Here is a 143,668-nt window from a genome sequence, read left to right on the forward strand (position 1 = left end):
GAACGTCGCCTGAACAAGGAGAGGAACCGACTTCGGTGGAAGTCATGACAGTTTCTATTCCCATTTCTGATTTCTCTGTGTGGATGTCAATAAATATGTTTATATTTACTGAAAAACAATAATTAATATGCAACAAATGTGTTTATCCTTTAAAAGATTTTGGAGATTTCTTAGAGATTATAGGTGGATTTTGTATAATATAAAAAAAATGTTTTTGTAAAAATGGAGCTGGGATTTGTAGGGGTTGTTTATGCAGAAATATTGGCTGCTCATGTTCAGATATTCAACATATCTGTAAAAATGAAATACATACTGTATATTTATGGCAATCAGTGTTAATTCCATCATCTCTGTTGATATAATGTTGCTGCCATTTGTTAAATTTATTTTGTAATAAGAATAAACATTACTTGGTGAAAATACAATCTAGAATACCACCAGTTCAAATATTAATCGTCTAAACAGCACTGACACTCAACAGCAGTGATCAAGAAAACGACATGGAAGTAAGTATATTAAAATATACACATTTGGGTGGAACAGTGTAACAGTATATCTGAGACCCATGGTTGCAAAACTGCATCCTGCACAGGTCCCAAACCAAAAAAAGAGTGTCAGACTACATCTCCTCAGTCCCAGATGTATCTCTTTGTAGTATTTGTTGTGTGTCATCATGATTATTGTGGCATCTGTAGCCTCTGAAACATTATAAATCTGTCCACTCGTCTGAGACCACACTGGTCCCCTGCATAAGCATATGTTGTGTCCATGCCCCGCCCAGTCGCACAGGGCAGGGTTCAGACCCAGGGCCTCCAGCTTAATGATGAGCTTAGAAGGTACTATGGTGTTGAATGCTGAGCTATAGTCAATAAACAGCATTCTTACATAGGTATTCCTCTTGTCCAGATGGAATAGGGCAGTGTGCAGAGTGATGGCGATTGCATCGTCTGTGGATCTATTGGGGCGGTAAGCAAATTGAAGTGGATCTAGGGTGGCAGGTAAGTTAGAGGTGATATGATCCTTGACTCTCAAAGCACTTCATGATGACAGAGGTGAACGCTACGGGGCGATAGTCATTAAGTTCAGTTACCTTTGCTTTCTTGCGTACAGGAACAATGGTGGCCATCTTGAAGCATGTGGCGACAGCAGACTGGGATAGGGAGAGATTGAATATGCCTGTAAACACACCAGCCAGCTTGTCTGCGCATGCTCTGAGGACACGGCTAGGGATGCCGTCTGGACTGGCAGCCGTGCAAGGGTTAATATATTGAAATGTTTTATTCACGTCAGCCACGGAGAAGGAGAGCCCACAGTCCTTGATAGCGGGCTGGGTCGGTGGCACAGTGTTATGTTCAAAGCGTACAAAGAATGGTTTTAGCCTGTTCAGAAGCAAGACGTCGGTCTCAGCGACGTGGCTGGTTTTCCTTTTGTAGTTCGTGGTTGTCTGTAGTCCCTGCCACATACATCTTGTGTCTGAGCTGTCGAATTGCAACTCCATTTTATCTCCATAGCGACATCTAGCTTGTTCGATTGCCTTGCGGAGTGAATAATTACACTGTTTATATTCTGCCATATTACCAGTCGCCTTGCCATTGTTAAATGCTGTGGTTCGCGCTTTCTGTTTCATGCGAATGCTACCATCTATTCACGGTTTATGGTTTGGGTAGGTTTTAATAGTCACAGTGGGTACTACATCTCCTATACACTTCCTTATGAACTCAGTCACCGTATCCGTGTATGCATCTAGATTATTTTTGCATGCTACGCGGAACATATCCCAGTCCATGTGATAAAAACAATCCTGAAGTGTGGATTCTGATTGGTCAGACCAGCGTTGAATAGTATGAAGCACGGGCACTTCCTGTTTGAGTTCCTGCCTATATTACGGGAGGAGCAAGATGGATTCGTGGTCAGATTTGCTGAAGTCAGGTGCAGGAGAGCAGATTGTAGTGAACAAGCACACTTTTATTCCAATCAAAATGACAGCACAAAATAACATAAAATGTGCCCAAAACACGGAACATAGACAAAAAGTAATGCACGTAACAATATCCACAATATCAAAATACATGAAACACAAAACATGATGGGGAACAGAGGAATAAGACATGATGGGGAACAGAGGAATAAATACATATGAATTGATTGGGGGATGAAAACCAGGTGTGCAGGGAACAAGACAAAACAAATGGATACATGAAAAATGGAGCGGCGATGGCTAGAAAGCCGGTGACGTTGACCGCCGAACTCCGCCGAACAAGGAGAGGAGCCGACTTCGGCGGAGTTGTGACAGGGAGGGCCGTGTAAGCATTCCGGAAGTTTGAATAGCAATGGTTGAGAGCCTTAGTACCGCAAGTATGACAGTCAATATGTTGATGGAATTATGGCACCCTAGTCCTCAGATTTGCTTTGTTATAATCCCCAGCTACAGTAAATGCAGCCTCAGGATATGTGGTTTCCAGTTTGCATGTGGAGTCCAGTGAAGTTCTTTGAGGTCCATCGAGGTTTCGGTTTGAGGTGGAATGTAAATAGCCATGGTGATGACAGAGGAGAATTATCTTGAGAGATAATATGGTCGGCATTTAAAAGTGAGGTATTCCAGTTCGGGTTGAACAAACTTACTTGAGTTCGTGTAGGTTCCTAGACTTACACCATGAGTCGTTAATCATGAAACACACCCCTCTGCCCTTCTGCTTCCCAGAGAGATATTTATTCCTGTCTGCGCGATGTACTGAGAATCCTGCTGGCTTTACTGACTCCGATAGAGTATCCCGAGAGAGCCATGTTCCATGAAACAAAGTATGTTACAGGCCCCGATGTCTCTCTGGAAAGAAATCCTTGCTCGTAGCTCATCAACTTTGTTATCCAAAGACTGAACATTAGCGAGTAATATACACAGAAGCGGTGGGTGGTGTGCGCGCCTCCTAAGTCAAACCATCAGGTCGCCTCGAGCACCTCTTCTCCGCCGGCAATGTTTTGGATCGGCCTCTGGAATAGGTTCCATTGCTCTGGGAGAGTGAACAAAGGAAATTATCCAGGGAAGTCGTATTCCTGGTCGTAATACTGATAGTTCTGGTGAGTTACTGCCGCTCTAATATCCAATAGTTCTTCCCGGCTGTATGTAATGACACAAAACATTTCCTGAGCTAATAATATAAAAAATAGTACATAAAAAACAAAATACGGTACAGTTTTCTAAGAGCAAGTCGCGATGCTGCCATCTCCGTTGGCACCATCAAATGTCGCCATTAATGTCTGACTCAATTCCTACACTTAGTACTTCAAAGTAAGTCTCAGCTCTGTTAAAATTACACAGAAGGAAAATTATATTTATCATAGTGATTCAGGAGCAACATTAAAACATAATAATACCAACATTAGACAACAATACAGAAAACCCTCAAATTGCTGAATTAAGTAAATGAAATCAATGATGACAGAATAGTCAGATTAACTATTTTGCTAAATGTATTTATTTAACTAGGTAAACCAGTTAAGAACAAATTCTTATTTACAATGACGGCCTACCCCGGCCAACCACTAACCCGGACGACTACCCCGGCCAATTGCGCGCTGCCCTATGGGACTCCCAATCATGGCCGGTTGTGATACAGCCTGGAATAAAACCAGGGTCTGTAGTGACGCCTCTAGCACTGAGATGCAATGCCTTAGACCACTGTGCCACTCGGGAGCAGAGATGTATTATAGGTAATGAACATGTAGAGGACTTCTGAGCTTACTACAGACTTTGTGGGGCAGCAGAAAGATTATCAAATGCAAATACAGAGGTTGTGAGTTCAAATCTCAGGGTCCAGTTTCACATTTTTTAATCTGGATCAGAATGATCCGGATTCTGTAATCCGCTTTTTTGCAATCCAGGATCAGATTGATCGGGCTGTTTTTGAGCTGTTTTTTCGGTGAAAAAAAATGGATAGGATCATTGATCCCATTCTAAATCCAGATGAATGAATTTGAAAAACTGGCCCCTGATGACAGGTAAAACAAATGTCCTAAACAATGGTTCGTACGAGGCTATATGATTTGGGCTATGTGTTGTATGGAGGTTAATACAGTTCCACCGTGATGCTGGTGCGTTTTGTAATTCTAACTAACCCCTGTTAAACATTGCGTGTTTGAGCTACAGAATGCTGGACGTTAATGCTCACAAGCCACACAGGAGTTGTTATAATCAACGAAGTTTCCAGGACATAGTGTCTACAATACTGTAGTAAGCTCGCATAGTTGCTGTCACAAACTCCAAATTCCACACAGTTTTCACTGACTAGTTGGATATTATTTCCAACTGAGCAAACAATTTCTGTACTTACTGCATTCTTATAAATAAATTTTTTTTATTGACATTTGTCAAATCAAGTTCCATTTCCTGTAGTACACAATCAGCTCCTTTGTTGAGGGAGAGGTTGTTGTCCTGGCACCACACTGCCAGGTCTCTGATCCCCTACCTAATAGGCTTTCTTATTGACGTTGGTGATCAGGCCTACCACCGTTGTGTCGTCAGCAAACTTAATGATGGTGTTGGATTTGTGTGCAGCCACGCAGTTGTGGGGGATTAGGGAGTAGAGGAGGGGGACTACGCATGCACCCCTGAGGGGCCCCAGTGTTGAGGGTCAGCATGGCGGATGTGTTGTTGCCTACCCTCACCACCTGGGGGCGGCCCGTCAGGAAGTCCAGGATCCAGTTACAGAGGGAGGTGTTCAGTTCCAGGGTCCTTAGCTTAGTGATGATCCAGGAGGGTACTATGGTGTTGAACGCTGAGCAGTAGTCAATTAACAGAATTCTCATATAGCTGTTCCTCTTGTCCAGGTGGGAGAGGGCAGTGTGGACTACAAAAGAGATTGCGTCATCTGCGGATCTGTTGGGGCGGTATGCGAATTGGAGATGGTCCAGGGTGTCCAGGACGATGTTGTTGATGTGAGCCATGACCAGCCTTTCAAAGCATTTAATGGCTACAGAAATGAATGCAAAGAGGTGATAGACTGGTTACTTGAAGAGAGCAGGAAAGACGATTGTCAGGTGTCCTTCCCCTTCACACCCTAACAATGTCCTATGTTGATCGTAAATATAAACATTTAAATAAAGTGTCACCCACCTGGAAAAATTGATTTACAGAGATAACTTGTGCTGAAATACAGTACATCTAAAATGCTGTCTTTGTTTAGTTGAATGAGTCGAACTCTATAAGGACTTGTGCTGCTGTGTGTGTGTGTGTTTTAGGTGTTCTCTGTGCAGATTGGACAGCCTTGATGCCTCAGAGTATAAAGGCTCTGAAGGGATCATGTGTGAGCGTTCCCTGCTCATTTACACTTGGTTCCTTGAAATCATTGGACTATAATCCCTACCTAAAATCTCACCCATGTAACACAATTTGAATGAGAGGGGGAACAGATAATACAAACACAGTAGGCTCCAGTCCATCTGGGAACATGAACCAGAAAGACTGTACTATAATCCGGGACAACATGCCTACTGGTGACATGTATTACTTCAGACTAGGATGTGGCAATTGTGTCAAGCGTAATTTTGGCACACTTGTTCAAATCAATATCGCAGGTAGGACACAATCTGCGTTGTTTGTAACTTAGTTTTTAAAACCTCTTTGGGGCTTGGTGTCCAGCTAACGGGATAATTCCGACAACATCCGGTGAAATAGGAGAGCGCCAAATTCAAATGGCAAAATCATAATATTAAACATTCATGAACATACAAGTGTCTTACATCAAAGCTTAACTTCTTGTTAATCTTGTCAGATTTCAAAAAGGCTTTGCAGCAAAAGAATACCATGCGATTATCTGAGGACGTCGCCCCACATCAAAATACTTTTTCAACCAGCACAGGCTTCACAAAAATCATAAATAGCGATGAAATGAATCACTTACCTTTGAAGATCTTCCTCTGTTGGCAATCCCAAGGCTCCCAGCTACACAATGAATGTTCGTTTTGTTCAATAAATTCCTTATTTCTATCCCAAAAAGTCAGTTTAGTTGGTCATTGATTTCAGTAATCCACTCCTTCAACATGCATACAAAGGAATCCAAAAAGCTACCGGTAAACTTTGTCCAAACAAGTCAAACAATGTTTCTATTCAAACCTCAGGTACCCTATTATGTAAATAAATGATAATATTTCGAACGGAAAGAACCGTGTTCAATAGGAAAGGAAAATAACGAAGAGCACGCCCTCATTCGTGTGCGCCAAAAGCCTACTTTTCCTGTTGAGCTCCCTTTGGAAAAACTACTATTACTTGTTCATTTTTCAAGAAACAAGCATGAAACATTGTATAAAGACTGTGACATTTAGTGGTAGCCATAGGTACTGCAATCTGGGAGCTATTTTTATATATAGACCCATAGACTTGCATTGGAAAGGCCCGGACGGATTTTCCTCAGGTTTTCACCTGCCATATCTGTTATACTCACAGACATTATTTTAACAGTTTTAATAACTCCAAAGTGTTTTCTATCTAATTCCAATTATATGCATATCCTAGCTTCTGGGCCTGAGTAACAGGGAGTTTACTTTGGGCACGTCAGTCAGGCAGAAATCCAGTATACTGCCCCCTAGCTCTAAAAAGTACATAATGTTGCCGCTACCCTCTCTTTTGACCGAAAATAACTTCTAGACATCAGGACTCTGATTACTCACCACGGACTAACAGAATCCTTTTTCTTCTTTCATGACTCTGACGAACCCGAGGCGGAGGATATACAGCTCGCTCTGGAACAGGCCCCGACCCCAGTGATCTGTGCGAAGAGGAGGCGGAGAAAGAGAGGCCGGTTGGCGGGCTGCCTTCTGAGGAGAAGGAGGCGATCGAAACCCCCACTCCCCTCAATTCTGCTCACAAACACACAATCTTTGGATAATAAAATGGACGAGTTGGGAAGATTAAACTACCAACTGGAAATTAAAAACTGTAACATCTTATTCTTCACAGAGTCGTGGCTGAACGACGACAATATCAACATACAGCTGGCTAGTTGTACGATGTACCGGCAGGATAGAACAGAGGCGTCTGGTAAGACAAGGGGTGGCGGTCTATGTATTTTTGTAAACAACAGCTGGTACACGAATTCTAAGGAAGTCTCGAGCCATTGCTTTGTGGGCTATACTCGGCCTTGTCTCAGGATGGTAAGTTGGTGGTTGAAGATATCTCTCTAGTGGTGTGGGGGCTGTGCTTTGGCAAAGTGGGTGGGGTTATATCCTGCTTGTTTGGCCCTGTCCGGGGGTATCATCAGATGGGACCACAGTGTCTCCTGACCCCTCCTGTCTCAGCATCCAGTATTTATGCTACAGTAGTTTATGTGTCGGGGGCTAGGGTTAGTCTGTTATATATGGAGTTTTTCTCCTGTCTTATCCGGTGTCCTGTGTGAATTGAAGTATGCTCTCTCTAATTCTCTCTCTCTTTTCTTTCTCTCTCTCCCGGAGGCCCTGAGCCCTAGGACCATGCCTCAGGACTAACTGGCAGGATGATTACTTGCTGTCCCCAGTCCACCTGGCTGTGCTGCTGCTCCAGTTTCAACTGTTCTGCCTGCGGCTATCGAACCCTGACCTGTTCACCGGACGTGCTACCCGTCCAAGACCTGCTGTTTTCAACTCTCTAGAGACAGCGGCTCCCGCTGAGTGTAGAGATACACTCAACGATCGGCTATGAAAAGCCAACTGACATTTACTCCTGAGGTGCTGACTTGTTGCACCCTCGACAACTACTGAGATTATTATTATTTGACTATGCTGGTCATTGATGAACATTTGAACATCTTGGCCATGTTCTGTTATAATCTCCACCCGCACAGCCAGAAGAGGACTGGCCACCCCTCATAGCCTGGTTCCCGTCTAGGTTTCTTCCTAGGTTTTGGCCTTTCTAGGGAGTTTTTCCTAGCCACCGTGCAACTACACCTGCATTGCTTGCTGTTTGGAGTTTTAGGCTGGGATTCTGTACAGCACTTTGATATATCAGCTGATGTAAGAAGGGCTATATAAATCAATTTGATTTGATTTGATGATTGCTTGCCTGAGGTAGAGTTTCTCATGATAAGCTGCAGACCACATTATCTACCGAGAGAGTTTTCCTTTATATTCTTTGTAGCTGTTTACATACCACCACAGTCAGAGGCTGGCACCAAGATAGAATTGAAGTAGCTGTGTGTATTCCATCAGAAGCAAACAAGAAAACGCTCACGCAGAGGTGGCGCTCCTAGTAACCCTCCTAAGAAAATCCTCTTCAGACCACGCATACCTCAGTGTCAGCTGAGGTGGCATAGGTTTGAGTACCAAGACTGAGCAAACGTGAGCTGTGATTGCGAATAGTTTAGACCATGCGTACCACAGTGGAACATGAGGTGGCACAGGTTTGAGTTTAGACTAAGCAAACCCACAACATGAGCTGTGATTGCGAATAGTTATTGAATTCCTAACCATACCATGTGGAGCATTGGCTACATTGCTGGAATTGGTTCAACTCTGAGACTTTCGATCCCTACAGGATATGAGAAAATCTTAGATAGTAATTACTAGTCTGCAGCTAGCAATGATGTAAACCTGGGATGCGGATACCGACAACTGCCCAAACATCTACATATGAGAACATTTTTGAACATTTTTGCTATCAATGATAGTGGGCGGTACTATTGCGAAGCAGAGAACAAGCATGGGGTCGACAACTCAACAACTACTAACATAGATGTTACACTTCCACATCCTGTGAATATACTTTAAAGGGGCAGTGCAGTCAAAAAACGTGATCTGTAAAAAGTAATATGATATTTCCACACACTGGGGTCAAAATAACACTCTGAAATTGTGAAAATGATACCCTTTTAGTGTAAGAGAAAACATTTTATATATATATATATATATATATATATATATACACAGTATATCACAAAAGTGAGTCCACCTGTCACGCCCTGGCCGTAGTTATCTTTGTTTTCTTTATTATTTTGGTTAGGCCAGGGTGTGACATGGGTGATTTATTGTGTTTCGTCTTGTCTAGGGGTTTATTAGATTAATGGGGCTGTGTTCAGTTTAGTTGTCTAGATAAGTCTATGGTTTCCCGAGAGTGGTTCTCAATCAGAGGCAGGTGTTTATCGTTGTCTCTGATTGGGAACCATATTTAGGCAGCCATATTCTTTAGGTATTTTGTGGGTGATTGTTTCCTGTGTCAGTGTTTGTGCCACACGGGACTGTTTTCGGTTTTCACGTTTCCTGTTTTGTAGTTGTGTTTATGTTTAGTGTCTCTTATTAAAGAACCATTAACTATAACCACGCTGCGTTTTGGTCCGCCTCTCCTTCCCAGGAAGAAAGCCGTGACACCACCCCTCACATTTTTGTAAATATTTGAGTATATCTTTTCATGTGACAACACTGAAGAAATTACACTTTGCTACAATGTAAAGTAGTGAGTATACAGCTGGTTTAACAGTGTAAATTTGCTGTCCCCTCAATAACTCAACACACAGACATTAATGTCTAAACCGCTGGCAACAAAAGTGAGTACAAATTGGGCCCAAAGTGTCAATATTTTGTGTGGCCACCATAATTTTCCAGCACTGCCTTAACCCTCTTGGGCATGGAGTTCACCAGAGCTTCACAGGTTGCCACTGCTCTGTGATGACAACATCACAGAGCTGGTGGATGTTAGAGACCTTGCACCTTCCATTTGAGGATGCCCCACAGATGCTCAATAGGGTTTAGGTCTGGAGACATGCTTGGCCAGTCCATCACCTTAAACCTCAGCTTCTTTAGCAAGGCAGTGGTTGTCTTGGTGTGTTTGGGTTCGTTATCATGTTGGAATACTGCCCTGCGGCCCAGTCTCCGAAGGGAGGGGATCATGTTCTGCTTCAGTATGTCACAGTACATGTTGGCATTCATGGTTCCCTCAATGAACTGTAGCTTCCCAGTGCCGGCAGCACTCATGCAGCCCCAGACCATGACACTCCCACCACCATGCTTGACTGTAGGCAAAACACACTTGTCTTTATACTCCTCACCTGGTTGCCGCCACACACGCTTGACACCATCTGAACCAAAAAAGTTTATCTTGGTCTCATCAGACCGCAGGACATGGTTCCAGTAATCCATGTCCTTAGTCTGCTTGTCTTCAGCAAACTGTTTGCAGGCTTTCTTGTGCATCATCTTTAGAAGAGGCTTCCTTCTGGGATGACAGCCATGCAGACCAATGTGTATGGTCTGAGCACTGACAGGCTGACTCCCACCCCTTCAACCTCTGCAGCAATCCTGGCAGCACTCATATGTCTATTTCCCAAAGACAACCTCTGGATATGATGCTGAGCACGTGCACTCAACTTCTTTGGTCGACCATAGCGAGGCCTGTTCTGAGTGGAACCTATCCAGTTAAACCGCTGTATGGTCTTGGCCACCGTGCTGCAGCTCAGTTTCAGGGTCTTGGCAATCTTCTGATAGCCCAGGCCATCTTTATGTAGAGCAACAATTCTTTTTTTCAGATCCTCAGAGAGTTCTTTGCCATGAGATGCCATGTTGAACTTCCAGTGACCAGTCAGTATGAGGGAGTGTGAGAGCGATGACACCAAATTTAACACACCTGCTCCCCATTCACACCTGAGACCTTGTAACACTAACGAGTCACATGACACCGGGGAGGGAAAATGGCTAATTGGGCCCAATTTGGACATTTTCACTTAGGGGTGTACTCACTTTTGTGATATACTGTATATACTGTTCAGGCTAGGCCCCTTAGATCCAGTGACGGGAAATCTTAACGCTACAGCATACAATGACATTCTAGACAATTCTGTGCTTCCAACTTTGTGGAAACAGTTTGGGGAAGGGCCTTTCCTGTTTCATAATGACAATGCCCCTGTGCACAAAGCGAGGTTTATACAGAAATGGTTTGTTGAGATTGGTCTGGAAGAACTTGCCTGTCCTACACATAGCCTTGACCTCAACCCCATCGAACACCTTTGGGATCAATTGGAATGCTGATTGCGAGCCAGGCCTAATCGCCCAACATCCTCACTAATACTCTTGTGGCTGAATGGAAGCAAGTCCCCGCAACAATGCTCCAACATCTCGTGGAAAGCCTTCGCAGAAGAGTGGAGACTGTTATAGCAGCAAAGGGGGGACCAACTGCATATTAATGCCCATGATATTGGAATGAGATGTTCGACGAACAGGTGTCCTCTTGAGCCAGCTATTTGCTCTGTCAAGTGGGGACACTTCCGGCTGAGGAGTATAACTTTCACACATACCGATGTGCTAAATTCACCACTCAAACTTACTCAACAGTGACCCAGCGTTGAGCTGAGATCAGCTGTAGATCTGAGTCACCAGTCACCACTGTAAAGGTTGACACACTGCTTGCTTAGTGAGTTCCACTTCCACCTGATTTGGCTAACACCAAGCCTGATCTCAATGCAGTTTTCGGTTCCCAAAACTAGAATCTGTTATGAACAGAGTGCACTAAGTTCTGTAAATGTGACCCTTTGTCAAAGTTTTTAAAAGTTGTGTTGTTTACAAGGACTGCAATGGCAAATTGAGTTATTGCACACGCACACTTCACAGCGAAGGTGTTCCCTAACGGAAATAAGTAAATACATGCTAGAACCCACCAATAGGATCTTGCTAGCTCTTGCTTGGCTCTACCCACTTCCTTGCTCGTTCTACCCACTATGCTTAATTTTCTCCCATTGAAAACGACACAGATGAACTATCTCGGGTTAGTTACAAATATCTTTGACTTAACTGTCTTCCTCCTCTGTTGTCTATAGTTGCTCCACAGATCCTGCCCTCCTCTAGCTGCATCAGAACTGCAGATCAGATCAACTGTACCTATGAGAGTCATGGGAACCCCTCTCCCAAAGTGGAGGGGCAATTGTCTGGAACGCCTGTCAATCAGTTTACTAACACTGTCATCAGGGAGCCAATGGACAGCACAGGCCTGAGAAGCTCCCTCACCACCCATCAATCACAGGAGGAAGACACACCCACTCTGGTCTGCCTCAGAACCAGCTCTGTAGGATCTCATTCACAAGAGGTTTGGACACCATAATTGACTACAATGATGATCTTGATAAACTTGATAACAACTTTTGCAAGTCTATCGATTAAAGCTTTTTCTGTTCACCCCTAGGTCAAGTTTCCTTGGCAATCTTCATCACTGCAATATTTGTTTCGGCATTAATAACAGCACTGATATGTGCTTTACTGTTTCTCCTAAGGTAAAATGTTCCGGAAATACTGCACATATTTGTGTCTTTACACTTTTCGTGCTCTACATGAACTTAGTTCCTGATTCGGAAGTGTACATTTATTTATAGCTATTTGATTTGACCAGTTTGTTGTATGATGATTTCACAGGGTTTGGGATCCTTGTTTTACAGTACTCAGAGGTCAATACAAATATTACGACTGTGATGTGCTGATGAACCTAGTTCCGACCAGTAGTGAGAGGACACAGGTAAGCATCATCAGATTTATCCTAGAAATATTTTGATAATGAAAGAAGTCTGTTAAATGTCTATAAATGTATGTTATTGCAGGATCCTCCTGTGCCAGAAGAAGACATATACGCCAACAGCATGATTCCATGTCTGGCCAGGAGACGGGGACGCAAACAAGACCTAGAGGCCCCCAATCCGGGTCCCAAACCCCTGCCTTCCGCCAAAGCCATCTCTGAGACAGTCCCATCGCTGACACTGCTACAGTTCCAGGAGAAGTCACTGCAAAGAAGGATGGAGATGGTGTGTTGTATGCCAGTGTGATTTGGGAGAAGAAGAAGTGGATGAAGAAGGAGAACGAGCGGTCCGTGGATGGGGGAAAGGAGGCGTCTAGCGGTTCCTACCTGCAGGAAGAGAGGTGTGTGCTGGGAAATGTAGGCAGACAGAATGAGAAAGGTACTGGAGGTGGATAACCTGCGGTTTCTCAAGTTTTTCATGAATTTACTGTAGGCCTATTGTACTTTCACAAAGATATATTGCTCTTAATGAAAGTATAATGCTGTTTTTTTCACCACAAAACAAATAAACACATTAAATGTCCATCTTATTGTTCTTTATTGTAGCCTATGTAATTGTTCACAGCATTATGATGTTAATGTTGTCAAGGTATTTAAAACTCTTAAACTCACTATAATATCACTGAATGCACCAATAGTATTTCACAAAAAAAACTAAAAAATACAAAGGTGCGTTTGAAAGCTAACATTAGAACAAACTGTTTGCCAATTGGAAAGTAGGCTCTGAGAGATTCAGTGAGTTTCCTGTTTGAAAAGAACAAGGGGAGGATGATGTGCAGTAGTGGTTTTCGCTTTATGACAGAGAACAGAGGGCCAACTCAGACAGACACGCTCACCACCTCCTCTGAAGGTAAGGCATGATGTTCATCTCTGGTTTTATGGGGATTTGTGACAACATTTCAATGACAGTGATAGGTTGAACAAACCATTTTGGGAAATGTAAATATGATGGTATGTCTGTACACTCTTAGAAAAAAAGGGTTCCAGGTACAACTATTTTAGGTTATATTTAGGGTATATGTGTCCAAAGAAACCAACATATTTCCTGAGCTATCTTATATCTCCTAGATATAGGACAGAGACATTAAAATCCTATTCCTTATAATATCTTTTTTGAGTGTCTTTTTTGCCATTTATTAATGTTAGAAACAGTGTTTTCATTGGTTGACATAGGTCATCATACATGGATCTGCTGTCTAATTATGGTTTATAATGTCATTTTGCAGCCTCCAGGTAGACTGGGATTTATTTCCAGAAACCTCTTCCCATAGGACCTACCACATAATATACTATAGATATAATATACATCTTGATATTGTTTTCAATTTGTTATTTCATTTTAATTCACCGGGGGTGATGTCTAAGAAACTGTCCATCCACATCCTCTTTTATCAAACCAAAATTATATTGTCAGAAGTAGTGACAAGAAACAAGGAAGGGTCTCTGGCCATGGCAGTTTCACATCCTGTAGTATATCAGGAAGTAATGCATTTGTCTGGTCAAATATAGTCATTGGTTACTTAAAGTACATACATTTGAACAGACACTCTTAACCAGAGCGACTTGAATACATTTTCAACCTTGTCCCCCATGGGAATCGAACCCAAAACCCTGGCATTGCAAGTGCCATGCTCTACCAACTGAGCCCCACAGGACCTAGTATTAGGTATTTCTTAGGATCCTCATAAGGCAGCAGCTTCTCTTCCTGTGGTACAAACAGGAAATAAATAATTACGTCTCAACAAAACCACAGCCTACATCATAAATAAAACAATACATCATACAAGACATGACATTAATACTCTATTATTACAAATATACTATATAAAATGTAAAATAATACAATATTACAATATTAGAATGTGTGTGTGTTAGAGTGTTTGTGTGCATGCGTGTTTGTGTGTGTCAAATAAAATACATATGTAAACTACAGGTGTAGACTAACATTGAAATAGTTACTTACAGGCCCTTCCCAACAATTTATAATACAATAATAATAATAATAATAATAATAATATTAATAATAATAATTGTAACACAAGGAATAAATACACAATGAGCAATGATAGCTTGGCTATATACACGGGGTACTAGTACAGAGTCGATATGCAGGGGTAGGAAGTGGAGATGGAAATGAAGATATATATGTACATATAGGTAGGGGTAAAGTGACTAGGCAACTGGATAGAATATAAACAGTAGCAGCACCGTATGTGATGAGTGTTTAAGTGTGTGTGTGTGGCAGTGGAGGCTGCTGAGGGGAGGACGGCTCATAATAATGTCTGGAATGGAGCGAATGGATTGGCATCGAACACATAGAAACCATGTGTTTGTTGTATTTGATACCATTCTACTGATTCTGCTCCAGCCATGACCATGAGCCCGTCCTCCCCAATTAAGGTGGCACCAAAATCCTGTGGTGTGTGGCGAATGTGTGCCTGTGTGTACGTACATGTTGTGTGTGAGTGATTGTGTGTGTGTATGTGTTGGAGTGTCAGTGTAAGAATGTGTGAGTGTGTGGGTAGAGTCCGGTGTGTGTGCACAGTGTTTCTTCACTGTCCGCGTTGTGAGTAGTTAAAAAAAAATCAAATTTAGCTTTCGAGTGGCGAGACGTTCTTTACCATTCGGCCATCAGATTTTGCTTTGTGTGATCTATTGTTGTCTCTACCTTCTTGACCTTTGTGCTTTTGACTGTGCCCAATATTGTTTGTACCATGTTTTGTGCTGCTACCATGTTGTGTTGCTACCATGCTGTTGTTATGTGGTGTTACTACCATGATGTGTTGTCATGTGTTGCTGCCTTGCTATGTTGTTGTCTTAGGTCTCTCTTTATCTAGTGTTGTGTTGTCTCTCTTGTTGTGTTTTGTCCTGTATTTATATTGTATTTAATATTTTTTTTTAAATCCCAGGCCCCCGTCCCCGCAGGAGGCCTTTTGCCTTTTGGTAGGCAGTCATTGTAAATAAGAATTTGTTCTTAACTGACTTGCCTAGTTAAATAAATGTTCAATTACAAAAAATAAAAGCTGCACAGCGGAGGTACTGCAGGGGGTCCACGGAAATACTGTATAGATACACGACCATTCAAAGATTTGGGGTCACCTAGAAATGTCCTCGTTTTTGAAAGAAAAGCAAATTTTTTGTCCATTAAAACAACATCAAATTGATCAGAAATACAGTTTAGACATTGTTAATGTTGTAAATGACTATTGTAGCTGGAAATGGAATATCTACATAGGTGTACAGAGGCCCATTATCAGCAACCATCACTCCTGTGTTCCAATGGCACGTTGTGTTAGCTAATCCAAGTTTGTCATTTTAAAAGTCTAACTGATCATTAGAAAACCATTTTGCAATTATGTTAGCACAGCTGAAAACTGTTGTTCTGATTAAAGAAGCAATAAAACTGACCTTCTTTAGACTACTTGAGTATCTTGAGCATCAGCATTTGTGGGTTTGATTACAGGCTCAAAATGGCCACAAACAAACGTCAGTCTATTCTTGTTCTGAAAAATGAAGGCTATTCCATGCGAGAAATTGCCAAGAAACTGAAGATCTCGAACAATGCTGTGTACTGTTCACAGAACAGCGCAAATTGGCGCTAACCAGAATAGAAAGAGGAGTGGGAGGCCCCGGTGCACAACTGAGCAAGAGGACAAGTACATTGGAGTGTCTAGTTTGAGAAACAGATGCCTCACAAGTCCTCAATTGGTAGCTTCATTAAATAGTACCCGCAATACACCAGTCTCAACGTCAACAGTGAAGAGGCGACTCCGGCATGCTGGCCTTCTACCTGGATAGCTTGCTATCGTCAACGGAAAAAACAAATACCCAAGTTTATCAAGACATTTTGCAGGAGAATGTAAGGCTATCTGTCTGCCAATTGAAGCTCAACAGAAGATGGGTGATGCAACAGGACAACGACCCAAAACCCAGAAGTAAATAAACAACAGAATGGCTTCAACAGAAGAAAATACGCCTTCTGGAGTGGCCCAGTTAGAGTCCTGACCTCAACCCAATTGAGATGCTGTGGCATGACCTCAAGAGAGCGGTTCACACCAGACATCCCAAGAATATTGCTGAACTGAAATAGTTTTGTAAAGAGGAATGGTCCAAAATTCCTCCTGACCGTTGTGCAGGTGTGCTCCCCAACTACAGAAAACGTTTGGTTGAGGTTATTGCTGACAAAGGAGGGTCAACCAGTTATTAAATCCAAGGGTTCACATACCTTTTCCACCCTGCACTGTGAATGTTTACACAGTGTGTCCAGTAAAGACAAGAAAATCTATAATTGTTTGTGTGTTATTAGTTTAAGCAGACTGTGTTTGTCTATTGTTGTGACTTAGATGAAGATCAGATCAAATTTTATGACCAATTTATGCAGAAATCCAGGTATTTCCATAGGGTTCACATGGTTTTTCTTGCCACTGTAAATGGTAGATTATCAGACACTCAACAAGAAGGTCGACCCCCCACGATGGGGAAACCCATGAGGCAGAGCACAATTGGCCCAGCGTCGTCCGGGTTAGGGGAGGGTTTGGCCGGCCAGGATGTCCTTGTCCCATCGCGCTCTAGTGACTACTGTGGCTCATGCACACTGACTCCGGTTGCCAGCTGTAAGGTGTTAACTCCATACAGCTTGCCTTAGGAAACTATTCAGACCCCTTTACTTTTTCCACATGGCAGGGAGACTAGTCAGGGTCGTGGCAAAGATAAACGGAGCAAAGTACAGAGAGATCCTTGATGAAAACCTGCTCCAGAGCGCTCAGGACCACAGACTGGGGTGAAGGTTCACCTTCCAATAGGACAATGACCCTAAGCAAACAGCCAAGACAAGACAGGAGTTGCTTTGGGACAAGTCTCTGAATATCCTTGAGTGTCACAGCCAGAGCCCGGACTTGAACCAGATCGAACTTCTCTGGCGAGACCTGAAAATAGCTGTGCAACGACGCTCCCCATCCAACCTGGCAGGGCTTGAGAGGATCTGCAGAGAGGAAATGGGAGAAACTTCCCAAATACAGGTGTGCCAAGCTTGTAGCATCATACCCTAGAATTCTCAAGGCTGTAATCGCTGCCAAAGGTGCTTCAACAAAGTACTGAGTAAAGGGTCTGAATACTTATTTACATTTATTTCTGTTTTCTATTTTGAACACATTTTCCAAAAAAATGAAAACCAGTTTTTGCTTTGTCATTATGGGGTATTGTGTGTAGATTGTTAAGGAAAATGAATGTATGTACAGTATCAGTCAAAAGTTCAGACAAACCTACAAAAGTGTGCAATGCTGTCATCAAGGCAAAGGGAGCTACTTTGAAGAATATAAAATATAAAATATATTTAGATTTATTTACCACTTTTTTGGTTACTACATGATTCCACATGTGTTTTGTCATAGTTTTGATGTCTTCACTATTATTCTGCAATGTAGAACATATTTCAAATAAAGTTAAACTCTGGAATGAGTAGGTGTGTCCAAACGTTTGACTGGTACTGCATATACATGCATATTTAAAGAATACATATAAGGAGGATTGGAAATGATGCAGACAATTACATTGATGGAAGCTACAATCTATCTGCAATATTAAAGGTGATCTACCCCCTAAAAAATATTATGCAAATAAATACAAATAAAAAAAGGTTCCACCCAAAAACGATCTATTGGTATTTGCTTCATTAGTCCATTGTTCATATAGTCCAAAATGTTTTGCTTGTCAGCAAACAAGTCTTCAAGATATGTCACTTTCAAAATATTGCTGACAAGCAAAACATTTTGGGAGTATGTCAACAGTGGACTAATTAAACTAATACCAAAATATTGTTTTTGGGGTGGAGTTTATCTGTAATGAATTGATTGGGTGATTCATTTGTTTTGTTTTATAGCTCTAAACGTCAGTATCCTAAGCATCACATGGTATCAGGACCCTAATAGACTAAAGACACCACAGACTCTAATGGACATCCTCAGCTTCATCACAGGTATGTTATACACATCTTATTATATGACATTTGCTTGCATGGTAAAACTTTATGTTTGCATCAAAATGATCTTGAATTGAACTTTCTAGCTATAAGCCGTTAAATGTCACTGTTTGTTAAATACTGTATGTGGACAGTATGTAGATAAATACAGTACGTACAGTAAATGCTCATTATTTTTGCTTTGGACAAGCATGAAGCTTTTATAATGGAACCCAATTATTGACTCTGATTATTGTTAGCAATGGTCTTTGATGAAAGTGCTACATGTATGAAGAAAGACAACGACAGAACCACATGCAGTATTTTTAACCTGTGGTCACATAATGTGTGAGATGTGCTTACTGGCTCTGTCAAGCTAATTCAGTTTAGATGCAGCTGTTATATTTGTCCTGCAGTGCAACACTTTCTGTTGCACTGGGAAAACACTTCTGCGGATCAACTCTATTCGATTCCTCTAATTGGGGACGTTAATTCAATCTCCACTTAATACGGCTGGCAAAGTAATAAAGGAGAACTGATGCAATGTGAACTGACTTGTTAGGTCTTCTTCCTCAGGGTGCACACTTGTCTCGCTTGGTCACTGTTGGATGGTGAAGGTGCCCAATACTGTGAAGGCAGTAGATGGCAGCTGTGTAGAAGTGTCCTGTCACACCGCCCCCCACCGCAGGGTCATCTGGTACCAGTATCATAGCGTTCACTATCCTAAGCTTTATGATGGCAAGGAACCGACCAGTGTGGGGGCCAGTTTTAGAGGGCGTACATCAGTGCCAGGCAATTCAGCAGAGGGGGACTGTACACTGAGGTTTGAGAGTGTGACGGGGAGAGACAATAACCTCAAGCTCTACGTGTGGATCAACCCTGATGAGTCCCCTACACAAAAGTTCCATCATCAGATCGTAACAATTACAATTGAAAGTAAGCACACTCATGGAGAGGTGTATTAGATTGAATATTTGTTGTAGTTGAACAACTGAAAAACGAACAGATTGTGATTAGATGAACAGTACTTCATTCATTTGACATCTGTATTTAGGAGTGACAGGGGTCGGTAGTTAAAGCACTATGTTAAAACTGAATGAGAATTGCAGACAGGGTGTTAAATCATTAGTCATGGGGAACTGGTAATGCCTTGTTTGCCTTTGGTTCCCGCTAATAATCGTTTATTTGAACTTGCAGATAGAAAAGCTCCTGCGTTATCCATGCAGAATGCAATGGTGGATGGAGCCTTATTCCAGGCCAACTGTAGTGTCTGGCATTCCTGCCCATCCTCTCCTCCATCCCTTCACTGGAGCCGCTTGCCTGTAAATTCTACAGCGGTGACGTCAATGGAGGAAAAGGAAGGGCTGTGGGTGTCCACTGAGACAATACAAGGAAGAGGAACGTGCCAACTGCACAAAAAAGAGATGAAATGCACCGCTCAATTCGCTACAGTCCAAACTGAGAGTCAACCAGTCATTCTTAACATCTCGTGTACGTTTTTGGTCTTTCTTGTTTGTACTCAGTTGTGTAATTATTCTGTTCACATCATATACCATATTACAGAACAAACAACTACATAGTACCAATACATGTCTGTCTACTTCATTAACAGATGCCCCTGTAGGTGTGAATATGATGGCGGATGAACAGCCAGTCAGTGAAGGTCATAGTGTCAATCTGGAGTGTGTTGCTGACAGCAACCCCCCGCCAGGCCGGTATGTGTGGATCAGACGACAGGGAGGCCAAAGCATCCAAACGAATTCAACTCAGGGAAAAATTTCCTATCCCAACATTAGCCGAGACTCTTCATTCTCCTGCATTGTCCAAAACAATATTGGGTCAAGTCAGTCAGCCTGGCTGTTTCTGGATGTCAACTGTAAGTATCTCATTGTATGTTTTTTTTCAGCTTTATTTAACCAGGTAGGCAAGTTGAGAACAAGTTCTCATGTACAATTGCGACCTGGCCATTGTCTGGTTGCACAGTTTCCAATGGAACTAGCATTATATTTGTACACTGAAATGCTAATTCTAGCAACAGATTATGGGTGTAAAATAGAAGAACAGACTCCTTCCCACCCTAACGTAGTTCTGTTGTCATTGCTTCTCACTTACAATTCTTTAAAATTAAATCACCACTTTGTGTCATTCTGTCGCTCCAGTCCCCCCAGCAATCCTCTCTGACTCCACTTGCTCCTTGAAGGGTGGGATTCTGACCTGTGTGTGTAGAGCAGAAGCCCGACCTAATGCCACTCTGCGCTGGACGATCAGCGGAAGCAGCACTCTCCCATCCTCCTTCACTTCCATCACCATATACAGAGATAATACTGTGTCAGCAGAACTCACTGGACCTGTGGAAAGTCGACCAAATGTCTCCTGCGTAGCCAGTAACTCACTGGCCACTGACATCCAGCAGCTGCCCATTGACACAAAATTCACAGCTGGACAGTGTAAGCAAGCTTTCAGTAGAGAATGTCTGTTCTTAATCTTCTGATGTCATTAGAATCTGCACACGGTGACAGTCTTTCTTCCTCCTCTGCCTCCCCATTTGTCCCCCCTCCCCACTCTCTCTCTCTGTCTCTCTGTCTCTCTGTTTCTCTGTTTCTCTGTCTGTCTGTCTCTCTCTCCGTCTCTCTCTCTCTCTGTCTCTCTCTCTCTCTGTCTTTCTTTGAACACAGTTCTGCCATGGATGCTGACTGCTCTGGCAGTTGGAAGTGTCTTTCTGGGATGTGTAATGTTTGTATGCAGAAGACGTTGCAGAGAGAGGTTTGTATGGTTCTTGATGATGAGAAGATGTCACATATTCAACCATTTTAAGTGTGTCATTTTGAACGATGTCTCCCTTCTACATTATCTGTAGACCAAAGGCCAGCTCTAATCTCCACACATTGGATATCCCTCTAAGGTACTGTCATTTTTGCATCTGTATTTTACATACAACAAATAATAATGTTCAAGCTCATTGACATTGAGATGTTTTTTTGTTGTCAATAAGGCAAGGTGACATGTCAGAGTCCCTAAGGTACAGCAATCCCCAAAAGTAAGAAAAAGTTTAACAATGATATGCTTCTGTAGAGGGTGGTTGGAGAATAAAACATTTAAATAGTAAAAATGGTACTGAACTATAATCAGGTTCCACATTCTCTTCTCCTTCACAGACCACAGCAAAAGCATGAGAGGACCAAGCCTAAGGCCATGCCCATGGCCATGCCCAAGGAGAAAGCACGGACGGATAGCCGATCGTCAGTCTACGAAAATGACTTTGTGCCAAAGAAGCCTAGTCAAAACCCAGCAAAGAACAACGAGAAGATCAAATTACAAGATAGCACAAAGGTAAACTTTATGTATCCTCACTGCAGGCATAATTTGGCTGGTGCAGCGTTTGATAAAAATGTAAATACCACATACTTTTTCACCCACACTTTCATTTTTCAGACACTGTTATGACAAGAGAGTGATTTCCACTAAACCTCAATCACATACTTTCACACCCCTTTAGCCGTCAGACCAGGTATATTTGTGAAGCAATTTTGGTGGCCTATGCATGTAAAAAGATAGGCTAAAACGTTCTTATTTTTTCCCCATAGGCTATGTGTTCAGACATGGATGATATTTACCAAAATGATTGAACTACCAGTGCACACAACGTTTGCTTCAGAGTACATAATAATAATGTTATCCAATTGTTATAAGCTGACGATTGAGTCGTGTAGCCTACTAAAGTTGTTGTGTTTGTGCACCTGTCTGGGCTGTGTGGATTGTGTTTTTTTTTGTGTTTAAGTGATGAATGTAACCTATGTTTTGTATTGTAACTTTTGTATCAACTTAATTTGTGTGTCAAATTGCTTTTAAAAATGTGTTACGTGAACATAATTATAACTGAAATAAAAGACATACATGTTAACTTTTTCTACAGAGCTGTCTATACACTGAGTATACCAAACATTAGGAAAAGTTTCCTAATATTGAGATGATGCACCCCTTTGCCCTCGGAACAGTTCAATTCGGTATTCCACAGGGATGCTGGCCCATGTTGACTCCAGTGCTTCCCACTATTGTGTTAAGTTGGCTGGATGTCCTTTGGGTGGTGGACCATTCTTGATACTCACAGGAAGCTGTTGAGCATGAAAACCCCAGCAGTGTTGCAGTTCTTGACACAAACCTGTTGGCCTGGCTAGGGCTGTGGTGGTCACAACAGTTTGTCAGCCGGGTGATTGTCAAGCAAATAACTCCCGGTCTCACGGTAATTAACCATTAATATAAACACATTTAGCATCTCCTGGCTTCCACACACAGCCTACAAGCCACTGATGCAGACTTTTGGAACATCTACATTTTAAAAAGTCAAATAAATCCATAATATAATCCATTATTTATTTTAGACAAGTCTAAAGAAGCATGATATGAAGAAAATGTAGTCTATTTCAGATGAACAGAACAGCATACTCTGAGTTGTCCTTATGTTAGGTCCTGATCTGGCTATGCAATATGACTGTGGGCTACACTAGTTCATTTAGCAGACACGATTTGCTTAGAATTCTATGGCATTATTCTGTGTTGAGCAGTTAACAAAGAATGATGATTCATTTAGAGTTATTTATGTACCTTTTGTTGTGGCACAAATGTTGGGCTATATGTTTTGACATTTAATACATTCTAAGGATGCAAGATGCGACTCTAACGATTTGAAAAAGGTTGCATGAAAGGCATGAGCTCTCTTAGTTTTTTTTGTGCAGGTGGCACATTAGTCTCTCATTCACAATTTGACAAGCACTTGATAATGCCTCGGTTTTCCTGGTGGCATCCTCTTTGTGTGGCCGTAATACCCCTTAAAAAAATCCATGCCTTTTGCGGCCAGTAGCCGTTGTGCCCTTGGGCTGAATATAATGATTTCATTCCCTTCTACCTGCATGCTGTGTGCTCCGTAGCACCTCTCACTCACATGGCTCTCATCACAACATCAGGTCATAGGCTACAAGTGAAGACAGACACATCGGGGATGCAACTGCGCCTGTCCTTTTCCAATTTGAGGCGCATATTGAAGACTGTCCAAATTTACTTTACAGCCAACAAGATGAGTAGGCCTAAAGGCACTAGCCTATGTCAATCTATTATCCCCCATAGTACAAAAGTTGATCTATTCTATTCTGTGCTAGAAATAAATATTCCAAACATGGTTTAGGACAGTTGTGGGATGCGATAGATCCCAAATTAATATAACCACTAGCATCAACGGGGCGGCAGGGTAGCCTAGTGGTTAGAGTGTTGGACTAGTAACCGAAAGGTTGCAAGTCCAATTCCCGAGCTGACAAGGTAACTGCCCCTGAACAGGCAGTTAAGCCAAAGTTCCTAGGCCGTCATTGAAAATAAGAATTTGTTCTTAACTGACTTGCCTAAAATTTAAAAAATCAACAAACTTTTTTACGCAATGAGGCTGACACAACAGATCAGAACATTTACCTTAGGCTATTTCGTCACATGATGTCACGTCCTGACCTTAGTTCCTTTTGTATTTTTCTATTCTAGGTTGGTCAGGGCATGAGTTGGGGTGGGCATTCTATGTTTTGTTCTTATGTTTAGATTTCTATGTGTTTGGCCTGGTATGGTTCCCAATCAGAGGCAGCTGACAATCGTTGTCTCTGATTGAGAACCATTCTTAGGTAGCCTGTTTCACCATTCAGGACTGTTTCGTTTTTTCTTTATTCTCTTGTTTTCTGTGTTCATTAAATAAATATGAGGAACATTTACCACGCTGCATACAACTGTTACACATTATAAGCGCAGTGGCAGTAGGCTATAAGGGCAGTAGGCTATAAGCGCTAATTAGCAGGAAAACACCATTATTAAAAGTGATGGCAAATGCGATTCTGCATGTAATTGATTGATGTAACGCTTATATTGTTAAGGTGCATTTATATGGTGAAAATGATCTTCCCCAAATGTGAAACTCACGCGCTGCATATGTATGTCAGTTAGGCTCTACACCCATTGTAAAACGGATTAATGTGCTTAATTTTAAGATGTTATTTGGCCACTTTAGTTGTGATTACAAACCTTGTAAAAAAGCATGTAGGCCTATGGGCTAGGCTACATGAGGTGTGGGACTATGATTTGAAAAAGTCACATAAAAAAGGTATGCATTGTTTCTGCCTTACGCTGGGCATCATTCACAAGTGCCCATTGTCACCCATCAGACTATTCTTGATTTAATCATGTCTTTACATATACTAAATAATAGGAGTGGAATTTAGATTTTTCTTTTGATTAGAATGGACCATTATCACACACCTGTCTGGAAACAGGGACAGGGTAAAACACAACAACATGACATCTACGCACTTAAATAGCGAATGGAGGACGCTTTCGTGGCTATAGAGTGCTGAGTACCAGGCAGTTAGCAAGTTTGGTAGACTACTAATGACCATCAGCAGCATTAGAGCTTGGAGAAGTCTATTTACTGTGACTAAACAGTCATGTGGAATTTGACTGCCTTCATGACTCGTGACCGCAGGTGTGAGGTAATATGGGCACCATAACAGCCCTTGATCTGGCACCTATTACCATAGCCCGTTCAAAGGCAGTTACATCGTTTGTCTTGCCCATTCACTCTCTCATGTCTCAATTGTCTTCCCCTTCATCTATACTGATTTAAGTGGATTTAAAAAGTGACATCAATAACGGATCATAGCTTTCACCTGGATTCACCTGGTCAGTCTATGTCATGGAAAGAGCAGGTGATCATAATGTTTTGTATACTCAGTGTATATTGATTATTCAATCAGGGTCCACCCCAAAGCACCAAAACAAAGAAGCATTGATTGGGTAGAACAGTGCATTCTTAGAAAAAAAAGGTGCTATCTAGAACCTTAAATGGTTCTTCGGCTGTCCCCATAGGAGAACCCTTTCAAGAACCCTTTTGGTTCCATGTATATAGAACCCAAAAGGATTCTACCTGGAACCCAAAAGGGTTCTAACTGGAACCAAAAAGGGTTCTCCTATGGGGACAGCTGAAGAACCCTTTTGGAACCTTTTTTTTGTAGCACCTTAATTAACCCCTTAGTCGAAGGCACACCTTATGTTGACAGTTATGCAAAACTTCAATGATTTAGTCCCAGTGATGGTTGTTACACTTGGTTTATTACACCGTTGCTTATCTCATTATATACAAATCACTCATTTATTGACTGCTTACTTGTTCTGCTAAAATGAGCTAGAGAGAAAATATTTTTTCAGGTAAAATTATGAGCATGCAGTTAGAAAGAGGTGGACAGTCCTCCCAAACAGAGCTGAGGAGAGAAGTGACATTAATCCCAAATCGATGACAATCGTTCTGCACTAACACCTTTCCGTGAAGCCTGTGTGGCGGACAGCCTTGGACTTTCCACCATATCCTCTGTTTGATGGACCGTTGACAGCGTGAGTAATACTTCAAAGTTCATGATTTTTTATTTAAGACATGGTCCTGACAGCACACTGCCAATTTATGTAGTTAAATAGCCTGATGGGTATTTAAATACTGATGGGAGCTGACACAATTAATCTCAAACAACAATTTTAAAAAATCTACATTCTACCATGATGCTTTTATTTCCACATGGCGGAGCTTGGGTTTGAAATATAAAAAATGGAATCGGAGATGATTTCATGGATGGTTTCATTTTTATTTCAACTTTTCCTCAGCAAGCTGCATCCATTACATCATCATTTGAGATAATGGTTGATCTTAATTTAAAGTTGACCATTTTTCATCTTACACTGAGTGCTACATGATCAAATATAGATAATAGTTGCTGTCGTTCTCTGCTTGTCCTCAGTTGAGAGCCATTGTGGTGAGGAGTGAGGTGATTCTGTCTGTCTACATCATCACCTTCCTGATTGGCCTACCTGCCAACATCCTGGCACTCTACGCCTTCATCATCAAGATCCACAAAAAGCCCACTCCCACAGACATCCTCCTGCTCAACCTGATCGTGTCCGACCTTATCTTCCTGCTGTTCCTGCCCCTCAAGATGCACGAGGCAGCCTTTGGCATGGTCTGGACTCTCCCCAGTCCTCTCTGCAACATTACCCTTTTTGTCGTCTTCTCCTTCATCTACACCAGCTCCCTCCTGCTGACGGTGGTCAGTGTTGACCGCTACCTGTGTGTGGCCTTCCCTGTCCCGTGCAGGCTCCGCCGCAAGCTCTTGTATGGAGTGGTGAGCAGCCTGGTGGTGTCAGTCTCCAGCTCGGTCCACCTCTGCTTCATCTACATCGTGGAGAACCAGACCTCATCTGATCTCTATATCTGCTATGACAACTTCACCCAGGAGCAGCTGAAGGTGGTGCTTCCCATGCGCTTGGAGCTGTGTGTGGTTCTATATATCGTGCCACTGCTGGCCTGTGTGTTCTGCTACCTGAACTTCATCCTCATCCTCAATAGGACCCCTAACCTTCGTTCAGAGAAAAGGAAGAGAGCCGTTGGAATGGCTATCGGGACCCTACTGGTTTTTGTTGTCTGCTTCCTGCCCTATAATGTCACCCATGTACATGGGTTCATCATCCAAGACAATGTGGAGGGGCGGCTCTACACTCTGCACCTGACCACGGTCAACACCGTCCTGGCTCCTATGACGTTCTACTTCTCCTCCTCCATGTTCCAGGCCACCATGAAGAGGATCCTGACTGGGAAGTGAATGAACAGCTCCTCTGGCATCTTCATGATACCTCAAAACAACACTAGAGACATAGAGGGACAAAGTAACCCACCCACAACTGAGGGAGTTTATTCTGACCACTGACAGAGATTTTTCTGACAATTGAAGACTTCCTAATATGGATGCCATATCACGGGGCAAACAGTCACCAGTTCACAAACAATGATGTAGACTAGAGAGAGACCTGCCAGCAGCATACCTGCCAGCAGCATACCACCCTGCATCCCACTGCTCACTTCAAATCAAAGTTTATTTGTCACGTGCACTGAATACAACAGGTGTAGACCTTACAGTGAAATGCTTACTTACAGGCTCTAACCAATAGTGCAAAAAAGGTATTAGGTGAGCAATAGGATAGTAAAGTAATAAAACAACAGTAAAAAGACAGGCTATATACAGTAGCGAGGCTATAAAAGTGGAGAGGCTACATACAGACACCGGTTAGTCAGGCTGATTGAGGTAGTATGTACATGAATGTATAGTTAAAGTGACTATGCATATATGATAAACAGAAAGTAGCAGCAGCGTAAAAAGAGGGGTTGGGGGGGGGGGGGGGGGGGGGGTTGGGGGCGGCACACAATGCAAATAGTCCGGGTAACCATTTCCTTACCTGTTCAGGAGTCTTATGGCTTGGGGGTGAAAACTGTTGAGAAGCCTCTTTGTCCTAGACTTTGCACTCCGGTACCGCTTTCCATGCGGAAGCAGAGAGAACGCTCTATGACTGGGGTGGCTGGGGTCTTTGACAATTTTTAGGGCCTTCCTCTGACACTGCCTGGTGTAGAGGTCCTGGATGGCAGGCAGCTTAGCCCCAGTGATGTACTGGGCCATACATACTACCCTCTGTAGTGCCTTGTGGTCAGAGGCCAAGCAATTGCCATACCAGGCAATAATGCTCTCGATGTTGCAGCTGTAGAACCTTTTGAGGATCTGAGGACCCAGGCCAAAACGTTTCAGTTTTCTGAGGGGGAATAGGCTTTGTTGTGCCCTCTTCACGACAGTCTTGGTGTGTTTGGACCATTCTAGTTTGTTGTTGATGTGGACAACAAGGAATTTGAAGCTCTCAACCTGCTCCACTAAAGCCCCGTCGAAGAGAATGGGGACATGCTCGGTCCTCCTTTTCCTGTAGTCCACAATCATCTCCTTAGTCTATGTTGAGGGATAGGTTGCTATTCTGTCACCACCCGGCAAGGTCTCTGACCTCCTCCCTATAGGCTGTCTCGTCGTTGTCGGTGATCAGGCACATCAACACACTGTTGTATCGTCTGCAAACTTAATGATGGTGTTGGAGTCGTGCCTGGTCATGCAATCGTGGGTGAACAGGGAGTACAGGAGGGGACTGAGCACGCACCCATGGGGAGTTCCAGTGTTGAGGATCAGCGTGGCAGATGTGTTTCTACCTACCCTCACCACCTGGGGGCGGCGCGTCAGGTAGTCCAGGATCCAGTTGCAGAGGGAGGTGTTAAGTCCCAGGATCCTTAGCTTAGTGGTGAGCTTTGAGGGTACTAAGGTGTTGAACGCTGACTTACAGTCAATGAATAGCATTCTCACATAGGTGTTCCTTTTGTCCATGTGGGAAAGGGCAGTGTGGAGTGCAATAGAGATTGCATTATCTGTGGATCTGTTTGGGCGGTATGCAAATTGGAGTGGGTCTAGGGTTTCTAGGATAACGTTGTTGATGTGAGCCATTAACAACCTTTCAAAGCACTTCATGGCTACGGATGTGAGTGCTACTCGTCTGTAGTCATTTAGGCAGGTTGCCTTTGTGCTCTTGGGCACAGAGACTATGGTGGTCTGATTGAAACATGTTGGTATTACAGACTCAATCAGGGACGTTGACAATTTCAGTGAAGACACCTGCCAGTTGGTCATCATATACCCGGAGCACAAGTCCTGGTAATCCATCTGTCCCCCGCAGCCGTGTGAATGTTGACCTGTTTAAAGGTCTTACTCACGTCGGCTACGGAGAGCGTAATCACACAGTCGTCCGGAACAGCTGATGCTCTCATGCATTCCCGTTACTTGCCTCGAAGCGAGCATAGAAGTGATTTAGCTTGTCTAGTAGGCTCGCGTCACTGGGCAGCTCCTGGCTGTGCTTCTCTTTGTAGTCTGTAATAGTTTGCAAGCCCTGCCACATAAGACAAGAGTCAGAGCCGGTGTAGTATGCTTCAATCTTAGCTCTGTATTGACGCTTTGCCTGTTTGATGGTTCGTCACAGGTAATAGCAGGATTTCTTGTAAGCTTCCGGGTTAGGGTCTAGCACCTTGAAAGCGGCAGCTCTAGTCTTTAGCTCAGTGGGAATGTTGCCTATAATCCATGGCTTCTGGTTTGGGTATGTACGTACAGTCACTGTGGGGACTACGTCCTCAATGCACTTATTGATGAAGCCAGTAACTGATGTGGTGTACTCCTCAATGCCATCGGAAGAATCCCGGAACATGTTCCAGTCTGTGATGACAAAACAGTCCTGTAGTTTAGGATCTGCTTCATATGACCACTTTTTTATAGACCGAGTCACTGGTGCTTCCTGCTTTAATTTTAGCTTGTAAGCAGGAATCAGGATAGAGTTGTGGTCGGATTGACCAAATGGAGGGCGAGGGAGAGCTTTGTACGCGTCTCTGTGTGTGGAGTGCAGGTGATCTCGATTTTTTTCCCTCTGGTTGCACATTTAACATGTTGATAGAAATTTGGTAGAACTGATTTAAGTGTTCCTGCATAAGTCTCTGGCCACTCTGGGTGAGTGGTTTCCTGTTTGCTTATTTTCTTATACAGCTGACTGAGTGCGGTCTTAGTGCCAACATCTGTCTGTAGTGGAAAAATAAACAGCCACGAAAAGTATAGCTGAAAACTATACTTAAGAGATAACAAAATGCACATCGAGTGTGAGCACACACATAGGGAGTAGTGACATACACACCAATAGTGAGACACACATAGGAGTAATTTAATCAGAAGGAAAGTCAGGAAAGATTTAACCGAACTAGGACAGAATTTAGCAAACTTATTGGGAAAGTGGTTAGAGGTAGAGAAATGGAGAAAGTCGAGAAAAGTGGATAGAGACAGTCAAAAGAAAGGTGTAGATAGTCAAGGGAAACACCAGGTTGAGGGTTAAATACCGGGCTGTCTGAACCCCGGGTTCGTATCTCAGCCTGGGCACCAATAGACTAAAATTAATTCTGATTGTAATGCAACTATTGATAGGTTTTGCCTGGAGAGATATGGTTGTTAGTGTTTGTTTAAGATATAAACTGAACATTTTAATAGCTTGTTTAGGTTCAATTGAAAGACTAATTAATTCTAAATAATAGCGTGGCGATTTCGATGTAATAAATTGTCTGTTGCCTAAATGGTCTGCTGGAATAACGTATTGAGAATGGAGTCGTATTTAAATTACGGAATCATAGAAGAGACAGTTACCTAAATCTGAAGAAATTGTAAATTATAGCGGAGAGATAATGGCGATAGAGTGGTGCCCACCAAAATGTTTTTCATTCCTGGGGGGGGGCAGGAAATGAGCAAGATAGAGATAGAGCAGAAGGAAAGTGAGTAGCATGAGGAGAGAAGATAGGAGTGACACAGAATGGGTAGATAACAGTTACTGAGTGGAGACAAAAGGAGACTGACACTGAACCATTGCCTAGCAATTATTCGGCACAACAGGCCGAAATAGTAGCATTGACTAGTGCCTGCGAAATAAGAAAGGAGAGAAAGGTTACTATTTATACAGACAGTAACGTACAGCAAAGTTGTACACATTGTGAAATATAATACAGAACGTGACCTACCCCTTGCATCACATTTTCATACTGGGAAGACCTGACGTTCGCGATCTCCCCCTATCTGCAAGCTGGGCCAATCACAACACACCTTATTTTTATCAGAGTTGAACCAACCAATAAGAATGTTTGAACAATAAATTCACATTTCTTTAGAGGAAAGTGGAAACATAACCAACCCTGTTACACCTGCCGATGCCATAGAGGGAGCCTGAAAAGTACATTCTGCAGTACAGCACACTGCAAGGGGAGGCCGACCAGTGGAGGTGGTACTTTAACAGTGTGGAGATAAAGACCAACTCCCACTACACAGTGGGCCTGAAGAGCCTGGTCATCCATTAGCCCAACCGGACCGACACAGGACCTTATACCTTGGTCCTAACCAACCCTTTCAGCACTGTCACATTTCATAGGAAAATCACTGTTCTCTGTAAGAAATAAGGTTCTCTGGTTGAATCTCGCCTTATTTGTCTGAAGCATTAGTCTGAACACTATTTTCTATTCTACTTTATTAGTTAACATCACAATTTTCATCTTGTGCACCCGTAATTACTCGCATGTCTCTAGTTTTGTAGTTGAATCCTTTAACTTAATCCTTTACTGAAAGCCACAACATGTTTCCCTGTCTCACAAATCCACTTCACCACTGCACGTCTTTATTCCCTTCAACTCCTCCATATGGAACTCGCATGTGGAAATGGCAATAGTTCTCCTGCAGTTCCACTGCCGGTGGCCAGGAGGCACCCCAGAAGCCCTGCTGTCCTTTCCTGCCTTGACCAACGCCACCAGTGGTGCTGGAAACTTCAGCCTGACCATGCCTGCCTCTCAGGACCTCAATGGGAAAATGGTCCTCTGTATGGCCAGAGGACTCCCTCCATCAGACACGGTGCAATATTACTGCCAGTGAGTTACTTATTCCATACTAGACTATGTAAGGTCCAGGCATGTTGCAGGTCTGCACAACAAGCAGAATGTTTGAGGACTACACAGTGTAACTAGTGGTCTCATTCCTCCTTAGCTGGTCCTGCAAAGTTCCTACCGATGGTCTTGACCACAGTGGACCAAGAGGGTAAAATAGTGGTCACCATCCACTGCAACAGCCAGGCCACGCCCAAGGCTATGGTCACATGGTCCAAAGGTACCGAGCTCTTAGCCAATGGGTTGCATTACCATATCAGCGTGGACACTGCGCAGCTCAGCATCCATGATTTTAACACCAGCACCGCTCAGCTCTACACTTACACCTGTAACTGTAGCAACCCACTAGGCAGCAATGGAAAAAAGACTCTGGGTATGTCATTGACCATTTTCTCAGGTGGTGGTTAGCGGCCTGTTTAGTAGTAACAGCTTTGGGATACAATTTGACATTTTACTTGGTTTGACATGTATCTTGGCTGTAGTTAATGTCAAATGATATGGAACATCCCTGTAAGTACTGCTCAACGCTGATTTCTCTCCCTCCGTTGCTTTGAAGGCTTTGTCATCCAGATGATTGGACCAGACCTCCTAACTATCACTAAAAATGGCAGCCGAAGGAAAAGAGCCACAGAGGGATTCCGGAGCATTCAGCTGAGGCCCGGTTCCTCCCGGAGCACTGATATCTCTGTTCTGGATCCCAAATCCACATACTACTTCTGGGTCATCCCCATTGCTGGCAGAACTCAGGGGGAACCATCAGCAGTGCAGAGAATTGGACCCGGTGTTTGGATAATATTCCTATTCAGATCAGATTTTTCGGGGGGTGCTAATCTGTTAACATAAATGGAAACCTCTACATGATACTGGTAAAGTTAAACTTATAGTCAACATTATGCTTCCACCTCACCTTTGACACATCAGTGGAGAGTAGGCTCTGTGCTGCTCTAACAGATTGTACTGTTGTCTGTGCTGCTCTAACAGATTGTACTGTTGTCTGTGCTGCTCTAACAGATTATACTGTGTCTGTGCTGCTCTAACAGATTGTACTGTTGTCTGTGCTGCTCTAACAGATTGTACTGTTGTCTGTGCTGCTCTAACAGATTGTACTGTTGTCTGTGCTGCTCTAACAGATTGTACTGTTGTCTGTGCTGCTCTAACAGATTATACTGTGTCTGTGCTGCTCTAACAGATTGTACTGTTGTCTGTGCTGCTCTAACAGATTGTACTGTTGTCTGTGCTGCTCTAACAGATTGTACTGTTGTCTGTGCTGGTATGACAGATTGTACTGTTGTCTGTGCTGCTCTAACAGATTGTACTGTTGTCTGTGCTGCTTTAACATATTGTACTGTTGTCTGTGCTGCTCTAACAGATTGTACTGTTGTCTGTGCTGCTCTAACAGATTGTACTGTTGGCTGTGCTGCTCTAACAGATTGACTGTGTCTGTGCTGCTCGAACAGATTGACTGTGTCTGTGCTGCTCGAACAGATTGTACTGTTGCCTGTGCTGCTCTAACAGATTGTACTGTTGTCTGTGCTACTCTAACAGATTGTACTGTGTCTGTGCTGCTCTAACAGATTGTACTGTGTCTGTGCTGCTCTAACAGATTGTACTGTTGTCTGTGCTGCTCGAACAGATTGACTGTGTCTGTGCTGCTCTAACAGATTGTACTGTTGTCTGTGCTGCTCGAACAGATTGTACTGTTTTCTGTGCTGCTCGAACAGATTGACTGTGTCTGTGCTGCTCGAACAGATTGACTGTGTCTGTGCTGCTCTAACAGATTGACTGTGTCTGTGCTGCTCTAACAGATTGTACTGTTGTCTGTGCTGCTCTAACAGATTATACTGTTGTCTGTGCTGGTATGACAGGAGGTCTGAGCAGACCACAGATTACAGGCCTCGCTGTCGGGAGCCCCCGTGGCCTCCTCTTCTTCCTCCTCCTCATCGGCCTCATGTACCTCTGTGTCTACTGCTGCAAGAAGAAACGTAGGAGCACTACTCTCAATCCCCTGATCTCCCTTCCATTTGTATTATCACAACCGGTATCAGGTGGTTTTCACTTTAAAATGGTGTTTCTGTTTCATAGGTCAACAGAACAGATATCCCGTGCCCAGAGCAGTAGAGCAAGTAATGTCAGTAACTGGGGAAATTAGTTATTGCACAAATGTCATGTTCCTACCAGTACTTTAGTTGGTTGTGGGTAAAAATGACCGTCTGAACCTCTGTGGAACATCTTGGCAGGATGAACCTGCTACTGAAGCTGATCCTGTGCTGCGTTATGCTGCATTAGAGTGCTATGGTGGGGGTGTGTGTCATTGTCCATGATCATGTGTGTTTCTACCTGCAGCCTTTTTTTATGGGCATGTCCTGCATTACCTCCGGGCTGCAGCCAATTGTAGCACTGGCTTTGTTCATTATTTTGTCAAGCTGGTTTAAGTCCTCCTCAGCTTAATTCCCCTTTCAGCAAACAATAGGATAGGTCACTACACTTGCCACGACACTGCTATAGAACATATGACGCATTTTGTCTCATACATTAAAAGATCTAAGCTTCCTTTTCGTAGACACTGTGAGGATTCTCCTTCCAGTTCAGTTTGTTGTCCACTATTACACCCAAGTACTTATAAGAGTCAACAGGGCCAATCTCTTCACAATTAAATAGAAATTGGATTTAAAACATCTTTCTCCCAAAATCTATCACTAGCTCCTTGGCCTTTAGCACATTCAGGTCCAAGTAATTGGCCTCACACCATTTCACAAAGCACTTATAGACCTATAATGAGCATCGTCTCCCCCACATAACACAGTTTACTATAGCAGAGTAATCAGAGACTTTCCGTTCGTTGTTGTGTGTGAAGTCATTTGTGTAAAGGGTAAACAGAAAAGGTGACTGCTTCCGTGTTTGTACATATCCGATCTGATACTGCCTGGTTCAGTCTTACAAACTGTGGTCAATTGGTCAGGTATTTCACAATCCATTTGATTGTATGTGGATTTATGTGAATGTCCTTTAGCTTTTGGGCCAGTAGGTGGGGTTGTACGGTATTGAAAGCACTGGAGAAGTGGACCAACATTGTTCTCACCACACAGCCGGGCTTCTCCAGGTGCTCATATACTCTGTGGAGGAGACGAAGACGAGTATCTTCAACACCAGTTTTTGGGTGGTGTGCAAATCACAAAGGATCCAGATAGGCTGCCACCTCAACTCTTAATAAGGGTATTAAAAACCGCTCAGAGGTTTTCATGACTTGTGATGTCAAAGCCACTGGTCTAAAGTATTTCAGTGCATTCTCTTCTGCTTTCTTTGAGATGGGCACTATGCAGGATGTTTCCCATTTAGTATGAATATCTGATACTATTAGGGACAGGTTGGAAATATACTTCAGTATGAAAGCCTGTTAATTTGCACAAAACTTGGCTTTAACCCCATCAGGCCCTGCTGACTTACTGGGATTGATCCTCTTCAACTGCCTCACCACTTGTTCCTCCCAGATGCTTATGGGCTCAGTGCTTCCCAGATCAGAATCCAGCACTCCCCCCCCCCCCCCCCCCGCCCTATTTGCTGTTGCTCTGCTGAACAATCATACTGAACAATAAAAAATAAAAAAAACAGGTTCAACTCTGTGGCTCTGTCCCTTCCCTCATCACTCTGTTGTTGTCTCCTGGTGCCGCAGCCTGTTGTCTTCATCATACCATCCCAGACATCCTTCATGTTATTCGCTTGAGGCTTGCGTTTTAGCTTCAGTTTGTATTCGTCTTTGCCTTTTCCTTCTGTACTACTTTCAACTCATCCCTATTTCCAGTTTTGTCCCGACAAATTGGGGTGCAACTCAATATTGGGAAGGTGTTATTAATATTTTGTACATTCAGTCTGATGTAATTGCAATGCTGTTCAGTCAGTTATACAATATCCAGTTTTTAAAAAACACTTTTTAAGCAAGCAATGACAATTGATATTTTAAGAAATTCCTTTTTCCACCAATTTACAAGTTTCATAACTTGGGGGTATATTACAGTTCATATAACCACTCTGTTCTGGTTTTAAAGATGCGCCTGTTTTAGTGTCTTTAAGGGTTACTTATGGTTGTGCCCCTGGTACACATCAACATGGCCATCTCTGACAACCACTTTCAAATCAATTTCTATCCTCTTTCAAAAGAGTTCAACAATGAACATGGTGAAATGTCTGGACGCCCGTCAAGCTGTTGTAAAAAGTCAAATTATACTTTGTAATAGATTATGACCTTGAGGGACATTGCTACATGTCCTCCTGGGCTGCTCTTGAAGTTTGCCACAACGCTCTTGGATTGTTTTTTCTCCACTGACTTCTCCTAGAAGGTATTTCTAAATACTTTGTAAGCTTGCGAGTATAGTACTTCAGGTAGTACTGCTGTTATAGAAGTGTTGTATATCTATGTGGTTTCAGATGGTTGAGGTGTGGAAGGTGGCAACATCTTGACCACACTTGGGCATGAGAAGCAGAAGAAGGTAGACGTCAAGGTCACTTTAGTGTCATTTCCTAGAGCAACGGTCATCAGTGGGAGACACAGACTACCGAGGTATGTTACCAAATGCAGCCGAATATATTTTGTTAGAAACATTTCGTGAGCAGTTGCACTGCATTTACATTTCCCAGAAATGTCAACGACTGTATTGAACTGTTACTAATGAATGATTGCATCTAGACAAAGACATGCTGGGATTTGTTTTCTCTTTCTGACTCATATTTTTTATATTGGAGAAATCGCCAGTAACTGAATGAGACATTTTGTCCTCCAGATTCAATAGGATTTCCAGAGTCTAATTCTAATGATGTCATCCACTTATGCAGGTGCATCAGTCATGATAACGCTCAGAAAACACGTGTTCCTCTGCTATACACTACGAGGTAGGTCTACTTTATACCTCATTGATGATGACTGTTTGTGCCTGCTCATAATGGGAATTTATCATGCCTCAAGTTGAGAGGTAAACGTTTACAAAAATGATCATGATGTCCTTAGCCTTGGATGGGTGTACAATCTGCTAGATAAGACCTTGTATTATCTTCTGTTTCCAAGATAAATGTACATTGGATCTTTATATTCTCAATATCATCACGAAATTGCTGATACATTTGAGCCCCCAAATTAAATGTTTTCTGGACGTTGTTTTATTATTCTAGCATATACAACAGCATTCAGCTATCAAACAATACTCGTTAAATGTATGTCACTCTCTCGTTCCTTTTCACCCTCTCTCTTTCTGTCCAGTGGTGTGGTGTGTGTTGGTAGTGGCCGAGGAGTGGACCGTGACCATTCCTAATCAGATATCTGGCCTGAAGGGGTCTTGTATCCTCATCCCCTGTTCCTTCACACACCCCAGCACTTACATCCCCGCTAATGTCACCTGGTACCAGTACTCCAAGCTGCCTGGTAAATACCCAGTCGTCTTCAGCCGCACCAAACCAGCGGATATCATAGAGCACTACAGTGGTTGAACTGAACTGTTGGGAAGGGCCTCTGATGGAGACTGCTGCCTGATGACCAATGGAATGATATTAGAGCATAACGGAGAGGACATTTACCCCTGGGTGGATGAGGTCAGCAAGTCTGTCTTTGCATTCTTTCAGTGGAGGGTGACACTGGAGGTTACAGGTAATGAATTATGCAAAACCTGACCAAGGGCCCTTGAAAATGGATTGAGATGTTCTTTACTAACCAAACATTATAAAAACAAGAATCCAAAAGAAAATGTGTCTTAGTGTAGTTGTTTTGGTTACATGTTAGCAGACTACTGCGAGGAATGACCGATAACACAATGAGTGAACCCATTGTCAGTGTCTTAGACTTAGTGTCTCTTGTTACTCCCAGACACAGCACCAAGGCCACAGCTGTCGGTCAGTGAAGAGCAAAGGGAAGGGGGCAACATCACTGTTTCCTGTGCTGTCCTCCACACCTGCCCCTCCTCCCCTCCCTCCCTCTCTTTCGGGGACCAGAGGGGGGTGGTCCAGGGGTACCACACCGAGGAGATACAGGGTCGATGGCGCGTCCTCTCCACCATCTCGTTTGTGGCCCGAGCAGAGGATCATGAGAAAGTGGTGGCGTGTAACGTGACACATCCAGGAGGCCAGACAGCTGCAGGGGAGGTGGTGCTCGACGTGAGCTGTGAGTCTCAGCTAGAGTCGCTCTACACTCCTCTTACTGTTTGTTTCTGTTCACTGTGGATCTTATCATTCAAATTGTTGCATTACATCAACTAACAGAGGTCTTTGAGTGAGGTTCTAGATCTGCACAGCAGATGTTGCAATATCGCAGTAGGAGCTTTGCTTTTTAGGCTGGGAACATTCTGTGATACAACTTGGGAAAATTAGGAGCAATTCCCTCAACAATAACGAATGATGAACTCCATTTTAAGGCCCACTGTGATATTTCCAGCATTTCTCCTTTAACCCTCTTCTCTCTCAGATGCCCCCATGTCTGTGAGTGTCTCAGGGGGAAGCACTGTGGTCCAGGTTGGCACTAACCTGTCCCTGTCCTGCATCAGCGATGCCAACCCCCTTGCCAGCTCCTACCTGTGGCACTTGCTGAGAGATGGCCTGGTCATGCCACTGAACCACAGCACAGAGACCGCTGCAGTTACAGACTTGCACCCAGATGAGAATGCGTTCCACTGCACAGCTATCAACCCTCTGGGGAGGTCCAAGCCCTCCTCTATTTTTGTGGTCACTGCAGAATGTGAGTTTTAGATTGATCTGAGTTTTATTGAATGGATATGTGGATTTAGTCTCTTGAAATCAAATCTATTCCAATGGAAACATTTATTAAAAAGAGAAAATGTTATTCCACCACTACAAATGTCAGACCATGGAGGACTACTACAGCCAAAATATGGACTGTGAGATTTTGTTTAATGTGAATTAGGCCTAAATGTGAACTTTTATTGATAGCTAATGGAACTAACAGTAAACATATTTTGAATTCTCCAGACAAGCCATCTATATTAGCAAACTCCAGCTGCTCCTACCATGCTGGCCAAGTCATCTGCAGGTATCAGGCCCGGGCTCGACCAAGGGCCAAAGTGCTGTGGATGGTGGATGGAGGACCCCTGTTCCCTGGCTCTGACCCAACCACCTCCCCCCAGAACCACACGGTGATGGATATCTGGGCTGCAGAGGGCACCTATGAAAATGTGTCTGTCACCTGTCTGGTCAACAACACACATGGCCATGATAAGCTTCTCCTGAGTGTATTTGTGAAAGGTGTTATGAAAATGTCCTCAGTGGTATATGAGGGTCTCATTTTGTAAAGGTCATTATTATTTGAATATGTAGTATGAATTATGTTCAATTAAAGAAATGTGAGATTGTACACAGTTGTGACATTTATGCTTTCCACAATACTTTTTCTATTCTATTTTATTCAACATAAATTAACCATTTGAACATACCTGTATTCTCTTAAATGTTTTGTCTTCACCAGCACCACCCACTAATGTGTCCATCAGCCAGCTCCCAGCCCGGCCTCTGGAGGGAGAAAAGGTCACTCTGTCCTGTCTGGGTCACGGTCACCTCCCAATCAGTTCCTACAGGTGGTACCGTGTGTTCGGGGAGCAGTCAGTCCTGCTTAGAGAGGATTCTGGGAGTTTGAGTCTCTCTGTGACCAGAGACGTGGGGCAGTTCCGCTGTTCTGCTCTGAACGAGATGGGAGAGTGCAGTTCAGACACCACTCCTGTGAACGTTGAGTGTATGTGTCATTACGCCATAGACGTTTCTGTAACCATCTTATAAACCACGTTATATATGGACGTTTGCCACAGTCGTTTTGTCATTTTCTCTCTTTCCATTTATCTTCCTCTCTGTTAGACGCACCAGCTATACTTCCCCTCTCCTTCTGTTCTGTGAATGATGGGGAGGTGAGGTGTGAGTGTGTGGTGGACTCTCACCCTGTGGCGCAGATAATTTGGACCACATGGAGCATTCAGGACAATCAGACTCACAACATCACTGACCTGCTCAACTGGAGGATCCTGAGGTCCATTCTCATTGGGCCCAAGGTTGATGACATGGGTGACGTCCTCTGCAATTCAACCAATGAGCATGGGAGTGCCTTCCTCAAACTCCCATTCATTGGTAAGTTTGGCCTTATCTGAGTGAAGGGCATAGGGTAATTGGCTAAATGCTAAACAAAGCAATATCTAAAGGACAGTATTTGTAGTGAAATGTCTTATCTTTATCCAGCAGAAGCTATACCATATTCACCACAATGTAGTGAAGAGAGTCAGATGAATTGAAAGAGTGAAATGAAGCTGGAGTGTTATCGTGTTGTTTCGCTACTATAGCGTCTGGCTTGCCCTAATGTACCTTTGGAGCTTGAATAATTCCAGACGATATTTCATGTGAATGTAGAACATTGGAATGCTCCAAGTAGTAAGACTGATGATCCCTTTGTGGATTTTTCAATAGCAGGTGAAACATCCGCCCAGCGGTCCCTGTTCTACGGAGGAGTTGGGGGCACCCTGTTGCTGGTGCTCTCCTTCTTATTTTGGAGATTCTACTCCACCAAGAGGTGAGCACGACCATAAAACACAGATCTTATAAACACATCCGGCTTCATAACCAATATTGCACACCACACATCAAGAACACCTTCGTAATATCCCTTTTGCCCTCAGAGCAGCCTCAATTCGTCAGGGCATGGACGCTACGGAAGCATTCCATAGGGATGCTGGCTCCAATGCTCACAGTTGTGTCAGAATATGAGATGGTAGGGTTTATTAGGGATGCAGGCGCGATAGTGATTGGCAGAACGGGGGATCAAACCTTTGCCTCCAGGGGATTTGTGGTGCAAGGACAGCAGCACTACCTGTCCTTTCAAACAGCTTTTACACTACATTTACATTGACATTTTAGTCATTTCACAGATGTACTTATCTAGAGCAATTTACAGTAGTGAGTGCATACATTTTCATACTGTTCCCCCGTGGGAATCGAACCCACAACCCTGGCGTTGCAAGACCATGCTCTACCAACTGAGCCACCCATGACACTATAAGGACCACATCATAATTTTCACAATTTCACACTATTACTCCAATCGGATGGTGTGGAAAAAAGTTTATTAAAACATAGCGAAATCAGGGTTTGGACTGCATTACCCAATTAACAATAATGTCAGCGATGTCATCTAATGACTGTGGTCTTATCTTCACAGAAGAGATTGCCGTGTTGCACTGGAGGAGGTTGAGCTGAAGGGTGCACTCCAGGTGATACACAATGATCCTACTGACTGCCCAGGTAATACACTCACTCTGATGGTGTCAGACGAGGACTTCCACAGTAATGTGTATGACACCGGGTACAGGGTCCAAGTTTAAAATGGCCGTCTCCTCCTTTGTATAATGCTGGGAGGATAAGATTTGGAGGAGAGATATTAAAAAACACACTAGCACACAGACCAGTAGATATGGAAAGATGTTTTTTAGAACAAGAGGTCAGTGAGAACTGGACTCGGGAACATCTTTGAATGCTCATCGTAGAATCATTTCCTGTGTTTGTTTAGGCAGCCCAGAGGCCCGTGTTCACTGGATTTGAGGTCCATGAGGCCTGGAGCTAAATAACTGGGGGACAGACACACAGTCAGTTCTGTTTCACTTCTGTGTTGGTACAGTTCACTGGTGTATTTATTTACCATACAATTTTTTCTCCTTGAATTCTGGGCATGAATGTTAATATTTAATTAAGCTCCTTAATGACTGATCAAACCATTTTGTCTGACTGTAAGGTATCTAATATACATGCATTGAAATTCTGTGTAAATAATCATATTGTAATTACTTGGCAACAGATCATTTGAATAAATGAAAAGTGACCATCAGTGCGTCATGATGATACTGCGTATGTATGTTGACATTGTGTGTTTGTGAGCAGGTGCATATGAGTGCGTGTCAATGCGTGCGTGAGAGAGCGAGATGGAGAGAGGGAGTTAATTTAAGCCATGCGTGTGGTCATGTGTGGGCTCTCTAAGCGTGTATCTGCCCTCGTGGCCATACCCAGCCCACAGATGACAGTGCGCTCCTCCAACTGAAAGAAAGTGTGAGCTTCAGCATGTTGCATTGACCACCCCCAGTACTGCAAGCCTCTGCACATCTACAGTTCCAGAACACCAGATACAACAACAAAAGCGGACCACGGCACACCTATGGCGGCCTCATTCCCCCCCCCACCCATCCACTACTATCCACTACTATCCCATACTATCAACCCAATCCCCCCTCCATTAGTCCCCATGGTCGCTCAATGGGAAAGAGCCACGTGCCTCTGCGCCCACCAGCTCAAGAGCATTTGTTCTCGCTGTTGGTTGCTGTAAAGGATTTGCCTCCATAGACAGAAAAGCGGAGCGGATAACCTTTTGGAATTCGGCCTAGGGGGTCCTCTTCGACCTTTTGCTCACTCCGGGATTCCACTCTCTCTCTTTCTCTCTCAGTCTTTCCCTGCGGAAAGGTTGACACTTAAGAGGGTTTATTTTTCCTGAAGAACTCAGGTAAGATGCATCCTGGTACTTTAGCCCCGGTGCTGTTTTGTTGTGTTGCCAGATTGGACCGTTTGGACTGATTGGACTAATAAGCAAGTGTATACAGTAAATCTGTGTGGAGTAAAGCCATGTGGGGCACAGGTGGGCAAAGAGGGACACTTCTGTCCACGGAGAAAAATAGCAGAGCTACTGAATGAAAGCATATTTTTCTAAGACTAATGAAGACTTGGTCTGATGTGCAATTAAAGGGTTAAGGGCTGATTACATTGAAATCATTCAGTACTAATCAGAATATGATCATGCTTTAGTCTCTAAAGTGAAATGAGTAAATAACTGTCATTTGTCATTTCATTTTATTACAAAGTATGTTTTTTTAAATGCAGTTGTAACCCATTCAGCATTCTACAGGTATTGACTTCAACGCTTGACCTCAAGTAACGTTCAATGCAAGCATGTTGAATGTCATTTGATTGTGGTTGGGCTCCTGAGTGGCGCAGCGGTTTAAGGCACTGCATCTCAGTGCTAGAGGAGACACTGACACCCTGGTTCAAATCCACGCTGTATCACAACTGGCTGTGTACAATTGGCCTAGCATTGTATGGGTTTGGCCAGTGTAAGCTGTCATTGTAAATAAGAATTTGTTCTTAACTGACTAAATAAAGGTTAAATGGCCAAGATGGATGTAGAAGTTATGAGGCTATGTTACAAATAGTATTCACTTTGCATTGAACCACTGAACTGAATGTTTCTTTTCTAGTGCCTCGGGTGCAAGATCAATGAGTGAGACCGTTAGCTCTTCATTTCCTCAACCCTAAAGGAGCCTCTATGGACGTTTTATCTTCTGGAAACAGGTGTTCCAGAGGTGTTATGACTGTTGGCTGGATGGTCATGAATCACTGTCTCAGGAAATACCATCCAGCTTTAATATCCATCATTTGTTGTTGGTTAGTTCTACATGAGCATTTCTTGGAGCCGCTGCCCCTCCTCCACTCTCACTTTGAAATGTAACACTTCCATATTTCAGTATAACCATGCTTGTGGAGTGTTGGAGTATTTTTGTATGTGTTTGAGGTTACTGAGTTGACATTTCTACATTGCATGCGGGTAGTAGATAGCATCAGTGGATTGCACAGTGTTGACAGTGATACAGAAATCGAACATTTCAGCTCAAAATAGTGTCCATACTGTCTCTGTGCAGCTACAGAGACACTTTGCCATCCTGTGCTATTGAATATGACACATGTTCACGTGTGTCTCTGTAAATAAGGAAGTGATACTGTGTTGCTTCATCTGGTTTGTGCTGAGTGTGTCACGTCTCTGCACTGTTGCTGAGTGAAGCATTGCCCGGTTCTATGCACCATTGATGCACCTGTCTAGGCTACGTCTGTGTGTTGTGTTCAGTGTGTGGGCACAGTGTGTGCCATTGTGGCCTTCAGGCCTGGGGACAGTTCTATTTCAATTCAGTCAATCCAGGATGTGAAAGAAAAATAAAATAATGATAACGATAAGCAGCTATTTGTAATTCTGGACATGCAATTCACTTCCTGAATTCACTGAAGTAAAATGGAATTGACCCCAACCCTGGCTGCCTGCAACTTTGTGTAGTGGGACCTTAAAGGCATCTGTAAACCGTCCAATGGTTGACTCTATTGCCTGTGCCCCATGGTTGACTCTATTGCCTGTGCCCCATGGTTGACTCTATTGCCTGTGCCCCATGGTTGACTGTGTTGTCTGCGCCCCATGGTTGACTCTATTGCCTGTGCCCCATGGTTGACTCTATTGCCTGTGCCCCATGGTTGACTGTAATGTCTGTGCCCCATGGTTGACTGTGTTGTCTGTGCCCCATGGTTGACTTTATTGCCTGTGCCCCATGGTTGACTCTATTGCCTGTGCCCCATGGTTGACTCTATTGACTGTGCCCCATGGTTGACTCTATTGCCTGTGCCCCATGGTTGACTATATTGCCTGTGCCCCATGGTTGACCGTGTTGCCTGTGTCCCATAGTTGACTGTGTTGCCTGTGGTTGACTGTGTTGCCTGTGCCCCATGGTTGCCTGTGTTGCCTGTGCCCCATGGTTGACTGTGTTGTCCGCGCCCCATGGTTGACTGTGTTGCCTGTAGCTGATGTTTCCCTGTATTGACTGTGCCATTGACCCTGTCCCTCTGCCTTTCTGTGCGCTGCAGTGCGTAGAGCCTCGCCACCGTCGCAGCGCCACTCAGGATGCACAGCTTTATGGGAGGGGGCCTGTTCTGCGCCATAGTGGGGAACATCCTGCTGGTGGTCTCAACTGCGACAGACTACTGGATGCAGTACCGCTTGTCGGGGAGCTTCGCCCACCAGGGCCTGTGGAGGTACTGCATGTCGGGCAAGTGCTACATGCAGACGGACAGCATCGGTGAGTGGGGCGCACTGGGGACCCATAGCACCACTGGGACTGCCTGTACGGCATCCATATTAGGAAGTCCCTCAGTTGTGAGACGCAACTCCCTTAGTTGAAGGACATCCTAATATGAATGTTGTATGCCTGTCTTACCTATGATCAGGACTACCAAGGAGGACTGTAATGAAGGGGATGACTGAATGACTGAAATAGCAACATGTACCATTAGACTCAGACTCAATAGAATCAATACGTGTTTTAACTATGGAGGCAAATCATGCACCCGTTGGCCCTAATTGGCTGACACTAGTGTAGGTGAAAAATAACATTTGGAGCATTAGACTGAATGAATGGATCAAGACATGGTTTTCACAGGTGTGTGGGCTTGCGACTTTCTCTAATCTCTGAAATTGTATCTGTCCTCTCTTTTTCTTGTTTTATTCCTCTCTCTCTCTCTTTGTCCTTAGCCTACTGGAATGCCACCCGTGCCTTCATGATCCTGTCAGCCATGTCGTGCTTCGCGGGCATCATCGCAGGCATTCTCTCCTTTGCCCATTTCTCCGCCTTCGAGAGGTTCAACCGCTCCTTCGCTGCAGGGATCATGTTCTTTGTCTCCAGTGAGTTTCACTGGACATTGCGAAGCTAACAGCGCTAGACACAATACACAAATACGCACAGCCTCAATACACAAATGTAAACGATTTCAGGAAAAATCATTATGTATATGTTTACTGACTCGACCGCTATTTTGCCTACAGTTCTGTCTACTGTAAATTGGGAGTCAGAATGTGAACTTATCCTATCTTACTATCCGCCAGCTCTCTTTGTTCTGCTTGCAATGGCCATCTACACTGGAGTGACGGTGAACTTCCTGGGGAAGCGCTTCGGTGACTGGCGCTTCTCTTGGTCCTACATACTGGGCTGGGTGGCACTGCTCATGACCTTCTTTGCAGGTAAAAATGACAAAGACACAAATATGGATGGAGGGCCCACTTGCCAGAAATTCTGTTTGAGCATGGGCAGCACCATTACAAGCTTACACAATTTAAAAGGTGTCAACTGGGTGGGACTTCCTGTAGGTTAAGGAAGGATCATAGAATTCCATCCAGGTCAGTGGGAGGGATCAGCCAAAGAATTATACCCCTGAACAAAAAAAGCACAATCCTGCACAGTAGGTGGCGGTATGCACCTTTTCCGTTTGTTTAAAGATTGGCGATAAATGTATAGAATAAGGTAATATTCAACTACAAAAATGGATGAGCTGCCAATGCTGTCACAGAAGCATCAATGGCAAATATAGGAGTGTGCCCTCTTTTGTTCTCTATGGGTGAGCAGAACTAGAATCAGATGGTATATGTTCTTCTCATCTCCTAAGTCATTATTTAAAATCCCCAAATGCTAGTCGAATCGAGTCAAACCAAACACTGCTGAATATCATCAATTGTTGCAGTTTTATTGATGAAACATGCAGACAATGCTGGTATTTATTGATAACAGATCATATACTATTCTTTATATATAGTTGAAGTCGGAAGTTTACATACACTTAGGTTGGAGTCATTAAAACTCATTTTTCAACCACTCTACAAATTTCTTCTTAACAAACTATAGTTTTGTCAATTCGGTTAGGACATCTACTTTGTGCACGGCACAAGTCGTTTTCCCAACAATTGTTTACAGACATATTATTTCACTTATAATTCACTGTATCACAATTCCAGTGGGTCAGAAGTTTACAAACACTAAGTTGACTGTGCCTTTAACCTCTAGCGTCGAGCAATCCCGTATCCGGGAGCGTAATCATAGCCTCAAGCTCATTACCATAACGCAACGTTTCCTATTCATGAAAATCGCAAATGAAATGAAATAAACATATTGAAACACAAGCTTAGCCTTTTGTTAACAACACTGTCATCTCAGATTTCAAAATATGCTTTTCAATCAAAGAGTATTGATAGACTAGCATAGCATTAAGCCTAGCATTCAGCAGGCAACATTTTCACAAAAACAAGAAAAGCATTCAAATAAAATAATTTACCTTTGAAGAACTTCGGATGTTTTCAATGAAGAGACTCTTAGTTAGATAGCAAATGTTAATTTTTTCAAAAAATATTATTTGTGTAGACGAAATAGCTCCGTTTTGTTCATCACATTTGGCTAAGAAAAATACCGGAAAATGCAGTCACTTACAACACCAAACTTAATAATATCGACAGAAACATGGCAAACATTGTTTAAAATCAATCCTCAAGGTGTTTTTCACATATCTATTCGATAATCTATCAGTGGTGGCAGTTGGCTTGTCATCAGAAGCAAACGGAAAAATACTACAGCTGGAGATTGCGCAATAATTGCAACGGAGGACACCAAGCGACCACCTGGTAGATGTAGTCTCTTATGGTCAATCTTCCAATAATATGCCTACAAATACGTCACAATGCTGCAGACACCTTGGGGAAAACGTGGAAAACGTAAGCTGACTCCTAGCTCCTCCACAGCCATATAAAGAGTCATTGCCATGAGACAGTTTCAAAAAATGCGGCACTTCCTGATTGGATTTTTATCGGGTTTTTTTCTGTAACATCAGTTCTGTGGCACTCACAGACCATATCTTTGCAGTTTTGGAAACGTCTGAGTGTTTTCTTTCCAAAGCTGTCAATTATATGCATAGTCGAGCATCTTTTCGTGACAAAATATCTTGTTTAAAACGGGAACGTTTTTCATCCAGAAATTAAAATAGCGCCCCCTATATCCAAGAAGTTAAACAGCTTGGAAAATTCCAGAAAATTATGTCATGGCTTTAGAAGCTTCTGATGGGCTAATCAACATCATTTGAGTCAATTGTAGGTGTACCTGTGGATGTATTTCAAGGCCTACCTTGAAACTCAGTGCCTCTTTGCTTAACATCATGGGAAAATCAAAAGAAATCATCCAAGACCTCAGAAAAAAATTGCTGGGCCATAATGACCATCGTTATATTTGGAGGAAAAAGGGGGAGACTTGCAAGCCGAAGAACACCATCCCAACTGTGAAGCAGCATCATGTTATGGGGGTGCTTTGCTGCAGGAGGGACTGGTGCACCTCATAAAATAGATGGCATCCTGGATGGAACATTATGTGGATATATTGAAGCAACATCTCAAGACATCAGCTTGGTTGCAAATGACCCCAAGCATACTTCCAAAGTTGTGGCAAAATGGCTTAAGGACAAGAAAGTCAAGGTATTGGAGTGGCCATCACAAAGCCCTGACCTCAATCCCATAGAAAATGTGTGGGCAGACTGAAAAAGTGTGTTCGAGCAAGGAGGCCTACAAACCTGACTCAGTTACACCAGTTCTGTCAGGAGGAATGGGTCAACATTCAACTTATTGTGGGAAGCTTGTGGAAGGCTACCTGAAATGTTTAACCCAAGTTAAACAATTTAAAGGCAATGCTACCAAATACTAATTGAGTGTATGTAAACTTCTGACCCACTGGGAATGTGATGAAAGAAATAAAAGCTTAAGTAAATAATTCTCTACTATTATTCTGACATTTCACATTCTTAAAATAAAGTGGTGATCCTAACTGACCAAAGACAGGGAATCTTTACTAGGATTAAATGTCAGGAATTGTGAAAAACTGAGTTTAAATGTATTTGGCTAAGGTGTATGTAAACTTCCGACTTCAACTGTAACTCTATGGGGACTGCCTCAAGTAGCATGGATGCTGGACAGTTGTTGATTTACATGTTTTTCTTTTGCAGGAATATTTTACATGTGTGCCTACAGAATGCATGAATGCAGGAGAGTGGTGGACCCACGCTAAAAGAGAGAGGAAAGCCAGTGGAAAGATTGCAAATCCGAGACATTTTGGCCACACAATTCCAACACGATGAAAGAATCAAGCTTACACCAATAGACATATCACTGAAATATAGAAACAGTACTAGGTAATTGAGAACCAAAGATGAATACAAATGTTTGGTTATGCCTGAGCAGTTTACGTGTCATTTTAATAAAGCTATAACTCTAACAGTAAAACATTTATACTCTTTCTTACATTCAGCCTTGAAACTCTTTAATACAGAAAGAAAATATGTAGCATTATGTTTCAATTCAAATGGGTCACACAGAACATACCTCTAACCAGACAAATGAATCATTTAAAGGATAACAACCAAGCTTTCACATAGTGTGCAATTCAAAAAGGGTAACAGAAGCTACTGTGACGAAACAAATGAATCATGTATGAAGTGCACACTTTTGTAAATGGAATGTAAACATTTAAACATTTAAATATGAATGACTTTGGCAACAAAAAAAAGGTACAGTTCACAGAAATGTTTAAAACAGAAACTACATATTATCTTGAAATATACTTAAATTAAATATCTTAAATATATAGCTGGGTCGTTCCACGAATAGAGTGCCTTTGGTCATTTCAATAAAACACTCAATTTAACATGAGGATCACATACATCTATGCTCTAACTAAGATAAGCCTTTTTGATTTTTAATTTACACATTCTAATAGCAGTGTGTTTTCATTAAAGTAAAGGTTTTTAGTTTTCTCTGAAAATCCCTGTTTTGGCTTATCCAACGTCATGTTTGTTCACCTTCTAGGAAGACATATATCGACTTAATTACAAGTCCGAGTTATTTTGTTACTCTAGGAAAGTAATATCAGATGATTTTGACTTATTTCATGATTCATTTACATTTGTCCCTCAGGTTTATGTTAACCCTGTAACATGAACTGAACTCTTGTTTAAATATGGTAAAACTATTCATTTTTAAATGATTGAATCAAAAGACAAATGTACCATCTAGTAATATAGCCATATCATTGTGTAAAAGCAGGTGAGCTGGTTCTTTCTATTTTAGGCCATATTCTGGTGTTTTGTGCTGGGAAACTGAGCGCGTCAAGCATAACCCATCAACCCTGTGTTACCCATAGATAGATAGGCTAGAAATGTTTTTAACAAGTTACTAGAAATGCTTCCATTCCCCGTCACAAAGGAAGTTATGGCTGATTTAAGATGTTGTCAACCCTATTGCAGTCAATCCTGTCACTTTAATTTGAATTTGCATAGTTATTCTTCTTAATTGAACATCTTGAGATGGGAAAACATGTTTTTTTATGAAGTTGAACGTTTGATCTCTATGACAGAATTAAAACATTTGGTGAAATGAATAGTTATTGTTGACAAAATTACCCAAAGGGCACTTGGAGTAAGGTGACTACATTTTCTACTCTTGGCCAATATCGGCTATTGTGCTTTCCCTTTGGATCACAGCCTGACCATGTCGCAGTCCCAGCATCTTGCAGATGGACATCTTGATAGTGATGCGGAAGGTGGAGGAGGAGAAGTAGAAGATGATAGGGTCCAGGCAGGTGTTGAAGGCACTGAGCAGCAGGGTGTAGTACCTCCACTGGGGGCTGTGCCCTGTGATGAAACCCAGCACATGGGAGAAGTTGTAGGGAAAGACACACACAAGAAAGACGGCCAGAGTACCCAGCGCCATCCCGATGGCCTTCTGCTTCTGGCCCGGGCTGATCCTGGGGAGCATGTACAGGATCCAGATACAGCGTAGGTAGCAGAAGATGCAAACCATGAGAGGAACCAAGCAGAGCATGACGAAGAACTCCAGACGCACCGGGAGGAGGATGGTCAGCTGTTGTTTGGTAAAGTTCTCGTAGCAGACGGAGGTGTTGCTTTGGGGGAGGTCCTGGTGGTGCTGGATGATGAACACGATGCTGCAGTGGGCAGTGGTGAGGAGCCAGATGATTGTGCTGGCCACCACAGAATAGAAAGGTTTGTTGATTTGGCGGTAGGTGATGGGGAAGGCAACCGCCAGGTACCGGACCACACTGACAGCCATCAACAGGAGAGAACTGGTGTAGATAGTGGAGAAGAAGGTGTAGGAAGTGATGGAGCAGAGGAACTCGGGCAGGTACCACTGCATGCCGGAGGCCGCCTCGTACATCTTGAGAGGCAGGAAGAGAAGAAAGAGGAGGTCGGACACGATCAGGTTGAGCAGGAGGATGTCTGTGGGAGTGGGCTTTTTGTGTATCTTGATGCTGAAGGCGTAGAGTGCCAGGATGTTGGAAGGCAGGCCAATCAGGAAAGTGATGATGTAGACGGACAGAATCACCTCACTTTTCACCCACACCATGGCCTTGAAGCTATAAGATAAACAAAACCAAAAAGAACACATTCAGGGTGCCCAATAATCATGTTTTCAAATTATCCAAATTTGGTTGTTTTCAATGTATTTTTGTTACACTATCTCAGCCAACTTCTTATTACCAATGAAGGACTCCCAATCTGCTAATAGCTACATCCTCCCCACAGTACACTTGCAGCTCAACAGTGAAAACCTTAAAGGGAGAAGGAAAACACATTCTTAATTCCAAATGGTCATAACCTACCTGGCTGTAGATGTGTATTTCTTTTTAATCAGGAATTGGAGAGCTCAGCCAAGGCTAGTAATTTAAGATCTGTTACGTGCCAGCATATATAGTAGTCAAGCAGACCTGTCTGAGTGTACAGCAGACGCATTGAACAGTGCTCTGCAAACATGAGGAGATGAGACTGCATGGTAACGGTTAACTAAAATGCAAAACATTGCTGTGTTTACATCTGATATTATATATGTGTAGGAGGGAGTGACATACCAATGTCTAATTTCAATATCTTTTTTTGTAAATAGTGTACAAACAGACATTGTCTTCCCAAGAGAACAGTCATGTCAATGATAACAGGGTACTGTAATCCTAAGATATATTTTCCCATGTGCCCAAGGTTGATATAACATCATATGTGTATTAGCATTTTGCTAAGACATGATGAGAACTGTAGCAACAAAACTCTAATTGTTACTGTATGAGTTCATGTGTTTGTGGCTCAGGTTTGGAATAATCTATTAGCATTTTGATGCCACTTCATCAATAACTACTATATAATAACAAGTTACACATATTAATTTGGCTGAAAAGCAATACTCTTGCAAAGAGAACAGTTATGTAAAGATTGGCAGCTTCACAATGAACCTTTCAGGTTTTCATTTTACCCGTATTTTACCAGGTATGTTGACTGAGAACACATTCTCATTTACAGCAACAACCTGGGGAAAGTTACAGGGGATAGGAGGGGGATGAATGAGCCAATTGGAACCTGGGGATAATTTGGTGGTCAAGATAGTATGTGGGCCAGATTGGGAATTTAGCCAGGACACCGGGCTAGCACCCCTACTCTTATGGGATCTTTAGTGACCACAGAGAGCCATGACACCCGTTTAACATCCCATCCGAAAGACAGCTCGCAACACAGGACAATGTCCCCAAACACTGCCCCGGGGCATTGTGATGTTTTTTTTTAGACCAGAGGAAAGAGTGCTTTCTACTAGCCCTCCAACACCACTTCCAGTAGCATCTGGTCTCCCATCCAGGGACCAACTAGGACCAACCCTGCTTAGCTTCAGAGTCAAGTGAGTTTAGTTAACCTAGGGGTGCTTTTCCTTTCTTGAAACTTTATCTATAGTGGTGTCGATCGGACATTTGGTGTCACCGTTTACAACCTATAAGCTATTTACCAGGGGTCGTAAATCCCTAGTCAGCAACCTATTTTTCTGCTGTTGCTTGTTCTTTTGACGTTAATACCTCATATCTCACTCCGCTATATTAGGTTTCCCTTCGTTCTCCATTTTTTGGACTTTATTTCAGTATTATCTTTTGAATCGGATCTATGGCTAATTCACTTTTGTTAATTGACCATTTGAGTTATTTGTTTGCATAGAATGACCGTCCTATCTCACAAACCTTAGCAATATCCTCACACTTTAGGATTTTATTTAGGTATGTCTTTTGAATTGAATCTATGGCTAATACTACATGTTAATTAACCATTTAAGTTATCCTATTTGTACAAAATCCCCGTCCTATCTCACAGCACCTATTTATATCCCTTGCTAATAACCTCTTGGCCATCCCTCAAATAACCTTTCGGCCATTCCTCACAGACCTCAATTATTAAGCTATTTTTATTTATGGTAGTACACATGTACCTCAGGTCATTGAGGACCGTCTCCCTCAATCGATTCCTTGCTAATACACAAAGTAAACATCTCCTATATCTTAAATCATTCCCCCAAATTCGTGAATAAAGATTACCGACCTTGCCTTGAAGACGGGGAAAAGCAATGTTGGTTGGTTCTCATCACCACATCTGTCGTGTACCAGTTCACCACTGGCCTGAAATAAACCCTGGATCCGACCGTGCACTGTTTTCAGCAGTTCCTTGGGACGACAGAGGCAGGTATTGAGATCCGGCTCGAAGGACCAAATTGTTACAAGAATTATGTTCTCAATGTTCATAAACCAGTTAAATTAACTACCCAGTCTACTAATCAGGATTTGTAAGAAACTGATTGAAATGAAACAGACGGAGGACCAGCTGAAATAGTCAATAAGGTTTATTCACGAGAGCACTGGTCTGTTGTACAAGACAATTCCTTTTATACTGGCTAACTATGATTATACATGATTCTAATCAATTTCATATGATTAAATGGCTTCAGGGTGGAATATTCTAGTCATTCATATAAATTCCATCAACAGGAACAGACATATTTCTAACAATATCAGACTAGTATTAGACATACTTGACTACTCAGACCTAATAACTGAGGAGAGCTTCATATTATTTTTTGATTTTTATAAAGCTTTTGACACGGTAGAGCATCCGTTCCTCTTCCACTCCCTTGAGAAACTTGTCTTTGGGGATTTTTTTCTGTAAGGCCATTAAGACTCTCTATACAGATGGTAACAGCTCTATCAAATTTAAATATGGCACCTCACCTAGATTTGAGTTAGAGAGAGGAATTAGGCAAGGCAGTCCTCTCTGTATGTTTTTATTTATCACCCGACTTCTTACAAATTCTTTAAATAATAGTCCTGTACAATGTATTTCCATTGCTGGTAAAGATAAGCCCGCTGGCTGACGATACACTTTTTCTGAAAGGCGCTAACCAAATTCCCATATCGATCAATGTGACACAATCCTGTCCCAAAGTGTCTGGTCTATATCTTAAGATGGTGTACGTACCATCTTCCCCAGGGATTTAGGGGGTTCAGAACATGCAGTCAAATTTTTATTTCACCTTTATTTTACCAGGTAGGCCAGTTGAGAACAAGTTCTCATATACAACTGCGACCTGGCCAAGATAAAGCAAAGCAGTTCGACACAAACAACAACAGAGTTACACATGGAATAAACAAACATAGTCAGTGACTGAATGGTTGTTGCCAGATAGAATGACACTGGAAAACAGCAGATCCAGATATGAAAAAGACATCTTTATTGTTATGGTAGGATCCTGTACGATCGAAACAGAAGAGGCGCTTATGGTAAAAAGTCAACTTTGTGTGTGTTTTTGATCATTTTCCCACATCTACTGAGAGACACTGTTCAACCGGAACTGCCACCCAACCCAGAAAAAATTATATTTATATAAACTTTATACAAACCAAGGCAGTAGACATATCACACACCCTGAATGCACATTCAGCTCTGCAACTTTGGGTTCTTATTTACACATGGCATCCAACTCAAACTGCATAGCCCAGATGTGTAAATGTAGGGTTTCATGAGAATTTTCAACGGTCCATGTTATAGATTAAAATGTTATTGTGACACTCTTGAATGTACAGTGCAACACATACAGAAACATGGGTGAATGAAAGTTACTGACATACATTACTGGCTTGGAAGTTGTACATTTTTTGAGTCTAGGTCCTCCTTAACTAGTTAGCTACACTCACAGAAAAGATACATTAATTACAATACAGATGTATCATGTGAATTAAATTGCACAATAACAACAGGCCCTCTTCTTCACCCTCTGGGCTCTGTGGGTTCCTATAGGACAGTGTTTCTCAGTCTCCCTTCATTCCAGGTCAGTAGGCTACCATCATGGAAGTCGGAGTTAAACACAGAGGGCCCGGTGGCGATGGGTTCTGCCTTATGCAACCAGTCCTCCACGTTTGCTAAATTACTTTGTTCCATCTCTCAAACAGATATCTGCAAAAGAACGGGGGAATTTACATATTACAGCCAACTAGAGACAGAAACACTGAGCTTGGTCAAGTACAGCACACTATGGCAAAGGTCTGTGTTACAGTTGAGGCAATTTGGTGGAAGAAGCAGATGATTCACATGGGTAAGTTGTTACATAAACGTGAAATGAATCAGTGCTCCGTCATGCTGAGAATCCATCAGACATTTCTAATGGGTTACCGATATTATCTCAAACAGTCATACTGTTTTTAGGTTTTGACACTCACCTCTGTGTGTCCCCTGCAATCCCCCTTTGGCTCCCACGGGGCCTCTAGATTGTTCCGTTTGCCTTGAGTTTGGCAACCAAGTCATCCACCGTCTCCACCTTCACTCCGGCCAGTCTCGTTGGGGGCTCGTCCACCCTTAACACCTCCACCCGCGACACCATGTCCACCCCCAGGTCCGCTGGCTTCATGTTGGCTATCTTCTTCTTCTTGGCTTTCTGGTAGGTGGAGGGAGAAGGAGTTGAGAAATTAAAGTGCTGTGTGTGTGTGTGTACACTGTGAGGAAATGTACATTGTGTGTATTACCATGATGTTGGGCAGGGTGGCGTATCTGGGGGTGTTGAGTCGAAGGTCTGCTGTGAGGACGGCTGGCATGCTGATTTTGATGGTCTCTAGACCACCATCGATTTCCCTCACCACCTTCACCTTTTCCCCATCGATGGTCACCTCAGAGGCAAATGTGCCCTGCAAGAATGGAAGGTCGTACATTTAGTGGATGTCATAATCTACATTGAGATGAAATATTATTTGAAAATATCAAATCAACTTAAATGGAAAGAAGGCTTTGTTTTTGCTACCTGACAATTGTAAACCCGTTGTAGGCCACGAGGTAATCCAAGTGTGACATCTGGTGGTTTAACCATGTAAATACACCCTAATTTTGCCCTTTATTTGGCCTTTGGTCTACTTTTCAGTGCAGCCTGTGTTGACTGTAGTGACATAATCTAAGGCCTGCTAGTTCCGCTGTTCCCTTCACCTGACATTAAGTCGATATGCTTATAAAGACCATTAGAAAAGGTCCTGTTCCGGACAGAAATTGTATCCAAGTCAGCAGTTAACAGTAAACAAGCCCTCTATGCTTTGAGATCAGTTTAGTGATTCCTGCTGAGAACAAGGATTACAACAAGAAGAAACCACTACTGACCTGTGGCCAGTCTAACAAGGCTGCCGTCATCTGACCCGTCTGGTTACAGTCATCGTCAATGGCCTGTCAAAAAATACCAACACAATCAGTGAGCATTACATGAGATGATGAGGTTCGATTTCAAAGTCAACGGGCATTGGTGTGGCAGTGTCACAATCTATTGCATTGGATGACCTGTTTGCCCAGGATGACGAGTGAGGCCTCCTCCTTCTTGGCCAGGGCAGCAAAGATCTTGGAGATCTGCAGGGGTCCCATGGCCTCGTAGTCTTTTCCTGAGACCTCCACGTGGATGCCGCGGTCACACCCCATGGCCAGTGCAGTACGGATGGTCTCCTACACACACACACACACAATACAAACGCTTGAGCGGTAGGGTTCTCAAAATTATATAAGAACAATGACAGAATAATACACTAATTAGCACGGTCAAGTTGGAGGTGACCAACGGCAGAATCCTTCTTACAATAGAATGAAAACATACTCATGACCGCTATCCTAATGAAGAAACAAGATCCAAAGTGTCCCTCCAAATGTTAGCTATTGAAGGCCTGTGAAGGAGGATGTAGCCTAATGCTACAGAACGTTTCGGACAGAAATGAAGCCTAAAACTACAGGACGTAAAGATAGAAATGAATAGAGTAGAACAGATATGTATAATGTCATGTAGAATAAGGAAAATGTTGTTGCGTCGTTGAGTACGCCCGTCTTCAAAATAGCGTCGCCAGGCCAGAGCACCACGTCACTCTTACCGTTACTTGCGTGGGCCCACAGCTGACGGCCACCACCTCTTTGATGAACTTCTTCTCCTTGAGTTTGACGGCCTCCTCCACGGCGATCTCACAGAAGGGGTTCATGGAGTGCTTGACGCCATCTGTCACCACCCCGCTGTGATCGGGCTTCACACGGATCTAAGGGAGAGAGCAGGGTTGTCTTCATTAGGCACCAAACAGAAGAAAAAAACAGACTGAAAAATGGTGGGACTACCGGAACTCCAATAAGAAATGCTAATTCAGTTTCAAAGAGCTTTGCTATGGTATGCCCTACTGAACATAAGTGACTACTGGATAGTCACTCAGAAGGGTCAGAGAAAGACAGACAAACAACTAAACAGACAAAGGCAGAGGCTGGAGACATGAAGTGCATGCCGTCAATGTGCCAGAGTTGAGTGTGTGGACACTGTGCAGTCTTGGGCACTTATAAATAGTTGCTGTGGGCTCAATGTAGGTGTGCTCTGAGCTTTCCAATTTAATTTGTGAGCCAGTCAAACCAATTCTGGAACACTTTTGAAAGCCTACCACTAACCCAATAGTATTTTACAGGCCATTGTAATTATAAACCTTTTAAAACGCCAAAATTCTGTCAATAAGCCCATCCCATATACATTAGTCACCTCATAATACATGACTGGCAAAGACTGTGTCTCTCTCATCACATCCCTTCCTCTGGCTGATAAGAGTTGGGGCAGCATATGGGACAGGGAAGGGTACAAACATAGCTTAACGGAGTGCATGGAGAGACGGCTACAGGGATCTAGTTGGGTGCAGCTGAAGCAAGAGTGCTCAGACTGTAGTATGAAATAACTGGTAATAGATATGGTGCTAGGCTTCCTTTTCAAAAAAAATATATATATATTACCTTGGAACTATCTGATAGGACTGGCTTGGATAGTGATAGCCTGCTATCTAACTGTTCTGATGCTGTGACACCTAGTTGATTATATGTTTTTAAATCATTGTGATGAAGCCTGAATGAGGATTATACATGTAGCTTAACATGTGCACTACAAATCAGTAGCAATACATCGTCAGTTTTCTTTTTACATTGACAGTCGATCATCGATTTACCAATTCTAGAAGTAGCAAACTCTAGACAAATTAACCTTAACTGTTACCTAGATAACCCTGTAATGACCTTGGTATTTTCATTGCAGTTATGGTTGTTAGTTGAACAGACTTGACATTCAAACAATGAACGCTAGCTTGCTAAACTAACCCTTCATCCATCTACCCACCTTACGTTAGCTAGCTACCATAGCCATAGGAAGTCTCGAATGGAAATTCTGCACGTGAAATGTTGAATTGCTTTTAAATACAAGACAATGGGGAAGTAGCTACCTTGACAGCATAGTCAATTACACGTTTAACTCCAACAAGAACCCGCGACATTGTTAGCGATTCTTCGGTTCAGCAATGAACAGTAGCTAGTTACCGAGTCACCACAACGAACCTTCACCCAAGAAGCAGCAGACTAGTAATTCTGCTAGCAGCACAAATGATAACGTCACATGGTATGGTAATGATGAAACCTTTCAAATAAAAGCACGTATTTCAAAACGTTGCAATGTGAATAACTCATTCAAAACAGATTGAATTGCAATCAATAGCCACTTCTATTGTGACAACAAGAAAATGCAATGACTAATTTATGAAAACATATCCCAAATATGTTTTTAAATGATTTCTATTTAGACCAATAATGGAAAAAACACAAAACTGACACTGGTATTTTTTTAAATTTATTTTACCTTTATTTACTAGGCAAGTCAGTTAAGACAAAATTCTTATTTTCAAAGACAGCCTGGGAACAGTGGGTTAACTGCCTTTTCAGGGGCAGAATGACAGATTTGTACCTTGTCAGCTTGGGGGTTTGAACTTGCAACCTTCCAGTTACTAGTCCAACACTCTTACCACTAGGCTACCCTGTCACCCTCCCCAATAGCAAGACACTGTAATAGACTGTACATGGGTTACATATTGGCTCATAGAGATACTTTTTTTTACCCGTTTCAGTTAAAGTGGGGTGAGAAATACTCAGTAGGGTCTCTACTAAGCAGATATTATGCTTTGTTTTGGAGTGGGACTGTGTTGTAAATACCCAGCAGGACTTAATTCTCAGCCAGCAGCAGTCCCCCTGAAAAACCACACATATTTGGTTAGTAGAGACCATACTGAGTATTTCCCACCCCTCTTTAGTTGAGACAGGTAGACAAGTTCTCTCTCTACAAGCCAATAAGTATCCCATATACCGTGTATTGCTTTGCAGTGAAATGAGTGGGTGAAGTAAGGAGTCACTCTGTATTAAACCAGTCGCCCAGCACAAGACCCATTCAAGTTTTGCGGACTCTATTGAGGATTTCCAATAAGATATGTTTGTATTTTATTAAAAGTGTATTTCTTTAAATATATATAGCCTACACAATAGCTTTCAACATACTGGTATAAATAATCCAATATTACAAATAAAATACGTCAAATTATCAATCATTTTTTTCAGAGTGGGTTGCAATGCTGTGAAAAACATTTGTACTGCACTAGGTGCTAAAGAAAAATCGAAGTTTAGTATGTCTTTGCAGTGGGACTGTTATTTTGAAAAAGAAAACCCACGATCGTACTGCCAGTATAATATCCTGCTGATAGGAGAACGGTAACGCACGAAAGGTCGGAACGATTTTCGTGATTCCATTGAAAGAAAGAAGGCGGGTCTAAACGAGACCGCCCATTGTTGGAACCAATTAAATTATGTGAACATGAAGACTGTCAGCAAAAGTGACCAGTAACCAATCACAGAGAACAAGCTGGTGCTCCTGCTATTTCAGTTGGACACAAAGCCCAGGAAATGTGTTCCGCTCTTCGGTCAACTAGGGTAAAGTTCATTGTGTAATTAAAGGAGTAGCTAATCTTTATAAACTGCTTATGTGAGGTGAAAACAAATATTTATGTAGAAAAATTAAATGTATTTTCACCAAATAAAACCTTACCATGAAATGCTTACAAGGCCCCTTAACCAACAATGCAATAAGTGCATTGACAACATCATCCCCACAGTGACCTTAAGTATATATCCAACCAGAAGCCATGGATTACAGGCAGCATCTGCACCGAGCTAAAGGCTAGCGCTGCCGCTTTCAAGGAGCGGGACACTAATCCGGATGCATATAAGAAATCCCGCTATGCCCTCAGACGAAACATCAAACAGGCAAAGCATCAATACAGGACTAAGATTGAATCCTACTACACTGGCTCTGACGCTCGTCTGATGTGGCACTGCTTGCAAACTATTACGAACTATAAAGGGAAACCCAGCCGCGAGCTGCCCAGCCGCGAGCATGACTCACATCAACACCATCATCCCGAAAAACCCTAGACGCACGCCAATTCGCATACCGCACCAACAGATCCACAGATGACGTAATCTCAATCGCATTCCTTTCCCACCTGGACAAAAGGAACATGTATGTGAGAATGCTGTTCATTGACTACAGCTCAGCGTTCAACACCAAAGTGCCCACAAAGCTCATCACTAAGCTAAGGAACCTGGGACTAAACACCTCCCAATGCCACTGGATCCTGTACTTCCTGACGGGCTGCCCCCAGGTGGTAAGGGTAGGCAACAACACATATGCCACGATGATCCTCAACACTGGGGCCCCTCAGGGGTGCTTGCTTAGTCCCCTCCTGTACTCCCTGTTCATCCATGACTGTGTGGCCAAGCACGACTCCAACACCATAGTTAAGTTTGCTGACGAGACAACAGTGGTAGGCCTGATCACCGACAACGATGAGACAGCCTACAGGGAGGAGGTCAGAGACCAGGCAGTCTGGTGCCAGGACAACCTCTCCCTCAATGTGAGCAAGACAAAGGAGCTGATTGTGGACTTGAGGAAAATAAGGGCTGAACAGGCCCCCATTAATGACGGGGCTCCAGTCGAGCGGAGTTTCAAGTTCCTTGGTGTCCACATCATCAACAAACTATCATGGTCCAAACACACCAAGAGAGTCGTGAAGAGGGTACGACAACACCTTTTCCCCCTCAGGAGACTGAAAAGATTTGGCATGGGTCCCCTGAGCCACGAAGAGTTCTACAGCTGCACCATTGAGAACATCCTGCCCGGTTGCATCACCGTCTGGTATGGCAACTGCTTGGCATCCAACCATAAGGCGCTACAGAGGGTAGTGCGTACGGCTCAGTACATCACTGGGGCCAAGGTTTTTGCCATCCAGGCCTTCCGTCAGAGGAAGGCCCCAAAAATTCCAGTCACCCAAGTCACAGACTGTTTTCTCTGAAAACGGTACCGGAGCACCAAGTCTAAATCCAAAAGGCTCCTTAACAGTTTCTACCCCCAAGCCATAAGACTGCTGAATGATTAATCAAATGGCCACCTGGACTATTTACATTGAACATCCTCTGTCAACTGCGTTTATTTTCAGCAAACTTAACATGTGTAAATATTTGTATGAACATAAAAAGATTCAACAACTGAGACATAAACTAATCAAGTTCCACAGACATGTGACTAACAGAAAAGCTATAATGTGTCCCTGTACAAAGTGGGGTGAAAATCAAAAGTAACAGTCAGCATCTGGTGTGGCCACCAGCTGCATTAAGTACTGCAATGCATGTCCTCCTCATGGACTGCACCAGATTTGCCAGATCTTGCTGTGAGATGTTACCCCACTCTTCCACCAAGGCAAGTTCCAAGACATTTCTGGGGGGAATGGCCCTAGCCCTCACCCTCCGATCCAACAGGTCCCAGACGTGCTCAATGGGATTGAGTTCCGGGCTCTTCGCTGGCAATGGCAGAACATTGACATTCCTGTCTTGCAGGAAATCACGCACAGAACGAGCAGTATGGCTGGTGGCATTGTCATGCGTTACACCAAGGCGGGTCATGTCAGGATGAGCCTGCAGAAAGGGTACCACATGAAGGAGGAGGATGTCTTCCCTGTAACGCACAGCGTTAAGACTGCCTGCAATGACAAGCTCAGTCCGATGATGCTGTGACACACCGCCCCAGACCATGACGGACCCTCTACATCCAAATCGATCCCGCTCCAGAGTACAGGCCTTGGTGTAACGCTCATTCTTTCGACGATAAATGCGAATCTGACCATCACCCCTGGTGAGACAAGACCTCAACTCATCAGTGAAGAGCACTTTTTTCCAGTCATGTCTGGTCCAGCAACGGTGGATTTGTGCCCATAGGTGACGTTGTTGCCCGGTGATGTCTGGTGAGGACCTGTCTTATAACAAGCCTACAAGCCCCAAGTCCAGCCTCTCTCAGCCTATTATGGACAGTCTGAGCACTAATGGAGGGATTGTGTGTTCCTGGTGTAACTCGGGCAATTGTTGTTGTCATCCTGTACCTGTCCCTCAGGTGTGATTTTCGGATGTGCCGATGCTGTGCTGGTGTTGTTTCTTTTGGTGTTTTTCAGAGTCATTAGAAAGGCCTCTTTAGTGTCCTAAGTTTTCATAACTGTGACCTTAATTGCCTACCATCTGTAAGCTGTTAGTGTCTTAATGACTGCCCCACATGTGCATGTTCATTAATTGATTATGGTTCATTGAACAAGCATGGGAAACACTGTTTAAACCCTTTACAATGAAGATCTGTGAAGTTATTTGGATTTTTACAAATTATCTTTGAAAGACAGGGTCCCCAAAAAAGGAAGTTTCTTTTTTTGCTGAGTTTACATGTAGGTAGGGGTAAAGTGACTATGCATAGATAATAAACAGCGAGTGGCAGCAGCTATGTAAGATTATGAAAACAAACACTCGGCCAATATAAAGTGGATAGGGTTAAAAAATACTTCATTATTCTTGTGCACCAGGTTTCTTAGTGGTTAGAGTGTTGGGCCAGTAACCAAAAGGTTGCTGGATAAAATCCCTGAGCCGACAAGGTAAAAATCTGTCAGTTAACCCACGGCTCCTCGGTAGGCCCGTCATTGTAATTAAGAATTTGTTCTTAACTGGCTTGCCTAGTTACTTTAAAAATGGTTTGTTTTTGTAATCATTTATGGGAATATAAGTCTGTGTCACGCCCTGACCTTAGAGATACTTATTTATTCTCTATGTTTGGTTAGGTCAGGGTGTGACTCGGGTGGGAAAATCTATGTTTTCTATGTCTTTGTTGTTTTGCCAGTCTGGTTCCCAATCAGAGGCTGCTGTCTATCGTTGTCTCTGATTGGGGATCATACATAGGTTGTAATTTTCCACTTGGGTTTTGTGTGGTGTTGTTTTCTGTTTAGTGTCTGTGCCTGACGAGACTGTTTGCTTTCGTTTATTTTAGTAAAAAAAATGTTTTTGTGTGTTTCTTGAAAATAAATATCATGAGCACTTTCCACGCTGCGCTTTGGTCCACTCTTCCTTCCACCGACGAGAACCGTTAGTCTGGTTCAAACATCATATTCAGCTAATCTCAAGATTGTATTTAGCAGAGGCTCATCAGAGGAGCAAGAGAAGGACCATTCTCCTCAGTGAATTTCATAAAAATTTAAATGTTCTCACATTTTAAAAGTTATCCTTGTTAAATATAACTAAACTAAATATAATCACGTCACAAATAATTTATTAAAACACACCATTTTGCAAAGGTCTACAGTAGCCTCAACAGTACTCTGTAGGGTAGTGCCATGGTGTAGCCAGAGGACAGCTAGCTTCCGCCCTCCTCTGGGTACATTGACTTCAATACAAAACCTAGGAGGCTCATGGTTCTCACCCCCTTCCATAGACTTACACGGTAATCATAACTTCCGGAGGACGTCCTCCAGCGTATCAGAGTTTTTGCAGAATGAACTGACACGTTGTCCACCCAATCAAAGGATCAGATCATTAATCCAGTATTTAAAGCATAAGCTCCAGCTAGCTAGCACTGCAGTGTATAAAATGTGGTGAATAGTTGACTCAAAGAGAAAGACAATAGTTGAACATTTTTAAAGAAATTAATTTCTTCCAAAATGAAGGAGAAGCAAGAGAGAAATTCATTTTTCACTTTCAGTTTCACCTTCTTAACTAGCAAATGCAGCTAGCAAGTTTAGCCTACTAAAACACCCTGCTCAAACAGAAGGATACTATGTTAGCTAGCTGGCTATGACTTTCCAACACAACACTGGAACTCTTCCAAGTCAAGGTAAGCTTTTGGTATTACTAATGTATTGCCACCGGGGCCCGCTGGTGTAACTTCTGACTGACTGTATACTGTAACATTACTGCATGTTTGTAGCGGGTTTACTAACGGCGTAGTCCTATTAGCTATGACGTTACTTTAGCTGATATGGTGACAATGATGTAGAATGTGTGATGCGATTTGGCTTGGAAAGGTTTTTTCGCCTGGTCACATACAGCTGAGCTGATGTGTTGTGCATTGAAGTCCACAAGCAATGGGACAAGGTGAGTGGAGGAGAGCGCATAGATGCAAGGATTACAACCTGGCTGCTATGAAAGTGAACTATGTTTACACCTGATTAGGGGTGTATTCATTCCACCGATTCTGTTGAAAAATGTTTCTTAAAATACCTGAAGTTGTCCAATAGAAAATGTTGTTTGCAACTGTTGGACTAATGATTACAACCTATATCAGCTAGATGCATGCAAGATTGTGCAAGGTGGTATTAAATGTCAGTCTGTCAACGCAACCATGTTGATCAAACAACCACACATTCAGTTAAAACTATACCTGAAAATATATACACTTTGGGGGCCTCTCAGACTTTGAGAAAACAATCTTTGGAACCAGAAGCATCATCATGCCCATGATATACAGTATATCCTGGGGAATGGAAGAGTGAGTTGGCAGGGCCGTTTCCCCCAAAACAATCTTAAGTTTAACTTCATTGTTAGAACCATGGGATCTTATGGTTCTAAAATGCAAACTCCTACGACCGACCGAGCTACTGTAGATCATATTTAGGGAAATTGTCAAGAAAATTATCATGCTCACCCAATCTAAAAAGTTGTATTAAATCATATCAAATATGAAACATGTTCCTTGGTGGTTCAATAGAAAATATCAGTGGAAAAAGAACCTCCTACACATATCCTCTTAATTTAGCTATTTAAATGGTATATCAACCACTTTAAAAAAATGTAGGTAGACTTTGCACACAATTTTTATTTTATTGATTCAATGTTTACAAAATGGTGCCGTTTGTTATCGTATATCACTTTTATTTGACAGGGTAGTCATGTGGTTAAAGCAAAAACCCGGATTCGATCTCAGCACTCACCTGAGTAAACCAACGTGATCAACAGCATCACATGTCACATGAGCTTGATTTGTACTCCGAACAGTTTCGAAACCATCTTTGGTGTAAATATCAGACATGAATGTAGACAGGACAAAATGATCCGAGTTGTAATTGTAATGTAATAATAATAAAATGTTGGCACGCAATGGATATAATGGAGAAGGTTGAAATTCATTTCAAACATGGACACATCAAATCAACATTGCAGAGTAGCCTACTGTTTATAAAACACATTTCTACATACTCCTCTTCCAAGACCAAAAGTTGGAACAAAAATAGACGCAGGGCGGGGAATTAAATTCGCTAACACTAACAGTCCACTCCATATTTTGTGAGACACGACGGACGCTGGTTTACTGCAGAGGTTTTGAGAGGAGAAAAAAACCGAGCGTGAGAAAACATTTACCGAAATTACTCGACGAATTACTGTGCCATAACCTTGCAACGAAACAATTCCAACAGTCCAAGTTGCTATCCCGACGACACAGACTCGATTTAGCAGTGCGAGTAGCGCGAGTGAACCCGTGAGAACGAAGGCTTCGAGAGCGACATAAACCCCAGCCAGCGGCAGCGGTCTCCATTTTAACTTCGAGTCCGATCTATGCCTCACGTGTCTTGGACTGTCTCTCTCACATGACCCGAGTGTTTGTTCCCGTGATCAGCACTTCCATCTACGCGTCCGTGTCACTGAATATCACATTTTATTCCAACCCTGATGGATATGCACCTCGAACAGAGTCTGGACACCGCAACAAGGTAATACAATGCCCGCCACTTCCTCTCCATCATGTATGGACGTCTCTAGCAAGCGAAGGCCTGGCCTCCATTTTCTAGAGAACAGCTTGATTATGTGTAGTATAAACTAGATACTATAAAGTGGTTTATTTTAGTCATCTTTTTGGGCAGTTAAGCTAGCAAATCCAATTAGAAAATGGTTACAGTATAGCAAAGGATTGCAGCATTTCATGCAAACACGGTTATCTACGGTAGATAATTTACGGTATTAGGTAAGTAATCTAAATCTTGCTAATAGTAACGCTAGGCAGCTAACTAAACTAACGTTACCTAGCTAGCTAGGGCTATCAGTTTCGACAAACACTGAACTTAAATTAGTTAGCTTGCTAGATCGTTAGTTAGTTCCTTAGTTAGATATACAAAGTTGTTAGCTTACAGCTAGAATGTAGTTACTACATTCATTTTTGGACGTAGAAATCGCTCTGCAACGAACGTTATAGTGTAGAGAATCATTGTACCATCTAAACCGCAGTGAAATATATTTTTCCATAACCAAACATTGTATTTTCAGCTGTTTGAAGCAGGTGTACAAAACCGAAAGTAAGACTCAAAAACTACATTTTAAGACCAGGACGCGTAGAAATGGCACACATAGAACAGATCTGCTGCTTCATAGACTTGCTTTCAATGTGATTGTATAATGTACAATTCTATGTGAATTTGGTCAGGACATTGGTCAATTGAAATAAATTCATTAGATCCTAATCTATGGGTTTCACATGACAGGGAATACAGATACCTTAAAAGGTAGGGGAGTGGATCAGAACCAGTCAGTACCTTGTCTCACACCTCTTCACTGGAACACGCCGTTGTACATGTAGATCCAGAGCATCCCAAACGTGCTCAATGGGTGACATGTAAAAGTATGCAAGCCAGGGAAGAACTGGGACATTTTCAGCTTCCAGGAAGCAAAGGGTGGCTACTTTGAAGAATCTCAAATTATAAATATATTTTAATCTAACACTTTTTTGGGGGGTTACATGATTCCATATGTGTTATTTCATAGTTTTGTTGTCTTCACTATTATTCTACAATGTAGAAAATAGTACAAATAAAGAGAAACCCTGGAATGAGTAGGTGTCCAAACGTTTGACTGGTACTAATATATTATTACACACACATTTGAAGTCGGAAGTTTACATACACCTTAGCCAAATACATTAAACCACAATTTTTCACAATTCCTGACATTTAATCCTAGTAAAAAATCCAGTTTTAGGTCAGTTAGGATCACCACTTTATTTTAAGAATGTCAAATATCAGAATAATAGTAGAGAATGATTTATGTTAGTTTCTATTTCTTTCATCACATTCCGAGTGGGTCAGAAGTTTACATACACTCAAGTAGTATTTGGAAACATTGCATTTAAATTAGTATTTGGAAACGTTGCATTTAAATTAATTTAGGTAAAATGTTTCGGGTAGCCTTCCACAAGCTTCCCACAATAAATTGGGTGAATTTTGTCCCATTCCTCCTGACAGAGCTGGTGTAACTGAGACAGTTTTGTAGGCCTCCTTGCTCGCACATGCTTTTTCACTTCTGCCCACAAATCTTCTATAGGATTGAGGTCAGGGCTTTGTGATGGCCATTCCAATACCTTGACTTGGTTGTCCTTAAGCCATTTTGCTACACATTTGGAGGTATGCTTGGGGTCATTGTCCATTTGGGAGACCCATTTGTGACCAAGCTTTAACTTTCTGACTGATGTCTTGAAATGCTGCTTCAATATATCCACAATTTTCTTTCCTCGTGATGCTATCTCTTTTGTGAAGTGCACCAGTCCTTCCTGCAGCAAAAAAAAAAACACAACATGATGCTGCCACCCCGATGCTTCACGGTTGGGATGTTGTTCTTCGGCTTGCAAGCCTCCTCTTTTTCCTCCAAACATAATGATGGCCATTATAGCCAAACAGTTCTATTTTTGTTTCATCAGACCAGAGGACATTTCTCCAAAAAGTACGATCTTTGTCCCCATGTGCAGTTGCAAACCGTGGTCTGGCTTTTTTATGGCGGTTTTGGAGCAGTGGCTTCTTCCTTGCTGAGCGGCCTTTCAGGTTATGTCAGTAAAGGACTCGTTTTACTGTGGATATATATAGTTTTGTACCTGTTTCCTCCAGCATCTTCACCAGGTCCTTTGCTGTTGTTCAGGGATTGATTTGCACTTTTCGCACGAGAGTACGTTCATCTCTAGGAGACAGAATGCGTTTCCTTCCTGAGTTTTATGACGGCTGCATAGTACCATGGTGTTTATACTTGCGTACTATTGTTTGTACAGATGAACATGGTACCTTCAGGCATTTGGAAATTGTTCCCAAGAATGAACCAGACTTGTGGAGGTCTACAATATTTTTCTGAGGTCTTGGCTGATTTCTTTTGATTTTCCCATGATGTCAAGCAAAGAGGCACTCAGTTTGAAGGTAGGCCTTGAAATACATTCACAGGTACACCTCCGATGGTCTCAAATGACGTCAATTTGCCGATCAGAATCTTCTAAAGTCATGACATAATTTTCTCTATATTTTCCAAGCTGTTTAAAGGCACAGTAAACTTAGTGTTTGTAAACTTCTGACCCACTGGAATTGTGATATGGTGAATTATAAGTGAAATAATGTTGGAATAATTACTTATGTCATGCCAAAACTATAGTTTGTTAACAAGAAATTTGTGGAGTGATCATGAGTCATTAGAACTTGTATGTAAACTTCCGACATACAGTCGGAAGTTTGCATACACTTAGGTGGGAGTCATTAAAACTCGTTTTTCAACCACTCCACAAATTTCTTGTTGACAACCTATAGTTTTGGGAAGTCTGTTAGAACATCTACTTTGTGCATGACACAAGAAATGTTTCCAACAATTGTTTACAGACATTCATATTGTGATGCTTCTATTCCAAAAAAAAAAAAACCTCCTGGGTTTCCTGTAGGATGTAATGGAAAATATGGCACATGATGGTTGGGAGTAGGCTACAGTACTGGGCTATTTAGCTAAAGAATCCTTGTGTCGTGTGGGAAACCAGGGTTCAATTCCCCGACGGGGAAGAAGGAATAGGCTGTCCTTGTAAAAAATAATTAGTTCTTAACTGACTGCCTAGTTAAATAAAGGTTACACTAAGAGCATAACATTTCTACATCCTAATTGTAGTCTAACCAATACCCAAACGGAGATTCAGTCAAAATAAAAATCTCATTAATTTATCAAGACCAGTCCCCATGCTTGTCTCGGAGCAGTGCGAAATGGTGCTTAAGTAGTTGTAGGCTATTGCTTCTAACTTCAATATGCTATTTTAATAAGACAGCACATTATTCAACGCTAGTGAGACTCATGTCACCTATAGTAGATTTTTAAAAATATGACCTGACTCTCCACCAATAATTCCATAGAGGATTGGAGGATATTTCTGTAATTCAGTGATGTTTTTTTCGCCATAGTTATGTATCCAAAACAAATGACAAAGTTAACATCTGCATTTTGAAAGAGTATTTTTATTTTATTAATGAAAGCATAAAGATGCCATTATTAGTTACATTGTTTTAGTTTGAACGTGCAGACTGGCACTAAGAACAGCGGAAATGTTTCCGTAGTCAGCACCATTATTAGTGCAATGCCCCTTTGTGTTGCTCTGTGCTACCCAGTGTGGCGGGGTGGGGGTCCTCCCTTCCCCATGGGCTAGGTCCGTCTTCTGTGCCCGGCTCTGCGGCCCTTCCTGTGCCCCCTGCCCCCGTGCCTTGAACCTTGCGCGCTTTCAGTGGATACAGCTGGAGAACTGCAAGGCAGTCCCATTGTGCGCCACTCGGGAGCATGACCAATATATATTGTCCTGCTAATAACAGAGTTAATAATGGATATGTGATTATATCCAAGGGGCTTTTATATTATTCTAAATTCATAATAATATTAGTCGCTTTGTTTAAATAACTATTTTGAAGATTTCATTTTTTAAATAACAAGCGAGGAAAGGGTCCGTTCTTGAACATGGGGTGAGACATTGTTACTAATTTGTAAATAAAGCCAGTTTGTTATTTGGAATGATTTATTTCTGTTTTTAGAGGGTGAGAAACCAAAAACCTACAGTCATCTCATGGTATCCCAGTCGAGGCTGGGATGGGTATTGAACCAGCATCTGTAGCAACATATGCACTGCTATGCAGTGTCTTAGACCGTTGCGGCACTCAGGCACTGTACAAGGTGACCAGTCGGGAGTGGGCTACAGTAAGAGCAAAATAATCCTAACCTTAGTGTAACAACAGTTTTAGCAAGTAATACTAAAGTCTTGCACAATTATCAGTATCTATTTAGGTTTATGTTGCCCATTTGTTGTCAGACACAGTAGGACCCAAAAGCATAATCAGTGCTTTAACTCCCCCATGCGCTGGTCTGGAGCAATGAACTGGTGACGCAGGGTACCGTACTAAACCACAAATCACAAAGTCCCAAGGCATAATTGCAAAACTTTTAGTGGAGCAACCACTGTATGTATAACCGCTACGGCCGGGTATAGTTATATCTACCGCAACCCTTTACAGACGTAGAACTCAGTTACAGCAGCGTGTCGATAGCAACAATGTACCTTTTGGAGAATAAAAAAAAAAGTGACTCATCAGAAGCGTCTGTAGGCCTACTATTTCAGACAGTAGAATTCTGCTCTGGCATAGAATTATCTGTATTTTTACCCTGACAACAAACTTTGCTGATTTAATCTACTGATGTTTTTTTTAATGCAGTTTGCTATGGTAGGGTAGCTAGATGTGTTTTCGTTCTACTAAATGTCTTGTTAAGCCACGGTATTTAACTAATGTTAAAGTACTTTTTTTAGCAGAGTGTGGTCTATATTATTTGATTTACAGTTCTGGTTGCCTAGTGATGGACGTTAGTCCCGCTTCATATCACCAGAGAAGGTTTCGTGTCAGCATTTTAATAAGCCGTAGTGTAGCCTACCCTAAAAGACAAACAAACATGCTCTAGCCAAGGCGCTTTCAGGGTTCATTGATACCGGCTACCTGTAGCCTACTGTAATTCCATATTAGGGCCTTTGAGACTAAATGAATAGGCTCGGCTCTTCTACATGCACCAGACCGAAGACTGAACACACGCTTACATCATTAGCCAAGAGAAAGCGTTGCAGGGCAGCACCCAAGAGAGAGGACGGGGCAGTGCCTATATGATCTCTTGGTAATCTGCATCTCGCAATGTCTTGTCTTGCATGCCTCGCAAATTCACCAAAGTAGCCTAAAGTTTGCCCCGTCCTCCCTGTTTTTATTTAAATTAGACAAAAAAAAGTTGTGTATCGTGTAGTTAGGCTATAACAGGGAGAATCATGTTTTTTGATAACTGCACTGGGATTTTAATTATGTGAAGAAAAAAACAGTTTTTCAGTTAGGGATGTAATTTAAATGATCCCAACTTTGTGTATACGAGTATACACCTGCTCTTTCCATGACATAGACTTACCAGGTAAATCCAGGTGACAGCTATGATCCCTTATTGATGTCACATGTTAAATCCACTTCAATCGGTGTAGATGAAGGGGAGGAGACGGGTTAAAGAATGATTTTTAAGCATTAATACAGTTGGGACATTGTGTACGTCTGCCATTCAGAGAATGAAAGGGCAAGTCAAAAGATGTAAGTGCCTTTGAACGGGGTATGGAAGCTTCCAGGCGTACAGGTTTGTGTCAAGAACTGCAACACTGCTGGGGTTTTCATGCTACAACAGTTTCCCGTCAGAATCGAGAATGGTCCACAACCCAAAGGACATCTAGCCAACTTGACACAACTGTGGGACGCATTGGAGTCAACATGGGCCAACATCCCTGTGGAACGCTTTCGACACCTTAGGTGTTCCTAATGTTTGTTATGCTTTGTGTTTAAAATATATATATATATATAATCATATTTTTTGCAGCGGTCACCACTGCTAAATTAATATAAGAAAACACTGCCCATTGATTCTTGAAGCATTTAACATGCTAAATGTAGAATATCTCACCCATGTGGGAGGCTAGTTGAATATAAACAACTCACCCCCTTACCCTGCATCAAATTTTCCCACAACTCTGTGAGAAGGTTAGTGCTGTCCGATGTCCCAGGGATGATTGCGAGCATACTGTAGGCCGTGGTGGTTACCTCCCAAGGATTCAAGATTGCATAGATGATGGTGGAAACTGTTTTAATTTGTTTAGTCCACCAACTTCAAACAGCCACGTTGTTTTGTTATTGAAAATATATTTTACAGCGATATTTTTTATTAATTAATTTTAAAAAAATAGATTCCCTACACAATGATTCCCTGCGCTATTCAAATTGAGAGAAGAGTGTAGAATTTTAGCAACCAGGAAATGACAGAGCGGTTTCTACATCGGCCCCTTGCCCCAGTCACACATTGCTTGAGGAGGCAATGACCGTGCCTTTTAATGACGCTGATGTAAGAGGGGAAGCAGTGGTGTGAAGTACTTAAGTAAAAATTATTACATCTCTAAATGCTCTGTTTGTTAATGATGTCTGACTATTGGAATATACCCCCTGCAATCCGTAAATATTATGATTTTTGTAATTTTTAAAAACGGTGCCGTCTAGTTTGCTTAATATAAGACATTTCAAATGATTTATTCTTTCACTTTTATTTTTGATACTTAAGTATATTTTAGCAATCACTTTTGAAACTAACGTATATTTAAAACCACTTTTTTTTTTGGACTTTTACTCAAGTATTATTTTACTGGAAGACTTTTACTTGAGTAATTTTCTATTACGGTATCTTTACGTTTACTGTATGACAATTGGGTACTTTTCCCAACACTGTTGGCAGTTAGCCAAGTCACTGTAACATCTGCACTCCACTGCCATCCCCCACTCTATATTAACCTTGTCAGCTAGACCTTGCGTGCCTATATTTAGAATGTTTCCTTTGTTCATGTCTTCCTAGTCACGACAAACAAGAGGAGGAGGTCGTCCAATTAGAAGGTAAGAATTTATGGTGGGATGTATGCGTTTCGGATGCATGTGTGCCATTGTGTGTAACTTCACCATTCTGACTCTTTCATACATTTAAAAGTACTGACATTTCAGGCATCCTCTTGAAAAACCAGCTGCTTTAAAAACCGACCAAAGAACAGACCGAAAACACGTGCTTAAGTGTCAAATGTTTGTAGGCCTAGCTTTTTTTGCAATAATACTCCTTGCCTCACTCATTTCTCATCAAAGGATATCTGAGTGTTCATTTTCTCTTCCATCCTTCTATCGATCCTCTCATTCCACTGTCCCTCTCTCAGGAGACGGGGAAGGGGAGCAGACTGCTGTTACCATAGGCAGCATTCAGCAGGCCCAGGCATTCGCAGACCACAACATTCAGTACCAGTTCCGCTCTGAGGGTGGTCAGGTGGGTGTCCCCTGAACAGTGTTTTTTTTATTTTTAAGAAACCTTTAACTAGCTGAATTCACATAGGTCTGTTTTTACAGTATGAGGTCAGTTTACTGCATCACTCACACTAGAGCAGGGATGGGCAACTCTGGTCCCCAGGAGCCAGAATGGTGTCATACTTTCCCCCCATCACTAGCAAACACAGGTGATTTTAAACTAATTGCATTCTGAACCGACAATCATGATTAGTTGATTATTGGAGTCCGGTGTGTTAACTGGGGCTGGACACCCAATCAGGCCCCCGTGGACTGGTGCTGCCCATCCCTCCACTAGAGAATCAACCGCATCACACAATGGAAAACCCTGAATAACCCTGTAATTCAACACTAACCTCTCCGTTGAATTGAGAGCCTTTTGTTCGTTCTCTTTGAACCCAGACAGCAGAACCGGCCAGGACACTGATATAGGCCTACAGGTTTGGATGTCAGATTGGTTTGTTAATTGTTTATGTTTACGTCTGCTCTTTTGTGGACCGTCACAGTGAACGTTATATCTTCACATAAACCCTTTTTATTTTTTGGGGGGTGAAGGATGAAGCTAGATAGAGCTGGTCCTTTCGCTGCTCATTTGGAGTAAACACAGTTAGTGTGAGTGATCATGTGACTCCAATCCCCTTCCTGGATTGGCATGCGGCTGGTGTCACATGTTAGTCAGGAGGTGAGTCACACGATGAAGGGGTACAAATGCAGATTATTTTGAAGCTGTTTTTATATTGAATTAGGCACATTCTGCCATATAAGCATACGTTGGGTGTGTAGATCAATTGTAGGCCTAGCAGTATCATTCAATGTGCAAGGGTTTAAATACTATAGCCTAGGGTGTGAACCTCAATATGACGTAAACAACCTGCAAGTACTGAAAACACAGTGACATTAAAATGACAGTGGTCAGGCTAGAAGGCATCCCATGCTCTTTGTTGTAGAATTAATGACTCTGGTTTCTCTGTCTCCCTCTCTTCCCCAGGTGACTTACCGTGTTGTCCAGGTAACTGACCAGCAGCTGGAGGGGAGAGATGACGGGGGAGGGCCGGTTAGCGTGGTCTCCACGGCTGCCTTCCCCGGCGCTCCTCAAGCAGTGGCCCAGGTAGGTACCAGAACACCAGGAACCGAGGCCACTACTGTCACCCTTTACAATAACACAGTTCCTAATGGCTAGGGAGCCTGACATATTTCAGTAGTATCAAACTATTGATCGTTATACAAGTTATCTGTATATTGTTGTTGTGCAGGAATCAGGACACTTACATTTTATTTATTTATTTATTTATTTATTTATATATATATATATATAAATAAATAAATGTGTCACTTGTTGTAATGAATTGTTATCAAGTAATATCCATGTCGTAAGTTAGTTGTTAGTAGGGCCTGCTAACCCTTCCCACCTTGTCCCCTGTCAGGCTGTGATCCAGAACCCTTTCAGTAATGGGGGTAGCCCCGTGGGAGATACGCTGGGAGGGGAGACGCGCTTCGCCTACTTCCCAGCTACGGCTGTGAGCGACGGCACCGTGTCTGTGCAGACCACCTCCGACCCCACACAGGCTGGGGGTGAGTCAGCACTACCTCTACTTCTAACGCTAGGCTAGCAGTCTTCTGAGGGCAAAATACTGTCCCTCGTTTTTGGTTCAAGTCCAGACATAAAGAAGAATGACCACTTATCAAATTGACATTTGAGTACCCTGACACAGTGCTGACTGAGAGAGATTAACTGTTCATCCCCTCAGCCACAAGGTTTGTCTCAGTGCTAGAGTCCAGTGTCACTCAGCAAATTCTCCTCAAGACTTTGTCACTGAAGTCTCCAACCTGCCCCATGTCTGACTCTCTCTCTCTCCCTCGTTCCCATGTCATCTCTTCTCCCACAGGTCAGTTCTACGTGATGATGACCCCTCCTGACGTCTTGCAGACAGGCACACAGCGAACCATAGCCCCGCGCACACACCCCTACCCTGAGTGAGTATCTACCACACCGCTTCTTCCTCTCCTCCTATGTCCCTCATATCATATTAGAGGGACTCTGAAAGGAGAGCCCATGCACACAGTAGTCTGAGCCACTCCAGATGTTAAGCAGTCAAAAACCTACCTATGCCGTCCTTGAGTTCATCTACCACAAGCATGTCAGACATGTTTTCCAAGTAGGAACTAGCCCATATGCTTAGGTGTTATGCGGTAATTTCAACCTTTCATCAGTAATGACCTGTTAAGAAGTCATTTGACTGGATTTTTCTAGAACATCTAAGAGTTGGTTTGCTTGAGTCTGAGATGTATCAGTTAGACTAAAAAACTAAGTCACTGATTGAATATTGAAAAAGTAGTATATTGACTATTCTCTCCAAAAACTGAAAGTATAGTCGCACTGCATCCCCCCCTATTCACTTTCACATAGATTTGGGTTGAGCAAGAGCGTGACCTGGACCTGGGTCAGACAGCACTGCGTGTGTCGTTTCCTTGAACACTTTGCTGTTCTTGTGGGATGGATGATGTCATCACACGGTCGTTGTGTCCCTGTCCTTGTTGCCCTGGTTTCCCCCTTCCTTGTCTACTTCCTAATTTTGTTTATCTCTTTCACAATCATCAATATCATTATCATGTGATGAAGCTATTTTCCTCAAACCACTCTGAATGAGTAACACTGAATCAAAAACCAAACTGTTAACTCTGGTTAATCCATGCTGAAAATCTAAATAATCTCTCATGCCAAATGGATGATTAATGATATTTGTGTCAGTGAATTAATTTGACATTAGTGTTCTGGTTAATTTAGGAAATGTAATTTCAATGTGCTTATTTTTCTATGAAGACATACTGCATGCCCAGAGCCAAGGGCTGTGAGTAAATTGTAAACATGCCCATAAACTAACATATTATCTAGAAGGGGGATTGCCAGGCAAGTGTTTGAATATAAAATAAGGAGTTGTGTGTTTTTTGTTATGAGATTGTTTCAAGGGTTCTGCACATAAGGGAAATGGATTGGAAGAATGGTTCCAAAGTGTTTTTTTTTATTTGACATAATGCCATGCTTGTTTTGCCATCCAGAATGAACACATGATCCTCTCAAATCTAATTTGTGTTGGACTGAGTGGATATCCCTTGCCTTGCCATTTCCCTGCCTGTATGTGATGAACTCTTATTCTCAGGCCTGAAGAGCAACATGGAGCTTCTTATATTCTGGGGGGGGGAATACATTTTACAATATACACTGGCTCAAAAAAATAAAGGGAACACTAAAATAACACATCCTAGATCTGAATGAATGAAATATTCTTATTAAATACAGTTTCTTTGCATAGTTGAATGTGCTGACAACAATCACACAATTATCAATGGAAATCAAATTTATCAACCCATGGAGGTCTGGATTTGGAGTCACACTCAAAATTAAAGTGGAAAACCACACTACAGGCTCATCCAACTTTGATGTAATTTCCTTAAAACAAGTCAAAATGAGGCTCAGTAGTGTGTGTGGCCTCCACGTGCCTGTATGACCTCCCTACAACGCCTGGGCATGCTCCCGATGAGGTGGTAGATGGTCTCCTGAGGGATCTCCTCCCAGACCTGGACTAAAGCATCCGCCAACTCCTGGACAGTCTGTGGTGCAATGTGGCGTTGGTGGATGGAGCGAGACATGATGTCTCAGATGTGCTCAATTGGATTCAGGTGTGGGGAACGGGCGGGCCAGTCCATAGCATCAATGCCTTCCTCTTGCAGGAACTGCTGACACACTCCAGCCACATGAGGTCTAGCATTGTCTTGCATTAGGAGGAACCCAGGGCCAACCGCACCAGCATATGGTCTCACAAGCGGTCTGGGGATCTTATCTCGGTACCTAATGGCAGTCAGGCTACCTCTGGCAAGCACATGGAGGGCTGTGCGGCCCCCGAAAGAAATGCCACCCCACACCATGACTGACCCACCACCAAACCGGTCATGCTGGAGGATGTTGCAGGCAGCAGAACGTTCTCCACGGCTTCTCCAGACTCTGTCACATGTGCTCAGTGTGAACCTGCTTTCATCTGTGAAGAGCACAGGGCGCCAGTGGCGAATTTGCAAATCTTGGTGTTCTCTAGCAAATGCCAAACGTCCTGCATGGTGTTGGGCTGTAAGCACAACCCCCACCTGTGGACGTCGGGCCCTCATACCACCCTCACGTAGTCTGTTTCTGACCGTTTGAGCAGACACATGCACATTTGTGGCCTGCTGCAGGTCATTTTGCAGGGCTCTGGCAGTGCTCCTCCTTGCACAAAGGCGGAGGTAGCGGTCCTACTGCTGGGTTGTTGCCCTCCTACGGCCTCCTCCACATCTCCTGATGTACTGGCCTGTCTCCTGGTAGCGCCTCCATGCTCTGGACACTACGCTGACAGACACCGCAAACCTTCTTGCCACAGCTCGCATTGATGTGCCATCCTGGATGAGCTGCACTACCTGAGCCACTTGTGTGGGTTGTAGACTCCGTCTCATGCTACCACTAGAGTGAAGGCACCGCCAGCATTCAAAAGTGACCAAAACATCAGCCAGGAAGTATAGGAACTGAGAAGTGGTCTGTGGTCACCACCTGCAGAACCACTCCTTTATTGGGGGTGTCTTGCTAATTGCCTATAATTTCCACCTGTTGTCTATTCCATTTGCACAACAGCATGTGACATTTATTGTCAATCAGTGTTGCTTCCTAAGTGGACAGTTTGATTTCACAGAAGTGTGATTGACTTGGAGTTACATTGTGTTGTTTAAGTGTTCCTTTTTCTTTTTTTGAGCAGTGTAGCTTTAGGTAAAGGGGATGGTCATCAATTTGCACACACTAAGGTGTTGGGGTATGGGTTTGCTATTAAGACTGATCTTGACTCTTCCCAAGTTCTTTAGGCTTCTTGGGGCTTTTGTGTGGGATGTTCGTACAAGACCAGTCCAGTTGTTGTATGTCTAGTTCTAGTGTCGGGCTGCAGTGATTTCCCCAGTTCTCTTTGGCTACCAGTAAATCTTTTATCTACTTCACTGTTAAATGTACAGCCTTAAAGGGCTGGATACCACTGCAGTGTGTGCTGTTGTCTAGGGAGGGCTTGTTTTTCCTGTGTTTTGCCATTCTATTCCCCCTTTCCATATGTTTTTCTTGTCTGTGATAATTTGTGTAATTTGTCATTTATTCTTTCATCAACAACGCATAAACTAATCCATGACTGAACATATTTGATCTGTGCAAATAAATGACATTAAATGAAAACTTCCACCGCTTACCTGCCGTTCGCAGAGACGAAACCGAGATGCTGCAACATGACGGTTTAAACTGGTGAGGACAACTTCCACATCCCCTCCCACTGCAACCAATAAACCAATCAAATTAGGCCTAGATCATATACCACAAAGAAGAAAGAACAATCACACCAGCTCCCTATTCCCCCTTCATTCCCTTCAGTACAATTCCCTGGTGATTATGTTAGACCCTTGATGTGATTGAGCTACATTTGGCATTGGAAAGTGTGTGTGTGTGTACTCTTTGATGGTAGTCCTGATTCAGTATTGCAACGAGGTGTGTTTCTGTTCAGTTCTGTATGACCTTGACTAGCTAGGTTAAAGTAAAAACAGCCCCCTTTGTTTTAGCTTTCTTTTAATTGCTTTTACTCATTAGATGTGAAAAAGGTAAGGGCACTGTGTGAACACCAGCCATTTTGGTTTAATTTATGACACAATTCATTAGACGGATTAAAGCTTTGTCAAAGTAAGTGCTGTCGAATTGTATTAGTAAACTGTCACGGCCCTGTGCATCTCGTCCCCAGTGCCTTCATGAGCTCATCTGGCTGTCACGTATGGGGAACTTAATTAAAGAATACCACGGGGAAGACACATATAGGAAAAACAGTTGTCATTAGCCATACTCTGGACACCAATGCGACAACATCGCAATTTAGGATTATAATGAAGCCCGCGCCTTAGACTGTCTCCGGGGTATAGCAGGGAAGGACACAGACACCTCCAAGAAATCTGCTTGTCCAGATGGTCGTCAGACAGTCGGTAATACAGTAATTCCAGTCACTGCGTCTCGCTGTCAGCACCAAGGTGGTGTTATTACCTCATATGCTGCCCCATAAGGCTGCTTCAGATCAGCACGGCTGCCCACGGCGGTGCAGGGCGGCCCCCCTGCAGAGTACGGCTCTGGTGCCTGAGTGGTGTGTAATTGTAAAAGGGTCAGGTGCTTTGAGATAGTGGTTCTGGTGGGGGATTCCTGCACTGGATTAGTTGCGTGGAGCGCTGTAGTCTGAAGATTTTTTTCTTTTGGTCTGGAGAGTTAGAAACATTTAACTAGTTGTTTGTACCTGTTTGTATGGAGGTGGACAGAGGACTCCCAGGTTTTGAAAATGGGTGAAATGTTCTATTTATTTTTGTCTGTAGGAAAATGGATGGCCCACGGACACCCAGAGATGAAAGGAGGAGAGCTCAACACAATGAAGGTGAGCAAAGGGAAGGGCCTACATCACTCACAATCCTCCCCGGTTCAATGTTCTCTCCGAGCCAATATACACTACTGTTCAAAAGTTTGGGGTCACTTAGAAATGTCCTTGTTTTCCATGAAACATACATGAAATGAGTTGCAAAATGAATAGGAAATATAGTCAAGACATTGACATGGTTATAAATAATGATTTTTTAAAATTGAAATAATAATTGTATCTTTCAAACTTTCGTCAAATAATCCTCCATTTGCAGCAATTACAGCCTTGCAGACCTTTGGCATTATAGTTGTTAATTTGTTGAGGTAATCTGAAGACATTTCACACCATGCTTCCTGAAGCCCCTCCCACGAGTTGGATTGGCTTGATGGGCACTTCTTACGTACCATACGGTCAAGCTGCTTCCACAACAGCTCAATAGGGTTGAGATCCGGTGACTGTGCTGGCCACTCCATTATAGACAGATTACCAGCTGACTGCTTCTTCCCTAAATAGTTCTTGCATAGTTTGGAGCTGTGCTTTGGGTCATTGTCCTGTTGTAGGAGGAAATTGGCTCCAATTAAGCATCGTCCACAGGACATTGCAAAATGGAGTGATAGCCTAACTTCTTCAAGATCCCTTTTACCCTGTACAAATCTCCCTCTTTACCACCACCAAAGCACCCCCAGACCATCATATTGCCTCCATGCTTGACAGATGGTGTCAAGCACTCCTCCAGCATTGTTTCATTTTTTCTGGGTCTCACAAATGTTCTTTGTCATACGAACACCTCAAACTTAGATTAGTCTGTCCTTAACACTTTTTCCCCCCAATCTTCCTCTGTCTAGTGTCTGTTCTTTTGCCTATCTTAAAAATAAAAGATTATTGGCCAGTCTGAGATGACTTTTTCTTTGCAACTCTGCCTAGAAGGCCAGCATCCCAGAGTCGCCTCTTCACTGTTGACATTGAGACTGGTGTTTTGCGGGTACTGTTTAATGAAGCTGCCAGTTGAGGACTTGTGAGGCGTCTATTTCTCAAACTAGACATTCTAATGTACTGTCCTCTTGCTCAGTTGTGCATTTTGCGCTGTTCTGTGAAGGGAGTAGTACACAGCGCTGTACGAGATCTTCAGTTTCTGGGCAATTTCTGATATGGAATAGCCTTCATTTCTCAGAACAAGAATAGACTGACGTGTTTCAGAAGAAAGTACTTTGATTCTGTCCATTTTGAGCCTGTAATCGAACCCACAAATGCTGATGCTCCAGACACTCAACTATTCTGAAGAAAGCCAGTTTTATTGCTTCTTTAATGAGGGTGAACATTTTCAGCTGTGCTAACATAATTGCAAAAAGGGTTTTCTAATGATCAATTAGCCTTTTTAAAATGATGAACTTGGATTAGCTAACACAACGTGCCATTGGAACACAGGAGTGATGGTTGCTGACAATGGGCCTCTGTACGCCTATGTAGATATTCCTTTAAAAATCTGCCGTTTCCAGCTACGATAGTCATTTACAACATTAACCATTATTTTAATGGACAAAAAATGTACTTTTCTTTCAAAAACAAGGACATTTCTAGGTGACTCCAAACATTTGAACGGTAGTGTATCTTAACCATGCAACTCTGTGCTTTACTTCTGCATTCCAAGATACACTACATGGCAAAAGTATATGGACTCATTCTAAAATCATGGAAATTAATATGGAGTTGGTTCCCCACTTTGCTGCTATAACAGCATCCACTCTTCTGGGAAGGCTTTCCACTAGGTGTTGGAACATTGCTGCGGGGACTTATTTCCATTCAGCCACGAGCATTAGTGATGTTGGGCGACTAGGCCTGGCTCAGTCGGCATTCCAATTAATCCCAAAGGTATTAGGTGGGGTTGAGGTCAGGAGGTCAGGCTAGTCAAGTTCTTCCACACTGATCTTGACAAATCACTTCTGTATGGACTTTTCATTGTGCACAGGGGCATTGTCATGCTAAAACAGGAAAGGGCCTTCCCCAAATTGTTGCCACAAAGTCAGAATGTCATTGTATGCTTTAGCGTTAATATTTCCATTCACTGGAACTAAGGGGTCTAGCCCGAACCATTAAAAACAGACCCAGACCATTATACCTCATCCACCAAACTTTACAGTTGGCACTATGCATTCGGGCAGGTAGCATTCTCCTGGCATCTGCCAAACCCAGATTAATCCGTCAAATTGCCAGATGGTGAAGTGTGAATCATCACTCCAGAGAACGAGTTTCCACTGCTCCAGAGTCCAATGGCTGTGAGCTTTACACCACTCCAGCCGATGCTTGGCGTTGCTCATGGTGATCTTAGGCTTGTGTGCGGCTCCTCGGCCGTGGAAACCCATTTCATGAAATTCCTGACAAACCGTTATTGTGCTGACTTTGCTTCTAGAGTCAGTTTGGAACTCTGTAGTGAGTGTTGCAACGGATGACATACGATTTTTACACGCTATGCGCTTAAGCACTCGGCATTCCCGTTCTGTGAGCTTGTGCGGCCTACCACTTCGTGGCTGAGCCGTTGTTACTCTTAGACGTTTCCTATTCACAATAACAGCACTTACAGTTAACTGGGGCAGCTCTAGCAGGGCAGAAATTTGACGAACTGACTTGTTGTAAAGGTGGCATCCTGTAACGGTGCCATGTCGAAAGTCACAGCTCTTCAGTAAGGGCCATTCAACTGCCAATGCTTGTCCGTGGAGATTGCATGGCTTTGTGCCTGATTTTATACACCTGTCAGCAACTGTGTGGTTGAAATAGTTGAATCTACTCATTTGAATTGGAATCCACATAGTTTTGGCCATGTAGTGTATGCAATATCATGTTGAATTTCTTTTTAAATTAGCTGCACCTTGTGATTTTTTTTCATTTTTGAAACCAAAGCCACATTAAGTGAACAATATATATATATATTTTTCTAATTCTATCCCAGAGGCACTTTTAGACTTTCATTTTGTATATCAACCAACCACTAGAGGCTGCTGTTGAACTGTCAGATGTTCCCACAATGTCACATTTTCTAGCTAAGTGACTATTCAAGGCATACAGAGAGAAATATCCACATAGACCCTAACCACTCTCTGCATGTATCCATATTGTTCACCTCTATCTCTGAACCTGTTCTCTGTGTCTCAACAGTTGAGAGGCGGCGGAGAGACAAGATCAACAATTGGATTGTCACGCTCTCCAAAATCATCCCCGACTGCAACATAGACAGCACCAAGACGGGGGCTGTAAGTCACTCTGTAAGGCACTCTCAGCAGCTTTGTCGTGTGTGTGTGTGTACACATTTTAATATACTTGTGAGTACCAGAAGTCCTAACAAGAATGGTAAACCAACTTAAATTCAGAGAAGTGAGGACATATTGCCGGTCCTCCCTTGTATGAAGGCTATATTAAGCTTAGGGAAAATGAGATTTTTAATTGGAATCAATTGTGTGGGTGCGGGGGGGTGTTTGCATTCATTTAGTTAGGGGTGTGTGGTGTGTGTGGTGTGTATGTACGCATGAGTATTGGTATTTTATTAGGATCCACAATAGCTGTTGCGAAAGCATCGGCTACTCTTCCTGTCTTCCACACGGCAAAATGTCTTAATGAACTCCTTTCTCCTTCCCTCAGAGTAAAGGGGGCATCCTGTCTAAGGCGTGTGACTACATCCGAGAGCTCCGTCAGAATAACCAGAGGCTCCTGGACGGTGTCAAAGAGGTGGAGAGAGTACAGGTGGACAACGAGCTCTGCAGACAGCAGGTAAAACAGCCTAGAAAGAATGCTATCACAAAGAATCAGAGGCCTAGCCTGGACCCGGATCGGTTTGTGCCGTCTTGCCAACTTCTATGGTCATTGTCAGGCACAACATTGTAGTTGGCAAGACCGCACAAACTGTTTTGGGACCAGGCTATCACATAGCATCAGATGCCTGCGAACAGAAACGGTTAATGTTCAAACAAATGTAGGCGTTTGACGTTCATTTAACGTTCATTTAACGTTCATTTTACATCTTGACAACCGAGGTGCCATTTTTACTTCAAAATGAAGTTATAGAATTGTATGGAGAGTGTTTTGCCTTTCATTTCTTATTGAATCCCAAAGCACCGTTCTTCATGTCCTCATTGTAATGCTCAGAAGTGAACAGTCTCCAGTCCTGTTGGGGATAGAGAGGCAGTGAGTGTGTGATAGCCCAGAGGAGAAGCTAGGATGATAGTACAGTACCTTGAGATTTAAAACAGATTGATGTTATGTCCAGGATTGTCCAAAACTTTTGTTGAAAAGTGTATAAAACAGACGTTTCTGTGTAGTTCTTCAATCATTGAAAGAACAAGTGAGGCCTAGAAGTTGACATATTTTGTTAAGTTGCTGCTAATTCATTGATTACATTGAGGACACCCGTTGTTTTTCGTTGGCGGACATTGTTGTTTGTCTCAGATCGAGGAGCTGAAGAATGAGAATGCCCTTCTTCGAGCGCAACTCCAGCAGCACGGCATCGAGAGCGTGGGCGAGACACCGCCACAATGAACGAGGGAGACTGGGAGAGCAGGACAGGTAGAAGGAAGAGGAGAACGAGGCAGACTGGAGACGACACGTAGGAACAAAACAAAATGAATGAGCTACTGACAAATCACTGTTTTTCAGTCGCAGACAGTTAGTCTTCCATGTCTTTAAGGCTGCATCCGAGACTCTTGGCAGGCTCCTGCTGCTTTGTTGGCTGCACTTGACTGATCCAGGATCAGTCGAAATGACAAAAGAAGCTACCATGTAGACAATAGACGTGTCTCAGAGAGAGAACCGGTCGCAACCAGCAGAGAAACTCTCTACTAGCCCAGAGAAACCCTCTGCACAACTCCTCCCTCCATTGACATTGGATATTTTGTTTTTGAGTTGTTTTCCCATTCTCTTCAGTCATATTTTATTTTAGTCTGTATTTGTGGTTGAGGTTCATATTACCATTTTTGTTACGTTAGTGGTTTTAAATTATTAGTTTGTGTATTGTTAAAAATCTGCCCAGAAAGACTCATTTAGGAGATCCGATGTATCCTAGGGGAATAGATGATGTATGAGTGAGAGTGTGGTAGGTTACCAGTCAGTAGAACAGAAACACGATACAAATAAACCGCTGCATTGCAGAACTATGTGAAAGAATGGCTTGATAGTTGGCAATATTATTAGGTGTTTTCAAAGGTGACACCGATATACAGTGAGCTCAAAGTATTGTGACGTGACACATTTTGTTTTGGCTCTGTACTCCAGCACTTTGAGATGATACAATGACTGAGGTTAAAGTGCAGACTGTCAGCGTTAGTTTTGGTATATTTTAATCCATATCGGGTGAACCGTTTTAGAAATTACAGTACTTCTTGTACACCCCCCCCCCCCCATTTTAAGAGACCAAATGATGTATTCATGTGTATTAAAGTAGTCAAAAGTTGAGTATTTGGTCCCATATTCCTAGCACGCAATGATTACAGAAAGCTTGTGACTCTACAAACTTGTTGGCTGCATTTTCTGTTTGATTTCTATTGGCCACAAAATAATCTAAACAATCTGAAACAATGGTAAATAATACATTGTCATTTTGGAGCCGCTTTTATTGTAAATGAGTTTCTAAACACTTCTACATTAATATGGATGCTACCATGATTACGAATAGTCCTGAATGAATCGTGAATAATGATGAGTGAAAGTTCGACGCACAGATATCATACCTCCAAGACATGCTAACCTCTCACCATTACAATAATGGGATGATCGCATTGTTTGGGGGGGGGGGGGGGGGGGGGTTATTAAGGTGTTTATGCCTCTAACTTTCTCACTCATCATTATTCACGATTCATTCAGGTCTATCTGTAATCATCAAACACAACCAAACAAGCAGCAAATGCAGCCAACTAGTTTGAATAGTCACAAGCTTGATGTAATCATTGCGTGCTAGGAATATGGGACCAAATACTAAACCTTTTGAGTACTTTAATACACATAAATGAATTCGTCACAGGGGGGGACTTACTATGTACAAAATGTGCTTTCTAAACAGCACCCGATATGTATGAAAATACCCTCAAATTAAAGCTGACAGTCTATACTTTAACCTCTGTCATTTTCTCATTCCAAATCCAAAGTCCTGGAGTACAGAGCCAAAACAACAAGAAATGTGTTAATGTCCCAATACTTTGAGCTCACTATCTCAAGGATGCAATTTTGGTGTACCTGGAGGAATAGCTGTGCTTTGCCCAATATCACAGTTTACAGTGCTTGCATTAACAGACCTGTTTTTAAAATAGCATCCATGCAACATTATATAAATGTTATATAAATGTTTCATGTTGAAGTAAAGCCAATGGCCACTGGCGGAAGTGGGAAATTTAAATGGTAATCAATAATTAATTTCTGTACTCTGGCCCTTTTTCTACAATTATGCAATTTAATACACAATCTTTAAGGCTGGTTTGAGACTGTGGCCGGGTTAGATTAGATAGACCACTGATATGGCCTCTGAAAGGTTGAGCTCTTAAAATGTCACCTGACATATGAAGTGAGTGCAAATGTAAATTATTCTGGGTGGAACATCACAGGTTGTATCCAAAATGGCACCCTATTATGTCGTGCACTACTTTTGACCAACAGTAGTGATTTATGTAGGGGATGGGGTGCCATTTCAGACACTACTGAGTTTTTAATTTCAACATTGTGTCACGTTAAACTCACTCTTGAGAAAGCGCATTGAGTTCACTGCTAAGCTAAATTTAGCAGCTACAGAAGTCTGGAGGTTTTTTGCGAATGTGCGTATGATGTTTCTGTGTCTTTGTGTGTAAGAATAACCACAAGTATCATGTCTAGTCTTTTGGCTTTTATTTTTGTAACCAACACATCAAATGGAGCTTAATGCACCCAAGGAAAAAGACTCTCTGGAGAGAATAAATGAACCAACTCACTGCTCAAGATAGAAACCAAGAACAGAGAACCTTCCCGTCCTTGCACTTCGTATCTGCTCTGAATTTCCTCTATTAGCAACCATTACGGTTTGCAAGGAAAGACTTGGGAAAACATTTAATCTCAGACACTCTTTCACTCATCTAGGACAATAACCAAGTTGAAATGCATTCAAAGTGCAAACAGGCAAGTTGATGATGATAATACCAATGTTATTGATGACTGGATTTGCGTCATGTATTTTCTTCTGAAATTGGGGAATGGAAATAGGTACATTTGTGTTTTAGTCCCTAATCAGGGAAGTCTGCCTCTGGAATCAGCAAAGCAGCACTAATACTCAACCCTGCGAAAAGTCATGTGTACTCAATGATTCCACCTCGACAAGCTCTCCTACTCTATGGCCTTGTGCTTTGTAAGTGCAAAATAAAATTGTTACCCTGTTTTGCTCGAAACTGTCTCTCAGAACTGTTGCTCTTCAGCTGAATATAGCCGAAGTAGATTGATAATGTTTATTTTGCTGTCAAATTCTTCACGTTCAGTGGGAAGTGAGCACTGTCAATTACGGTGAAAATAACTAAGGTAGCGAAAGGAAATGGTTGGCTATAGTTAGTTTTTTTGTTTGTTTGCTGTAGTTCAATTTGTTTGGCCCCTTTAGCAGACGTGCTATTCTCAGGTTAGATTATAAGACTTTTCTAAGTAAAATGGCAGAAAAATAAATAATTGACTTGCTATTAACCTTGTCAGCATGTGTTCTGGCTCATTGTCTTTTCCCCTACTAATGTATTCATAATTATCAATTTACTTTGGATTAAAATCAAGAGCATAAGGAGAAAGGCATGCCTACTAAAATGGTATATTAATAACAAAGGTTGAATAGAGTTAATGATGGTTAATAAGACATTGAAGGCACATGGGTGAATAATGTAGCCTGGGTGCCAGTCTGTTTCTGTTCTTGCCAACTCCTTTTGGAATTGTCAGGCCAAAGCAAACATGTTTGACACTGACAGCAATGGAGTAGACGAGCACAAACCGATCTGGGCCCCAGCCATGAATAATGATCACGGTAAAGGTAGAAAGAGCCGTCCTCATTATAAGCTGCAACAGATGGTTGCTCATTTTATTTTTCTGAAATAAATACAAAAATCTGGTAGTAAGATGATCCTATTATTGAACTATGTTCTGCAGCAGGTGTGTGGTGTCACATCCACACGTGTGTTTCATTCTGTGTCGATGGACACCCCGTAGGCATTGAAACAACTCCTGCCTGGGCCCCTCTTTCAGGTGGTATTTCACAAAGGATTTGGGGGCAGAGATGGGCAAAAATTAATAAAAATACAAAATACCCAAAAGACCAAAATATACTAAAAAATACTGTTGCCAAAATATATTTAATAAAAAAACTAAATACATGTATTTTAAAAATATTGTAAATACATTTGCAAGTACCCTCCTTAATTATACTGTACTAAAATATAAACTCAACATGCAACAATTTCAAGGATTTTACTGATTTACAGTTCATATAAGGAAATCAGTCAATTGAAATTACTTCACTAGGCTCTAATCTATGGATTTCATATGACTGGGCATGGGCGCAGCCACTTGGGAACTGGGCCCACCCACTTGGCAGCCAGGCCCAGCCAATCAGAATACGTTTTTCCCTACAAAGGGGCTTTATTACAGACATAAATACTTCTCAGTTTCATCAGCTGTACGGGTGGCTTGTCTCAGGCGATCCCGCAGGCGAAGAAGCCTCCAGATGTGGAGGTCCTGGGATGGTGTGGTTGCACATGGTCTGCAGTTGTGAGACCGGTTGGATGTACTGCCAAATCCTCTAAAATGATGTTAGAGGTGGCTCATGGTAGAGAAATTAACAGGTTCTCTGGCAACAGCTCTGGTGGCTATTCCTGCAGTCAGCATGCCAATTGCACACTCCCTCAAAACATGACATCTGTGGCATTGTGTTGTGTGACCAAACTACACATTTTAAGGTGGTCTTTTATTGTCCTCAGCACAAGGTGCACCTGTGCAATGATCATGCTCTATAATCAGCTCAGCAAAGAAGAAATGCTCACTAACGAGGATGTAAAAAATGTGTGCACAAAATTAGAGAGAAATAAGCTCTGTGCTTATGGAACACTTTTTTCAGCTCATGAAACATTGGACCAACACTTAACATGTTGCGTTTATATTTTAGTTCAGTATAGTTATAAAACAAACTGTGACCCTTGGTTAACATGCTATGAACAGTACCAATAGCCCAGACAATTGACACAGTTGTTAGTCCTCTTAGCTTTGTATTGCTACAAATTCTCTGCATTTGTGTCAGAAATGAGATGCTGTGACCATGAGCGTGATGATATCTGAGGTGCAAAGGTGTTTGAATGAAAGTCGAGACACAAGACTCCGAGTGTAGTGATAGTGTGGCAATAATAATATAGTGTGTCTGCTTTCAAAGTCCAGTTCACTAGCCCCCTTTTGGACCAAATTCGTTGTGTTATCCTCGCTCTGGAAGTGCATCCATGTGCATCAACTTTCTTTCAAGCTTGTGCACTAATCCACTGCCATAAGACTTATATTACCCCCCAAAAATGTGTAGTATTTTGTCGTTTAAAAACACAAAATACAAAAGTAAACTACATGGCCATAAGTATGTGAACACCTCATTCCAAAATCATGGGCATTAATATGGAGTTGGTCCCCCCTTTGCTGCTATTAGAGACACCACTCTTCTGGGAAGGCTTTCCTGTAAATGTTGGAACGTTGCTGCGGGGACTTGCTTCCATTCAGCCACGAGCATTAGTGAGGTCGGGCACTGATGTTGGGCGACTAGGCCTGGCTCGCAGTCAGCATTCCAATTCATCCCAAAGGTGTTCGATAGGGTTGAGGTCGGGGCTCTGTGCAGGCCAGTCAAGTTCTTCCACACCGATTTCGACAAACCATTTATGTATGGACCTCGCTGTGTGCACAGGGGGCATTGTCATGCTGAAACAGGAAAGGGGCTTCCCCAAACTGTTGCCACAAAGTTGGAAGCGCAGTATCATCTAAAATGTAGTATGTTGTAGCGTTAAGATTTCCCTTCACTGGAACTAAGGGACCTAGCCAACTTTACAGTTGTCACTATGCATTGGGGCAGGTAGCGTTTTCCTGGCATTCACCAAACCCAGATTTGTCTGTCGGACTGCCTGATGTTAAAGCGTGATTCATCACTCCAGAGAACGCGTTTCCACTGCTCCAGAGTCCAATGGCAGCAAATCAAATGTATTTATGCCCTTCTTACATCAGCTGATTTCTCAAAGTGCTGTACAGAAACCCAACCTAAAACCCCAAACAGCAAGCAATGCAGATGTAGAAGCACGGTGGCTAGGAAAAACTCCCTAGAAAGGCCAAAACCCAGGAAGAAACCTAGAGAGGAACCAGGCCATGAGGGGTGGCCAGGCCTCATCTGGCTGTGCCGGGTGGAGATTATAACAGAATATGGCCAAGATGTTCAAATGTTCAAAAAGGACCAGCATGGTCAAGTAATAATAATCACAGTAGTTGTCGAGAATGCAACAAGTCAGCACCTCAGGAGTAAGTGTCAGTTGGCTTTCCATAGCCGATCATTGAGAGTATCTCTACCGCTCCTGCTGTCTCTAGAAAGTTGAAAACAGCAGGTCTGGGACAGGTAGCACAGCACGTCTGGTGAACAGGTCAGGGTTCTATAGCCGCAGGCAGAACAGTTGAAACTGGAGCAGCAGCACGGCCAGGTGGACTGGGGACAGCAAGGAGTCATCATGCAAGGATTGATGCATGGATTCATTTTTCTGCATCATTTTTGGACAGAAAGTTTCAGATTTTTGCAATGTTACGTAGATGGAAAAAAGCTGTCCTTGAAACAGTCTTGATATGTTCGTCAAAAGAGAGATCAGGGTCCAGAGTAATGCTGAGGTCCTTCACAGTTTAATTTGAGACGACTGTACAACCATCAAAATTAATTGTCAGATTCAACAGAAGATCTATTTGTTTCTTGGGACCTAGAACAAGAATCTCTGTTTTGTCCGAGTTTAAAAGTAGAAAGTTTGCAGCCATCCACTTACTTATGTCTGAAACACAGGCTTCTAGCAAGGGCAATTTTGGGGCTTCACCGTGTTTCATTGAAATGTACAGCTGTGTGTCATCCGCATAGCAGTGAAAGTTAACATTATGTTTTCGAATGACATCCCCAAGAGGTAAAATATATAGTGAAAACAGTAGTGGTCCTAAAACGGAACCTTGAGGAACACCAACATTTACAGTTGATTTGTCAGAGGACAAACCATTCACAGAGACAAACTGATATCTTTCCAACAGATAAGATCTAAACCAGGCCAGAACTTGTCCGTGTTGACCAATTTGGGTTTCCAATCTCTCCAGAAGAATGTGATGATCGATGGTATCAAAAGCAGCACTAAGGTCTAGGAGCACGAGGACAGATGCAGAGCCTCGATCTGACACCATTAAAAGGTTATTTACCACCTTCACAAGTGCTGTCTCAGTGCTTTGATGGGGTCTGAAACCAGACTGAAGCATTTCGTATACATTGTTTGTCTTCAGGAAGGCAGTGAGTTGCTGCGCAACAGCTTTTTCTAAAAGTTTTGAGAGGAATGGAAGATTCGATATAGGCTGATTAGTTTTATATATTTTCTGGGTCAAGGTTTGGCTTTTTCAAGAGAGTCATTATTACTTCCACATTTAGTGAGTTTGGTACACATTCGGTGGATAGAGAGCCGTTTATTATGTTCAACATAGGAGGGCCAAGCACAGGAAGCAGCTCTTTCAGTAGTTTAGTTGGAATAGGGTCCAGTATGCAGCTTGAGGGTTTAGAGGCCATGATTATTTTCATCATTGTGCAAAGAGATATAGTACTAAAACACTTGACTGTCTCCCTTGATCCTAGGTACTGGCAGAGTTGTGCAGGCTCAGGACAACTGAGCTTTGGAGGAATACGCAGATTTAAAGAGGAGTCTGTAATTTGCTTTCTAATGATAATAATCTTTTCCTCAAAGAAGTTCATGAATTTATTACTGCTGAAGTGAAAGCCATCATCTCTTGGGGAATGCTGCTTTATAGTTAGCCTTGCAACAGTATAAAAAATAAATTTCGGGATTGTTCTTATTTTCCTCAATTAAGTTGGAAAAATAGGATGATCGAACAGCAGTGAGGGTTCTTCGATTCTGCACGGTACTGTCTTTCCAAGCTAGTCGGAAGACTTCCAGTTTAGTGTGGCGCCATTTCCATTCCAATTATCTGGAAGCTTGCTTCAGAGCTCAGGTATTTTCTGTATACCAGGGAGCTAGTTTCTTATGACAAATGTTTTTCATTTTTAGGGGTGCAACTGTATCTAGGGTATTGTGCAAGGTTAAATGAGTTCCTCAGTTAGGTGGTTAACTGATTTTTGTCCTCTGACGTCCTTGGGTAGGCAGAGGGAGTCTGGAAGGGCATCAAGGAATCTTTGGGTTGTCTGAGAATTTATAGCACGACTTTTGATGCTCCTTGGTTGGAGTCTGAGCAGATTATATGTTGCGATTGCAAATTTAATAAAATGGTGGTCCGATAGTCCAGGATTATGAGGAAACACATTAAGATCCACAACATTTATTCCATGGGACAAACTAGGTCCAGAGTATGACTGTGGCAGTGAGTAGGTCCAGAGACATGTTGGACAAAACCCACTGAGTCGATGATGGCTCCAAAAGCCTTTTGGAGTGGGTCTGTGGACTTTTCCATGTGAATATTAAAGTCACCAAAAATGTGAATATTATCTGCTATGACTACAAGGTCCGATAGGAATTCAGGGAACTCAGTGAGGAACGCTGTATATGGCCCAGGAGGCCTGTAAACAGTAGCTATAAAAAGTGATTGAGTAGGCTGCATAGATTTCATGACTAGAAGCTCAAAATACAAAAATGTCGGGTTTTTTTTGTAAATTGAAATTTGCTTTCGTAAATGTTAGCAACACCTTCGCCTTTGCGGGATGCACAGGGGATATGGTCACTAGTGTAACCAGGAGGTGAGGCCTCATTTAACACAGTAAATTCATCATGCCAAGAGTGCTTTTACGGCAAGCTTTTACTCCACTCCAGCCGACGCTTCCCATTGCACATGTAGCCACCCATTGCCTTGATGACAGCTTTGCACACTCTTGGCATTTTCTCAACCAGTTTCATGAGGTAGTCACCTGGAATGCATTTCAACTAAGAGGTGTGCCTTGTTAAATGTGAATTTGTGGAATATCTTTCCTTCTTAATGCGTATGAGACAATCAGTTGTGTTGTGACAAGGTAGGGATGGTATACAGAAGATAGCCCTATTTGGTAAAAGACCAAATCCATATTTTTGCAAGAACCACTCAAAAAAACAAAGAGAAATGACAGTCCATTATTACTTTAAGGCATAAAGGTTTGTCAATACGGAACATTTCAAGAACTTTGAAAGTTTCTTCAAGTGCAGTCGCCAAAAACCATCAAGCACTATGATGGAACTGGCTCTCATGAGGACCACCACAGGAAATGAGGACCACCACAGGAAATGAAGGAACAGGAAATCCTGCAGAGGATAAGTTCATTAGCCTCAGAAATTGCAGCCCAAATAAATGCTTCACAGAGTTCAAGTAACAGACACATCTCAATGTAAACTGTTCAGAGGAGACTGAGTGAATCAGGCCTTCATGGTCGCATTGCCTCAAAGAAACCACTACTAAAGGACACCAATAATAAGAAGAGACTTGATGGGCCAAGAAACACCAGCAATGGACTTTACACCGGTGGAGATCTGTCCTTTGGTCTGATGAGTCCAAATTTGATATTTTTGGCTGCAACCGCTGTGTCTTTGTGAGACGCAGAGTAGGTGAACGGATGATCTCCGTATGTATGGTTCCCACCGTGAAGCATGGAGGAGGAGGTGTAATGGTGTGGGGGTGCTTTACTGGTGACACTGTCAGTGATTCATTTAGAATTCAAGGCACACTTAACCAGCATGGCTACCACTGCATTCTGCAGCGATATGCCATCCCATTTGCTTTGCTCTTAGTGGGATTATAATTTGTTTTTCAACAGGACAATGACCCAAAACCCACCTTTAAGGGCTCCTTCAAGACTGTTGGAAAAGCATTCCTCTTAAAGCTGGTTGAGAGAATGCCAAGAGTGTGCAAAGCCTTCATCGAGGCAAAGGGTGGCTACTTTGAAGAAACTACATTTTGATTTATTTAACACTTTTTTGGTTACTATGTGATTCCATATGTGTTATTTCATAGTGTTGATGTCTTCACTATTATTCTGCAATGTAGAAAATAGTCAAATAAAGAAAAACCCTTGAATGAGTAGGTGTGTCCAAACTTTTGACTGGTACTGTACATGTAACCGATGTTTGGGGGCGCGGGTGGACTGGCTGTTGTTGGGGACACTGTTGGAGGTGTACGTATGGTTGGTGTAGGAGTACGAACAGTTACAGTCGCTGCAGCAGTAGTGGGACACGGTTTTGGGGCACTCCCTCGTCGTCACACAAATCGCTGAGCCTTCATTGCAGATGCAGTTCCAGCAAGAGTCTCTTGGGTCAGGGAATGAAAGGGGGATACCTAGTCAATTGTACAACTGAACGCATTCTGAACGCAACTGAAATGTGTCTTCCGCATTTAACCCAACCCCTCTGACTGGCCGTTGTTGCGGACTTTGGTTACATTCTCCACAGCAGTGTCCTGGTGGTGTGTAAGGGTTGTTGCACAACGTATAACAGTGTATCTCTTCGCAGAGAGGCGTGCCTCCGTGACACGTACAAAAGCCACAGAGGACAGGAAACTGTTCCCCATCCCTGGCTCATATACATGCGACTTGGTTCAGAGAACCAAGCTAACAGACACATCTCATGACTAGAAGCTCAAAATACAAAAATGTCGGGTTTTTTTTGTAAATTAAAATTTGCTATCGTAAATGTTAGCAACACCTTCGCCTTTGCGGGATGCACAGGGGATATGGTCACTAGTGTAACAGTTAACCCCAGAATGACCAGGATCTTCATCCAAAGGACCTCCATTTCCACAAACAGAGTATCAAGACCTCAGCTCAGATAACAAACAGGTTCTCCCTTATCTTTCCTGGCGGCTGCCTTCCCCTTTTTCCACTGGCGCCAGAAGATGAAAAAACCGTGAACAATTTCGAAGTATAATTTTTTTGGTGACTATTCTTAATTATTATTTGGTGAATTATGAATAAATTATCATACAGCATGTCAGTATACAATTATTTACATAGTCAGATGTACTGCACATAAAATAAATGACATTTGTCTTGTTTTCTCTCTATTTACATCTTCATATGAACAATCCAATGACTTTAACAAGTAACCCCAATATCTTATCACCAGTAAATTCATCATAGCTATGAATCCCTGTATTTATTTAAATTTGCACAGGCCCTTCAGTCAACACTCAGAGATGGACAGATGCTGCTGCAAAATCACCATGATCCTTATTAATACTGATGCATCTCGTTTTCCCCCCTTCTCTGCCACACGATCTCACCACCTCCCCTACGCCCCCCTCCCTCCCTCTCTCTGTGCATGTCTCTCGGGCCAGTCTGACAGCCGCCAGTCAAACACACACAGCCAGCCAGGCGCCTGTGTTCCCCCTGTTCTGTTTGAAGTGGTTGATCTCTGATCCCATGTACCTCAGATTGAGACATAGTCTTTCTCTTTCTTTCCCCACTGTTAGGATGGTACTCTTAACAGACCGATGCAGACAACCGGCTTATTCAAAGAGTAGCAGCCGTACAGGGCTTAAGTTATGGTACATCGGGCACTCACATAATAAGCCTTAAAAATGTCAACGTAGGTACCATGTTAAGATTCAACATGGTCTCATTAGATATGACAAAATAGGGATATTTAACTATTGTAGTTATTCAGTATGTCGCCAAGGCTGACATAATATCCTGCTGTTTTTACCAAACAAATGTCTTTCTTTCTTTTTCCTTTTTTTATAATGTGTGGATGTTGAATCAACGTGGAAAACGGATTGGATTCGCAAAAAGTCATCGACGTCAGGGAATGTCGCTTTTTTCCCCACTCAGCTTTTAACCTCAATCCAATTACAGGGTGACATTTTTTTGGTTGATTTCACGTTATGAATGTAAATCAAAACTGGACGTTGAACTGACGTTTGTGCCCAGTTGGATGTCATCCAGGCATATAACTACAATGGTTCCATATTGTAATAAATGTAGTAATGTTGTAATAAATATAGCAGTGTTATTACAATAGTTATGTCACATATTTGTTATTCTATAGTGTATGAGTAGAACTATGAATCCTCATATGGTTATTTGTTTCAAACGGTCTGGGTGCGTTTCATATCATACCTGAGATTCGCTTTTCTTTCACTAGCTCCCTCTACTATTTTTATTCTTGTATGCACTACACAGCACAACTGTCCTCAGTTCTTCGAGGAGAATTTGAACGGGAGGTCTTTATAATTACAATGCAGAGTTGCTGGCTAGTAAATAACATGCATGGCTGACTCCAACAAATTCCACAGCCCTCCATACGCTTTTGTACTCAAGAGTTAGAAAACTTGGCCTGACTGTCCCTCCTTTTTGTGCTGAGATGTTCTCTACCTTAAGAAATTGCATTTCAATAACGGTCATTGTCCATGAACTCAGCCTGTCAAGAGTGCAAGGCAGAAGAGCTTTAGTGATTCACACTCCCCCCAGTACCACTATTCTCCACAGACTCTCATCTGGCTCTACAGTAAGCACTACAGGAGACATCTTTTCTTATTTACAACAAGAGACTGAGCAGCCAATCAGTGGCAAGAAGGACAAGTCATGTGCTCAGGGGGACCTACAAGACAAGTTATCTGCATTGCTTATGTGGATATTTCAGTTTTTCTCTGGTAGGTCCTGCAAGACAAGGGAACCAAGACGGTCCATTTCTAAATTGAACATTTAACTTGGTCCATATTACTCTCCTAAAAGGAGACTGGAATTTCCCAAGAAGATTGGCAGTAGCACAGTATCTGCACTGGGAAAATCCTAACCCCTGTACTAACTGTGTCTGGCTTGCTCGTACATAGAAAAATAATCAGGGCTCAACACTGCCCCGTGAGGCAGATAATGTCACAGCAAAAGGAGAACTAATTGAACATAGTTGCTATAGTCAGGTACAGGGTAGGGTCTTTGAATACTAAACGCTACTAGAGTTCACTAGCATACTGTTGACTTTCTTCCCACAATAATGAGCTAATAGTGACCCAGTTCTCCACGAACAAATTAGCCACAGCAATCGCACAAGACGACAGGTTTTCTGGCTGGTCTGGAGAAGGTGGGGGGTCGGAAGAAATTTCAGTAGTAAATATTATTTTTCTCAACTTAATTTGGGGGAAGTTTTGGGGCAAGTGCCAGAACAAATAAAGTGCATGTGAGGTGGTGAGACGGGGGAGGGGGGAGACAAAGGTAATTATGATGACAGAGGGGGGAAACAATGCCAACGTCCCAGCCCAGGAGGAGCGGGTGGTGGACTGGCGCCTGTCTAGCTGACTGTGTCTCTGTGTCCGCCCCACTGGAGCTGAGTTCTGTTTGACCAGAAGATTCACAAAGATAGTGCTGGCAACTGGTGACACTGGCAAAAACCTCCTACCTTTCCACCACTTTCACTACTACTCAACAAATTAAGCTAGCTGGGTGGATTCCAATGAGTAGTCATTTGTGGTTATATTTGTTGACACTGATGTTCCGGTCACCCAAAGTCAACAAGCGATGGCAAAGAGTTATCTATATACAGGACAGACTGACCCAGGGTTCACCACAACATGTTATTTCCCTTAATACTTTGGGATTTTGGCTATAAGGTCCTTTATCTACTTCTCAAGAGTCAGATTAACTTGTGGATACCATTTTTATGTCTCTGCGTGCAGTTTTAAGTAGATAAAGGGCCTCATTGTAAAACTCCTGAAGTATCCCTTTAAAGAGACAAGTTGGGCACAGTCAATAAAATACTTTGTGAAAGAATTAAAATGTAATATTATAATGATATAATATCCATCAGTCCTTGAGTGAACATCCAATTAATTATTATTAGGCTATTAATCACTTATCAACTCATCACAGACTCTTTGTAGATGCAAATGATCCATTCAGAGGCTTACAATTTACAGTATAATTTTGTGGGCATGAAATATGATATACACTGAGTGTACAAAACATTAAGAACACCTGCTATTTCCAAAGCTATGATCCCTTCTTGATGTCACCACTTGTTTAAATCCACTTCAATCAGTGTAGATGAAAGGGAGGAGACAGATTAAAGCAGGATTATTAAACTTTAAAACAATTGAGATATGAATTGTGAATGTGTGCCATTCAGAAGGTGAATGAGCAAGACAAAGAAGTTCATTTGAACGGGGTATGGTAATAGGTGCCAGGCACACCGGTTTGTCTCAAGGACTGCAATGATGCTCGGTTTTTCATGTTCAACAGTTTCCCATGTGTATCAAGAATGGTTTAACACCCAAAGGACATCCAGCCAACTTGACACAACTGTGGGAAGTATTGGAGTCAACATGGGCCAGGATCTCTGTGGAACGCTTTCGACATCTTGTTTGGAGTCCATTCCCCGATGAATTAGGAAGGTGTTCATAATGTTTTGTTCACTCAGCATAGCAGCATAGCAGGATATTAAATGTTCCATTGTAATAGCCTACACATAAAAAAATACAAATTAAATTAAACTTCAAAAATTCCTTTATGAAACAATTGAAGTGTGAATCGCTATTATATAGTCTACCTGACCTTTTGAAATATTGTATTTTTTATTAGGTCTGATAAACACGACAGAATGCGTGTCACATATTATTGTCATATTGTAATTTTTGTAATAACATGTGAAACACCCTGAATGCTCTATTTGCACCTCTCTTTTCCTTTCTACTGTTTTACTGCTCCTCTTCTTTCAAATGAATTTTATTCTGTTAGACTGCAGGTTCCTCACATTACACCACATTATACGTCAAACGAAAGCATGGAAAAAGGAGGGCTAATTACTCCATTGGAAGGGTTATAATTACGTCCTTTAGACAGAGGAATGGATACTGTAATGGCTCACTCCCTCATCTGGAGGGATTTCCCAGGTCAGACAAAGGGCTGTGCAGCCAGCCATGCACTTCCAGTAACTGTTCGTCCATGACCCCTGCTGTTGGGTAATTTCCACAATTCTTTCAGATTTCTACAGAGAAAATAAATTATCACATTTTTTTTTTTTAAGAAGTAGGCCTGCTTAAATGTTTAATTAATAGTCTATGCTATTAGACTATGGCAATTTTCAGTTATCCACCCTAAAGGAATGACAAAAAAACTATAAAATGTCACTATGTAGACCAATAGGCCTAGACGTACAAATTCCATTTTTGAAAGCGGGAAAGTGGATTAGGTAATATGTGACGGGATTGTGCTCCATTGTCCAAAGGAGGAGGAGGAGGAGGAGGAGGAGGAGGAGGAGGGGGGGGGTAGGATTGCACAATAGTGGCCAAAGTGTGTATAAATACCAGTGCACCGCAGTCTCACCACATGACAGAGGAGTCCCTCATCCGCTGACACCAACAGAACAATCAATCATCTTTGGACTCGTCTTAGTGCATTGAAAAGTGTGCGCTGGAGAGTGTCGCTTTTTGGGAAAATTGAAGAGTTCTGATCTTCTTCATAAACTGTCACTTCAATTTCAACTGATTTCAACCAGAGTTTTAAATAGGCTATAAACTTCTTAGCAAAACCGAGAATGAAGGCCTTCAGTGTTGCAGTTGCAGTGGTACTCGTCCTTGCATGTATGTTCATCCTTGAAAGCACCGCTGTTCCTTTCTCCGAGGTATGTCTCCTTTTATAACACCAACCCACTTCAAACATGTCTGCATCGATTTTAGAGGATGTTCATGACTCATTTGTGTCTAATGTCTTTGCAGGTGCTAACGGACGAGGTTGGAAGCATTGACAGTCCAGTTGGGGAACATCAACAGCCGGGCGGCGAGTCCATGCGTCTGCCGGTACGTTCAATTGAATGAATGAATTAAGCTAATTACCTTTAGCAAATTAACATCTAAGTGGTTGCGTTTCACCATCGGAATAGAATTAGACCAGTAGCGCTAGCTGTTAACCATTTGATCGTGAGCCGTTAGAGAGGGCTTTAGGGCGAACTGTGCTGTGGTTGTGAAGTGGAGACTTGGACAAAAATACTTACCATGTGCCTTTTCCCTCTTTTTTTCATATTATTTTCTTGGCCGGGATACAGGAGCATTTCAGGTTCAAGCGTCAGAGCCACCTCTCCCTGTGCCGTTGGTGCTGCAACTGCTGTCACAACAAGGGCTGTGGCTTCTGCTGCAAATTCTGAGGACCTGCCTGCAATAAAAACCATCTTATTAACTTATTGCCTTTAATTTCCCCCCTATTCTTCTACATTTCCTATGGACTCTGTGGAGAAGATGCAATCTCATTGAAGTCTTTCTCACTGCAACCTCAGTCTTGTACATACATGTTTTGTATCATGTTCTATAGCCTAGTGACACAGGAAAAAGACAGATAATTGAAATAATAATTTATATTATGTACATTTAGTACATTTTTTTTGGTACATTTTCTAGTTTGTACATGTTGCAATGTTTTCTTTCTGAGATGTTGTTTTTGTAACTACGATACACAATACCCCGTAATGTCAAAGTGGAATAATGTTTTTAGACATTTTTACAGATTGATTAAAAAAACAAAAAGCTGAAACGTCTTGAGGTAATAAGTATTCAACCCCTTTATTATGGCAAGCCTAAATAAATACAGTAGTAAAAATGTGCTTAACAAGTCACATAATAAGTTGCATGGACTCACTCTCTGTGCAATAATAGTGTTAAAAACATCCCCATAAAAATCTGTCAGTTTAAGCTAGAGATATCTCAAGACTATCTTCTCTGTATACATCAATGATGTCTCTTTTGCTGCTGGTGAGTCTCTGATCCACCTCTACGCAGACGACACCATTCTGTATACTTCTGGCCCTTCTTTGGACACTGTGTTAACAACCCTCCAGACGAGCTTCAATGCCATACAACTCTCCTTCCGTGGCCTCCAACTGCTCTTAAATACAAGTTAAACTAAATGCATGCTGTTCAACCGATCACTGCCCGCATCTGCACGCTTGTCTAGCATCACTACTCTGGACGGTTCTGACTTAGAATACGTGGACAACTACAAATACCTAGGTGTCTGGCTAGACTGTAAACTCTCCTTCCAGACTCACATTAAGCATCTCCAATCCAATATTAAATCTAGAATCGGCTTCCTATTTCGCAACAAAGCATCCTTCACTCATGCTGCCAAACATACCCTCGTAAAACTGACCATCCTACCGATCCTCGACTTCGGCGATGTCATTTATAAAATAGCTTCCAACACTCTACTCAACAAATTGGATGCAGTCTATCACTGTGTCATCCGTTTTGTCACCCAAGCCCCATATACCACCCACCACTGCGACCTGTATGCTCTCGTTAGCTGGCCCTCGCTTCATACTCGTCGCCAGACCCACTGGCTCCAGGCAATCTACAAGTCTCTGCCAGGTAAAGCCCCACCTTATCTCAGCTCACTGGTCACCATAGCAGCACTCACCCGTAGCATGCGCTCCAGCAGGTATACCTCACTGGTCACCCCCAAAGTCAATTCCTCCTTTGGCCACCTTTCCTTCTAGTTCTCTGCTGCCAATGACTGGAACGAACTGCAAAAATCACTGAAGCTGGAGGCTCATATCTCCCTCACTAGCTTTAAGCACCAGCTGTTAGAGCATCTCACAGATCACTTGCACCTGTACATAGCCCATCTGTAAACAGCCCATCCAACTAACCCATACTGTATTTATTTATCTTGCTCCTTTGCACCCCAGTATCTCTACTTGCAAATTCATCTTCTGCACATCTACCATTCCAGTGTTTAATTGCTATATTGTAATTACATCGCCACCATGGCCTATTTATTGCCTTACCTCCCCTATCTCACCTCATTTGCACACACTGTATATAGACTTTTCTTTTTTCTACTGTATTATTGACTGTATGTTTGTTTATTCCATGTGTAACTCTGTGTTGTTGTATGTGTCGAACTGCTGTGCTTTATCTTGGCCAGGCGGCAGTTGTAAATGAGAACTTGTTCTCAACTAGCCTACCTGGTTAAATAAAGGTGAAATACATTTTTTTAAATCCACTAAATCTGCCAATGTCACACTTCCGCATCTGTGGTAAAAGGTGACAGAGCTACAGCAGTGTTTGTCAGACCATGAGACATCCCAAAAATTGGTCTTCTTACCAAGTCCTTTGTAGCGAAAGGTTTAGCCTTAAAACTATTAAGACCCATCTATGGAAAGATGAGAGTCTCACGAACACAATGGTGTTCTCAATTTTGCCCTACAACCCCCACAAGTGTCTTGGGACTCGTCTGAAATCGGTACAGCCAATCTGCCAAAGAAGGGCACCTATTGGTTGATGGGTAAAAAAAACGCACACATTGAATATCCCTTTGAGCATGTTGAAGTTATTAATTAGACTCTGGATGGTGTGTCAAAACACTCAGTCACTACAAAGATAGGATGGAAACAGCTCAGCGATTTGACTTTAAAACAGTTATATAGTTTAATGGCTGTGATAGTAGAAAACTGAGGATGGTCAACAACATTGTAGTATTTCCACAATACTAACCTAATTGACAGAGGGAAAAGTAGGAAGCCTGTACAGAATAAAAATATTCCAAAACATGCATCCTGTTTGCAACAAGGCACAAAAGTAATACTGCAAAAAATGTGGCAAAGCAATTCACTTTTTGTTCTGAATACGAAGTGTTATGTTTGGCGCAAATCCAATACAACACATTACTCAGTACCACTCTCCATAATTTCAAGCATATTGGTGGCTGCATCATGTTATGGGTATGCTTGTAATCATTAAAGACTGGGGAATTTTCCAGGATAAAAAATAAACAGAATGGAGCTAAGCACAGGTAAAATCCTAGAGGAAAACCTGGTTCAGTCTCCTTTCCACCAGACACTGGGAAATGAATTATTTCACCAGGACAATAACCTAAAACATAAGGCCAAATCTACACAGGTGTTGCTTACCAAGAAGACAGTGAATGTTCCTGAGTGGCCGAGTTACAGTTTGACTTAAATCTACTTGAAAATCTATGGCAAAACCTGAAAATGGTTGTCTAGCAATGATCAACAAACAATTTGACAGAGCTTGAAGAATTTTGAAAATAATAATGGGCAAATGCTGCACAATCCAGGTGTGGAAAGCTCTTAGGGGCTTACCCAGAAAGACTCACAGCTGTAATAGCTGTCAAAGGTGCTTCTACAAAGTATACTGACTCAAGGGTGTGAATACTTATGCAAATGAGATATTTCTGTATTTAATTTTCAATAAATTTGCTAATATTTCTAAAAACATGTTTTCACTTCGTCATTATGGGGTATTGTGTGTAGATGGGTGAGTGAAAACAATATTTTTAATCCATTTTGAATTCAGGCAGTAAGTAACACAACACAATTTGGAACGAGTATGAGAAACTTTCTGAAGGGACTGTATGTCAAAATAGGGATATTTAATCTGAATGGCACATATTCCATGACATAGACTGACCAGGTGAGTCCCGGTGAAAGCTAGGATCCCTTATTGATTTCACTTGTTAAACCCATTTCAATCAGTGTAGATGACGCGGAGGACACAGGTCAAATGTTTTTTTTAAAGCCATGAGACAATTGAGACATGGATTGTGAATGTCTGCCATTCAGAGGGTGAATGGGAAAGATAAACGATTTAAATACCTTTGAACGAGGTGTGGTAATAGCTGCCAGGCACACTTGTTTGTGTCATGAACTGCACCGCTGCTGGAATTTTCAAGCTCAACTGTTTCACGTGTGTATCAAGAATGGTCCACCACCCAAAGGTCATCCAGCCAACTTGACACAATTGTGGGAAGGATTAGAGTCAACATGGGCCAACATTCCTGTGAAACGCTTTCGACACCTTGTAGAGTTCATGCCCAGACAATTAGCAACTCAATATTAGGAAGGTGTTCTTAATTGTTTTGTACACTCAGTGTAGTCCATATTACTCTTAGAAAAAGGGGACTGGAATTGGCATTAGTATATGCACTTTGAAAATCCTCTCTACTGTATGAACTAGGTCTGACTTGTTAGTACAGCCTACTAAAACAGTCAGTGCTCCACACTGCCCCATGAGGCAGAGAATGTCACAGCAAATAGGGGACGAGTTGGACAGAGTTGTTCTCAATAATGAGCTGATAGTAACCCAGTTCTACATGAACAAATTAGCAACAGAAATCGTGTAAGACGACAGGCTGGTCTGGAGAAGGTGGGGGGTCGGAAGAAAACTGAGAATAGTTTGGTTGGCTATTTCAGTAGTAAATATTTTTCTTAACTTAATTTTTGGGACATTTTGTGTCAAGTGCCCAGACAAATAAAGTGCATGTGAGGTGGTGAGATGGGGGAGGGGGGAGACAGAGGTAGTTAGGATGACAGAGGGGGGAAACATGGGGCCAATGTCCCGTCCCAGAAGGAGCGGGTGGTGGACTGGCGCCTGTCTAGGTGACTGTGTCTCTGTGTCCGCCCCACTGGAGCCGAGCTCTGTTTGACCAGACGGTTCACAAAGATAGTGCTGGCAACTGGTGTCATAGCAGAAAGTTCCTCCCTCACCCCCACTTTCACTACTACTCAACAAATTAAGCTAGCTGGGTGGATTCCAATGAGTAGTCATTTGTGGTTATATTTGTTGACACTGATGTTCCGGTCACCCAAAGTCAACAAGCGATGGAGAAAGGTTCTCTATATACAAGACAGATGGGCTCAGGGTTCACCACAACATGTTATTTCACTTACAGGGACAAGTTGGGCACAGCCAATTAAATAATTATTGAATGGATTCAAATGTAATAGAATAGTGTCAAACAAGTTGATCCCTAGAGAGCACGTGCAATTCATTGTTATTAGGCTATTAACCACTTATCACAGACTATTTTGAGGATGCAAATTATGCATTCAGAGGCTTACAATTTTCACAGTATAATTTTGTGTTTCTGAAATGTGATATAGCAGAATATCATTAAATGCATCATTGTACTTTATTTTTTATTTTTAAAGGTACACTCTTATCCAGAGCAACTTACTGTAAGTGTATTAACCTCATTCTTTTTTTTCTTCTTGTATTTGTCCCCCTTGGGAATCAAACCCACAACTCTGGCGTTGCAAGCAACATGCTCTACCAACTGAGCCACACTGGACATTTCAGCTGCCTACACATTCAAATGAGTCTAGTTTTTCTTCTCAACTTCAAAAATACATTTGGCTAACAATGAATGCGTGAATCACTATTATATAGCCTATCTAGACCTTTTAAAATAATCTCTTTCATTAGGTCTGATACTACATAATACCTGCCACATTATAATATCATATTCTTGTATTACTAATAACACTTGAAACAACTGATTGAAAGGTGCCACATATAGGATTTATTTTCTTACATTTTTGCATTGTACTATACTGAAAATGTCAATAATATATCTGCAGTAATAGTGGAATGATAGTGTTTCAAAGTATTACTTACAGTGGTGTGATTGGCTGTGATTTGTCAATTGATTTCTCCCACCGGTGTGGAATCCATTGTCAAAGCTGTTTTGAATTTGTGGCTGTGTTACCTAGAGGAAATCGGGTCAAGTGGCAGGTCTAAAAAACAGTGGCCAAAGTGTGTATGAATACCGGTGTACCGCAGTCTCAACACAAGACAGAGAAGTCCCTCAACCACGGACACCAAAAGGACAATCAACTAACTTGTGGCTCATCTATTGCATGTAAAATTGTGTGTTGGAGAGCGTCTCTTTATGGGAAAATGTAAGAGTTCTGATTTTCTTCATAGGCTGTCATATCAATTCCAACTGATTTCAACCAGAGTTTTAAATAGGCTATAAACTTCCTAGCAAAACTGTGAATGAAGGCCTTCAGTGTTTGCAGTTGCAGTGGTACTCGTCCTTGCATGTATGTTCATCCTTGAAAGCACCGCTGTTCCTTTCTCCGAGGTATGTCTCCTTTTATAACACCAACCCACTTCAAACATGTCTGCATCGATTTTAGAGGATGTTCATGACTCATTTGTGTCTAATGTCTTTGCAGGTGCTAACGGACGAGGTTGGAAGCATTGACAGTCCAGTTGGGGAACATCAACAGCCGGGCGGCGAGTCCATCCGTCTGTCGGTAAGTTCAATTGAATAAATGAATTAAGCTAATTACCTTTAGCAAATTAAAATCGAAGTGGTTGCGTTTTCCCCGCAGAATTGAATTAACCTACTTGCGCTACCTGTTATCATTTGATCGTGAGCCGTTAGAGAGGGCTTTAGGGCGAACTGTGTGCAACGTGGTTGTGAAGTGGAGACTTGGACAAAAATACTTACTTGCTTGTTCCCTCTTTTCTTCATATTCTTTTCTTGGCCGGGATACAGGAGCATTTCAGGTTCAAGCGTCAGAGCCACCCTGTGCCGTTGGTGCTGCAACTGCTGTCACAACAAGGGCTGTGGCTTCTGCTGCAAATTCTGAGGACCTGCCTGCAATAAAAACCATCTTATTAACTTATTGCCTTTAATTTCCCCCCTATTCTTCTACATTTCCTTTGGACTCTGTGGAGAAGATGCAACCTCAGTCTTGTACATGTTTTGTATCATGTTCTATAGCGTGTTCTTCTTTTATTTTCTATTTTGTACATTTTTTTATTTTTTAAATACATTTTCTAGTTTGCACGTTTGCGATGTTTTCATTCTAAGATGTTGTTATTGTAAATCAGTTCTTATAGTGCTTTTTATATAAATAAACACATTCTTTGAAGAGGTATTCAACCCCTTTTTTATGGCAAGCCTAAATAAGTTCAGTAGTAAAAATGTACTTATGACTTTTGAATGACTACCTCATCTCTGTACCCTACACATACAATTATCTGTAAGGTCCCTCAGTTAAGCAGTGAATTTCAAGCACAGATTCAACCAAAAAGACCCGGGAGCTTTTCCAATGCTTTGCAAAGAAGGGTAATTATTCTTAGATGGGTAAAAAAAAAAGGATAGATTGAATAACCCTTTGAGCATGGTGAAGTTATTAATTAGACTTAGGATGGTGCGTCAATACACTCAGTCACTACAAAGATACAGGTGTCCTTCCTAACTCAGTTGCCAGAGAGGAAGAAAATAGCTCCATTTCACCATGAGGCCAATGGTGACTTTAAAACAGTTACAGTTTAATTTTTATTTTTTATTTTTTATTTTACCTTTATTTAACCAGGTAGGCAAGTTGAGAACAAGTTCTCATTTACAATTGCGACCTGGCCAAGATAAAGCAAAGCAGTTCGACAGATAAAACGACACAGAGTTACACATGGAGTAAAAACAAACATACAGTCAATAATGCAGTATAAACAAGTCTATATACAATGTGAGCAAATGAGGTGAGAAGGGAGGTAAAGGCAAAAAAGGCCATGATGGCAAAGTAAATACAATATAGCAAGTAAAATACTGGAATGGTAGTTTTGCAATGGAAGAATGTGCAAAGTAGAAATAAAAAATAATGGGGTGCAAAGGAGCAAAATAAATAAATAAATTAAAATTAAATACAGTTGGGAAAGAGGTAGTTGTTTGGGCTAAATTATAGGTGGGCTATGTACAGATGCAGTAATCTGTGAGCTGCTCTGACAGTTGGTGCTTAAAGCTAGTGAGGGAGATAAGTGTTTCCAGTTTCAGAGATTTTTGTAGTTCGTTCCAGTCATTGGCAGCAGAGAACTGGAAGGAGAGGCGGCCAAAGAAAGAATTGGTTTTGGGGGTGACTAGAGAGATATACCTGCTGGAGCGTGTGCTACAGGTGGGAGATGCTATGGTGACCAGCGAGCTGAGATAAGGGGGGACTTTACCTAGCAGGGTCTTGTAGATGACATGGAGCCAGTGGGTTTGGCGACGAGTATGAAGCGAGGGCCAGCCAACGAGAGCGTACAGGTCGCAATGGTGGGTAGTATATGGGGCTTTGGTGATAAAACGGATTGCACTGTGATAGACTGCATCCAATTTGTTGAGTAGGGTATTGGAGGCTATTTTGTAAATGACATCGCCAAAGTCGAGGATTGGTAGGATGGTCAGTTTTACAAGGGTATGTTTGGCAGCATGAGTGAAGGACGCCTTGTTGCGAAATAGGAAGCCAATTCTAGATTTAACTTTGGATTGGAGATGTTCGATATGGGTCTGGAAGGAGAGTTTACAGTCCAACCAGACACCTAAGTATTTGTAGTTGTCCACGTATTCTAAGTCAGAGCCGTCCAGAGTAGTGATGTTGGACAGGCGGGTAGGTGCAGGTAGCGATCGGTTGAAGAGCATGCATTTAGTTTTACTTGTATTTAAGAGCAATTGGAGGCCACGGAAGGAGAGTTGTATGGCATTGAAGCTTGCCTGGAGGGTTGTTAACACAGTGTCCAAAGAAGGGCCGGAAGTATACAGAATGGTGTCGTCTGCGTAGAGGTGGATCAGGGACTCACCAGCAGCAAGAGCGACCTCATTGATGTATACAGAGAAGAGAGTCGGTCCAAGAATTGAACCCTGTGGCACCCCCATAGAGACTGCCAGAGGTCCGGACAGCAGACCCTCCGATTTGACACACTGAACTCTATCAGAGAAGTAGTTGGTGAACCAGGCGAGGCAATCATTTGAGAAACCAAGGCTGTCGAGTCTGCCGATGAGGATATGGTGATTGACAGAGTCGAAAGCCTTGGCCAGATCAATGAATACGGCTGCACAGTAATGTTTCTTATCGATGGCGGTTAAGATATCGTTTAGGACCTTGAGCGTGGCTGAGGTGCACCCATGACCAGCTCTGAAACCAGATTGCATAGCAGAGAAGGTATGGTGAGATTCGAAATGGTCGGTAATCTGTTTGTTGACTTGGCTTTCGAAGACCTTAGAAAGGCACGGTAGGATAGATATAGGTCTGTAGCAGTTTGGGTCAAGAATGTCCCCCCCTTTGAAGAGGGGGATGACCGCAGCTGCTTTCCAATCTTTGGGAATCTCAGACGACACGAAAGAGAGGTTGAACAGGCTAGTAATAGGGGTGGCAACAATTTCGGCAGATAATTTTAGAAAGAAAGGGTCCAGATTGTCTAGCCCGGCTGATTTGTAGGGGTCCAGATTTTGCAGCTCTTTCAGAACATCAGCTGAATGGATTTGGGAGAAGGAGAAATGGGGAAGGCTTGGGCGAGTTGCTGTTGGGGGTGCAGTGCTGTTGTCCGGGGTAGGAGTAGCCAGGTGGAAAGCATGGCCAGCCGTAGAAAAATGCTTATTGAAATTCTCAATTATGGTGGATTTATCAGTGGTGACAGTGTTTCCTATCTTCAGTGCAGTGGGCAGCTGGGAGGAGGTGTTCTTATTCTCCATGGACTTTACAGTGTCCCAGAACTTTTTTGAGTTAGTGTTGCAGGAAGCAAATTTCTGCTTGAAAAAGCTAGCCTTGGCTTTTCTAACTGCCTGTGTATAATGATTTCTAGCTTCCCTGAACAGCTGCATATCACGGGGGCTGTTCGATGCTAATGCAGAACGCCATAGGATGTTTTTGTGTTGGTTAAGGGCAGTCAGGTCTGGGGAGAACCAAGGGCTATATCTGTTCCTGGTTCTAAATTTCTTGAATGGGGCATGTTTATTTAAGATGGTTAGGAAGGCATTTAAAAAAAATATCCAGGCATCCTCTACTGACGGGATGAGATCAATATCCTTCCAGGATACCCCGGCCAGGTCGATTAGAAAGGCCTGCTCGCAGAAGTGTTTCAGGGAGCGTTTTACAGTGATGAGTGGAGGTCGTTTGACCGCTGACCCATTACGGATGCAGGCAATGAGGCAGTGATCGCTGAGATCTTGGTTGAAGACAGCAGAGGTGTATTTAGAGGGGAAGTTGGTTAGGATGATATCTATGAGGGTGCCCGTGTTTAAGGTTTTGGGGAGGTACCTGGTAGGTTCATTGATAATTTGTGTGAGATTGAGGGCATCAAGTTTAGATTGTAGGATGGCTGGGGTGTTAAGCATGTTCCAGTTTAGGTCGCCTAGCAGCACGAACTCTGAAGATAGATGGGGGGCAATCAGTTCACATATGGTGTCCAGAGCACAGCTGGGGGCAGAGGGTGGTCTATAGCAGGCGGCAACGGTGAGAGACTTGTTTTTAGAGAGGTGGATTTTTAAAGTAGAAGTTCAAATTGTTTGGGTACAGACCTGGATAGTAGGACAGAACTCTGCAGGCTATCTTTGCAGTAGATTGCAACACCGCCCCCTTTGGCAGTTCTATCTTGTCTGAAAATGTTGTAGTTTGGAATTAAAATGTCTGAGTTTTTGGTGGTCTTCCTAAGCCAGGATTCAGACACAGCTAGAACATCCGGGTTGGCAGAGTGTGCTAAAGCAGTGAATAGAACAAACTTAGGGAGGAGGCTTCTAATGTTAACATGCATGAAACCAAGGCTATTACGGTTACAGAAGTCGTCAAAAGAGAGCGCCTGGGGAATAGGAGTGGAGCTAGGCACTGCAGGGCCTGGATTCACCTCTACATCGCCAGAGGAACATAGGAGGAGTAGAATAAGGGTACGGCTAAAAGCTATGAGAATTGGTCGTCTAGAACGTCTGGAACATAGAGTAAAAGGAGGTTTCTGGGGTCGATAAAATAGCATCAAGGTATAATGTACAGACAAATGTATGGTAGGATGTGAATACAGTGGAGGTAAACCTAGGTATTGAGTGATGAAGAGAGAGATATTGTCTCTAGAAACATCGTTGAAACCAGGAGATGTCATTGCATGTGTGGGTGGTGGAACTAATAGGTTGGATAAGGTATAGTGAGCAGGACTAGAGGCTCTACAGTGAAATAAGCCAATAAACACTAACCAGAACAGAAATGGACAAGACATATTGACATTAAGGAGAGGCATGCTTAGTCGAGTGATCAAAAGGGTCCGGTGAGTGGAGAGGTTGGTTGGTGATTTAGACAGCTAGCCAGGGCATCGGTAGCAAGCTAGCATAGGATGGAGGTCTGTTGTTAGCCACCTCTTGCGTTCCGTCAGTAGATTAGTGGGGTTCCGTGTGGTAGAGGGGATTAATCCAAATCACACAACAACAACAAAAATAAAAACAATAGATATAGTTATAGAGGCCCAAGAAGAAAACATAATAATAATAATAAAAAATAATAATAATAAAAATAAAATAAAAAATTGTCCGATTGTCTATTCAGATAGCAGCCGGTAAGACAGCTAACGGTTAGCAGGCCGCAGATGGGCGTTCAGGTAACGTCGCGACGGAGGAGCCAGCCGAATAATTCCTTCGGGTAGATAACGTCGGCAGTCCAGTTGTGAAGGCCCGGTGGGGCTCCGCGAAGGCAGTAAAACGGGTCCGGATAGGTGACTGCAGCCCAGGTGTGATTGATGGAACTCAGGAGTGATTGACGGAGCTTGCTAGCTCCGGAATAATTGATGTTTGCTCCGGAATCGACGAAGGCCGATAGTCACACGGATAGCAGCTAGCTAGCTGTGAGATCCGGGTATGAATGTCCAGAGAGCAGTCGAAATCCAGGGACATGGAGAGAAAAATTGGTCCGGTATGTTCCGTTCCGAGCCGCGCTGCGCCGTACAGAACTGGCGATAGATTTTCGAGCTAAAGGATAGCTGATGACCACAAACCGTGGGTAGCTGAATACTAACGATTTGCCAGTAAAGGAGCTAACTAGCTTCTGGATTAGCTTCTGGCTAGTTTCAGGCTAGCTTCTTGGAGTTTCTGGCTAGCTTCTTGGAGGATTACAGATCTGAGGTAAATAATACTTTTTTATAAATATACATTGGTGAGGTGGGTTGCAGGAGAGTGTTTTGAAGATGAGTTGATGGAAAATTAAAATAAAATGTATGTGAAAAAGTTGTAAATATATATATATATATATACAGGACACGACAAGACGAGGACAAAAGACGTCTGAACTGCTATGCCACATTGGATCAATGGCTGTTATGGGAGAGAACTGAGGATGGATCAACAACATTGTAGTTACTCAATACTAATCTAATTGACAGAGAAAAATATTCTAAAACATGCATCCTGTTTGTAACAAGGCACTAAAGTAATATTGCAAAAAAATGTGGCAACGCAATTAACTTTTTGTCCTGAATACAAAGTGTTATGTTTGGGGCAAATCCAATACAACACATTACTGAGTACCACTCTCCATATTTTCAAGCATTTTGGTGACTGCATCATGTTATGGGTATGCTTGCAATCGTTAACCTTTTCACAAGTGAGATCCAAATATCTCTAACAGGCCCCAGTGTGAGTTTTTTATGGGCGTCATGTCATTATGCACTCACTGTTCCAAAATGTGGTTGCAGCAGGACAGTTAACCCGCGCTGTCCTCAAACCAAGGCACGCTGCATGCTAATTATCTATCGGCTATGTTTCAACTTGGCAATTTCAAATAATTTTCTAACAAGTTTGAATTTCTAACAACAGTTTGAATTGAGGTGTGTTCCCCCTCCTCATTAATTCACATAACAAGTAGCCCATTTCACTGTTGCGGACAATTTACATTTGAGGCTTTACTGAGGCGGACAAACTTCCCTCTTCAACGAGAATAAGTGCCTTATATTCTGTATATCGGGTTGCCGTTTCTACTGTAGCGTGTGTGTGTGTGTGTGTGTGTGTGTGTGTGTGTGTGTGTGTGTGCGTGTGTGCGTGTGCGTGCGTGCGTGCGTGCGTGCGTGCGTGCGTGCGTGGGTGCGTATGTATGTATGTATGTATGTATGTATGTATGTATTCACATGTTCAGGTACTGGTGACAAATCATGCATTCCGATTCTTGTATAGATTGTAATCGACACATATGATGTGTGTCAAATATTTGTTGAAAGTTGTACTGATTATAATAAGATTTGCCAGCTATGTGTGGTGCCATGTTTGTTGACATTCTGGTTGTCATGTTACTGTCTGCCAGACCAAAGCTGTTATAAAAAATGAGGTGAAGGAATAGTTCACTCGACCGACATATGGTGCTTTCAAGACAGCTGGGAACTGAAAAATACGAGGTCAACTCATGACGTCAGTGATCTTCAGGTATTTGGGTATTTGGTATTTCATATTTCATATTTCATTAGGATCTCCATTAGCTGTTGCAAAAGCAGCAGCTACTCTTCCTGGGGTCCACACAAAACATGAAACATAATACAGAATGACGTAATACAGAACATCAATAGACAAGAACAGCTCAAGGACAGAACTACATAAAACCTTTTTAAAAGGCATATATATATGTAGCCTACATATCAATGCCTACTCACAAACTATCTAGGTCAAATAGGGGAGAGGAGTTGTGCCGTGAGGTGTTGCTTTATCTGTTTTTTGAAACCACGTTTGCTTTTATTTGAGCCATATGAGATGGAAGTTCCATGCGATTAGGGCTCTATATAATACTGTACGCTTTCTTGAATTTGTTCTGGATTTGGGGACTGTGAAAAGACCCCTGGTGGCATGTCTGTGTGTAAGTTGACTATGCAATCAATTTGGGATTTTCAACACATGAATGTTTCTTATAAAAAGAAAAAGTGATACAGTCAGTCTCTATTCAACTCTTACCCAAGAGAGACTGGCATGCATAGTATTTATATCAGCCCTCTGATTACAATGAAGAGCAAAATGTGCTGCTCTGTTCTGGGCCAGCTGCAGCTTAACTAGGTCTTTCCTTGCAGCACTGAACCACATGACTGGGCAATAATCAAGATTAGACTAAACTAGAGCCTGCAGGACTTGCTTTTTGGAGTGTGGTGTCAAAAAAGCAGAGCATCTCTTTATTACGTCTAGACCTCTACCCATCTTTACAACCATTGCATCTATATGTTTTGACCATGACAGTTTACAATCTAAAGTAACGTCAAGTAATTTAGTCTCCTCAACTTGTTCAACAGCCACACCATTCATTACCAGATTCAGCTGAGTTCTAGAACTTAAATGATTTCCAAAGCTTTTTTAACGGTCATTTTCGTTCTCAATGATTTTCTCATCAAAGTAGATACATTCTAGAATCTCACGATTAAACCAAAGGTTCGAGCTCTGCTTTACCCTGACCTAATGGGAGCCATCACATTCACCACACCAAGGAATCTACATTTAAGGAATCTACAGGAATCTACATTTAAAGGATTCCCCGGCACTGTCTACCCTTACACTATCCAACACAGGTGACCAGTCAATTTTATCCACTTGCTCCTTAAACATTTCAACACAGTATTTTTGGAGTCCTCTGACGGTTTTGGTTACACTTAAATATATATTTAAAAATCCCTACTTGTGCAAAATGTAATAAAATTATCACTGATTCTATATACTATTAATCCACTATGCAGTATTTTGGATTTATCAGACACCAATATTAGTTCAATCGTACTTTGCACTGTTTTATATACCCCGATGGGATGTTTTATCATTTAGGTCAGAGCAAGTGATCTACAGAAGTGCATAAATACATTGTGGGTTGAGATATCCTTTTTGCAGACATCAGTATTGAAATTCCCGAACAAAATGACTTCCTTCACCAGGAAATCATTACAGTTTGACAACACAATTTTGAGACCTTCATAGAATGCATTCTGACACACCCCCAACCAAATCAGCTTGGTTTTGGGAAGGCAGATATCCAGCCAGACAATCTCCAGATCAACGCTTAAATCCGATCTGATGTTAAAAGCAATATCCGATCTCACAAACGCACATATTCCCCCACTGTTCCGTTTCCGATCCTTCCTGACAACAGAGAAATTGCCTATCTCAATCGCAAACAGATGAATCCAACCACGTCTCAGTAAAACATAAGACACCCACCTCTGATTTGCAAACCAACAGGCGTATCTCATCAATCTTCGGTAGGAGGCTTTGGACGTTTAAGTGCACAAAAAGTAAACCCTTCTTCCCAAAGGCCTCACTGAATTCCCGATCCACTTGTAACTCGCCTCCCACTGCACTACCATCTTCCCTCTGCCCTGCCTCCGGTGGCCTCTTTGCCTCCATAGAGCACCCCTCCTCAGGTGCTGCTCCATCGTCCATCGTTGAAAATGACATTTCTGTATTTCATTTTCAATAAATATGCAAACATTTCTAAAAACATGTTTTCACTTTGTCATTAGGAGGTATTGTGTGTAGATGGGTTTGATTTTGGGGGGGGGGGGGAATTCAGGTTGTAACACCAATGTGGAGTAAGTCAAGGGGTATGAATACACACACGTGTGCGCGTGGACACACACACACACACACACACACACACACAGACACACACACACACACACACACAGACACACACACACACACACACACACACACACACACACACACACACACACACACACACACACACACACACACACACACACACACACACACACACACACTATTAATTCCTGGGCTGTTCTGAGAGTCTAAGTTGTCAATGTTTTATGATCAGTCAATTGCACCTGGTAACCCTTTGAGGTGGGAGGGTGGTTGACATTGTTGCTCAGTATTCTGTGTAATACAGTTGTCAGCAAATAGGGAGTGCTAGACAACAGGGATCGTTACGTTTAAATAGGCCCCCATTCGAGCAATCGCCATAATGACTGCTCATTCAAGTGTGATTCACCACGTCACATATTCGAATAAACTTGGGCACTCTCAGCCTTTTCTCTCTCTCACGCTCTCTCGCCCCATCCATATGTAAAATGCCACAGAATACATTCATTCAGAGCTAGGCGATTGAAGAAACAGAGTAGGTCTAAGATAAACATATTCTCACCATCTCTCTCTCCCTCTGCCTCTCCCTTTCCCTTTCCCTCTGCCCCCCCTCTCTCTGCCTCTCTCTCCCACTCTCTCTCTCTCTCTCTCTCTCTCTCTCTCTCTCTCTCTCCCTCCCTCTGCCTCTCTCACTGTCTCTCCTCCTCTCTCTCTCAGCCTCTCTCACTGTCTCTCCTCCTCTCTCTCTCAGCCTCTCTCTCTCAATCTCAACATATTATGAGCTCTAAGGCCACTGAATGGGTTAATATTGACAGAGAGAGAGTGTCGATGTACTCTCCAACAGCAGGCCTACAGCTAGAGAGTAATAACCGAGGCCTATTGACCGTCAGCTAATATTGAGATTCTGTCATTAAAAATGTCTTCCCGGCTGCCTATTTATATTATAGTTCCATCACACCAGTATAATAGATCATGTCATGTCATTTGCATTTAGATCGCCCCTTTTCTTGGATTGCATACCGGATTGCATACTGGACGTCGGGCGTGATGGAGTCGATAGTGAGGAGATTCCTAAAGAGAATGGATGGGGATCATAACGAAGGCGAGCCACCAACACAAACACAGCCGCCCGGCCCCTCTTCTGTCCGAATCCTTGCAGCACCTGGAGACGTTAGTTTTAATTAGCAGAGGGGAGTGATAGGGGCTTCTCTCCCCTCCCTCCTCTCTTCTCTGACTGTATGCTCAGAAATACTGATTGCTCCAGAATACTGAATACTATACTGGTGGCCAGCCTACACTCAGGCTTCCAATGACACGTTTTACACCAACAACTACATAATCTTACCCGGGCTCAGCAGGCCTGCATGCATGAAGTGAATAAATCAGTAAATACGTATATTCACAAGTTCATTTGAATAGATTAATTAATATGTTGTTAACTTTATGCATGATTATACACTCTTAGACTGTCCCTATAGGAGAACCCTTTTTGGTTCCAGATATAACCCTTTTTGGTTCCACCAAAAGGGTTCTACCTGGTACCAAAAATAGTTCTTCAAAGGGTTCTCCTATGGGGACAGCCGAATAACCCTTTTAGGTTCTACAGGGCACCTTTCTTTCTAAGAGTGTATATGCTAGCTACCTGACTGGAAACACATTGGAAATATTTGAATAGTATTAATTACTGTTAGTTTTAACTAATAATATGCCGGGGTACAGTGGAAGCCAATTCATGCTGGTCTAATTTCATTGAGGTCAGAACTGAAATCAGTCCTGTTTGTCAAATATTGTAGTACCCATAGCCAACTCTTCTCTCCTCTATATTCTTCCTTTTTATTCAAAGCTGCATTTGAAGTGTTCTGTCTGATAGGATGTCGCTCTGCTTCAGATGCGCACGCACACACACACACCACACACACACACACACACACACACACACACACACACACACACACACACACACACACACACACACACAATATCGAATAGTACACCATACACGTTGCCTATCACCTCCTCCACCTGTCCCTCTCCACCAAACACTCAACCCACAGCTCAACACACTAGAATGGGTTAGTGGGCCCCCAACATTATTCAAAACATAAGCCCACATTCAAAACCAAACTGATTATTGTCTGAAGAGGGATCTGGTGCTATCGAGGAATAAGTCCATTGTTTTTCAAACTTGAGACACCCGACTTGTTCCATTCATATGTAAAGTTTTATCTAGACCCAGGCAAGAGGAACCTTTACCTCTCCAAGGCTACTTGAATCCTAAGCAAACTATGGAAATGAATAGAGCGTGTGTGCTCAGCTGTTGCACTGTATACTCCCTGTGTCTGTCCACATTGTGATAGCAGGGCCACGGTGGGAAGAAATATGCATTTCAGGTGAAGCATAGCAAGGTGGACCAGCTTTGTGATCCTCATCCATGCACATCAAATACACCCATAGGTACAATCCTCTGATCTAGCCAACACACACACACACACACACACACACACACACACACACACACACACACACACACACACACACACACACACACACACACACACACACACACACACACACCTTTCCACCCCCCAAAAACACATACTGTAACATCTTGAACCAAGAGCTGAGGGAAATATGCCATGTTCTCTCACACGTAATATCTCCCACAGCATGTGTTGGATCCACATAAATCATATCGGTGTTATTTAGACGTATATTACCCTTGGGAGAGCTGTGTATTTGAGTGCAGCGCTGGCTAGCGTTACCCTCGGGCCCACACTGATTATATCAAACAATATGCAGCACGGCCTGAATGCTTAAAGAGGGGGCATCTCCATCTCTCCTCGCTCTCCTCGCTCTCCCTCCGGTTAAACTGTGAATGAAGGTATAATAAGGTTAATACTGCTGATTTACCCAGAGCCACCCTGGGGTGGATAGATAGGCCTTGACATTGCTTCACTGGTTCATGCTTAACCATGGAGCCTGGATAGAATCCCCAGTGGTACAGTCTGTTGTCCTAATGGCACCACAAAGTCGCAAACCGTTGATTTGTCATTCACCCACACGCATTCTTCAGGCACGCAGGGTATCCATTCAAAAACCACAGAATTAGGGTGACTAAATCAATGGAGGCCAGAGAAAAAAAAGTGGTCCAAAATCAGGGCTACTGGCTACCTGACAGGCTCACTTTCCCATTGAACTCATCTATTTTCTTCTTGAATACACAGGACATGAACCAAGACAGTTCTAAGATGTATATTGAGTTTGAGACGTGACATGATAAAAGCTTTTCATATGAACTGCAGTGGGCAATTTTGTATTTTATTATTTAACCAGGTAAGCTAGTTGAGAACAAGTTCTCATTTACAACTGCGACCTGGTCAAGATAAAGCAAAGCAGTGCGACACAAACAAAAACACAGAGTTACACATGGAATAAACAAGCGTACAGTCAATAACACAATAGAAAAAAAGAGAGTCTATATACAGTGTGTGCAAATGGCGTGAAGAGGTAAGGCAATAAATATGGCCATAGTAGCGATGTAATTACAGTTTAGCAAATTAACACTGGAGTGATGGATGAGCAGAGGATGATGTGCAAGTAGAATCTTGCAAAAGAGCAGAAAAGTAAATAAAAACAATATGGGGATGAGGTAGGTAGATTGGCTGAGCTATTTACAGATGGGCTATGTACAGCTGCAGGGATCGGTTAGCTGCTCAGATAACTGATGTTTAAAGTTAGTGAGGGAAATATAAGTCTCCAGCTTCAGTGATTTTTGCAATTCCTTCCAGTCATTGGCAGCAGAGAACTGGAAGGAAAGGTGGCCAAAGAGTTGTTGGCTTTGAGGACGACCAGTGAGATATACCTGCTGGAGCGCGTGCTGCGGGTGGTTGCTGTTATCGTGACCATTGAGCGGGGATTTACCTAGCAAAAACTTATAGATGACCTGGAGCCAGTGGGTCTGGCGAAGAATATGTTGCGAGGGCCAGCCGATTAGAGCATACAGGTCGCTGTGGTGGGTGGTATAAGGGGCTTGGAGACAAAACGGATGGCATTGTGATAGACTGCATCCAGTTTGCTGAGTAGAGTATTGGATGCTATTTTGTAAATGACATCGCTGAAGTCGAGGATCGGTAGGATAGTCAGTTTTACAAGGGTATGTTTGGAGGCGTGAGTGAAGGAGGCTTTGTTGCGAAATAGGAAGCCGATTCTAAATTTAATTTTGGATTGGAGATGTTTAATATGAGTCTGGAAGGAGAGTTTACAGTCTAGCCAGACATCTAGGTATTTGTAGTTGTCCACATACTCTAAGTCAGAACCGTCCAGAGTAGTGATGCTAGTCGGGCGGGCGGGTGCGGGCAGCGAACAGATGAAAAGCATGCATTTGGTTTTACTAGCATTTAAGAGCAGTTGGAGGCCATGGAAAGAGTGTTGTATGGCGTTGAAGCTTGTTTGGAGGTTAGTTAACACAGTGTCCAAAGAAGGGCCAGATGTAAGTTGCCTGAAAAATATGAACTTAGTTTAAACACTTTTCAACATATTACAAATCGTTGATGTACTTGTTACAGTGTATACAAGAACCGGAGCACATGGCCAAAAGTCATTTACCGTTTTTGACAAATCACTAAGCAAATAAAATGTTTTCACCTCACAGATCATCACATTAAATACAATCCTACTGCCTAGCCAACCTGTAGACCAAAAGCTAAACAGGGATGAAACCATTTTAGGGTTCTCAAGTCCATGGGGGGTAGAAATAGGGGAAGGTATCGTGGGGAGATATGATGCAGGATTTATAAATAAATGGGGAGCAAGATAAGGTTATACACTAAATAAAAATAAACCCCCTAGGGGGGGGGGGGGGTCTGTCCATCAAGCGCTATGATGAAACTGGCTCTCATGAGGACCGCCACAGGAAAGGAAGACCCATAATCACCTCTGTTGCAGAAGATAAGTTCATTAGAGTTACCAGCCTCAGAAATTGCAGCCCAAATAAATGCTTCACAGAGTTCAAGTAACAGACACATCTCAACATCAACTGTTCAGGAGGAGAGGAGACTGCGTGAGACTACTACTAAAGGACATCAATAACTAGAAGAGACTTGCTTGGGTCAAGAAACATGAGCAATGGACATTAGACCGGTGGAAATCTGTCCTTTTGGTCTGATTTGTTTTTGGTTCCGACCGCCGTGTCTGTGAGACACAGAGTAGGTGAATGAATGATCTCCGCACGTGTGGTTCCTACCGTGAAGCATGGAGGAGGAGGTGTGATGGTGTGGGGGTGCTTTGCTGGTGACACTGTCTTTGATTTATTTAGAATTCAAGGCACACTTCACCAGCATGGGAATCACAGCATTCTGAAATTGAAATGGTTTGGCATGAGTTGGACCGCAGAGTGAAGGAAAAGCAGCCAAAATGTGCTCAGCATATGTGGGAACTCTTTCAAGACTAGGGCATTCTAGGTGAAGCTGGTTGAGAGAATGTAAAGAGTGTTCAAAGCTGTCATCAAGGCAAAGGGGGGCTACTTTGAAGAATCTCAAATATAAAATATATTTTGTTTAACACTTTTCTGGTTACTACATGATTCCATATGTATTATTTAATAGTTTTGATGTCTCAAATATTATTCTACAATGTAGAAAATAGTAAAAAAAAAAAAAAAACTACTTAATGAGTGTCCAAACCTTTGACGGGTACTTAAAACTTTACTTTACTGACTTTACTTTCCCCATAGGAACATTTTGTTGCAGTGTCATGTACACATTTACAGTGGTGTATAAATAATATGTATATATGTATATATTTACAACAACAAAAATATATGGGTCATTGGAAATTATGTAGAAATTGCCAATGATGCAGACAATTACGTTGATGGAAGCTACAATGTCAAATCAAATCAAAGTTTATTTGTGACGTGCGCCGAATACAACAGGTGTAGACCATACAGTGAAATGCTTACTTACAGACTCTAACCAATAGTGCAGAGAAAAAAATATGTGTGTGTGTGTCTGTAGGAAAGTAAAGACATAAAACAACAGTAAAAAGACATTTGAAAATAAGAGTAGCAAGGCTATATACAGACACCGGTTAGTCAGGCTTGAGGTAGTATGTACATGTGGGTATTGTTAAAGTGACTATGCATATATGATGAACAGAGAGTAGCAGTAGCGTAAAAAGAGGGGTTGGCGGGTGGTGGGACACAATGCAGATAGCCCGGTTAGCCAATGTGCGGGAGCACTGGTTGGTTGGGCCAATTGAGGTAGTATGTTCATGAATGTATAGTTAAAGTGACTATGCATATAAGATAAACAGGGGGCACACAATGCAAATAGTCCGGGTAATAGTCCGAATGGTTACCTGTTCAGGAGTCTTATGGCTTGGGGGTAAAAACTGTTGAGAAGCCTTTTTGTCCTAGACTTGGCACTCTGGTACCGCTTGCCATGCGGTAGTAGAGAGAACAGTCTATGGCTGGGGTGGCTGGGGTCTTTGCCAATTTTCAGGGCCTTCCTCTGACACCGCCTGGTGTAGAGGTCCTGGATGGCAGGCAGCTTTTCCCCAGTGATGTACTGGGCCGTACGCACTACCTTCTGAAGTGCCTTGCGGTCGGAGGCCGAGCAATTGCCGTACCAGGCAGTGATGCAACCGGTCAGGATGCTCTCGATGTTGCAGCTGTAGAACCTTTTGAGGATCTCAGGACCTATGCCAATTTTTTTTAGTTTCCTGAGGGGGAATAGGATTTGTCGTGCCCTCGTCACGACTGTCTTGGTGTGTTTGGAACATTCTAGTTTATTGTTGATGTGGACAACAAGGAATTTGAAGCTCTCAACCTGCTCTACTGCAGCCCTGTCGATGAGAATGGGGACGTGCTCGGTGCTCCTTTTCCTGTAGTTCACAATCATCTCCTTAGTCGTGGTTACGTTGAGGGATAGGTTGTTATTCTGGCACCACCCGGCAAGGTCTCTGACCTTCTCCCTATAGGCTGTCTCGTTGCTGTCGGTGATCAGGCCTACCACTGTTGTGTTGTCAGCAAACTTAATGATGGTGTTGGAGTCGTGCCTGGCCATGCAGTCGTGGGTGAACAGGGAGTACAGGGGGGGACTGAGCACGCACCCCTGGGAAGCTCCAGTTTTGAGGATCAGCATGGCAGATGTGTTGCTACCTACCCTCACCAACTGGGGGCGGCCTGTCAGGAAGTCCAGGATCCACTTTCAAAGGGAGGTGTTTGGTCCCAGGTTCCTTAGCTTAGTGATGAGCTTTGAGGGTATTATGGTGTTGAACGCTGAGCTGTAATCAATGAATAGCATTCTCACATAGGTGTTCCTTTTGTCCAGGTGGGAAAGGGCAGTGTGGAGTGCAATAGAGATTGCAACATCTGTGGATCTGTTTGGGCGGTATGCAAATTGGATTGGGTCTAGGGTTTCTGGGATAATGGTGTTGACGTGAGCCATTACCAGCCTTTAAAGCACTTCATGGCTACGGATGTGAGGGCCACAGGTCTGTAGTCATTTAGGAAGGTTGCCTTTGTGTTCTTGGGCACAGGGACTATGACTGTCTGCTTAAAGCATGTTGGTATTACAGACTAAATCAAGGACATGTTGAAAATGTCAATGAAGACACCTGACAGTTGGTCAGCACATGCTCGGAGCACACGTCCTGGTTGTCCTTCTGGCCCCGCAGCCTTGTGAATGTTGACCTGTTTAAAGGTCTTACTCATGTCGGCTACGGAGTCGTCCGGAACAGCAGATGCTCTCATGCATGCCTCAGTGTTGCTTGCCTCGAAGCGAGCATAGAAGTGATTTAGCTCGTCTGGTAGGCTCGTGTCACTGGGCAGCTCGCGTCTGTGCTTCCCTTTGTAGTCTGTAATAGTTTGCAAGCCTTGCCACATCCGACGAGTGTCGGAGCCGGTGTAGTATGATTCAATCTTAGCCCTGTATTGAAGCTTTGCCTGTTTGATGGTTTGTCGCAGGACATAGCGGGATTTCTTGTAAGCTTCCGGGTTAGAGTCCCGCACCTTGATAGCAGCAGCTCAGTGCGAATGTTGCCTGTAATCCATGGCTTCTGGTTGAGTTATGTACGTACAGTCACTGTGGGTATGACGTCCTCAATGCACTGATGTGACTGATGTGGTGTATTCCTCAATGTCATCGGAAGAATCCCGAAACATGTTCCAATCTGTGATAGCAAAGCAGTCCTGTAATTTAGCATCTGCTTCATCTGACCATTTTTTTATAGACCGAGTCACTGGTGCTTCCTGCTTTAATTTTTGCTTGTAAGCAGGAATCAGGTGGATAGAGTTGTGGTCGGATTTACCAAATGGAGGGCGAGGGAGAGCTCTGTACGCATCTCTCTGTGTGGAGTAGAGTTGATCTAGAATTATTTTCCCTCTGGTTGCACATTTAACATGTTGATAGAGATTTGGTAGAACTGATTTAAGTTTCCCTGCATTAAAGTCTCAGGCCACTAGGAGCACCGCCTCTGGGTGAGTGGTTTCCTGTTTGCTTATTTCCTTATAAAGCTGGCTGAGTGCGGTCTTAGAGCCAGCATCTGTCACTGGTGGTAAATAAACAGCCACGAAAAGTATAGCTGAGAACTCTCTAGGCAAGTAGTGTGGCCTGCTATTTATCATAATATACTATAGAGACTTCCTTAGATTTCGTGCACCAGCTGTTGTTTACAAATATGCACAGACCCCCCCCCCCCCCCCCCCCCGGTCTTACCAGAGTCTGCTGTTCTATCCTGCCGGTGCAGGGTGTATCCCGCTAGCTGAATATCCATGGCGTCATTCAGCCACAATTCCGTGAAACATAGGATATTACAGTTTTTGATTGGTAGGATATTTGTGATCGTACCTCGTCTAAATTTTGCCCAATGATTACACATTAGCGAGTAATATTGACGGTAACGGCAGCTTTCCTAGTTGTCTTCTGCGGGTCCGGACGAGGCATCCGGCTCTTCGTCTTCTGGGTCGCTTCCTTTTGCGAATAATTGTGATGTCTGCCCTGTGGGGTGTTTGGAGAATATCGTGTGAGTCCTGCTTGCTGCTGCTGTTGTTGTTGTTGTTGAAGAAATCTTTGTCTAATCCGAGGTGAGTGATCTCTGTCCTGATGTCCAGAAGCTCTTTTCTTCCGTAAAATACGGTTGCAGAAACATTACGTACAAAATAATTTACAAATATCGTGAAAAACAATACATAATAGCACAATTGGTTAGGAGACCGTAAAACAGCGGCCATCTCCTCCGGCGCCAATGTATCTGCAACATTAAAGCTGAGGTACCCCTAAAAAGAAAAAAACTAAAAACATAATCTATGTAGCTAGCCAGCTAGCTAGAGTTTCTGCTAGCAAGTAGCTTCTTGACTTCATAAATCTTAGTACAGTAACCAGTGGCGTATAGTCGAGTCCATATGCAAACAAAATCAACTTTATTGCTCATTATTTCAATACACAGGACAGAATGAAAGCCTCAACGATTCTTCAGCTTGGTCGCTGCCATTGGACAACACGGGCAGTATAGGAGCTTTCATTCATTTCAAAGGAAGAATTGTCTCAATTGCTGATGGCGGTGCCGGATACCTGATGGCAATAGCGTAGCAGGACCATTAGGTTACGAAATCAGACTTTTTGGATATAATGTTAACGACACAAAGATCCCACTGAATGATTCAGAACTTGAAGAATCATATTTGTCTTGGTAAAATGTATTTCATATCATAAGGAAGTGACATTTCATCACCAAACACATTTTCACCCACACCCTCATTTCTGTTTATGTCGAATGTGCTCTGAGAAATTGACGAAAGAGGGGTTGAATATTGAAAGCAACCGCAAATATACAATTGAATCAGATAGAAAAAACATTGAAAATGATATTTTATTCTGAGAATCACAAAGAGGTGTAGCGTAGCAGCGTTGTGAGGTGCATTTTAATAGTCATGCTTATAGCCTTTGAACTGAATGAGATCACTACCATAGATTTGTATTGAAACCTGTGTAATATGAAATGTGACAGTCTTCAGTGTTGACAAATTAGTCTAGGATTTATATAACGAATTGTAATACACTGGATATGACATATTACATATTCATGCACAATTGATTGAGTATTACATGGTCATGTAATAATATAATGTCATTGATGACTTCATTTGCTCTCTCTCTCTCTCTCTCTCTCTCTCTCTCTCTCTCTCTCTCTCGCTCTCTCTCTCTCCCAACTCTCTCTTTCTCTTCCACCTCTCTCTCTCTCTCTCACTCTCTCTCTCTCCCAACTCTCTCTTTCTCTTCCACCTCTCTCTCTCTCTCTCTCTCTCTCTCTCTCTCTCTCTCACGCTCTCTCTCTCTCCCAACTCTCTTTCTCTTCCACCTCTCTCTCTCTCTCTCTCTCTCTCTCTCTCTCTCTCTCTCTCTCGCTCTCTCTCTCAACTCTCTCTCTCTCTTCCACCTCTCTCTCTCTCTCCCTCTCTCACACACATACTCTCTATCACCCCCCCCCTCTCTCTCTCCATAACCCCTTTCTCTCCATCCCCCCCTTCCATTCATTTCTTGTCTGAAACATCCATCACAGGGTAAGGCGAGTGGCTTGAATCAACGTCTACAGTGCTGTAATAGATGGGTCGGATTAGCAGCATGTGTGTGTATTACACGCAGATCCATGGTTGAGTGGTGTAACGCTGTGATTTGGAAGGTCACATGTGGGTAGAAGGTAAAGGCAACTGATATTAGCTTGCCTTTGTGGTTCCCTGGGGACCGTATAGTTCCTGCTGACATCATCTCTTTTGTAGGCAAATGTGTTCACTGATCCACCGGTGCCACGGCTTCTGCACAAATAGCTTCCACGGGATTTAAAGAAATGTGTCGCTAGTATAGCCGGGCTGCGCCATTCATCCAATCCTATTTTCTTCCCTCCATCTCCCTCTCCCATTGGACCTATTCCAATTCCCTGGGACTCAATAGGATTGGTTTGACTTTACAGTCACATGCACTGCTTTGTTTTTCATCTTCTCATGGCAAATACAAAACTGAATGCTTCTTGCTTTGGGGAATAAACTACGAAAGTTTCCACAAAAATTAGACAGATAAAACAAAAGACAATCACCCTCTTTCTTAAACAACAAATATTTTTTTCTCCAAGTAGGTCAGTAAACAAACATTTTATGCATAAAAATGTTATGCATGATGACTATACTCAAGTAAACAACACCAGCAATGAGTGGCGGCTAATGGATGCTAGCTCGACACACGAGAGTATGTGAAGTCTTTCACAGAATCCTACTACACTAAACCACGGCTGGTGCTGCAGACACACATAAACACGCACGCACACACACATAAACACGCACGCACACACACACACACACGCACACACACACACACACACACACACACACACACACACACACACACACACACACACACACACACACACACACACACACACACACACACACACACACACACACACATTCTAATTAGCAGGCTTCTCCATTTCCTGCTTTACTGTGTAGTTCTCTATACGCTCTCTACACGGCTTCCCCATATCCTCTTATGTAATATTCTGCTGATGCCTGAAAGGCCTGGGAGGATTTTGTCTGAACTTGTCTTCAAAGCAACACGGTAATGACAACAGCACACAGCACATTGAAGAATCATCATTATTTGCTTTACCGCAGCCTCACAGCCCCCTGAGGCATCAACAGCAAGGTGATCCAGGCCTTACCCTTATCAACCCATTTGGCTTAATCTTAAATGTGTGTGTATGTATGTGTATGTGTATGTGTATGTGTGTGTGTGTGTGTGTGTGTGTGTGTGTGTGTGTGTGTGTGTGTGTGTGTGTGTGTGCGTGTGTGCGTGTGTGTGTGTGATGATGACTCAGCGTTACAATGACAATCTGACTTGATCAATAAAGACATTTGCATTGTGTTGTCTCCGCTTGTCCCCTAGGGCTCCGGATTCAGAGAAGACGCGCTCCTCAAAAACCCATTACACAGAGATCTGGACAGGGGGCAAGTGGGTAAGGACCCCCAAGAGGTTCCCCCATACTCTCACTAAAGGGGATTAAAGACAGTCAAGACACTGATCAGGACGAAGGTTCTGGAATTAAGCAACTCAACGCCTTGGTTGACTTAGCGTTCTGGCTACGTCCAGAAGCCTCAGTGCATTGTGGGCCTAGCTTTCAGACCCATCTTTCACCACCTCCTTCCACCCTCTCCACGGCACACATACTCCACAGCCTGGCCAGGGACAGCCATGCACATTCCACATGGGCGGTGCAGCTGTGGGGTCCCCTCGGTCCTCTCCAGAGTGACTTTCCCCTCCAAAGCTCCAGAGTGTTCTCCGTCTGTGCTCACCACTGCATGACACGCCAAATGGAGAGGAACAGAATTTGGGGAGTGTGTTTGTTTGTGTGTGTGTGTGAGGGAGGGGGTGTGTGTGTGTGTGTGTGTGTTCATGCGTTCATCCATTAGTGCGTGCGTGTGTGCATGTGTATGTGTGTGTGATGGCCCCAGCTGTTACCATTATCCAATATGCTGTACTGTATCCCTGGCCAGAGGAACGTTGCCAGCCCGGTCTCTAGTTAGTGTATACTGTCAAACCTCTATGGGATCGGTGTCCCCTCCGTGGGATGGATGAGCTAATGTAGGCTAATGTGATTAGCATGAGGTTGTAAGTAACAAGAACATTTCCCAGACCATAGCCATATTTGATATGGGCAGAAAGCTTCAGTTCTTGTTAATCTAACTGCACTGTCCAATTTACAGTGAAATAATTCCATGCTATTGTTTGAGGAGAGTGCACAGTTATGAACTTGAAAACGTATTAATAAACCAATTAGGCACATTTGGGCAGTCTTGATAAAACATAAATGCAGAATTTTGAACAGAAATTAAATGGTTCATTGTATCAGTCTAAAACTTTGTACATACACTGCTGCCATCTAGTACCAAAATCTAAATTGCACCTGAATTCCTAAGTCATATATTGGCCTTTCTCTTGCATTCCAAAGAGGATGGGGAAAAAACATATACATATATACAGTGGGGCAAAAAAGTATTTAGTCAGCCACCAATTGTGCAAGTTCTCCCACTTAAAAAGATGAGAGAGGCCTGTAATTTGCAAATAAATTAATAAAAAATCCTACAATGTGATTTTCTGAATTTTTTTTCTCATTTTGTCTGTCATAGTTGAAGTGTACCTATGATGAAAATTACAGGCCTCTCTCATCTTTTTAAGTGGGAGAACCTGCACAATTGGTGGCTGACTAAATACTTTTTTGCTCCACTGTATATACATATGCATGTTTTTGTCTTTGTTTTATTGTTCCCAGATCTAATGTGTTATGTTCCCCTACATTAATTTCACATTTCCACAAACCTCAAAGTGATTCCTTTCAAATGGTATCAAGAATATGCATATCCTTGCTTCAGGTCCTGAGCTACAGGCAGCTATATTTGGGTAAGTCATTTTAGGCGAAAATGTTTAAAAAAGGGTTCGATCCTTAAGAGGTTGTACTGCCTTAACACACCTATCTTCCAATGCAGTGGTTCAGTAGCCTGGTCCCAGATGTGTTTGTGCTGTCTTGTGGGTTGCCTGGTCCCAGGCCTGATTGTGCTGTATTGTCCTCTAGTCCCCTATCTGTCCTATCTTTTAGCCTGGTTCCAGACCTGTTTGTGCTGTGTCAGAGAAATTCAATAGAAAGAGAGAGACTGTAGATTCCTCCAACAACAACTTCATTATAAGATTTGCAAAAATTAAACAATCAATAACAACCACTCAACAGTGCATCGTTAGGAAAGTCCAACGAACAGAGTTGTCCCTCTCCTTCTATAGAAAAATGACAACCTATTTTGTCTATGTGGCAGTTTAGCAGATGGGTGGAAACAGGGATGGAACATGTGTAAAAGCTGATTTAGCTTGTCTGTTCAGATTTAGATAGCTGATGTTGCCACCATTCAAATCAAATCAAATCAAATGTCATTGGTCTCATACATATGTTTAGCAGATGTTGTAGTGGTGTAGTGAAATGCTTGTGTTTCTAGCTCCAACAGTGCAGTAATATCTGACAGGTAATATCTAACAATTCACAACAATACACACAAGTAAAGGAATGGAATTAAGAATATATAAATATTTGTACGAGCAATGTCAGAGTGGCATAGACTAAAATACAATAGAATAGAATACAGTATATACATATGAGATGAGTAAAGCAAAATATGTAAACATTATTCATGTGACTAGTGTTACATTATTAAAGTGGCCAGTCATTTCAAGTCTATGTATATGGGGCAGCAGCCTCTAATGTGCTAGTAATGGCTATTTAACAGTCTGATGGCCTTGAGATAGAAGCTGTTTTTCAGTCTCGGTCCCAGCTTTGATGCACTTGTGCTGACCTCGCCTTCTGGATGATAGCGGGGTGAACAAGCAGTGGCTCGGATGGCTGTTGTCCTTGATGATCTTTTTGGCTTTCCTGTGACATCGGGTGCTGTAGGTGTCCTGGAGGGAAGGTAGTCCTCCCCGTAATGCGTTGGGAAGACCTTCTTCACCACACTATCTGTGTGAGTGGACAATTTCATTTAGTCAGTGATGTGTACACCGAGGAACTTTAAGCTTTCCAACCTTCTCCACTACGGTCCGGTTGATGTGGATACGGGTCCCTCTGCTGTTTCCAAGTGTATGATCAGCTCCTTAGTTTTGTTGAGTTGAGTGAGAGGTTATTTTCCTGGCACCAGACTCCCAGGGTCCTCACCTCCTCCCTTTAGGCTGCCTCGTCATTGTTGGAAATCAGGCCTACTACTGTTGTGTCGTCTGCAAACGTGATGACTGAGTTGGCGCCGTGCGTGGCCACACAGTCATGGGTGAACAGGGAGTACAGGAGGGGTGGAGGTGTTGTTTCCTACTTTCACCACCCGGGGGCAGCCCGTCAGGAAGTCCAGGACCCAGTTGTGCAGGGCGGGTTCAGACCCAGGGCCTCAAGCTTAACGATGAGCTTGGAGGGTACTATGGTGTTGAATTCTGAGTTATAGTCAATGAACAGCATTCTTACATAGGTATTCCTCTTGTCCAGATGGGATAGGGCAGTGTGCAGTGCGATGGCAATTGCATCGTCTGTGGATCTTTTGGGGCGGTAAGCAAATTGAAGTAGGTCTAGGGTGTCAAGTAAGGTAGAGGAGATACTCTCTCAAAGCACTTCTTCTTCGCCGGTGGGGTTTTGGATCAGCCTCTGGAATCAGTTCAATTGCCCTGGGAGGTACGAACGAAGAATCTGATTCGGGAAAGTTGTATTCCTGGTCATAATGCTGGTAATGCTAGTGAGTGACTGTAGCTCTGATATCCAAAAGTTCTTCCCGGCTGTATGCAATAATACAAAACATTTTCTGGGCTAATAATGTAAGAAATAACCAATAATTTTTTTTAATACTGCAAAGTTGCCTAGGGGCTAGAAGCACGGCTGCCCTATCTATGTGCGCCATTGTCTGTTTCTTCCTGCATGCTTACACCCATCGAAGTTCATATAGATTGTGAAAACAGGATGTCATGTACTGAGGTCGCACCCAAATGGCTCTTATCTGTATGCCTAGACTTATGACTAAGTCACATAAGACAATCCTGTATTAGCAAATAATACTAACATATAACAATGGACAATTCTCAGGGTCAAAACAGCATAGTAGTTCTAATTAAACAGCACAGTATAGTTAGTGGGGAACCATCAGGGCCTCTATGCCCTCGGAGATGGCATAGAGGATAGATACAAATCTGTATATATTTTTATATATAATATAATTTGTCATTTTGTTTTCATTGATTTAACCTTTTTTTTGTCTTAATTGTAGTGATCTTCCTATTGAATTTCTTCAGTTTGTGTTGGAAAAAGAAGGGTTAATATAATAAGGGTTAAAAATCCAATATTTTCTTTGCTAGTCTCTTGGTAGAAATAATCTAGCTGGGCTCAATGCTCATTGGCTAGGCCCCCAGGCTTCAAATAGAAGGCACCAGACAACTATTTTTTATTTTACCTTTATTTGACTAGGCAAGTCAGTTAAGAACAAATTCTTATTTTCAATGAGGGCCTAGGAACAGTGGGTTAACTGCCTTGTTCAGGGACAGAACAACAGATTCTTACCTTGTCAGCTCTGGGATTTGATCTTGCAACCTTTTGGTTACTAGTTCAAAGCTCTAACCACTAGGCTACCTGCCGCCCCAATGTCATTGACAATGACTTCAATTATAGCAGCATTTTGGAATGACAGTAGAATCAACCAATCACAAATTGTCTTGTAATTGGTGGAACAATTGTATGATACCCCAATGCCCTCTAGAAGGCCGAAGTATACATCACTAATTCAGAGTCAATAGCGAGCCTTATCTTGTTTTCTCACGCTTGAGCCTAGCTAGCTGGCTAGATTTTTGGAGTGAGTATATGTAACGATGACGATGGCAACTGCAGAGAGAGTAATCGAGGACGATGTGGTGGCTTAATTGTTAGCGTTGCCCTTTTCAAGACTAACTTTTAATGAAAAGTTCAATCTTGTACAGACCGGGACACCAACTCCTGCACAACCTGATTTGGTGCAACGAAGAAAAAGGTTTTGAAAGGCATTTTCAAGTTAATAATTATGAGCGCTATCTGTGGATAACTGGCTGTGAACTGACAAAAAAGCTTTACTATTGGAATTGCCTACTCTTCAGCACCGATAATAGCTCAAACTGGTTTGAAAGATTTGACAAAGTCAGCACTTTGACACCACAACACAACTTCCCACCTGCGAGCCACAGTGAGTTTAAAAACACCTGGGGAAACAAGAGTAGACCTTCTTTTTAACGAGCTGTGGCACAATGAGACACTTGCTCACAATGATAAAGTCAAGCACAACTGGCAGATTCTAAAGCGCCTTATTCATACGGTTGTGTTTTTAGGCAAGCGAGAATTAGCATTCAGAGGACATGATGAGGGTAAAGAATCGGCTAATAAGGGAAACTACTTGGAAATACTGGGTTTCTTGGCTGAGTATGACAGCATGTTAGACTGGCATTTGGCTACGGCTACCGTGTTCACAGGCACTTCCAGAAAAATCCCAAATGACCTGATACACGAGGTTGCGAATGTAGTGACAGATGTCATGAAGGAAGAATTGAAGAAAACCCCCTTGGTAACCATCGTAGCTGACGAGACGACAGACTTCAGAAATGTAGCCCAAATGTCTTATGTGTTGCGTTTCACTACCGATGGTGGTGTGGAGGACAAGGTTTTTCAAATTTGATGATGTAACAGGATAAACGGGCAGAAGCGGTTGCTGCCCGATTTATCAGCTTTTTAGAGGAATTTCAATGCTGTGGCCAAAGTTGTGGCACAGTGTTAGGATGGGGCCACAGTCATGGCCTCTGGTATAAACAGAGTACAAGCCAAAGTGAAAGAAACTATCCCGTAAGCTCTGTTCATTCATTGCTTTGCGCACACTGACTATCTGGTGATGTCACAAGGTGCTGGTAAACTAACAGAGACTTTGACATGCAGTTCTGCTTGTCCAGGGTGGACGACTTCTGCAACACCACAGAGAGAGGAAAAAGGGAGAATTCGATTCCAACTATGAGGACTCTGTGAGTGAGACCGGTGTTCCAAGGGGGCGCGGGACTCATATGCAAGGAGACGTTCGCAGGCAGTACCAACAGCTACACAGTGCGATCATCGACAACATTGTCACTCAGCTAAGAAACAGGTTCAATGACCATGAAAGGCTCGTGTTCCTTGCCCTCCTTGACCCACAAAATCTCCCAATATATAGGGAAACGCCAAACGTTCCAAACACTGCGTACTCAAGTCTCGAGGAAAGCTATGGCCCTAGTTTTGATTTGCCGCGGCTTAAAACAGAACTCACAGCTATGTACTCATGTCTGACTTGGAGGGTAAGAGCCCGGCTGATCTTCCCCACTTTCTCCAGCAGAAGAGACTAATTGATAGTTTGCACCAATTGTATCTGCTTACCTGTCCAGTTTTGACCACTACAGTGTCCACTGCATCAGTAGAATTAAAATTTTCTGCACTTAAAAGGATCAAGATATATTCCAGGAACACCACTGGACAGGCCTGACTTTCAGCCCTGGCTTTGATCTCAATCGAAAAAGAAGTTATTTTGGATTTAAAATCAAAAGACAAGCCATTACCCATTTCATAAAGAAGGACTTAAAAAATATAAAAATATATATATTTACCCCCTTTTCTCCCCAATTTCGTGGTATCCAATTGTTAGTAGTTACTATCTTGTTTCATCGCTACATCTCCCGTACGGGCTCGGGAGAGACGAAGGTCGAAAGCCATGCGTCCTCCGAAACACAACCCAACCAAGCCGCACTCCTTCTTAACACAGCGCGCATCCAACCCAGAAGCCAGCTGCACCAATGTGTCGGGGGAAACACCGTGCACCATGATAGCATGGCTTAGGACCGTTTGACTCTGTCATCGAAGAATTGCTTCTCCTACAGAGGTCTGCAAAAGAAAGGTCTCAAGTCATGCTCTGTATACACAGGCATCCGAATTCTCTATCTATATGTATGACGTCAGATCTTTTTCTGCAACTGAGGCTCCAATAGCCACAGTCACTGAGTATAGTCCACCACAGCTGTCTTGTAGCCTGGTCCCAGACCTGTTTGTACTGTCTTATAGCTAGGTCCCAGATTTGTTTGTACTGTTTTGTAGCCAGGTTCCAGACCTGTTTGTACTGTCTGGTAGCCTGGTCCCAGACCTGTTTGTGCTGTATTGCTCTCTGGTCCCAGGCCTGTTTGTTCTGTATTCTCCTCTGGTCCCAGATCTGTTTGTGCTGTCTTGCCAACTCCTATGGCCATTATTATTCAAGACAGCACAAACAGAATTAGGACCAGGCTATTCACTCCTGGAAAACCAGTCTTCCAGACAATCACTGGGCTTTATTGAAAGCTATCCAAGCAAGCGCCTAGGCTGGGAGATGAACCAAACTCCACAAGGAATTCTCTTAAACACCTGGGTGGGAAAATCAGAAAAGATATGGCGGGGCTAGAATACCACGATCCCACAGGGGATTCCCTCCCTGTTTTATGCACTCCGAAAGACACGGCAGCTCTACAGGGACAGACAAAGTATTGACTGCTCCGCTTGTAAACCATCATGACCTTAAGCTGTCTTTTAACAAGGCTCGTAGAATATCATTACCACACCAACGCATTACAAAGCCGTAGACGATTTACCGACGGCTGTTCTGACTGCAGTACGTGTTCTACGACACAATGTAAACACGAGCAGAACGTCAAGCTTGAAATGTACAAAACATTAGGAACTTCTGCTCTTTCCATGACATAGACTGACCAGGTGAATCCAGGTGAAAGCTGCGATCCCATTTTTATATATTTAAAAAAAATGTATTGAATATTTAATACATACAATATACTTGCAGTGAAGCCACTCAACAGCTACATCACATTAGTCATTTAACAGCCTTTCATCGAGAGCGACAAACCAGGGTCAACGCCCTGCTCAAGGGCATGTCAACAGATCTCCCACCAGCCCCCCAAAACTTCCAGTCTCCAGTCTCCAAATATCCACTATTTCTAATGTGTCCATAATATTTGTGATTTCCTTATGGGCACTGTGACGATAGTTTGTAGAGTGAATTCCTTTACGGTCCATTGAGGTACTCAACACGGTGTTATAGTCTCCTACCATAATGATTAGATCATTTGCTGCCTGTAAGTTTAATAAATTTGAATAAATATTTTCAAAGAAGTATGGATCATCCTGATTTGGACCATATAGATTAATGAGCCAAATCTGTTTTTCATCCACTTTCACATGAAAAAAGATCCACCTTCCTTGAGAATCATTCCTGACTATTTGCACATTCAGATCAACATTTTGTAAATTAATATCATCACACCTTTTGAGTTCCTTTGTCCATGGCAGAAAAAAATTTCACCACCCCATTCCCTTTTCCACACAACTTCATCTGAGCATGAGGAGTGAGTTTCCTGTAAACAATATGTTATATGCCTTTTCTTTCAGCCACGTAAAGACAGATCTTCTTTTTTTATAATCTGCTAAACCAACTGTCTGATATTTAGAACAGGTTCTAGCAATATTAGTTTTATTCCCTTGCCTGTTTGCCTGTGAGCCAATGCCACAGATGTTAGAAAATTGAGTCAAGATATTATGTGTGTAGTAAATCTGAGTAGGTTGATGTGTATGATATTGGATGTGATATAATGAGAGTGTGTATGATGTCTGGATAAGAGTACGACTATAATGTGTGATGTCCAAATAAATAAAAACCCAGACAATTTCCATAGTTGGGTGTCTGTGTGTAACATGAAGTGAGTATAGCCTTAATATTCAAGATGATAACTGTAATCCACATCGCATCACCATCATAGTTGCATCATAATTACCTTTAACAGAACTTTGATAGAAAAACAAACACATCCCAACATTTCCATAAGCACTTGATGTTTCACATGATCTTGAAAGAGACCTTGCATTACTATAGAGATGGCTTCACTACAGAACAAATGTATCCCATACAATATGTTATTATTCACCAATGTCCCTGTTCTTCCCCTTGCTAGTTGTAAACATAGGTAAACATGTAGACGAAGACATAGGAAAGATAGATGAGCAAAAAACACATTAAATTATAGAAAAGTTCTCGACAATAGAGAGAGAGGGGAGAGAAGAGAAGAGAGAAAGAGAGAGCGAGAGTAGAGAGAGAGAAGAGAGAGAGAGATCAAGTGGGTGTGTGTGTGTATGTAGAAGTCCGTATGTGCAAGTGAGCATGTAATTGACTGTGTGTGTGTGTGTGTTCATATCAACTTCATAGTGTTCAGATATTTTTACATACTTTTTTTTTTCGGGACCTCCCCATAGAATTTAGTACAGCCATGGTTTATGGAGCTGTCCATCTATAACAAGTTTGTCCACAATGAGAAAGGCATGCTTACTCCTCTCCCTCTGTTGCCTCTGTATGGGGTACAGCCTCTACAGGGTACAGACGTTCGTTTTTTCTCCCGGGGAAATTGGTCATTGAGACCAGATTTGGTCCCTTTAATCTCCCTTCCCCTGCTTTTGATCAGCTCCTTTTGTTAGTTGTGTTCAAATTTTGCGATGATAGGTTGGGGATTCTTGGAAGTTTCAGGGCGGATTGCATGAACTCTCTGATCGACCCATCTGGATTACTGGATGCGTCCTCGGGAATCCCCCGAAAATATTAGATTTTCACGCATGCTACGGCTTTGTATGTCTAGTAGCAACTCCCTCATCACCCTGTTTTCCCTGAGCAGACAATCCATGTTGGAATCAAGGGTCTTTACCTTAGCTGTGAGTGCCTTGTTCTCTCCCTGGAGCGTGAGAATTCACTCTGGCTAAAACTCCAAATTCCCCTCAGCCCTGCTACCTCCTCACACAACTTTTGAAGTGTTGCTGGAATCCAGAAGGAGCACTAGCCTCTACTTCAACGGTAAGTAAATCGTCCGTGTCTGTAGATTAATCCGTCTTTCTTTTTTTTGGTCCGGTTAGAGTTCTTTTGTGAGTCAGATCGTTCCACGATGGAGCATGTCGATTTCTCTCAGGGTCTCCAGGTTGTCTCTGAACTGCAACCAGTTGTTTACAAATGTTTTTAAAGCTGTGTCTTTCCCATGACGACCGAAGGTGTAATCATGAGTTGGAAAATGCGCAATCCCACTTCAATACAAAGTTGCTTTCGCTGTTTTGTTTGTAATTAACAGGCCGCTCGCATTTCAGCGATCATTGCCTTTACTTGCCGACTATAAAATAAAAGTGTGCAAACGGTAGAAAATAGGAGCGATATACCCAACTCAACACGAGGCTGATCTACGGTCGAGACTATCCTACCAACGGGACATTATAAACTGTCATATCTTATGTTTCACCGAGTCGTGGCTGAACGACATGGATAATACATGGATAATATAGAGCTGGCTGGGTTTTCTGTGTAGATGAAGGGGAGGAGACAGGTTAATGAAGGGATTTTAAGCCTTGAGACAATTGAGACATGGATTGTGAAAGTGTGGCCCAACTGCAGGAAGCATTGGAGTCAACATGGGCCAGCCTCCCTGTGGAATGCTTTCGATATCTTGTAGAGTCCATGCCCTGAAAAGTTTAGGCTGTTCTGAGGGCAAAAGGGGGAGTCCAACTCAATATTAGGAAGGTGTTCCTAATGTTTGGTGTACTCAGTGAAAAGAGAAACAGTAAATTAACAAAACCATTTATTTAAACATTGAACAAATATCTCTTTAGTTGGGCCAGTTTCCAGTTCGAACTGGGCCAGTTTCCCAGACACATATTAAGCCTGATTCTAGAGTAAAAATCATGCCATTAAAAGTGTTTCTCACTCCAGGACTAGGCTGAATATGTGTCTGGGAAACTGGCCCTAAAGGCTTAATTACATTTCTTAGTTAAAACCCCAGTCTGCAGGGACAGTTTTGGGACCAAATCTTGTGTTGTCCATACTAAAAGCACATGGGACCACATTAATGCTTTTCCAGCCCTGCGGTCGTCTCCTTTCATAACATAATAATTAATCAATGAACCGTGAATCATAAAGTACGGAACATGATTATGCAGAGCTTCTTTATTCTGTTACATCCTCAGCCGCATCCCAAATGGCACCCTATTGCCTATGTACTGCACTACTTTTGACCAGGGCCCATAGGTCTGGGGCGGCAGGTAGCCTAGTGGTTAGAGCGTTGGGTCAGTAACTGAAAGGTTGCTATATTGAATCCCCGAGCTGACAAGGTAAAAATCTGTCGTTCTGCCCCTGAACAAGGCAGTTAACCCACTGTTCCTAGGCCGTCATTGTAAATAAGAATTCGTTCTTAACTGACTTGCCTAGTTAAATAAATAAAATGTTTAAAAATATATAGGGAATAGGGTGCGGTTTGGAACACAGACCTCGTCTTCAACACTTGAGGGTTTTATAGAATGCTTCACTTTCAAAAAGTAATAGCTCTCTCTTCTCTGCCTTGTGAGCCTCTCTTAGAACACAAATCAACTCCAAACGGTGTGTTCTGCAGTCCGCAACGCTTCCACCGTCTCTCAGATTAAGGCGGAGTGATACAAACAACTTGGCAACACTCTTCCTGACACTGCACTGATTTGCAAACTGATTACCATCAGGAAAAAATAGAACCAGCACCCAGGTCGGATCCGACGACGTGTCACTTTTTCGCTGAAAGAGATGTATAACATAGAGAGGGGGAGAGAGGGAGGGAACGAGGGAGGCGGAGGGGGAAGACAGGGACAGGGAAGAGGGGGAGGATGAAACGGAAAAGAAAGAGATATACAATAATACTGATTGGGACAGCACGAGCTGACAGGAGAAAATAATTGACAGGGTGATGTAGAAAGATCAAATCAAATCAAATTGTATTTGTCACATGCGCCGAATACAACAGGTGTAGGTAGACCTTACAGTGAAATGCTTACCTACAAGCCCTTAACCAACAATGTAGTTTTAAGAAAAATTTGTGTTAGGTAAAAAAAAAAAGATAAGTAAAAAATAAGAAATAAAAGTAACAAATAATTAGAGCACACGCACATGAGCACGCACACACGCACACACACACACACACACACACACACACACACACACACACACACACACACACACACACACACACACACACACACACACACACACACACACACACACACACACACACACACACACACACACACACAGGGCTGACATGAAGACAACAACATAGATAGGGCCTCTACTCCAGCCTCTCTGTCCCTGATCCGCCTCTCAGACCCCATGGTCAGCCAGGAGAGAGGCCTGGATAAGTGTGTGTGGGGGCGTGGGGGTGGCTGAATGGAGAGGGTGGTGGAGGCAGAGAGGGAAGGGGTCAGGAGGTGTGTGTGGCAGGGAGGCAAGACAGTCCGAAGGAGGAATATGTGCAAGGTGCTTGGTTTTGTCTGACTCAGGTCTGGTCAGATCTAGGTGACCTTTGTGTGTGTGTGTGTGTGTGTGTGTGCGTGTGTATGTCTGTACATGTGTGTGTATAAGTGTGTGTGTGTGCGTATGTAAAAGACTGTGTTTGCATCAACAATCTATTCTCCATTTTTATGTTTTCTCAATTATCATTTTGACTTCCTCTTGCACTGCATTATTACAGTACCTCCCTGAACTCTCTCTCTCCTAACCCTCACTCATTCCCACTGCCTCCCCTCCTTCCCCCTTCCTCTCCCCCTCCTCCTTCCCCTTGTTCAATCTCTGCACTGTCAGTTTGTGGCTAGCGCCTCTCGCTCAGCCATTGATCACAGTAGCAACAGCGTTGTGTGTGTGCTGGTCTAGAAAGCAGTGCAGGGGTGGTGTCTCCACAGGGAGGGAGGGAGATCAAATACTTTAATTACACCAGACTTGTAGGTGGTGCCAGCTACAGGCACCAGTCATGTAACAAGGCCAGGTGGGGAAAGAAAGAAGACACTGAGGCACACACACACACACACACACACACAGAGTCATCAGAGGGAAAAACATTTCACACACCAGACACTCTCTTACATGTGCACTGAGGTATAGAAGAAGGAAAATAAATAATTTACATACTGAATGGAAGATATTGATTACGCATGATTTTTCTATTGAATTAAATGGGGGGAGACACATTTCGAACATTTCTCAGAGTCATTGATATGCACACGAAAACACACACAGACACATGAACGCACATGTGCATACAAAAACAGGATTTACAAAACACAACCCAAGCATCACTGATTGTATACAGAAACCCTCTGATCCCCGAAGGCGTACATTGAATGTCAGAACAAAACCAGCTTCGATTGCTATAATGCTCTCTATTCGTTCATTTGTATGATCTCCATTGCGTGGATCCTGCAGATAGCACCAATTGAGTGTGGTGGGGGAAAAAGCTGACACAAGTGGTGTCGTGTTGTGATTGATGCCCCGTCTCATCCGGAGCCCAGTGCTGATTCAGAGCTCCTAGGCATCGTGGGAAGGGAATCTGTTCTCCACTCGACTGGGCCCAGTCACACCAGGGATCTCCTCACTGTCACTCACCGCCCAATCGTGACGCAGGACAGTCCCACAACAGCCAATCATCTGGGTTCCCATGCAAAGGCCTGTCAACTTGGCAACCCGAACCCAGCATAGCATGCAATAGGTCAAAGTGCGTCTGGAGATCAACAAAGAAGAACAGGTAGGATTGGACCCAATTGAATCCATTCTTCCTTCCCCCCTTCCTTGAAGTAAAGTGATTAGACATGATTAGGGCTCCAACACGTTGTTTTTACCTGGCCACTTATTTCTAATCAGTGATTTCTTCATGAAAGAGAGGAAGGAAAGATGCCACTTTAAATCATTTGATCAAGGCACAACAAAGATGGACAGGTAAACAGCATTGTGAGATCAACAAAGAATGATAGTCTCTATGTACAGAATAAAATAAACAACATAGGAATTCTCCTGAGACCCTATGCTTGGAATGAATCTGTTGTAATTGTGCCAATCGCTTTGTTTCTTGGTTTCAGGCTTAATGAGAACAAATTAACTCCTTATTGAATTTCAGTTGATTATGAGAGATTGAATGCTTTTCTTCCTGGGAGAAAATGTATGCAAAGAGGTAAAAATGTAAGGAAGGGGCATTCTAGTTGATTTTGTTTTATGAGCTCAATTAGTTTGACACTGTTCATACTGTACACACTGTCTTGGCAGAGAGAATGAAATAGGGAAGCTAATTGGACTGATAAGTGAAATAAGAAGTGTAAAGAGATGACTTGATTATGCTGGTCTTTCATCATGTGTCTTTTTGCTTTGAATCTCTCCTTTATCTGCCTCAATGTCCTGTTACTCATCGTCTCAGTGAAACACATCGGCCTTCCTGCACTTTTCTCCGGGCTCCCCCTGTAAAATTGATTCCTTTTTTATTTTCTTTAAAAGGTCTTTGATATTGCGGATCAATTTTTCAGAAGTGTTTTCTTTCAATATGAAGACTTTTTTCTCTCTCTCTCTCTCTCTCTTTCCCCTCTCTCGCCGCGAGTGTGTTTGGACCGAGCCCAAAGCAGGTTGGAAGGAGAGCAGTCAAAGAAATTATGGAGGAAATTAAGGGCAGGAAAAGAAGAGAGAGTGGGGGTCTTGGTGAGGAACAGATGGAGATGGAGGCAGAGAAAATAATAATCAATATTTATGTCCTGTATTGTTTCTGCATGGCAGAGTCTATATCATATTTGAATGCTGTACGTGCCACATCTCAACCATGAGAAATGTGTTGGCAAGGCGTTGTTACACTGCACCAATAAAGCACATTTGGGATGTGGAATGTGTGAGAGAAGGAGAGCGGGAGCCGCATTAGGGAGGAGAAAATGAAAATGAGGGAAAGGGAGAAGGAGAGAAAGAGGGAGAGAGAGAGAGAGAGAGAGAGCGAGAGAGAGAGAGAGAGAGAGAGAGAGAGAGAGAGAGAGAGAGAGAGAGATGAAGGGGTATGAGGAAACCAACATGGAGACAGCCTGGTAGGATAAGCAAAGAAGAAAGAAAGCATAGAAGCCTACCAGAAATAGATACACACAGGTACTGCATAATGGGAAAGCGTGTGCGAGGTAGCATGAGAGCAAAACAGAGAGTGAGAGAGAGAACGAGAAAGACAGAGAGAGCGAGAGAGAGATAGACAGAATGAGAAGGCGAGAGGCAGAATGAGAGAGAGAGAATGAGAGAGAAAAAAGAGAGTCAGAGAGAGATATGTGTGTCCAGCGGATTGAAGGGCATGAAATAGAGAGGGAGTGTATTGGGGGGTTGGGGGGTGGCAGGGTGGGCCAGACAGGGTCCACAGAGCCAGAGAGAGGAGAGGGACAAGGCCCATTAACTCGGGAATAGTACACCTGAACAGGGGGCCCAGAGGAGGGTCCGGATCCCCAGCTTGAGGTGGTGTGAGAGGGTATGAGGATGCCTGGAGTCAGGAGTGTCTGGACGACACGAAATGACAAAGGATATGTATGTCTGTGTTAAAGTTGTGTGCAGTACAAGCGCGTTACAGTTTTCCTCAGTCGCTTTGGTGTATTTTTCACATCATCCCTAACATGTGCAAAATAATAAGTACATTTCTCAGAACAATTTGTACAAACTGCAATATACAATAGATATGTTTCTAATGCTAGTCAGTCACTAAAAATCCTTAGTACATCCCTCAAAAGTAAATATTCATGCCAATGATCATGTCAGTGTCATCAGAATGATAAGTCATTGAGTCATTGTTCACGAACAAGGTCGTCAAAATGTTTAGGCATGTTGTCAATGTAACTGATGTAAACTTAGGCTACAGTTTGGATGACAGTTACTGTATTGATGTAACTGATGTAAACTTAGGCTACAGTTTGGATGACAGTTACTGTATTGAAAATGCACAAGGCATATATCATATATAAATTTCAACAGTACTATTTACATATTACTGTATGTGGGTTATTGATTGAAAGAGACTGGACAACCCAAGGGGCACATAGGAAAAAAAAACTAAATTAGAAAGAAACACAGGAAACCACCCCTAAGGCTGTTGTGCTGTCTCTACACATCCAGACGTTCCTGTCTGTCGGCCCACATATTCTCATCAACATCCCAACGGATATTTTCCCTTCCAATGCAACGTGGAAAGAATATTTTGGAATGCCTTATCCATCCTCTGCAGGCGTCTACTGTGATGTCCTCACATGCTGCATCTATTGCAGCCAGCAGGGTCATCTGTGTGTGTGGCTGACGATCGTACACCTTCCACCTCCATGCTGAAAATTACTCCTCAATTGGGTTAAGGAATGGTGAATGAGGTGGGAAGAATTCTATGAGCATCCTCAGGTGGGTCACAAACCATTGCCTTATGATGTTTGTTCGATGGAAACTCACATTATCACAAATGACCACATACTTTGGCAAATCCTCTCTAAACAGACGCCTCTCATCATCAGGGATGAGAGCCCTGTAGAGAGTCTCTAAAAAGTTGAGTAGATGCTGGGTGTTGTATGGCCCTATAAGGGGGATATGGGTTAGGACACCATGCTCCGAAATAGCAGCACACATGGTGATATTTCCTCCCCGTTGGCCTGGCAAATCCACAGTAGCTCTGTGACCGATGATATTCCGACCCCGCCTTCTGCATTTGGTCAGGTTGAAGCCAGCCTCATCCACATATACAAAGTTGTGAGAGGGTTCACTTGATTCCAACTCCATTATACGCTATATCCCAGAACACACAGTTGAATTTGTTTTGGTAAGGAAGAGTGACATAACATTTACATATATTGCATGTTCCTTCCACAGCAATGGAAATGTGTGCAGTTTATGCTTACTGTACTATGTATCACTATAAAATGTTGCTGTAAAGTAGTTACATAGATATATGTTTTACCTGTACATACTGGTACCGTAGCTCCTTAACTCTGTCCTCCTTCCTTTGGAATGGTACACGGTACAGCTGTTTCATACTCATCTGGTTTCTATGCAGCACCCTGTCGATGGTTGAGATGCGAACCGTATGGATGTTTTCAAAGACATCGTTGTCTTCTATAATGGTTCTTTGTATTTCCCTGAGTCTCGTGGCATTGTTTGCTCGGACCATGGTGCAAATAGCCTCCTCCTGTTGAGGTGTGAAAAGGCGTCCTCTGCCACCGGTTTGAGGTAATCTTGCAGTCCTATGTGGGGAAAAATGCAGTGATGCATCGCACACTTTCACATAGACAAAAACTATGCGAACACACATTTTACTGTAAAACATACAGGT

At 42.6% G+C, this 143,668-nt stretch overlaps 8 protein-coding genes and 1 pseudogene across 15 annotated transcripts; 7 read left to right on the forward strand and 2 right to left on the reverse strand.

Annotated features, from left to right (window-relative positions):
• The first annotated feature begins 13,307 nt into the window (after positions 1-13,307).
• Positions 13,308-22,377, forward strand: LOC109902112 (sialic acid-binding Ig-like lectin 14). The gene is made up of 11 exons (XM_020498203.2): positions 13,308-13,361; positions 18,390-18,485; positions 19,044-19,403; positions 19,665-19,958; positions 20,080-20,343; positions 20,627-20,914; positions 21,143-21,230; positions 21,325-21,369; positions 21,460-21,504; positions 21,623-21,797; positions 22,052-22,377. The coding sequence occupies exons 2-11, from the start codon at positions 18,461-18,463 to the stop codon at positions 22,091-22,093; spliced, it is 1,626 nt and encodes a 541-aa protein (XP_020353792.2). The 5' UTR covers positions 13,308-13,361; positions 18,390-18,460; the 3' UTR covers positions 22,094-22,377.
• A 2,581-nt stretch (positions 22,378-24,958) lies between these two features.
• Positions 24,959-27,205, forward strand: LOC109903789 (free fatty acid receptor 2-like). Its single transcript, XM_020500739.2, has 2 exons — positions 24,959-24,982; positions 26,279-27,205. Exons 1-2 carry the CDS (start codon positions 24,959-24,961, stop codon positions 27,134-27,136), a joined length of 882 nt encoding a protein of 293 aa, XP_020356328.1. The 3' UTR covers positions 27,137-27,205.
• Positions 27,206-36,206: 9,001 nt separating this feature from the next.
• LOC109909621 (sialic acid-binding Ig-like lectin 12) lies at positions 36,207-39,703 on the forward strand. The gene is made up of 7 exons (XM_031790865.1): positions 36,207-36,403; positions 36,676-36,732; positions 37,097-37,480; positions 37,697-37,990; positions 38,291-38,560; positions 38,812-39,568; positions 39,688-39,703. Exons 3-6 carry the CDS (start codon positions 37,366-37,368, stop codon positions 39,129-39,131), a joined length of 999 nt encoding a protein of 332 aa, XP_031646725.1. The 5' UTR covers positions 36,207-36,403; positions 36,676-36,732; positions 37,097-37,365; the 3' UTR covers positions 39,132-39,568; positions 39,688-39,703.
• A 1,332-nt stretch (positions 39,704-41,035) lies between these two features.
• On the forward strand, positions 41,036-48,757 carry LOC109909637 (lens fiber membrane intrinsic protein). 3 transcript variants are annotated; one of them, XM_020508654.2, is made up of 5 exons: positions 41,036-41,118; positions 44,539-44,750; positions 45,203-45,352; positions 45,554-45,688; positions 48,481-48,757. In XM_020508654.2, exons 2-5 carry the CDS (start codon positions 44,576-44,578, stop codon positions 48,540-48,542), a joined length of 522 nt encoding a protein of 173 aa, XP_020364243.1. In that variant the 5' UTR covers positions 41,036-41,118; positions 44,539-44,575; the 3' UTR covers positions 48,543-48,757. The 3 variants fall into 3 exon arrangements, with proteins under 3 accessions (XP_020364243.1, XP_020364247.1, XP_031646800.1); XM_020508658.2 differs by lacking the exon at positions 41,036-41,118 and adding an exon at positions 41,142-42,364; XM_031790940.1 differs by lacking the exon at positions 41,036-41,118 and adding an exon at positions 42,977-43,299.
• A 31-nt stretch (positions 48,758-48,788) lies between these two features.
• On the reverse strand, positions 48,789-50,893 carry LOC109903793 (free fatty acid receptor 2-like). The gene has a single exon (XM_020500753.2). It carries the CDS (start codon positions 50,891-50,893, stop codon positions 49,967-49,969), a length of 927 nt encoding a protein of 308 aa, XP_020356342.1. The 3' UTR covers positions 48,789-49,966.
• A 3,160-nt stretch (positions 50,894-54,053) lies between these two features.
• Positions 54,054-65,246, reverse strand: LOC109909655 (electron transfer flavoprotein subunit beta-like). Of its 3 annotated transcripts, none has more exons than XM_031790926.1 (7): positions 64,986-65,246; positions 56,733-56,891; positions 56,158-56,316; positions 55,984-56,046; positions 55,365-55,523; positions 55,062-55,276; positions 54,054-54,798 (listed from the first exon to the last, which is right to left on the reverse strand). In XM_031790926.1, the coding sequence occupies exons 2-6, from the start codon at positions 56,835-56,837 to the stop codon at positions 55,106-55,108; spliced, it is 657 nt and encodes a 218-aa protein (XP_031646786.1). In that variant the 5' UTR covers positions 56,838-56,891; positions 64,986-65,246; the 3' UTR covers positions 54,054-54,798; positions 55,062-55,105. The 3 variants fall into 3 exon arrangements, with proteins under 3 accessions (XP_031646786.1, XP_020364255.1, XP_020364261.1); XM_020508666.2 differs by lacking the exon at positions 64,986-65,246 and adding an exon at positions 58,098-58,268; XM_020508672.2 differs by lacking the exon at positions 64,986-65,246 and adding an exon at positions 57,995-58,219.
• Positions 65,247-65,330: 84 nt separating this feature from the next.
• Positions 65,331-87,315, forward strand: LOC109909673 (upstream stimulatory factor 2). Of its 4 annotated transcripts, none has more exons than XM_020508685.2 (11): positions 65,331-65,762; positions 72,727-72,764; positions 73,073-73,179; positions 74,185-74,304; positions 74,621-74,768; positions 75,083-75,170; positions 78,457-78,495; positions 79,596-79,654; positions 82,787-82,881; positions 83,267-83,395; positions 84,071-87,301. In XM_020508685.2, exons 1-11 carry the CDS (start codon positions 65,722-65,724, stop codon positions 84,158-84,160), a joined length of 954 nt encoding a protein of 317 aa, XP_020364274.2. In that variant the 5' UTR covers positions 65,331-65,721; the 3' UTR covers positions 84,161-87,301. The 4 variants fall into 4 exon arrangements, with proteins under 4 accessions (XP_020364274.2, XP_020364290.2, XP_020364269.2 ...); XM_020508680.2 differs by having other exon boundaries at positions 65,345-65,762; positions 82,787-82,893; positions 84,071-87,315; XM_020508701.2 differs by lacking the exon at positions 78,457-78,495 and having other exon boundaries at positions 65,336-65,762; positions 84,071-87,315.
• Positions 87,316-99,126: 11,811 nt separating this feature from the next.
• LOC116353643 (hepcidin) lies at positions 99,127-100,340 on the forward strand. The gene is made up of 3 exons (XM_031790947.1): positions 99,127-99,438; positions 99,533-99,613; positions 99,859-100,340. Exons 1-3 carry the CDS (start codon positions 99,352-99,354, stop codon positions 99,955-99,957), a joined length of 267 nt encoding a protein of 88 aa, XP_031646807.1. The 5' UTR covers positions 99,127-99,351; the 3' UTR covers positions 99,958-100,340.
• A 5,264-nt stretch (positions 100,341-105,604) lies between these two features.
• Positions 105,605-106,227, forward strand: LOC109902117 (hepcidin-like; annotated as a pseudogene).
• Positions 106,228-143,668: the final 37,441 nt, after the last annotated feature.

Source organism: Oncorhynchus kisutch, linkage group LG2 (genome assembly GCF_002021735.2).
Source record: "Oncorhynchus kisutch isolate 150728-3 linkage group LG2, Okis_V2, whole genome shotgun sequence".
Taxonomy (NCBI): Eukaryota; Metazoa; Chordata; class Actinopteri; order Salmoniformes; family Salmonidae; genus Oncorhynchus; species Oncorhynchus kisutch.

Bases quoted from the DNA above. Each gene is read 5' to 3' on its own strand.
- LOC109902112 (XM_020498203.2), top strand. From the start codon at position 18,461: ATGGACATCCTCAGCTTCATCACAG. The intron at 20,915-21,142 runs GTAAGCAAGCTT...CTTTGAACACAG, and splicing joins AAAATTCACAGCTGGACAGT to TTCTGCCATGGATGCTGACT. The intron at 21,231-21,324 runs GTTTGTATGGTT...CATTATCTGTAG, and splicing joins AGAAGACGTTGCAGAGAGAG to ACCAAAGGCCAGCTCTAATC.
- LOC109903789 (XM_020500739.2), top strand. From the start codon at position 24,959: ATGACTCGTGACCGCAGGTGTGAG. The intron at 24,983-26,278 runs GTAATATGGGCA...GCTTGTCCTCAG, and splicing joins CTCGTGACCGCAGGTGTGAG to TTGAGAGCCATTGTGGTGAG.
- LOC109909621 (XM_031790865.1), top strand. From the start codon at position 37,366: ATGACCAATGGAATGATATTAGAGCATAACGGAGAGGACATTTACCCC. The intron at 37,481-37,696 runs GTAATGAATTAT...TGTTACTCCCAG, and splicing joins GGTGACACTGGAGGTTACAG to ACACAGCACCAAGGCCACAG. The intron at 37,991-38,290 runs GTGAGTCTCAGC...CTTCTCTCTCAG, and splicing joins GGTGGTGCTCGACGTGAGCT to ATGCCCCCATGTCTGTGAGT.
- LOC109909637 (XM_020508654.2), top strand. From the start codon at position 44,576: ATGCACAGCTTTATGGGAGGGGGCCTGTTCTGCGCCATAGTGGGGAAC. The intron at 44,751-45,202 runs GTGAGTGGGGCG...CTTTGTCCTTAG, and splicing joins CATGCAGACGGACAGCATCG to CCTACTGGAATGCCACCCGT. The intron at 45,353-45,553 runs GTGAGTTTCACT...ACTATCCGCCAG, and splicing joins GATCATGTTCTTTGTCTCCA to CTCTCTTTGTTCTGCTTGCA.
- LOC109903793 (XM_020500753.2), bottom strand. From the start codon at position 50,893: ATGGTGTGGGTGAAAAGTGAGGTGATTCTGTCCGTCTACATCATCACT.
- LOC109909655 (XM_020508666.2), bottom strand. From the start codon at position 58,148: ATGTCGCGGGTTCTTGTTGGAGTTAAACGTGTAATTGACTATGCTGTC. The intron at 56,317-56,732 runs GTAAGAGTGACG...GTGTGTGTGTAG, and splicing joins GTGGGCCCACGCAAGTAACG to GAGACCATCCGTACTGCACT. The intron at 55,524-55,983 runs GTCAGTAGTGGT...CCATTCTTGCAG, and splicing joins CCTTGTTAGACTGGCCACAG to GGCACATTTGCCTCTGAGGT.
- LOC109909673 (XM_020508680.2), top strand. From the start codon at position 65,722: ATGGATATGCACCTCGAACAGAGTCTGGACACCGCAACAAG. The intron at 74,305-74,620 runs GTAGGTACCAGA...GTCCCCTGTCAG, and splicing joins CTCCTCAAGCAGTGGCCCAG to GCTGTGATCCAGAACCCTTT. The intron at 82,894-83,266 runs GTAAGGCACTCT...TCCTTCCCTCAG, and splicing joins CGGGGGCTGTAAGTCACTCT to AGTAAAGGGGGCATCCTGTC.
- LOC116353643 (XM_031790947.1), top strand. From the start codon at position 99,352: ATGAAGGCCTTCAGTGTTGCAGTTGCAGTGGTACTCGTCCTTGCATGT. The intron at 99,439-99,532 runs GTATGTCTCCTT...ATGTCTTTGCAG, and splicing joins CCGCTGTTCCTTTCTCCGAG to GTGCTAACGGACGAGGTTGG. The intron at 99,614-99,858 runs GTACGTTCAATT...GCCGGGATACAG, and splicing joins GCGAGTCCATGCGTCTGCCG to GAGCATTTCAGGTTCAAGCG.